Source organism: Bos indicus x Bos taurus, chromosome 4 (assembly GCF_003369695.1).
Source record: "Bos indicus x Bos taurus breed Angus x Brahman F1 hybrid chromosome 4, Bos_hybrid_MaternalHap_v2.0, whole genome shotgun sequence".
In the NCBI taxonomy this organism is placed as follows: domain Eukaryota; kingdom Metazoa; phylum Chordata; class Mammalia; order Artiodactyla; family Bovidae; genus Bos; species Bos indicus x Bos taurus.
In genome coordinates, this window is record NC_040079.1 from 90679491 (window position 1) to 90793757 (window position 114267).

A 114267-nucleotide genomic window follows, 5' to 3' on the forward strand; every position below is an offset into this window, starting at 1 on the left:
TCAGGAGACCCAGGTTCGATTCCTGGGTCAGGAAGAAACACTGGAGAAGGGAATGGCTACCCACTCCAGTATCCTTGCCTGGAGAATTCCATGGACAAAGGAGCCTGGCAGGCTACAGTCCCTAGGGTGGCAGAGTCAGACATAACTGAGCAACTAGCACTAAATAGGCCAACATGCAAATAGATTCTCCAAAGGAAGAATCCTTTATTCAGGGAACATCTCACAGACTAATTTTACGTAAAGAACACTGCTGAACTAAAACGATTGTAGAAATGTGGAAACTAAAAAACAACTTGGTGAAGAGACTGATTTCACTTCTTCAAGAGAATTACTGAGCCGGCATGAGTCAGAGCTCTGACTGTTCACCACCACCTCATATCAGTGATGACTTTTGGTTTCAAGTAAGAGAGTCAGACTGTCATAAGTTAAAAAAAGGAAATTATTGCAAGGAAATTCAGAGCTCACAGAATCAGCAGAAGGCTGAGAGCCTAGGATTAAATAAGGCCAGAAACCAGGGAAGGTGTAACTAGTAGCAGTTAAGTATCCAAAAAATAAGAATGCTTTGTTTTCATCCTTTCATCTTTGGACCACTTGCTAGAGGTTCAGAATCCTGGTTGAGAGTATCTAATTTTTGAGGTCTTTATTCACATGCCAGTCCTCTGGCTTTCTGAGAGTTGAGAGAAGGAAGGAATAACTCTTGCCTTTGGCTTCCTTAGTGGAAAATAAAATATTTCAACAAGCTGATAACAAAATTATCTTAGGTTGCTGAAGGAAGCCCTGTAAAGTGACAAATACTCATTACTCAGATAGCCTGAATTCCATGGACTACTCCTTTATACTACAGTTGGATTTTGTTCATGATATGGCTTTAATTTAGCTACCCTACCCATTAACCAGTGCTTTGCTTGGCAATGTTGTTTATTTTCATGGGTGCTTTTGAATGAAATATTTTATCTGTGCATAGTCAAATTCTAGCTTCCTATTATCTTTCTCTATGTAGCATGTAGCAAATTAAAGCATATTTAGCCTTTAATTCATTTTTAGGATGATTATAGAGATGTGATGTTTTAATTAATTTATTAGCTTTGTGAAATTTTTTATTGATAAAGTTTGTAGCAGACCCCATTGTTAATGACATTCATGTGCCACCACAGGCATATTACTTCATTCCACCCAACCAGAAGTGCTGGGAAATGGGCACTTCTGAACAGTCTCAAGGGCTGACCTGATGGGAAGTGAGATGTAAATACCCCGGCTCCCTTGTTTCTTGAAAGGAGTCACATTGGGCCTTGTGTTTCATATTAGTGCTTCTCAAATGATTTGGGGACCAGTTTTTCATTTTCAATCTATCATGGATTGGAAAAAAAGTAAAATGAATTATTAGAAAAATGGATGTTATAAAAATGTCAAGTTTTTATCAAAGTTTCTAAGTTATTGCTTGTAGTTTATATATATAATTTTTCCTGGATGTGTTCAAACACTGGTACTGTCACACACTGTATTTTGAGTAATACTGAGCACTGTTTCCCTAGATTCCCTGTAGGACTAAGCTGCAGTTGCCCATAGAGATAAGTGTATTCAAACATCCTTCATTCACTGCCTTTCCCTCCTTCCTTTCTCCACTGTTCCCTGATATTTCCTTATCTCAGGGTCCTCTTCTAGAGGAACCTAAACTAAAACAAGTAATAATCAGTCTGGAAACTACTCTGTGGTATTCTCCATATGTGAATTTGAATTTTATTCTTGTCTAGCTAACAGGCAACCTGCAGAATAAAAAGCACAAGGGCTTTGAAATCTGTTAAAAAACAATTTTTAATCTGCTACTTAGTAGCTGTAGAATCTTGGGCAAATTATTTAATTTTCCTGAGACTGAATTTATTCATTTATGCACTGATGAAATTAAAATAGCTATCAAAATTGCAAATTAAAACCAGGTATCATTATGCTTCTATTAAAATGTTCCAAATCTAAGACACTGGCAACACCAAATGCTTATAAGGCTGTAGAGCAACAGAAACCTTCATTCACTACTGGTGGGGATGCAAAATGGCAGAGCCATTTTGGAACAGTTTGGTGATTTCTTACAAAACTAAACCACACCCTGCTCACATTATCCATCACTCGTACTCTTTGCTATTTATCAAAAGGAGTTGAAAACTTATCTCCACACAAAAACCTGCACATGGGACATTTATAGCAGCTTTATTTAATTGTTAAAAGTCAGAAGCAACCAGAATATCCTTCAGATGAATGGATAAATACACAATGTATATCCAGATGATGAAATATTATACAGCACTAAAAAGAACTGAGTTATCCACCCATGAAAAGACATGAGGAAACCTTAAATGCATGTTCTTGAGTAAAAGAAGGCAATGTGAAAAGGCTACATACTCTATGATTCCAACCATACAATATGCTTTGGAAAAAGCAGAAGTATGGAGACAGGAGAAAGATGGTTGCCAGGTTAAAAAAGGGGAGGGAAGGGTAAATTGATGGAACATGGGAGATTTTTAGAGCAGTGAAACTTCTTTGTATAATGCTCCAGTGGTGGATGTATGTCATTGTACATTCCACGTAAAATACAGCAAGAGTGAAGTCTAATGTAAACCTTGGACTTCAGGTGATACTGGTATGTCAGTGTAGGTTCATCCGTTGTACTGCTGTGAAATGGAATGTCGATAGTCGGGGAAGCAAAATATGGGAGGGTATGGAGCAAAAAGGAACCCTCTGTACTTTGTCATTCAGTTTTGCTGGGAACCTAAAACTACTCTAAAAAGAGAATCAAAGGGGAATGAAACATGTTAGAATCCATCACATATTATCCCAAGAGTTTTTGTAATGGTAATTTAGGTTGTTTTAATTTTACAATGTAAACAACATTGAAAATACATAAATACTTATTTCAAGACTTGCATATTGTCATAAAAATAACATCAAATATCTTTGGCTTTACTGAATACATAACTTTCCTTTTCTGGAACTATACAATTCTTTACCCACATTAATAGATGTAGTGAGCATGTCTTTATATAGAAGTTTGTAATCCTAGCATTCTTTATGATGGTCTAGTTTAATGTCTTCTTAATCAAACAGATTGTTTCGCAGTCTTTTCAGCCTGAAGTCATCCTGTACAATTTGATATAATAACTGTGTGAAAGCTTCACATATTTGTACATGACAGGGACAACTTACTTAATACTGATTTTATTTAACATTTAGCACGTTTAAACTCAAATGCAGTCAAGAGGAGAAATGAATATATATTTTAAATCTTATTGCTTTATTGCTCAATACTCTAAATGTATAGCAGTGTTAAGGATTCACAGCTGGTTCTCCCAAATAAAGGTATCAGCAGACATTGTAAAGACAACATTTCACCATTGACATAGTTCATCTGTTGAGCCACAATGGTATGTGGACTGATTTGCACATCATTACACAGCTTAAAGCTTTTCTGAGCTTTGGTAATTCAGAGTAAGCCCACGACTAAAATTCTCTCTCTAAGTATTTTCTCATGATCACATTGCCTCTGGAGAATGAAGTCACTACAAAATTTAAATTATTCTAATCAAATTCACATGGCATTTTAAAACTTGGAATGCTTTCATTTTCATCCCCCTTCTCCAATTTCAAAATTACTTCATGTTTCACCTTGAAAAATGTAGCCTTTTACAGTGGTGAGGAAATTCTTTGCAAATTGCATGCAGGATATTCAATTTAAACATTTATGTAATAAATATGTTAATGTTTATTGAACATTTACTACATGTAAAGTGATAGGGCCTATGGAAAATACAAGCATTAGTAAAACCCAGTTCCTTTTCTTGAAGATATTAGAACCTGATTTGGAAGTGATATGCAAAAATAAAAAAAAGATGACTGAGTTGGTAAATAGAATAGCTTAGAAATAGGATCTAATATCCATGATAGTGTAATATAACACAAAATCTGCTTGGAATATCAATGCAGAGAGAATAAAAAATAAATAGTTTTGGGACAATTGTGAGTTATTTAGAAAAAAAACCAACATGGATTTGTAAACATTGCATTTTTTAATTTTAATTTTTCCATCTGAAACTAAACCTTTTCTTTCTTTTTTTATTGAAGTATAGTTGATTTACAGGATTATATTAGTTTCAGGTGTACACCATAGTGATTCAATATTTTATGTATTAAACTCTACCACCTATGATGCAGGAGACCTGGGTTCGATCCCTGGGTTGGGAAGATACTCTCAAGAAGAAAAAGGCTACTCACTCCAGTATTCTGGCCTGGAGAATTCTATGGACTGTATAGTCTATGGAGTTGCAAAGAGTCGGACCCGACTGAGTGATTTTCAAAAAAAAAAAGTTATTAGAAAATAATGGCTAAATTTCCATGTGCTGTAGAATATATCCTGTTGCTTACCTATTTTATATTAGAAACTTACTTTATACCAAAATGCATTCATGATGGATTAAAAAGCTTAGTGTAAAACTTTTAAGACAATATATACATACATATATATATATTTTTTTTTCTGGCATTGGTACCAAAAGTTCTCTCTAAATGTAGAAATAGTGTATCCAATTTCAAAAGAACAAATCAACAAATTTGATGATGATTCTTTAAAACTTAGGTGTTTATAAATATTTCAAAAAAGGGTAAAAATACTTAACACAGAATATGTTCATACAAATGGATAAGAAAATATGTAGTCTACAATAGACATATATGCAAAAAAGCATCAGCATATGTTTTAAGGATAGGGAATACAAATGCTTAAAAACATGGGGGAAGGTTCAGGGTTATCTGTTATCCACAAATTATTAATGAAAAAACAATGCCATTTTTGCCCACTGAATGCTCAAAGAATGTTTAAATGACAATACTTAGTCTAACAGTAGAAGGTTGAAATAGGAACTCATTAATGTTAGAATGGTAAATTGGCTCGAATTTTCTTGCAATTAGTTGACAACGTATAATAAAATCTGGCAAAGAGCTGGCTCATTTGAAAAGACCCTGATGCTGGGAAAGATTGAAGGCAGGAGGAGAAGGGGATGACAGGATGAGATGGTTGGATGAAATCACCGACTCAATGGACATGAGACTGGGTAAACTCTGGGAGTTGGTGATGGACAGGGAGGCCTGGCGTTCTATGGTCCATGGGATCGCAAAGAGTTGGACATGACTGAACAACTGAACTGAACTGAACTGAACTGAATAAAATCTGGCTCAGATGGTAAAGAATCTGCCTGCAATGCAGGAGACAAAGCAAGTTTCAATCCCTGGGTCGGGAAGATCCCCTGGAGATAAAATATCTGAAACGTTAATTTCTATCTGGAAAATTTGCCTCCTACTCCTTGGAAGAAAAGTTATGACCAACCTAGATAGCATTGAAAAGCAGAGACATTACTTTGCCAACTAAGGTCCGTCTAGTCAAGGCTATGGTTTTTCCTGTGGTCATGTATGGATGTGAGAGTTGGACTGTGAAGAAGGCTGAGCGCTGAAGAATTGATGCTTTTGAACTGTGGTGTTGAAGACTCTTGAGAGTCCCTTGGACTGCAAGGAGATCCAACCAGTCCATTCTGAAGGAGATCAGCCCTGGGATTTCTTTGGAAGGACTGATGCTAAAGCTGAAACTCCAGTACTTTGGCCACCTCATGCGAAGAGTTGACTCATTGGAAAAGACTGATGCTGAGAGGGATTGGGGGCAGGAGGAGAAGGGGACGACAGAGGATCAGATGGCTGGATGGCATCATTGACTCGATGGACGTGAGTCTGAGTGAACTCCGGGAGATGGTGATGGACAGGGAGGCCTGGCGTGCTGCGATTCATGGGGTTGCAAAGAGTCGGACACAACTGAGCGACTGAACTGAAAGATTCATAAATAAAGTTTTTTATAAAGATGGACATTTCAATATGATATAAATCACAACAACAACAACAAAATGCAAACTGTTTTTCACTCACTAAAAGAACCCTTTTCAAAGCTAAAGCAGCAAAGAAGAGTATCACGTGTTTTATGCATGCCCTAGGTATTACCTGTCTTCCATTAGTTAACAAATTTTATTAATCCCACTTTAGTGAAGTTCCTGCAGTCTTTTCCTTCTTGTGTAATTCCTTTATTGCTGTCTTAGTTCAGGCTTTTCTCATCTTTCTCTTGAACTCCCAGCCATCTCATCCCCACAGTGCTATGAGAGTTTTCCTTCAAAAATACAAATCTAAACTCAAGATTGCTTTGACTATTTGGGGTTCTTTGTGTTTCCATACAAATTTTAAGATTTTTTGTTCTAGTTCTGTGAAAATGCCATTGGTAATTTGATAGGGATTGTGTTGAATCTGTAGATTGTTTTGGATAGTATAGTTATTTTAACAATATTGTTTCTTCCAATCCAAGAACATAGCATATCTTTCCATCTGATTGTGTCATCTTCAATTTCATTCCTCAGTGTCTTTTAGTCTTCTATGTACAGGGTTCTTGCATCCTTAGGTAGGTTTATTCCTCAGTATTTTATTCTTTTTGATGCAGTGGTAAATGGGACTGTTTCCTTAATTTCTCTTTCTGATTTTTGTTATTAGTATATAGAAATGTAACCAGTTTCTGTATGTTAATTTTGTATCCTAAAACTTTATTGAATTAATTGATGAATTCTAGTAGTTTTCTGGAAGAATCTTTGGGATCTTCTGTGTTTAGTATCATGTCATCTGCCAGCAGTGATAGTTTTACTTCTTCTTTTCCAATTTGGATCCCATTTCTTTCTTTTTTTTTTTTTTTATTATCTGGTTACTGTGACTAGAACTTCCAAAACTATGTTGAATAAAAGTGGCTAGAGTGGGCATCCTTGTCTTGTTCCTGAAACTAGAGGAAATACTTTCAGCTTATAATCACTGAGTATGATGTTAGCTCTTGGCTTGTCATATATGGCCTTTATTATATTGAGGTGTGTTTCCTCTGGGCTCTGGAGAATTTTTCTGGAGAATTTTTATTGTAAATGGATGTTGAATTTTATCAAAAGCTTTTTTCTGCATATATTGAGATGATCATTTGGTTTTCATTCTTCAACTTGATAATGTGGTGTATCACACTGATTTGTGGATATTGAAAAATCTTTCTATCCTTGAATAAATCCCACTTGACCATGGTGTATGGTACTTAATGCATTGTTTAAGTTCAGTTTGCTAGTATTTAGTGGAGGATTTTTGCACCTATGTTCATCAATGATATCAGTCTATAATTTTCTTTTTTTTTATATCTGTGTCTAGTTTTGATATCAGGGTGATGGTGGTCTCATAGGATGAGTTCAGAAGTGTTTCTTCCTCTGCAATTTTTTGACATAGTTTCAGAAGGATAGGCATAATTCTTCCCTAAATGTTTGCTATGATTTGCCTGTGAAGCTGTCTGGTCCTGGACTTTTGTTTATTGGGAACTTTTTAATCACAGGTTCAAATTCAGTACTTGTAATTGGCTCTGTTTGTATTTTCTACTTCTTCCTGGTTCAATCTTGGGAGATTGTACCTTTCTAAGAATTTGTTCATTACTTCTAGGTTGTTCATTTTATTGGCATACAGTTGCTTAGTGCAGATGCTTATGGTTCTTTGTATTTCTGTGATATCAGTTGTAACTTCTCTTTTTCATTTCTGATTTTATTGATTTGAGCTCTTTTTCCCCTGATGAGTCTGGCTAAAGGTTTCAATTTTGTTTATCTTTTCAGAGAACTAGCTTTTAATTTCATTTATCTCTTTCATTTTTTGGTGTCAATTTTGTTTCTTTCTGCTTTGATATTTGTGATTTTTTTTCCTTATTCTAACTTTGAGTTTTGTTTGTTCTTCTTTCTCTAGTTGCTTTAGGTGTAAAATTAGATTGTTCATTTGGGGTTTTCCTTGTTTCCTGAGGAAAGGTTTTATTGCTATAAACTTCCATCTTAGACCGCTTTTCTTGCATCCCATAGGTTTGGGATTGTCTTTTCATTGTCATTTTATCACTAGGTATTTTTTTATTTCCTCTTTGATTTATATTCATTGATCCATTGGTCGTTCAGTAGCAGATTTCCTCTTTGATTTATGTTCATTGATCCATTGGTCATTCAGTAGCAAAAGGCTTAGCCACCCCATGTTTGTGGGGTTTTTTTTAAAGCTTTTTTTCTTGTAGTTGATTTCTAAACCCATAACATTGTGGTTAGAAAAGATGGTTGAAATGATGTCAGCTTTCTTAAGTTTCCTGAGACTTGCTTTATGGCCCAGCATATGATATATCCTGAAGAATGTTTCATGTGCACTTGAAAAGACTGTGTATTCTGCTGCTTTTGGATGGAATGTCCTATAAATATCAGTTACGTCTATCTGGTATAATGTGTTATTTAAGACTTGTGTTTCCTGATTAATTTTCTGTCCGGATGATCTGTCCATTGATGTAAGTGGGTGTTGAGGTCCTTTAATGGACCAGAAACTGGTGGTCCAGAGTCGACAATAAGTAAAGGAGAGAGAAAGAGAGGCTGATATTCCTTGGTTTACACAGAAAACCCATAAAGTCCTTTGACACAGGGCTTGTGTTGCTCATGAAGGCACCTGGCGCCCTCTCGATGGGGTGAAGGTGCATTGGTGCCTTCTCGAGAGGGTCTTAGAAGCCTCGGCAGGAGAATGAGCACTACAGGTCTCTGCGCTCCAAAGGATTAGCCTGAGAGAGAGAGAGAATGAAAACAAGACACGGGGACCAAAGCTCTGATGGAGCAAAGGTGTTTTAATCAACATGGTGTGGGCATATATACTGTCTTACAAGGTAGTTATTCTCAGCAAAGATAAAGATTAAAATTCCAGACTTACAAAACATAGGCAATCCATATTAAAGAGAAAAAGTTGTAAACAATCACTTTTACCGTATGGTTCATAAGAAGGAAGAGGGTACTTATTACCGTATTGAAAAACTAACGAAGGAAATGTCTGAATTCCTCAGCCCCAGGAGAGGCTTGCCTCTCCTCTTAATTCCTGAATATTCAGGAATTAATAAGGAACAGAGGATTCCTGACAGATCCAAAACAGCACACAGGAAGTCTCCTATTAAATGCTTCCTGACAAGTGGGGTATTAAGGTTTCCCACTATGATTGTGTTACTGTCGATTTCTCATTTTATGGTGTTAGTATTTGTCTTACATATTGAGGTGCTCCTATGTTGGGTGCATATATATTTATAATTATGTTATTGTTGTTAAATATATCTTCCCCTTGGACTGATCCCTTGATCATGATGTCATGTCCTTCTTTGTCTCTTATAACAGACTTTATTTTAAAGTCTATTTTGTCTGATATAAGTATTGCTACTCCAGCTATCTTGACTTCCATTTGCGTGGAAAATGGAACTGGAAGAATCAGGCTTCCTGACTTCATACTATTCTATAAAACTACAGTCATCAAAACAGTATGGTACTGACACAAAAATAGACATATTGATCAATGGAACAGAACAGAAAGCCGCCAGATAAACTCACATACCTTTGATCAATTAATCTGTGACAAAGGACGCAAGAATATACAATGGAGAAAAGACAGTATCTTCAATGACTTGTGCTGGGTAAACTAGACTGCTATGTGTAAAATAATGAAAATAGCATACTCCCTAACACCATATACAAAAATAAATGCAAAATGGATTAAAGACATGAGTGTAAGACTGGATACTATAAAACTCCTAGAGGAAAACATAGGCAGAACAATCTGATATAAAACACAGAGTATCTTTTTGGATCCATCTCCTAGTGTAATGGAAATAAAAACAAAAGTAAATAAATGAGACCTAATTAAACTTTTAAAAGCTTTTGCACAGCAGAGGAAACCATAAATAAAATGAGAAGACTGCCTGCAGAATAGGAGAAAATATCTTTAAACCACAAAAGATTACTCTCCAAATATACAAATAGCTCATGCAGCTCAACAGCAAAAAAAAAAAAAAAAAAAAAAGCCAATCAAAAAATGCACAGAAGATCTAAAAAGTCATTTCTCCAAAGACATACAGATGACCAAAGGTGCATGAAAAGATGCTCAATATCGGTAATTAGTAGAGAAGAGAAACAGAAACAAAACTACAATAAGGTATCACCCCGCATCCATCAGAATCATCAAAAAATCTACAAATAATAAATGCTGGAGAGGGTGTGGACAAAAGGAACCATTCTGCACTGTTGGTAGAATGTAAACTGGTGCAGCCACTATAGAGAATAGTATGAAAATTCCATAAAAAACTAAAAATAGAGCTAACATATGATCCTGTAGTCCCACTCCTGTGCATATACCTGGAGCAAGCTATAATTCAAAAAGATACAGGCACCCCAATGTTCATAGCAGCACTGTTTATGGTAGCAAAGACAAACCACCTAAATATCCATTGACAGATAAGTGGATAAAGAAGATATGGTGTATGTACACAGTGGTATATTACTCAGTCATAAAAAAAGAATGAAATAATGCGATTTATCATACTAAGTGAAGTAAGCCAGACAGAGAAAGAAAGATTATTATATGATATTGATTATATGTAGAATCTAAAAAAAATGATACAAATGAACTTATTTACAAAGCAGAAATAGACCTATAGACCTACAGAAAGCAGATTTATGGTTACCAAAGGGGAGAGTAAAGGGAGATATAAACTAGGAGTTTGGGATTAACATATACACACTACTATATAAAACAGATAGCCAAAAAGGACCTACTGTATAACACAGGAAACTATACTCAATACTGTGTAATAACCTCCAAGGGAAAAGAATCTGAAAAGCAATATGTATGTGTGTGTATATATATATATATATCTCTCTCTCTCTCTCTGAATCACTTTGCTATACATCCTGCCTGAAACTAACACAACATTATAAGTAAACTATATTTCACTTAAAAAGTAAATTAAATAAAACTCTGGACAAAGAGAAAAAGATAGTAAATAAATAAATAAACTTGTTATTATTTTCTTAAACCCATCTATGGCTCATCTTATGCCATTCCCAACCTCTCTCCAAGCCATGACAGACCTTTAGCCTCATGTTTGAAACTCTGAATATTCTGAAAGCACATTCTAGGTACTACTTTCAGTGGCATGCTCCTTGCCTCCTTCTATTTCCATCTACATGCTGTACAGAACAGAATCTTGATTTTTGTACAAGCACTTTTGCTTGTTTTTTTTTTTTTTTTGTAGCATTTTCCCTCAGCTGACCATTTCTTTCCCTAATTTTTCTCCTTTTTTGTCCTACTCTATTCTCAAGAATTATATCTATTGCTACGTCAACGTCTTTCTGGATTGCTGCTGCTGCTGCTGCTAAGTCAACCCAATGGGCTGCAGCCTACCAGGCTCCTCCATCCATGGGATTTTCCAGGCAAGAGTACTGGAGTGGGTTTCCATTGCCTTCTCCACTTTCTGGATTCCTCTAGGCATAATCTAAAATGTTTTTCACTTTGAAGTAATCTTTAAAGGAAAATTTTTATTTAAAATGTTATGTGTTTTTATAACAGAAAATATGAAGAACATATTACATTTGCACGGTGAATTTCATTTGCTTTATTTTTATGTAGTTTTGTTCATACTGGATTTACAGGTTTTGTTGTAAATCTCTTTCTATGTTGTATATTATTGTTAAGTGAGTTTGTAGTTCAGTCTACTTAAATACATTCCTTGATTCCACTAGATTTGACAGTGAAATAGACAGTATGCTTAAACTGGGTAATTTGAAGAATATTTGACAATACAAGGACTATTCGCAAACATGGGGATAGAGTCCAGTGATAGTGTTTTATCCTTGAGTTAGAAACCATGGGGAGATACATCATTATCCTTAGGCTTCAAGGGGCAAAAAAAAGGGTGTATTGCTGGACCTCAGAAGTACTTAGTGTGTGGATATCACTTGACAAGTTCTGTCATCTTTGTTGAAAAGTCAAAGCCAGCCTGAGGTCATCTTCAGGGAGGGACAGGAAGAATAACTACCCCCTACTTCATTCTTTCCCTCTTCTCTGATCAATACACATCACTGGCCAAGCCCATCCCTAAACCAGGCAGTAGTGGATTCTAGAAAGACTAGCAGCTCAAGGCAGAGAGCAAAGTATAGTGGGAAACTGGTGGGACACACAAAAGGGACTTGGCATACTCTTAAGATAGGAAGTGAATTGTTCATTGTTTTTCTACTACTTTAATAATAAACATATTTGCATAAATGTTTATTCAAATTCTTGAATAATAAGATTCTTCCTTAACTAATTTCCAAGGTGAAGTTACAGCTTTGCTTTTTTCAAAGGACCCAGAAAAATAAGAATTAAAGGACTTGATGAGATGCTTTGCCCAGTTAAAATCCCAGCCCTGGGAAATGATTGTGACTTTAAAAATGGCATCTTAAGGCAGGCTCCCAGCAGGAAATAGAAAGCAGAGTTAAGCTAGGTAATTGAAGTTTGCAGGATGGGTTTTATGGAAGGGAGCAAGTGATTGTATAGTCCCTTGGGCCTTATAACAGAGGGGAGCCTTTAGGACTCTTGTCTTGAAGTGTCAGGAGGAGGAACTGGTTCAAGAAATGCATCCACAAAGGGCATGGAACATCTGTGTATAGACGGCCTCCAGATCAAGAGAAAGGAGCTAATCAGTGAACCAGCAGGGAATAAGCAGGGCAAATAAGTGCCCAGATGTCAGTTTCTTCCTGTCCTCCAAACTCCTGCCAGTGGGCCATACAAACACAGTGGAAGCCAGAGATGAAGTAACTCTTTAATGCAGTCTACACTGACCAGCTTTCTGGGACACACAGAGAGTAGAGAAGGGAACTGGATGGGTGAATGGAAAATATCTAACACATTTAGCTTTAAAGAAGATCAAATGACCAAGGGAAAGGAGATTGGCTTTATTAAGATAGCCTTAATCTATCTTGGCAAGATTAGCAAAAGAAACATGAGACTTGCTCCTTAGTCTGAATTTCACATCTTTGCCTAATGGTTACACTTTTGTATTTCTGTTAGCTGAGGTCTTTTCCTCTAAAATACACCCCAATTTATGCTTGGATTTCCTGAATTGTCTAGTCTGTGAAACACAAGTTTCAGCATCAAATATGAACACATTTTGTTTGGCCCTCATACTATCCACTCGTAGAGTGGTTCAAAGAATTATTGCTTTTTGTGTGTGTGTGTGTGAAATGTTTTAAAATCAAGAGATTTCAAAATACCCTACTTCAGCTTCTCTTGGACAATCAGAATATTGGGCACAACTAGGCTTACATTTCTGCAAGGCAGTGAGCTAGAATTGCATATTTGCTGCCACCTAAGGAGCCTAGGCTCCCCAGTTTGCTTCTGTCTTCAACATTCCCTGTTGTTTCTTTGAGAGTCAGTTACCATTTTTCACTGTAATCATGTTACTGCTTTTCATTTACCTAGACTGGATTTGCTTACCTATGTTACATGCCTGAGTCTTGAGGACATTTAAGTTTGATACTTGCACCAAGTTAAGTTTGACCCAGGGCTTCCCTGGTAGCTCAGTTGGTAAAAATCCCCCCACAATGCAGAAGATGCTGGTTCAATTCCTGGGTTGGGAAGATGCACTGGAGATGGGATAGGCTACCCACTCCAGTATTCTTGGGCTTCCCTGGTGGCTCAGCTGGTGAAGAATCCACCTGCAATGTGGGAGACCTGGGTTTGATCCCTGGGTTGGGAAGATCCCCTGGAGAAGGGAATGGCTGGCTACCCACTCCAGTATTCTGGCCTGGAGAATTCCACAGACTGTATAGTCCATGGGGTCGCAAAGTGTCAGACATGACTGAGTGACTTTCACTTCACTCGCGCTAATGATCCTTGCACTAGAGGCTTATGGACAGAGGAGTAGTGCCTAACCTTCAACTATTTCCTTAGGATCAACTGAACATTTAATATCAGTGCAGCAGGAACTCAGTATAGCCAATGGAATTTGGCATAAGTAAAATTACAATCTTTTCACAATTCCTTTTACCAAATAATGATTACCTGTTAACCTGTTCTGTGTCCTGGTCCTCACCATTTTCCATTGTGCCTCTTCTCTCTGTGTTTTACTCAGCCTATATGAAGTGGTTTAGAATTATATCAGCTTCTCTCCTGTTAAAACAGCTTTGCTTTTGTGAAACCAGATCCTGCCTAGTTGGTTTTAGATCCTGAAACCAAATAATAATATGGCCTCCATCATGGACACTGAAGACAGCATTAAGCACGCACACAAGCAAAGAGCACATATGACAGGTCTGTAACAGGTTTCATTATTTACATAAAGTGGTCAGTAAGACATTGGGCCTGGCACCTTTAAGAAACTATTTATAAGTATTTTTTTTGAGTATTAGAAAGGTTAAAATATAATAGGAGTTTGAAGAACTTAAAGGTTCATTTTACCCAGATAGCTAACAATATGTTTCTAGAGAAGGGAGAGATGTAACAACTCAAAGCATAATTGCCATACAACCTTCTTTAGAAGGATAGCAGAGCTTGAAAAATCATTCCAAAAACCTTACTCTGTTTTGGCTTTCTCTTATCTATTTTAGGACCTAGGACAGAAGATTTCAAGATATATTAAAATACAAATACATTTATGTTTTAAAGAGGGTGAAAAAATAACTTTACTCAGTAAAAACACATTAAAGATTCTTTCTGGCTTTGGGTTTAATGGGAAAAATTAAAAACAGTAAAGTTAGAACTTGATAATTTTTGAGAAATTTAATTTATTAAATTAGTGTTTTCCTTCAACAAATACATTTTTTTTTTTTGAGTTTTTTTTTTTTTATTTTTTATTTTTTAAATTTTATTTTATTTTTAAACTTTACATAATTGTATTAGTTTTGACAAATATCAAAATGAATCCACCACAGGTATACATGTGTTCCCCATCCTGAACCCTCCTCCCTCCTCCCTCCCCATACCATCCCTCTGGGTCGTCCCAGTGCACTAGCTCCAAGCATCCAGTATCGTGGATCGAACCTGGACTGGCAACTCGTTTCTTACATGATATTTTACATGTTACAATGTCATTCTCCCAAATCTTCCCACCCTCTCCCTCTCCCACAGAGTCCATAAGACTGTTCTATACATCAGTGTCTCTTTTGCTGTCTCGTACACAGGGTTATTGTTACCATCTTTCTAAATTCCATATATATGCGTTAGAATACTGTATTTATGTTTTTCCTTCTGGCTTACTTCACTCTGTATAATAGGCTCCAGTTTCATCCACCTCATTAGAACTGATTCAAATGTATTCTTTTTAATGGCTGAGTAATACTCCATTGTGTATATGTACCACAGCTTTCTTATCCATTCATCTGCTGATGGACATCTAGGTTGCTTCCATGTCTTGGCTATTATAAACAGTGCTGCGATGAACATTGGGGTACATGTGTCTCTTTCCCTTCTGGTTTCCTCAGTGTGTATGCCCAGCAGTGGGGTTGCTGGATCATAAGGCAGTTCTATTTCCAGTTTTTTAAGGAATCTCCACACTGTTCTCCATAGTGGCTGTACTAGTTTGCATTCCCACCAACAGTGTAAGAGGGTTCCCTTTTCTCCACACCCTCTCCAGCATTTATTATTTGTAGACTTTTGGATCGCAGCCATTCTGACTGGTGTGAAATGGTACCTCATAGTGGTTTTGATTTGCATTTCTCTGATAATGAGTGATGTTGAGCATCTTTTCATGTGTTTGTTAGCCATCTGTATGTCTTCTTTGGAGAAATGTCTATTTAGTTCTTTGGCCCATTTTTTGATTGGGTCGTTTATTTTTCTGGAGTTGAGCTGTAGGAGTTGCTTGTATATTTTTGAGATTAGTTGTTTGTCGGTTGCTTCATTTGCTATTATTTTCTCCCATTCTGAAGGCTGTCTTTTCACCTTGCTAATAGTTTCCTTTGATGTGCAGAAGCTTTTAAGGTTAATTAGGTCCCATTTGTTTATTTTTGTTTTTATTTCCAATATTCTGGGAGGTGGGTCATAGAGGATCCTGCTGTGATGTATGTCGGAGAGTGTTTTGCCTATGTTCTCCTCTAGGAGTTTTATAGTTTCTGGTCTTACGTTTAGATCTTTAATCCATTTTGAGTTTATTTTTGTGTATGGTGTTAGAAAGTGGTCCAGTTTCATTCTTTTACAAGTGGTTGACCAGATTTCCCAGCACCACTTGTTAAAGAGATTGTCTTTAATCCATTGTATATTCTTGCCTCCTTTGTCGAAGATAAGGTGTCCATATGTGCGTGGATTTATCTCTGGGCTTTCTATTTTATTCCATTGATCAATATTTCTGTCTTTGTGCCAGTACCATACTGTCTTGATAACTGTGGCTTTGTAGTAGAGCCTGAAGTCAGGTAGGTTGATTCCTCCAGTTCCATTCTTCTTTCTCAAGATCGCTTTGGCTATTCGAGGTTTTTTGTATTTCCATACAAATTGTGAAATTATTTGTTCTAGCTCTGTGAAGAATACTGTTGGTAGCTTGATAGGGATTGCGTTGAATCTATAAATTGCTTTGGGTAGTATACTCATTTTCACTATATTGATTCTTCCAATCCATGAACATGGTATATTTCTCCATCTATTAGTGTCCTCTTTGATTTCTTTCACCAGTGTTTTATAGTTTTCTATATATAGGTCTTTAGTTTCTTTAGGTAGATATATTCCTAAGTATTTTATTCTTTTTGTTGCAATGGTGAATGGAATTGTTTCCTTAATTTCTCTTTCTGTTTTCTCATTATTAGTGTATAGGAATGCAAGGGATTTCTGTGTGTTGATTTTATATCCTGCAACTTTACTGTAGTCATTGATTATTTCTAGTAATTTTCTGGTGGACTCTTTAGGGTTTTCTATGTAGAGGATCATGTCATCTGCAAATAGTGAGAGTTTTACTTCTTCTTTTCCAATTTGGATTCCTTTGATTTCTTTTTCTGCTCTGATTGCTGTGGCCAAAACTTCCAAAACTATGTTGAATAGTAATGGTGAAAGTGGGCACCCTTGTCTTGTTCCTGACTTTAGAGGAAATGCTTTCAATTTTTCACCATTGAGGATAATGTTTGCAGTGGGTTTGTCATATATAGCTTTTATTATGTTGAGGTATGTTCCTTCTATTCCTGCTTTCTGGAGAGTTTTTATCATAAATGGATGTTGAATTTTGTCAAAGGCTTTCTCTGCATCTATTGAGATAATCATATGGTTTTTATTTTTCAATTTGTTAATGTGGTGTATTACATTGACTGATTTGCGGATATTGAAGAATCCTTGCATCCCTGGGATAAAGCCCACTTGATCATGGTGTATGATCTTTTTAATGTGTTGTTGGATTCTGATTGCTAGAATTTTGTTAAGGATTTTTGCATCTATGTTCATCAGTGATATTGGCCTGTAGTTTTCTTTTTTTGTGGGATCTTTGTCAGGTTTTGGTATTAGGGTGATGGTGGCCTCATAGAATGAGTTTGGAAGTTTACCTTCCTCTGCAATTTTCTGGAAGAGTTTGAGCAGGATAGGTGTTAGCTCTTCTCTAAATTTTTGGTAGAATTCAGCTGTGAAGCCGTCTGGACCGGGGCTTTTGTTTGCTGGAAGATTTTTGATTACAGTTTCAATTTCCATGCTTGTGATGGGTCTGTTAAGATTTTCTATTTCTTCCTGGTCCAGTTTTGGAAAGTTGTACTTTTCTAAGAATTTGTCCATTTCTTCCACGTTGTCCATTTTATTGGCATATAATTGTTGATAGTAGTCTCTTATGATCCTTTGTATTTCTGTGTTGTCTGTTGTGATCTCTCCATTTTCGTTTCTAATTTTGTTGATTTGATTTTTCTCCCTTTGTTTCTTGATGAGTCTGGCTAATGGTTTGTCAATTTTATTTATCCTTTCAAAGAACCAGCTTTTGGTTTTGTTGATTTTTGCTATGGTCTCTTTTGTTTCTTTTGCATTTATTTCTGCTCTAATTTTTAAGATTTCTTTCCTTCTACTAACCCTGGGGTTCTTCATTTCTTCCTTTTCTAGTTGCTTTAGGTGTAGAGTTAGGTTATTTATTTGACTTTTTTCTTGTTTCTTGAGGTGTGCCTGTATTGCTATGAACTTTCCCCTTAGGACTGCTTTTACCGTGTCCCACAGGTTTTGGGTTGTTGTGTTTTCATTTTCATTCGTTTCTATGCAAATTTTGATTTCTTTTTTGATTTCTTCTGTGATTTGTTGGTTATTCAGCAGCGTGTTGTTCAGCCTCCATATGTTGGAATTTTTAATAGTTTTTCTCCTGTAATTGAGATCTAATCTTACTGCATCAACAAATACATTTTTAAAAGAAAAACATAGTTTTGATTTTTTTTTCTTTTTACCACAAATGTAATGTAATAATAACATGTTCAGAAAAGCTTATTGTCATGACAAAATAACACAGTTATGCCAAAGTAATTATTATAATAATAGCCTATTTCACTTTTTTCCCTTCTCCACCCAACTCTTTTTTTTTTAATGAGCAGACTTGCATTGCTTAGCATCTAAGGCAGATGACAATGCATTCACCAACCTAGTGTTTGCTTTTTTGGGGTGGTGGGGGTGGGGCAAGACAAATCCCATGTAGAAGGAGATGAACCACAGCATGATAACATCCTATCAACAGCTTCTGTCTCATCTTGAACTATGTAAATTGTATAGATTATTTGATTGATCTTGATATTAAGGTGGTAAAATTCTAAAAATATTGACTGATATTTTGATATCTACCTTCTAATGAAAATCTAGTAAAGGTACATAGCAGAGTGATCCTATTACACTTGAACTGGCTGTTCAACATTTACTAAATGGTGCTTCTTACTGGCCTAACAAGCATTAACTGAGTGTTAGGATGTGCCTCGGTCCTAAAGAAGTGCAGAAGAGTAAACTGAGAGTCTGGCACAGGTCCTTCTCTTGCCGTAACATGGCAGGCTAAGTGCCTGAGAGCGCTTAGGCCAAAGTTTGTCAGTAGGCAACGAGAAAGGGGAGTGCTGACAGAATCACCTGTAAGGATTTTCCTATTTCACTCTTTAGACTCCACCAATATATATATGTATATATATATAGGAGTCACAATCTCCAGGTAAAGACGCTAATATTCTACATGTTAGAATCACGTACATAGATTTTAAAAACTACTGCCATCCAGCATTCTTTGAATCAGAATCTCTTGAGTTGGAGGTTGAGCTGATATTTAAATACAGTTGGTATTTCGAAAGAAAAAAGAAGCCTGACAAACTATTCTAATTTATAGCCAGTTTTAAGCACCACAGTCTCACTTGTGTAGGTTGAGAATATTTACAGATAATCCTGATGTTCCAACTCTAGTGCCTCTGTTCACCCTTTTTCTCCATTGCTTATTGAAAAATCCAGACCTGTATAATGAAGAAAATCACAGGGAAGAATGGAGTATCTCACTGCTGGGCCAGATCGGGGCCCAAGTTCTCGATCTCCTATTTCATCTCGATAATACTTTGTTGGGGGAATAGGGGCTGTGCTGTGCATTGTAGTGTTTACCAGCATCCCTAGCTTTTACCCACTAGATGCCAGTTGCATTTTCTCCCCAGTTGTGGCAATAATTAACTGTGTCCAAACATTGCCAAAGGTCCCTTGAGAGGCAAAATCACTTCTGGCTGAGAACTACAGGTCTAGGCAATAAACTAAAGCAAGACCTAGCAAGAAGGCCTGGGACTGGGGTAGACCTGGCCAGATATAATTTGAAATTCTTAAATGCAAACCAGAATGTGTGAAGATTTATCTGGGGCTTTATCTTTCATCTGAAGAAGTCGCACATTATTTTGAATTTTTCTGGTTGTTTATTGTGGTGTAAAAAGCTACTGTAAATCTTAGTGGCTTAGAACAGTGACAACATTAATTTTATTCACAAATCTGAAATTTGACCACGGCTGGGTGAGAGACCTTGATTTTGCTCCACTGGGGTGGCCAAAAAGTGGAGAACAAGAATCATCTAAAAGCTCACTAGCATGTCTGATGGTCGATGGCTGGCTGTCAGTTGGGGCTTTAGTGGGAGCTATGGCTGAAAAATCTGCATGTGGCCTTTCCATGTGGCAGACTGGCTTTCTCATAGCATGATGATTGGATTCTAAGGACAAGCATACCAGGAGAATTAGGCAGAAGCTGTACTGCATTGATGAGCTGTCTCAAGAGTCATATAACATCATTTCCACTGTAGCCAGTCTGCCCAGATTCAAGAAGGAACATAAAACCTATCTTTATGTTCAGATGAACAGATGCCAATGTCATCTTATAGGAAGAGCATTTAAGATGGTGTGCATGGGTACAGTCATCTTTGGAAAATACAAAGGCAGATCATTTAGTATTGCTTACCTGGTGTCTATCACAGAGCTAGCTAAAGATTGTTCTATGAAATACCTATATCAATAAGCTGGGGGATTTTTATTTCAGATGCCAATTTCTGGACCTTTCCCTTGAGGACTCTCATTTGGCAGGTCAACTTGAGGCATCTGGTTTTTCAATAAGTCCTCAAAGTAATTCTTATGTATATTAAGGATGTTCTTTGTTTATACAGATGCTTTCATCATTTACACATTTGCATTACTCATTTACACATTTTCTTCCATGAAACAAGGTGGAGATACAGAGAGAGGAATGTAGCTAACTAGAAGAACTGTTTCAAACATGTCTTTGGGGTTGTAATATGCATATATTGCTTGTCAAAAGACACTGTGAGAGTAGTGATGCTCACTGGGGTTTTGTGAACATTTGATTTGTTTTAGTTCCCATGCATCAAAATGAAAAGAGGAAAGAGATAACATTATAGTCCAAGTCAGGAGATTTGGGATTTTTTTTTAGTCTATAGTTTTGCAGTCAAATTTTATAAGATTTTATATTACATGTAAAACTATACTTTCAGCATCAAACAAAAAAAGCAGTGTTTATAATGATGTAGCTGGAGTTGTGTCATAAGGAAGGATCCTTTGTAGATACTTAAAAAATGATAATGTATATGGTAATGTGAATACCATTGTCAAGGAGCATCATGAGAAATGTGGGAAATGAAATGCTAATATAGGGACATCTCCCTGACTTAAATTTTGCTGATCAAGCAACTTTAGTTACTTAAAATATACTTGAGAAAACAGCTTGTCAAAAAAGCCTCTGTACAATCAGAATACAAAAGTTCCTACTTTACTTGAAGTGTACATACTATTAACTTGCGTGAAAATCTATCTAATAGCAGGACTCCCAGCTCCCAGCAACAGAGAACATATAGAATGGGTCAGAAAATGCTCCCAGCAACAGAAAACGTATAGAATGGGTCAGAAAATGCTCCCAGCAACAGAAAACGTATAGAATGGGTCAGAAAATGCTCCCAGCAACAGAAAATGTATAGAATGGGTCAGAAGTGGATGTCTTCAGATTGGCACAATGAGGACAAGGACAACCAAGACAATAATAACACAAAACTTCATGATTTCAAAGCAAAATAGTTTTCAGTTTTTTAGAGTAGAGGAAACCCACTTTTATATTTCATTATTTTTAGGGGTATCATTAGGTACAGTAACTACTTTTCATCATGGGGAGAATGAGTTTTTGAAAAGCTTCAACTATTTTAATTTTATACTAGGAAAATATTTTAAAACTTTAGAAAAAAATTCTTACAATCGGTTAAAATTAAATAAACTTTGGTACTTTTAGTAGATAAACCTCCATTATTCATAAAATTATTTTTTATAGATTGCTTCCTTTGCAGAAAATGCTAGATAAGAAGTGTTTATTGATGTACTCATTCTATTAAAATATTTTCTTTTAAAAAATTGTTTATGTATTATTTATTTTTTGCTGCACTGGTTCTTCATTGCTGCCTCTGGGCTTTCTCTGGTTGTGGCAAGTGGGGCAACTCTTCACTGCAGTGCATGGGCTTCTCATTGTAGTGACCTCTCTTGTTGCGGAGCACAGGCTCCAGAGCATGCAGGCTTCAGTAGCTGTGGCAAGGGGGCTCACTAGTTGCAGCTCACCGGCTCTAGAGTTTTGGTACATAGGTTTAATTGCTCCGTGGCACGTGGAATCCTCCCAGACCTGGGATCAAACCCACATCCCCCGCACTGCCAGGAGGACTCCCAATCACTGGGCCATGAGAGAAGTCCAAGATAAAAAAAAAAAAAAAAAAAACTTTTTTTTTTTTTTCTAAAAACCTTACATATGACATAAAATCTAACTTAGATGTCTAACATGGAGAACTATATCAGCATTTCAGTTATATTCATATCTGGGAAGGAACAGAACCAAGTAGAACCAAGCAGAACGAAGGATCATTTAGCCTGTCACCAAGTCCTATTGAGTCTAGCTCCAAAATTCAGCTTCAGTGTGTTCATTTCTCTTGCTTCCACTGTCACTACCCTTGTTAATGTCACATCAGCTCTCCCATCTGTGCTTCTGTAGTAGGCTATTATCTGTCTCCCTCTTCACTTGGCCCATTCCAACCCCTTTTTCATGAAGTCATCAGATCAAGTTACTTCCTTCTCTAATATGCTAATGTGGCTTTTCATTCTATTTCAAGTAAAACCCAGCATCCTTACTCTGACTCTCAAGGCCCTGTATGATCCAGTTCCTTCATACTTCTCCAATCCCATCTCACAAAACTCCCCTTTGCTCATTATGCTCTGTGTCCCTTGGCTGGAGATAGTTTTGCCTGATTCAATCAGATGTTTCTTAGGAGGCAAGTAAAGGAAGTGAGAATAGGATATGGAACAGGGAATTATTAACTCTGGTATCTCATTTACCCTTAAATATATTCAAGAGATTACACCCATTATTTCTGTATTCTATGGAATTCAAAAGATTTAGCATACACATTACATTCAGCAGTGGTTCAATAAACAGTTTAATTGCATTTACCTTGGATAGTTGGAAATGAGAAACATTTTCTTTATTCAGGCTTCTCCTATATTTACTCCATGTCATCCAATTAATGATAATTTTAATACAGATTATGACAAAAATAAGCCAGTTTCTTAAAGCATTAATAACTGCTACATTTTTCTTAAAGCCGGAAACCATGACTTAAATATTTTTATCTATAAGATGAGCTTAGGAGTGGAAGTGATACATAATAAGGACCCAAAATTTCTTTAATGAATGGAAAATTTCAAACCACTCAGAGGACCTAGTTTAAATTGCCTTTAAGTACCAAATAGATTAAGAAGTGGTTATAATTATATAGGCTGCTGATGCATGTATACAAAAGTGAAAATACATTGTGAAATGTCTTTTTACCCTATACTTATGTGAAAATATGTGATGTTGCAGGCAAAAGTTTTATTATATATTGATTATTACATAAGACCTACTAAGACAGTAGGTCTTATGTAAAATAAAACAAAAAAGAAACCTTTAGGTGGCGGCCAAGAGCTATGATTATGAATTCCATAGCCTGCTTTTGTGAGAATTTATGATCTTGTTTGAAAGTGGTCATGTTAAACCACAAAAATTCAGTGCAAAGCAAGTATAAGAAATAAAGATAGGCCTAAAAGGAATGGATTTGAATGAGAATATTGCAATCAATCAATCAAATCTCTAATTTTGATTTAAAAGTTAGTATTTTGATTATGAATATTAGGAAAGATAATTGTATTGGTATTGGGTCATGGAATTAATTATTCTTGGCAGTTAAATAATTGTTTTAATCTTGAAAGAAATCATCTTTAAACAAAATGGTAGCCTTTTAAGAACTCAGAAAGTGTAATAAAGATGTCAAAACTGTCCAGATGCTCATTGTGTAATTGGAAACTCCACTCAAAGTTGACACAAAGTCTCAAAAAAAAAAAAAAAAAAGAGGTCAATGAGCTAATTCATTCTTGCAACATCTGCCAAGCTATGGCTTCTTGGAGCATAATGTATTCTTTTTTTCTTCTTTTGCTGCTCTCTCAAATGAAGAGCCAACCAAATCCAGCATACACCTCTTTCAGTTTTAGAAAAAAAGAAGGAAAACTGAAATAATTTTTTTAAAGCATTATGATTTTCTGACAGTGTGCACTGGTTTTTCTTCTCTGCTAGTTCATTTCTTCAGTATGCACTAAGTTACTTAAAGAAGAAACAGTTTTAAACATCACTATTAGATACTGGTCTATAAAAGGTATAATTTTAAAGTTTTACATTAATGATTAGTTCTGTTAGCATTTAGACTCATTTTGTACATTTTTGACAATGTTTTTGGCAACATATACTTTAGATATTTGCTTTCATTTAATCAGAATTTTGGTGATGAAGTGTCTCTAATTCAGTTCTTATCCACCTCAGTAGCACACATTTAACATCAACTGTATGCACACCCAGGGGCATGGAGGAGAGAAAACAAAAGACAGATTCAGTATGCATGGAAATTTATAAGCTTTTCAGATGCAAGAGAACAGAAACAAGTAAAAATACTATAGCAAAAACCACACATTGTTTTTGAGCAATAAGAAAGGAGAGAAGGAAAAATATGAGTTGATATTAATTAAGAAAAGCTCTATAGAGAAGATAAAATTAAACTGATATTAATAGTTTCCCAGTACATTATTGGGAAAGTAAGCATTTTAATTCATAAGAAACTTTATTTCAATTACTTAATGTTAATATTCCAAAATTATACTGTAGTAATACAGATGTAACAAGAGCGTTGAACAGTTTCGTTTCTAAATATTCTTCACTGTGTTAGTCAATGGAGATGGTGACAGTTCAGTCACTCAGTCTTGTCCAACACTTTGTAACCCCACGGACTGCAGCACGCCAGGCTTCCCTGTTCATCACCAACTCCTGGAGTCCACCCAAACCCATGTCCATCAAGTTGGTAGTATCATCCAACCATCTCATCCTCTGTCGTTCCCTTCTCCTGTCTTCAATCTTTCCTAGCATCAGGGTCTTTTCCAATGAGTCAGTTCTTCACATAAGGTGGCCAAAGTATTGGGGTTTCAGCTTCAATATCAGTCCTTCCAATGAATATTCAGGACTGATTTCAGGATGGAGTGGTTGGATCTCCTTGCAGTCCAAGAGACTCTCAAGAGTCGTCTCCAAAACCACAGTTCAAAGCATCAATTCTTCAGTGCTCAGCTTTCTTTATGAGCTTTCTATATAAGAACCCCATGAAAAGAATGAAAAAGGAAATGGTGACAGTCCCACTCAAAAAAGCATTTAGTATGTGGCTGGATTACATAGCAAGCTGCACAAGGAGGATTTCTCAGAAATTATTTTAGTCCTTTAGCAGTTTGCAATGTAAAACTGTCTAGGAGTAAAAATTAGGCTAAAAATCTGAAATTTGAATGTATGGGATTTATGTTGTAGAAATATTTTCTATATCACCATGAACGTATTCAAAATTATATTCTTGAAGCTAGAAATCTGAGAGTTGGCTCTTACACTGTCTCTCATGGTGAATATGGTGATAAAGTTGTGGTCAGAGTACATCATTTCTCTGGAAGTATCTTCCTTCTATGTAACATGAAAGAGGAAAACTATGTCTCTAAATTTCCTCTTAACTCTAAAATGTTATGTTCAAGGATTTTTGGAGAATAAAACCCCCAAACCATTCAACATTATAAAAGTAGAAAGTTTTTTTCCATCTCATGAGTAAAAGCATGGCATATTTCAGTGAGAACTGCAAAATGAATCTAACTGTATATAGTACCCTATGCATAGGTCAAGATGACTCCCTAGCATTGTGCAATGTTCAGCCTGTATGACTTATATGTTGGCTTAATAATTATATCAATAATAAGGAAAATAAGGTGTACAAAATTCCTCTGCAGTAAAAATTTTATTATAGCAGAATACAGAATTTTATAAATTTGGTTTTGTTTCCAACCCATGGTCCATTTTAGAATCTGAAGTCTTTAAGCAAGATAAAAACTGTTAAATGCAAAAGCAGTACTGAAGAAAATGGAAAGAGCATATATTTTAACTATGGTGAGTGATAATGATTGACCAAGGTTTTGAGTGCTATAAAATCAGTAGATATCATGGGGCATGAATGTTTTCTGATGGATTTAAAAGGCTGAAAATTAGTCAGTGACTGAGTGTGACTTTTAGGTGCTTAATAAATGTAATTTACATTAAACATTAATTTCAAGTATGACAAAGCAAGCATACATGAATAATCTGCCACTGTGCTAATAGATATATTGTAAACTGCAATTGGATAGAAATTTGGCTACTTTGGTTGAATGGGAAGGAAAGTTGATAGCCTCAATTTGTTACGTCTTTATTCTGCTTTGTCAGTTGACCAACTATATATGAAAATTATTTTATCTTGAATAGAAATTTGGCTACTTTGGTTGAATGGGAAGGAAAGTTGATAGCCTCAATTTGTTACATCTTTATTCTGCTTTGTCAGTTGACCAACTATATATGAAAATTATTTTATCTTGAGTGACAGCAACTCAGCATGCTGGACTTACTAATTTCAAAGTTCTGTTCTTCTCTACATGATTAGGGTGAATAATGCCTGACCTAGGCAAATAAAAGTGACAAATCTCATTGATTCTACTCACTGTGAACTTACAGGGAGGACAAAGAGACTGGTTAACAAGAAGGAAGCCTACTATTTAAGATGTTATTTCCTAAAGCTGAGTTTTTCTTCCGCTTTTATCATAATAAATTGCTCCAGTTATAATCTTTGACACAAAGTCTGGGATTCAAAGAATCAGGAAAAAGTAATACATGGAAAGAGAGAGAAAAAGAATTAATCCAGAAACAATACATAATAATAAAAAAAAGAGAGCAAAATTTACAAATTTCTAGGAGAAAAGAAGGAACAAAGAGAAAAAGAAAGGCAGGTAAGGAGGCTGAGAATAAGGATAATACAGAATAGGTAAAGATCGAAGAGGAAAGACAATAAGAAACAAGAATGAAGCCAGTGAAAAAAGTGACAAAAATGTAGAGCAGAAACAGAACAAAATGGGGGAAAGGAGGTCAAAGCTTAAGAGCAAAAGCACAAAAAGGGCTAGAGGACGGCAGGCAAAGAAGTGAGAAACAAATGGAGCGGGTGCAGTTGTCTGGATTATAAAGCTGGGAGAAAAGAAGGCAGACAGGAGGACTGGCGGTTGCAGAACAGAAAGTCACCAGAACCAGTGGTTTTCCTTTGTCTTTTATTAATGGACTTCATGCCACTTGAATGGAACTTGCAGATGAGTGTGAATTATTTTACTGGTATCATTTATCATTCCAAGTCTGCTATAATGACGTTAGGGATTTGGCATAGGGGTGTGAGCCTTAACTGAGGCTATCAACTTTCCTTCACGTTCAACCAAAGCAGTCAAATTTCTATCTACTTGCTGTTTACAAGCTCTATTCAAATGGCATAAACTGGCAGTAGGGTTGACTAGTCAAATTCTGGACATTAAAAAAAAGAACAAAAGATAATCTGTTTGTATTTAAAAAAATAATTGTATGCCCATTTGCTCACAGTCTCATTGTTAGTGTATAGGTTGAGTTGGTTGGTTGTTTATCAAATCAAGTTGACTTAAATTTAGGCAGTTGCATGAAAATTCCCCAAATTGTTGAAACATGTAATTGCCACTATGAGAGCCAGCCAAATTGTTAAAATAAAACAAACCATCCAGTCACTATTTTAAAAGGCCTTTTGCCCAGGTAGTGAGTTTTAAAAACTGATTTGGGGGAAAAAGTCTATTTAAGGTTGCAATTAAGGATACCAAGAATAATTTGTTATTAGCAGGTCAAAAGAGATCAGAAGTAGTTTGTTAGCTTTTAATTGCAACTTGAAACCTAGATATATTTTCTGCTTTTCTGTCTTTTCATTTTGCTCTTTAATAGCCGCTGAGCAATCTATCCATCCTGTGAAGCTTTGTATCTTCAAGTTCATCTCTGTTTAGGTGTTCATTTTTATTTCTCCATGGGAACAACTGTGTTGCCAGGGAAACTGGATAGCACAGAATATAGATAGTACAGAAAGCTTTGTAGGAAGAATCAAGCTCCTAACACAAAGTAAACTACATAATGCAAGTGCTGCTGCTGCTGCTGCTGCTAAGTCGCTTCAGTCGTGTCCGACTCTGTGTGACCCCACAGATGGCAGCCCACCAGGCCTCCCGTCCCTGGGATTCTCCAGGCAAGAACACTGGAGTGGGTTGCCATTTCCTTCTCCAGTGCATGAAAGTGAAAAGTGAAAGTGAAGTCGCTCAGTCGTGTCCGACTCTAGCGACCCGATGGACTGCAGCCTACCAGGCTCCTCCGTCCATGGGATTTTCTAGGCAAAAGTACTGGAGTGGGGTGCTATTGCCTTCTCCGATAATGCAAGTACTTAACACCTAACAGATTATGGCATCTCAGAAATAATAATTTGATCCTATGGGTTATCAAAATTTGTAAAAATAAAAGGAAATTATACTCTTTTCTTATTAGAAAAAATATAAAGATTTATTTTTCATTAAAAAATAGAAACTGTCAAACATTAATTGTGGTGATTATTTTCATTGAATAAAAAAGATGCCTTCAAAGATTTTCTTTATGAGTGTTCTTTGTATACTGACATTGTCATCCCACACCACATCTATGATGAAGTATCCCAGACCTCAGATCAGGGAAAGAAAAGTAAGCAGGAAAAAGGGGACTGGGATCAAGACTCTAAAGTGGGTAGGTGACCAGCATTCCTAATTGTAATATCGGAGATTAGGAAAACTAGGATTGTAGTACAGAAATGATTTATAAGGGGTTGGAATCTGGTGGGAGAGAATATGGCAACAGTTCCTGGCGGTGCTAACTTTTAGCTCCAGGCAAGGGAAGGAAGGAGCTCATTCAGTTGGAAAGCAGAGCTCTGGTCAGTGTCCAGGGAGGGGATGTGAGATGCCAGGCCAGATTCTAGTCAAGGGCAGGTCCCTTGTTAAACCAGCGGTAATTTAGCTTAGAACACTGGTTGCAACCCTAGCTGTAGAGGATGTTAGCAGGGACAGGAGTCCCATAATGCAGACTGGTCAACAGAATTGTTGAGTGAGAGAGTGGCTGCAGCTTTCTGGGAGCATGAATGCATAGAACAGTCCACAGACACTCTGGATTCTGGACTCAGGACTTCATGTTTAATTCTAGCCTCTACTTAATGGTTTTGGAAAGAGCTCTTAATAATTTGCCTGGTTTCATTAGAATTGACTTGGAGACTGGGAGGGGCAGAGACCGAAACAGCAAAGTTTTAGGCAACTGGAGAGGCCGATACAGTGATTGATAACAAGACGAGACTTGATATGCTGCAAATCAACCCATAATAAGAATTCTACATTCACAATTTAATGTTAGTACAACTGTGTGTAGGAAGCATTTGTAATTCAGTGGCAAAAGGAGAATGCTCATACAGACCCCACATTTAGTTTCATGTTTTCAGTAGTATGCTATCCCAGCAATAATTTTATATTACCTTTAAGTAAGCAAAATATCTGATGTGACAATGACCCCTTTAATAAGTAACAAAATAAACTTTAGTGAAAGAGTTAACTTTCTAAACATATGCTTAGGTGCCATCTCCTTAACCTTGTATTTTCCAGTCCTCCAGTAGCTGTTTGGCAGAAGCTCAAAGCTACTGCAGGGAATCGATGTGAGCTGCACCTTGGTTCATGAAGTCTGAGATCAACAGACTGTCAACTCAACTCTAAAGCTTTCTGAAATAATGTAGTCATGCTGTGTGTGCCTCATTGCACTTTGAGGTTATGGTTCATTTAATTTTGTGGAATAAATCAGGTTTCTATGTAAAGTAGCATTTTCACCTATAAGCTGCTACAGCTGCTAAGTCACTTCAGTCGTGTCCGACTCTGTGCGACCCCATAGACGGCAGCCCACCAGGCTCCCCCGTCCCTGGGATTCTCCAGGCAAGAACACTGGAGTGGGTTGCCATTTCCTTCTCCAGTGCATGAAAGTGAAGAGTAAGAGTGAAGTCGCTCAGTCGTGTCCGACCCTCATCGACCCCATGGACTGCAGCCTTCCAGGCTCCTCCATCCATGGGATTTTCCAGGCAAGAGTACTGGAGTGGGGTGCCATTGCCTTCTCCGACCTATAAGCTAGTAGCAGTAAAAAAAAAAAACAAACCTAATTTTTAAGTAAAATCCAGTGTCTCACATAACTTGCATGTAAATTCCCCATGCCACAGTTAGAAAAATCCTCTTACTAATATAAAACAAAAAAATGTGGAAAGTAATAGACAATTGTTATTTTTAAAGGAAGTGAACATCCAAAAGAGGAAGATGTGAGGTTAAAGGAAACATTGGAATTAAAAATGATACTGGCAAAGCTAAGAAAGAATGAAAATAAGCTGATGAAGATTTTAAAATTATTTTTAAATTGTAAAGCTTAGTATATTTTGTGATGTCCCTCTTATGATGTGTAGGTTGAGACAAAAACTAATGCAATATGTTAGATCCTTTTTCCTCATGGCCCTTCCTGTTCACAGTAGTCAGATAACAATGTTCTCCCTTTCTCTATATGCAGTTATTTAAAGATTTCTCTTGAAGAATTATTGCCTCAGTGGTGGATAGGTGTCTGTGTGACAAAATATTATTTAGTGATTTCATACATAGTATATATATCTGTACATATATACATATGTGTATATATATTTGTACAGAAATCTGACAAAATGTTTTTTAATCATTTTACTTTATTAACCTGTGAGCAAAAAATAGTTTGCCATTTCTAACATGGGAAACACTGTACAGGTACTGATCTGGGCACTTGAGTATACAAATGAGCACAACATAGCAAGTAAGAGGGATAGTTCAATATTTACAAAGTGTCGAATTAGAAGCAGATATGAAGTGCTATCAGAAATGAACAAAAGCAGACACTAAGGGGGTAAATATAGATTTTAATCAGTAATAGCTATTGCAACAGGGAAAGCAGTCCAGCATGCACTGCATTCAAATTTAATTTGTACACAAGTGGTTCAGGGTTTTAAATGGAGAATGAGGGAGTAGGGAAGCGAGTGATAGAATTTTCCAGGGAAGTAAAGAAAAATTACAGAAGAAAGAAGGCAGCAACTGGTCCGTGTGAAATCCTTATGGGTTTGCTACTTGGCACTTTTCAAAATTAGGGTCCTACCCTCCCACAGAGACTGGAAGATGGGGCCCCTGTTTTCAGCTGTTGGTTGGAACAAGTAGTGATTTCTTTTGGCAGTATTGAGCTTTTGGGGGCAGGTACTTTGAGGGGACTAGGGTCATCCCAGGGATGCGGCCTTGAGCTGTTAGAAACTATACTAGTGTTTATTCAAGTCTTACAGGCCAAGGTTGAAACCCTCATTGAGCAGAGGACTCAGAGGTTGACTAGAATTGCATCAATGAGAAACGTCTGTGCTGGGAGGTCCCTCAAGACTCCATGTCTGAAACCGCTAGAGTGAGGCATTAATTTTGCCAGCAGTCGCAGTGGGGAAATTAATGGGGCCAAATTTAGTCAGGGCAGGTGGATTGTGTGGAGTAGCAGGAAATTAGGTTGAAAGGTAATCAGGCGTGAGAAAATATCAAGAGTTCGGATTTTATCCCATTGCTAAGTGCTTCCCAAAGGGTGGGGCTGGTAAAAAATGACCTTTTGATGGTACAAGGCTGGCATTAAATCATAATTAAGTCACACAATGAAAAAATAATTTCCTTTGCAATTATCATTTAATCTTTCTAATTTAAGGAGAAAAACTTAGGTCGATACTAATCTGTGTCAAATGGTATTTGCTAATCGTCATTTTGAAAAAGGAGTGGATTTCTACTAAAAATCTATTGGCATTGCTTTATTTTCATTGAATTTTTAAAGGTAATTTCTTTTATATTAACTAGTGGGGGTTTTCATGTTAATAACATTAAGATTGCTTTTTAAATACTTATCAGTTAAAAATGCTGAGTCCATTGAAAGGCAAATATTAAGTACACTAGCAGAAGGAATGGAGAAGGCAATGGCACCCCACTCCAGTACTTTTGCCTGGAAAATCCCATGGGCGGAGGAGTGTGGTAGGCTGCAGTCTATCGGGTCGCTAAGAGTCGGACACAACTGAGCCACTTCACTTTCACTTTTCACTTTCATGCCTTGGAGAAGGAGATGGCAACCCACTCCAGTGTTCTTGCCTGGAGAATCCCAGGGACGGGGGAGCCTGGTGGGCTGCCGTCTGTGGGGTCGCACAGAGTCGGACACGACTGAAATGATTTAGCAGCAGCAGAAGGAAGAGTCAAGATGTATTCCTTTTTTTGGAATTGCTCAAGGGAGAGAATGGTGATGTCATTCATTAACTAAGATAGAAATTACAGAAAAATGACCAGTGTGAAATAAAGGAAAATACAAACCAAGAATAAGGAATGTCTTGCCAGTTGTTACTCGGCATCCAAAAAAATTTATTTAGACCTGTTGTCTTCCAAGGTCCCATTGCTTTAAGATGAGAGCCAACACACCTTCACATTCTCTGCTATATAGCCAATAAAAGCAAGCCATAAAAACAGCCTTATTGCAAAACCTGCCGTCTTACTACTTTGCTTCACCTACATCATACTCAGGTAATTTTTCTTTCTGCCAGGCATTAAGTCTAGACTATGTCTTTGGTTTCTAGTGTAATTTGGCCTTACACTTTAGGATTTTCTTTGGTCCTTATTTTAGTACTTTCACTTTGGGGCATTTCTGAATACTGTCGCTAGCCAAGCATTGAACCGTTGTGTATCAGATCCTGGCACTCGTTCTCCTACAGTAAAATATTGTCTTGTATATGTATGCTCTGTGTCCCAGGATGATCCCTCCCTCTTGCATGCCAGCTTAGTAGTAGGACTTTTTGTGTGTTATTCATTAATGTATCTGAGGTAAAGAATGCCAAAGCTTTCTTCATCTTTGGATATCAGCCAGTCATTTTCTTTTCTTATTTTTTAGGGGGGCAGTAGTTTAAAGCAAAATCTCTCCTTGGGAGCAAGACCTCGAATGTTTTTTCTTTGTTTTGAAATAGATTTCTTTTTCTTTTGAGTTTCTCTTTGAGGCATGTATCTAAAGCTGTTCTCTGTGTTTTCTGAGATGCTGTGTTTTATCATATAAAAAATACATATTGTATACGACTGTCATCACCTTGAAGATGCCTTTTCTCTGCTGAATTGCTGTGGTGAGGTTAGCCTGCCTTTTAGTTTAAATGGGCCCCTTTAACTTGAGTCTTAGACTAGATAAGTCTTTAATGAAAAATTAGCACAGTTATATTTTAAATTCTTTTTGTAATCAAATTAAGTACTTCATGGTTTCTCATTTTCAGCATTTCAGAAATTTTGTTACATTTTGAGATAAAATAGTAGATTCACGTTTTAAAATAAGTTTTAAATTTTCATATGAAGTTTATAAGTATAATTAAATCCAATAACAGATGCTCCTTTCTGTTGCTTATTTTTCAATTATGGGCTTACTTTTACTGAAATATTGATATAGGTGCCTAAGAATGAAAGGCCTGCAAATAGATTAGACTTGTAAAAACACAAGTACATACTTCCTGAAACATACGTAAAGAAATATTTTGTCTTGACATATTTTATGTATAACTTTAACACTTCCACTTTTTAAAATAGATGAGTCATTTCCTCTGTCTGGAGGATGACTGAGTGGTAAAAGTCTGGATAACTATATTAAGGTCACAGACATTTGTTAGAGCACAGGATCCAAGTTCAGTGTCCAATTTCATCTTGACTTAAAATAAGGTGATGCTGTTATTAAGATAAGTCAATGAAGGAATAACTGACCAGTTCAGTTCAGTTCAGACGCTCAGTCGTGTCCGACTCTGCGACTCCGTGAACCGCAGCATGCCAGGCTTCCCGGCCCATCACCAACTCCCGGAGTTTACTCAAACTCATGTCCACTGAGTTGGTGATGCCATCCAACCATCTCATCCTCTGTCAACCCCCTCTCATCCTGCCTTCAATCATTGCCAGAATCAGGGTCTTTTCAAAAGAGTTCTTCGCATCAGGTGGCCAAAGTATTGGAGTTTCAGCTTCAACATCAGTCCTTCCAATGAACATTCAGGACTGATTTCCTTTAGGATAGACTGGTTGGATCTCCTTGAAGTCCGAGGGACTCTCAAGAGTCTTCTTCAACACCACAGTTCAAAAGCATCAATTCTTTGGTACTCAGCTTTCTTTATAGTCCAACTCTCACATCTGTACATCACTACTGGAAAAAATATAGCTTTGGCCACATGCACCTTTGTTAGCAAAGTAATGTCTCTGCTTTTTAATATACTGTCTACGTTGGTCACTGTGGAAAATTCTGAAAGAGATGGGAATACCAGACCACCTGACCTGCCTCTTGAGAAACCTGTATGCAGGTCAGGAAGCAACAGTTAGAACTGGACATTGAACAACAGACTGGTTCCAAATAGGAAAAGGATTACGCCAAGGCTATATATTGTCTCCCTGCTTATTTAACTTATATGCAGAGTACATAATGAGAAACGCTGGGCTGGAAGAAGCACAAGCTGGAATCAAGATTGCCAGGAGAAATATCAGTGATGTCAGATATGCTGATGACACCACCCTTATGGCAGAAAGTGAAGAAGAACTAAAGAGCCTCTTGATGAAAGTGGGAGAGGAGAGTGAAAAAGTTGGCTTGAAGCTCAAAGTTCAGAAAACTAAGATCATGGCATCTGACCCCATCACTTCATGGCAAAGATGGGGAAACAGTGGAAACAGTGGCTGACTTTATTTTTCTGGTGATTCCCTGCAGTGAATCACTGCAGATGGTGATTGCAGTCATGAAATTAAAAGACACTTACTCCTTGGAAGGAAAGTTATGACCAATCTAGATAGCATATTGAAAAGCAGAGACATTACTTTGTCAACAAAGGTCTGTCTAGTAAAGGCTATGGTTTTTCCAGGAGTCATGTATGAATGTGAGAGTTGGACTGTGAAGAAAGCTGAGTGCCAAAGAATTGATGCTTTTAAACTGTGGTGTTGGAGAAGACTCTTGAGAGTCCCTTGGACTGCAAGGAGATCCAACCAGGCCATCCTAAAGGAGATCAGCCCTGGGTGTTCATTGGATGGACTAATGGTGAAGCTGAAACTCCAATACTTTGGCCACCTCATGCAAAAAGTTGGCTCATTGGGAAAGACTCTGATGCTGGGGGGAGGGATTGGGGGCAGGAGGAGAAGGGGACAACAGAGGATGAGATGGCTGGATGGCATCACTGACTCAATGGACATGAGTTTGAATGAACTCCAGGAGTTGGTGATGGACAGGGAGGCCTGGCATGCTGTGATTCATAGGGTCACAAAGAGTTGGACACGACTGAGTGGCTGAACTGAACTGAACTAGGTTGGTCATAACTTTCCTTCCAAGGAGTAAGCGCCTTTTTATTTCATGGCTGCAGAAACCATCTGCAGTGATTTTGAAGCCCAGAAAAATAAAGTCTGACACTGTTTCCCTGTTTCTCTATCTGCCATGAAGTGATGAGACTGGATGCCATGATCTTCGTTTTCTGAATGTTGAGCTTTAAGCCAACTTTTCCACTCTCCTCTTTCACTTTCATCAAGAAGCTCTTTAGTTCTTCTTCACTTTCTGCCATAATGATGGTGTCATCTGCATATCTGAGATTATTGATATTTCTCCCAGTAATCTTGATTCCAGCTTTTGCTTCCTCCAGCCTAGCATTTCTCATGATGTACTCTGCATATAAGTTAAATAAGCAGGGTGACAGTATACAACCTTCATGTACTACTTTTCCTATTTGAATCCAGTCTGTTGTTCCATGTCCAGTTCTAACTGTTGCTTCCTGACCTGCATATAGGTTTCTCAAGAGGCAGGTCAAGTGCTCTGGTATTCTAATCTCTTTCAGATTTTCCACAGTTTATTATGATCCACACAGTCAAAGGCTTTGGCATAGTCAATAAAGCAGAAATAGATGTTTTTCTAGAACTCTCTTGCTTTTTCAATGATCCAGCGGATGTTGGCAATGTGATCTCTGGTTCCTCTGCCTTTTCTAAATCCAGCTTCCATCTGGAAGTTCACTGTTCATGTATTGTTGGAGCTTGGCTTGGTTAATTTTGAGCATTACTTTGCTAGCGTGTGAGATGAGTGAGGTTATGTGGTAGTTTGAGCATTCTTTGTCATTGCCTTTCTTAGGGATTGGAATGAAAACTGACCTTTTCCAGTCCGGGCCACTGCTGAGTTTTCCAAATTTGCTGGCATATTGCGTGCAACACTTCCGCAGCATCATCTTTCAGGATTTGAAATAGCTCGCTTGGAATTCCATCACCTCCTCTAGCTTCGTTCATAGTGATGCTTCCTAAGGCCCACTTGACTTCACATTCCAGGATGTCTGGCTCGAGGTCAGTGATCACACCATCGTGATTATCTGGGTCATGAAGATCTTTTTTGAACAGTTCTTCTGTGTATTCTTGCCACTTCTTCTTAATATCTTCTACTTCTGTGAGGGCCATACCATTTCTGTCATTATCGAGCCCGTCTTTGCATGAAATGTTCCCTTGGTATCTCTAATTTTCTTGGAAAGATCTCTAGTCCTTCCCATTCTATTGTTTTCCTCTATTTCTTTGCACTGATCACTGAAGAAGGCTTTCTTATCTCTCCTTGCTATTCTTTGGAACTCTACATTCAGATGCTTATATGTTTCCTTTTCTCCTTTGCTTTTTTGCTTCTCTTCTTTTCACAGCTATTTGTAAGGCCTCCTAAGCCAGCCATTTTGCTTTTTTGCATTTAGTTTTCTTGGGGATGGTCTTGCTCCCTGTCTCTTGTACAATGTTAGATCTAGTCCCTTAAATCGATTTCTTACTTCCACTGTACAGTCATTAGGGATTTGATTTAGGTCATATCTGAATGGTCTAGTGGTTTTCCCTACTTTCTTTAAGTCTGAATTTAACAATAAGGAGTTCATGATTGGGCCACAGTCAGCTCCTGGTCTTGCTTTTGCTGACTGTATAGTGCTTCTCCATCTTTGGCTGCAAAGAATAAAATCAATCTGATTTTGGTGTTGTTATGTCCCTGGGATTTCTTTGGAAGGAATGATGCTAAAGCTGAAACTCCAGTACTTTGGCCACCTCATGCGAAGAGTTGACTCATTGGAAAAGACTCTGATGCTGGGAGGGATTGGGGGCAGGAGGGGAAGGGGACGACAGAGGATGAGATGGCTGAATGGCATCACCGACTCGATGGACGTGAGTTTGAGGAACTCCGGGAGATGGTGATGGACAGGGAGGCCTGGCGTGCTATGATTCGTGGGGTTGCAAAGAGTCGGACACCTCTGAGAAACTGAACTAAACTGAACTAATGTACTAATAACTGACTTAGACATAACAATTGAACTCTCCCTTGTTACCATCTCCACTAGAAACCGATGATATCTCAAGCTTTGAGTTTCTGAAATTCCCTTCCATGAGACTGTAATGAGCTTACATTCTTAGAAAGGTATAGCCTCCTTGCTTAAATTTTGGTCAGTTTGCACATGATAGACCAATAATTTAGGTTGAAGAGTGGTGTCGTAGCTATAACAAAAGAGAAGTTAAAGAAAACTTATATGTTTATGCCAATCTGTAGTCCAGCATTTTAGCAGAATAAATGTAAACTTCACCTACCCAACTTAATAGCTGTCATGAACTTGAGAAAGTTACCCAGTATCTTTCAGGTTCAGAATTCTTACATTATTCACTTGTTGTGAAGGTTCAATTAAAAAGGTTGTTAAATATAGTAATATTTGTAAAATGCCTTAGATGTCACCTGGCATATAGTTTTTTTACCCAAATCCCCCATCTTGTTCCTCATTCCTTCCTTGAAAAAGATAGAAAATATTTTTCTTCTCAGTGTCACCCATTTCTTGATAGAAGATGATACCTTAAAATCTATAAAGATGAATGGTAGGTAATGACAGATAATGGCAAAAAGCAAACAGATTATGATCTGGGTGAAATATCAGACCCTCTCAAGCAAGACTGTTTCCTGCATTTACATGTATTACACATATGAGACAGAACAGGTTTTATTTGCTTAGTAGATGTAGAACACAGTTTGTTTGGAGAGTTCTTGAGAAGTTCTTATATGAGGTAAGGTTTTTCAGGCATAGTGTTGACCTCACCAGGGGTTTAGGAGTAATGTGTGTGATATAGAGATAAGGTTGTTTGAATACAAGGGAGCAGAGAAGGACAGAATTAAGAGATGAGAGGGATGAGAATGGGAACAAAGCAGAGGATACAGGAGGTAGAAGAAAGCCATCCTATGAATAAGATTACTTTCCTCAAAACCAGTGAAGTTACTAGACTCCCAGAATGCTTATTATGTGTGTTTTTTTGTAGATATCAGAAAAATGACATGCCTAAATCTATGGCAGGCTGACAGGCTGCATGGATTTAGGAATGGAAGCAACTGGGACTTAAAAAAGTAAACCCTAAGAGATTTATGGGCTTATAAAGTAGGTGCTAGTGGTGAAGAACCTGCCTGCCAATGCAAGAGACATGAGACACAGGTTTGATCCCTGGATCAGGACAACCCCCTGGAGGAGGGCAATGGCAGCCCACTCCAGTATTCTTGCCGGGAGAATCCTGTGGATGAGAGAGTCTGGTGGGCTACAGTCCATAGAATCCAGAGTCAGACACAACTGAAGTGATTTAGCATTCACAAGAGATTTATAGGTATAGTAATAATCTTCACAAGGAGGATTTGAAGCATCAAACTGAAACCAGTGGTTTGACTGAGATTCATTTGGGTCTCTGTGTGTGAGTCTCAGGTAACACAGGCTTTATACATGGTCATGTAACATTTCAGACATTAATCTGTAGAGTTATGATTTACATTACTGCATATTTGATAATATGTGGTGTATATGTCATCCTTAGACATTATTATAAATCAGAGTTATTATGAAATAGAAGTGTCAAGTTCTTACTTTTTTGTAGTAAATGTCTTCTTCATATATTAATATGAAGCAAAATCCTTTAATTGAATCCTAACTGGACATGGAACAACAGACTGGTTCCAAATAGGAAAAGGAGTACATCAAGGCTGTATATTGTCACCCTGCTTATTTAACTTATATGCAGAGTACATCATGAGAAATGCTGGGCTGGAGGAAGCACAAGCTGGAATCAAGATTTCTGGTAGAAATATCAATAACCTCAGATATGCAGATGTCATCACCCTTATGGCAGAAAGTGAAGAGGAACTAAAAAGCCTCTTGATGAAAGTGAAAGAAGAGAGTGAAAAAGTTGGCTTAAAGCTCAACATTCAGAAAACTAAGATTATGGCATCTGGTCCCATTTCTTCATGGGAAATAGATGGGGAAACAGTGGAAACAGTGTCAGACTTTATGTTTCTGGGCTCCAAAACCACTGCAGATGGTGATTTCAGCCATGAAATTAAAAGACGCTTACTCCTTGGAAGGAAAGTTATGACCAACCTAGATAGCATATTCAAAAGCAGAGACATTACTTTGCCAACAAAGGTTCGTCTAGTCAAGGCTATGGTTTTTCCAGTAGTCATGTATGGATGTGAGAGTTGGACTGTGAAGAAAGCTGACTGCCAAAAAATTGATGCTTTTGAACTGTGGTGTTGGAGAAGACTCTTGAGAGTCCCTTGGACTGCAAGCAGATCCAACCAGTCCATTCTGAAGGAGATCAGCCCTGGGTGTTCTTTGGAAGGAATGATGCTAAAGCTGAAACTCCAGTACTTTGGCCACCTCATGCAAAGAGTTGACTCATTGGAAAAGACTGATGCTGGGAGGGATTGGGGGCAGGAGGAGAAGGGGACCACAGAGGATGAGATGACTGGGTGGCATCACTGACTCGATGGATGTGAGTCTGAGTGAACTCTGGGAGTTGGTGATGGACAGGGAGGCCTAGCGTGCTGCCATTCATGGGGTCGCAAAGAGTCGGACACGACTGAGCGACTGAACTGAACTGAACTCAATTCTGATTTATTCTAGAGGTCCGATTATATTCTCCTTTCATGACAACAGAGCTAGTAATGGAGATCCCACCCTTGTTCCTATTTACCATCATTTTAACAATATTTAATATTTAATCTTTGCTGTATTCATGAAAGGTCTGTTATGTACACTGACAAAAGATTGTTCAAGACTTAACATATATACCTATAAAGGCAAAGGTAATCAAATGACTTGCAAGGCTATCAAATGAAACCTATCATAGTGAAATGAGAAAAAGCTGTTGCAGAAAGTGACTTTTGGAAGAAAACATAGAATTGGTTGATTTCAGTGCCATGGATGATGGGAAATAATTTGTTTACATATATGCTATTGAACATAATTGACTGATTTTTAAAAGAATGTGCATTTTCATATGATGTTTAAATCAAAAGAATCTGAGAAGTGTTGGATTCTTACTCTGAATCTTAACAGATCTGCATGGAAAAGGCATAATTGTTGTGCTTAAGGACACTAGAAGATGGCACATGCCTTCTTTTTCACTCTCACTGACCTGGCTCAGATGACAAACTTCTGGGTTTCTGTGACAGTCTCATAATCATCTTTCTGTCTCTAATATTTCTCTCCTCTGATTTATTCTCAATGACTCTGTGAGTGATGTTTTATAATACATTGCTATTAGGGTTAAAACAAAAATCTTTACAAGACTCATTGTTTATCAGTCTCCTTTGCTTGTGGGCAGATCCTTTACCATCTGAGCCACCAGGGAAGCCCAACATAGGTCTGTTTAAATGCAGTGCTCCTGTGTCTTCATTAGTCATTCCCTTCTCCAGGGGATCTTCCCAAGCCAGGAATTAAATCCAGGTCTTCCGCATTGCAGGCAGATTCTTTACCATCTGAGCTACCAGGAAAACTTTGTTTATCCATACAGATATAATTGCAGTTCATCATGCATGTGCTGTGGATGCTGTCTCATCTTTGGGCTTTTATGTAAGCATTCAGGACTTTCTTTCCCATCTCCCTGGCACCAGAAGTGGGGGTAAGGGATTAAAAAATAGTCTGAGTGGTAGTTGGGAGACAAGTTTTTGGTTAGGTGCAAATTAATGAATTGGAGACAGTCAGAGCAACAAAATAGTCTTAAAGGTAAAATAATCCTTGACAGTATAGAAGATAGCTATAAGAAAAATACAGGTAATTAATGCTTGTAAGATTTCAAGAAATTTTTTTTCTTTAAACTTTGAAGGGAATATTGGATGATGACTGTGTGTCATTTGGGGTCATGGCTGGAAACAAAATTCCTCTCAAATGATTCAAATGAAGATATATTGATGCAGTGGTTCTTAACCTTGGCTGTGTTTAAAACACTTGGGGAGCTTTAAGAAAATTGATGCCTACATGCTGACCCCAAAGGTTCTGGTTTAGTTGGTCTGGTTTGTGGACTGGCCATTTGGAGTTTTTAAATCTTTCCAGTTGATTCTAATATGCACCTCAAATTGAGAATCACTGCTTTAATGAAAGGACTGATTTCAGAGGTGTGGGTTGTATTAAGAAAGGATGGTAACACACCAGAGACTAGTAATGAGGAAGAGGAAGAATCATTAACTACCCTTATAGCCAAGGGACAAAGAACATAATAGAAATAGAATGACCCAGTGAGAGTTGGACTTGTGGAAAAAGGGCCGTTTTACCAGAGTGTAGTTTGAGGAAGACACAGCTACTTCCAGACACATTACTGAAGCAGGGCGTATTTGTCAAGGTTTACCAGAGAAACAATACTAATAGGATCTCTATGTCTCTGTCTCTACCCCAGTATATATACACACACAGAGATTTATTTTAAGAAAGTGACTTGTGATTATGGAGGCCAATAAATGGGTCTCCAGTACTCTAATACTTTGGCCACATGATGTGAACAAATGACTCATTGGAAAAAAAAGACCCTGATGATGGGACAGATTAAGGGCAGAAGGAGAAGAGGGTAACAGAGGATGAGATGGTTGGATGGCATCACAAATTTAATGGGTATGAACTTGAGCACACTCTGGGAGATGGTGAGGGACAGGAAAGCCTTGGCATGCTGCAGTCCATGGGGTCATGAAGAGTCAGGCATGACATGGCTACTGAACAACAACAAGTGGGTCTCTAGCCTGTAGACCTGGAAAAGCCTGTGTTGCTGTTCAAATCTGAAGTCTGTCAGCTGGCTGAATCCCCTTTTATTAGGGAGAGATCAGTCTCTTATTCTATTTAGGCTTTCAGTTGATTGGATGAAGTCCACCCATATTGTGGAGGGTGGTATGCTTTAATAAAAGCCCACCAATTTAAATGTTAAGTGAAAGTGAAAGTTGCTCAGTCATGTCCTACTTTTTGCAACCCCATGGACCATACAGTCCATGGAATTCTCTGGGCCAGAATACCGGAGTGGGTAGCCTTTCCTTTTTCCAGGGGATCTTCCCAACCCAGGGATCGAACCCAGGTGTCCCGCATTGCAGGTGAATTCTTTACCAGCTTAGCCACTAGGGAAGCCCAAGGATACTGGAGTGGGTAGCCTATCCCTCCTCCAGTGGATCTTCCCCACCCAAGAATCAAACCAGGGTCTCCTGCATTGCAGGCAGGTTCTTTACCAACTGAGCTATCAGGAAAGTTTAATTTAAATGTTAATCTCATCTAAAAACCATCTCACAGAAACATCCAGAAAATGTTTGTCAACATATCTGGGCACTGTTGCCAAATTGATACATGAAGTTGATGGTCACAAAGAGAGGGATTAGAAAAGTAGTCCAACTTCTTTCTCTTCCCTCTTCCCTTCCTTTGGTCAAACAGCCTCCAAAACAATATGGAAAAGAATGAAAAATGGATCTGAAGAGGCAAATGGAAGATGTTCTGCACATACCACTAACGCATTTATCATAGATTTGACCATTATTTTGGCAATGTCTTTCTATTGTTACAATTCCAGTTTAACTTGAGCAATACTGTAACATTTTATTTATGAAATGTTTTTATGTTTAAAATAAAAACATAAAAAACATGTTTAAAAACATTTATCTATAAAATGTTTTTATTTATATTTATAAAATTTATTAAAACATTTTATTTTTTAAAAAGCATAGTAATGATCTAATGGTTTCTAAAATGATTTTCTAATGATCTTTGCTGGAATAGTTTCTCTTTAGACTCGGGTAACATAAGAAGGCTAGTGTCATAAGCACTAGTGTGGTTTTTATTAACCAATAAGAGTAGTATTGAAATTTATTGTCAGTTTAAACGAATATACTATCCTATTAAATTTTATATTACATGGTGTGACAATTTTCAGGTTTTTAGAAAAAAAATGATTGTATATTATATACTTTATTGTGTTCAGAATAAAAAATATGTCTGTGTATAAAGTTGTAAAGAAATAGTATTTGCTATACTACCTAGATAGCAATAATTGGTTGCAATAATTCAGATGAGAAATAATTGGTGTCCAGTATGCAGCTATAGAAGTGAAAAACAGAGCTTTCATTTAGTCTAGCAGCCTTGCTTGTGTGTTATAATGGACTCAATAAATGGAGGAAGAACATGTTGATAATGATGTATCTATAATACATTGAAACGGCGATAGTTGAGGAGCAAAGGAAAATCTTCTTTGCGTCTTGGAATAGTGTTGTGGGATTGTTGTTTATAGATTGGACAGTCATTGTACACCAATGATGGATGTAATAATGGCCATGTTCAAAAGCAGAGACATTACTTTGCCAACAAAGGTTCATCTAGTCAGGGCTATGGTTTTTCCTGTGGTCATGTATGGATGTGAGAGTTGGACTGTGAAGAAGGCTGAGCGCCGAAGAATTGATGCTTTTGAACTGTGGTGTTGGACAAGACTCTTGAGAGTCCTTTGGACTGCAAGGAACTCTCCAGTCCAACGGACTCTCAACCAGTCCATTCTGAAGGAGATCAGCCCTGGGATTTCTTTGGAAGGAATGATGCTAAAGTTGAAACTCCAGTACTTTGGCCACCTCATGCGAAGAGTTGACTCATTGGAAAAGACTCTGATGCTGGGAGGGATTGGGGGCAGGAGGAGAAGGGGACAACAGAGGATGAGATGGCTGGATGGCATCACTGACTCGATGGACGTGAGTCTCAGTGATCTCCGGGAGTTGGTGATGGACAGGGAAGCCTGGCGTGCTGCAACTCATGGGGTCGCAAAGAGTCGGACATGACTGAGCGACTGATCTGATCTGATCTGATCTGAAAGGCTGTTTTCAGAGTGTGCTGAAAGAAAGCAAACACACACTAAACTTTGAGAGCCACTAATATTTAAAGAGTGTACAGAGAACTAAATGAGGAATGCTCAGAGAAGTGAGAGATAAACTAAAAAATAAGAGGATTCAAGAAAGCGAAACTAAGAAAGGATTTCAAAGATGAAGTAGTATCAAGTGATAAGAAGATGTTAACCTTGGTGAGAACAGTTTCCCGTGTTGAGGTGGAAACTGAACTGTAACAGGCTGAAGAAAGAGTGTGAAGTGAGGAACTGGAGACTGTTGGCAGATAATTCTGTTAAGAAGTGTGGCTGTGAAAAAAAGGAGAAGGAAATGGAACAGCAGCTGGAGAGGATGAATGGAATTTTCTCCCTCCCTCCTCGCTCCTTCCCCCTCTCCCTTCTTTTTCTTCTCTCTCTCTTTTTTAATGGAACAAAAGAGTTAAAATAGTGCTTTGTACTCAGAGTTTAATATTCTTGGGTGCTAAGTCGCTTCAGTCGTGTCTGACTCTGCAACCCTATGGATTGTAGTCCGCCAGGCTCCTCTGTCTATGAGATTCTCTAGGCAAGAATACTGGAGTGGGTTGCCATCCCCTCCTCCAGGGCATCTTTCCAAACCAGAGATCTAACCCCCGTCTCTTAGGTCTCCTGCATTGGCAGGCAGGCTCTTTACCACTAGCGCCACCTGGGAAACCCTTGAGATGAGTTAATTTTAGAGGTTGACTAGACCCATGCTATGACTTGTGGAAGTTGAACGATGGTAAAGATCTTTGGGATACAGGAGGTCAGTTGTGTAGCTCAGATGTGGAATAGGATGTTTTATAGGTAAGGATGAAGAATGTAGGTCACATAACAATATTATCATTAGGTGGCAGGGAACTGTCCAAGGGTTAGAAGATGAGAGCTGTAGGCTCAGGTAAATGGATGTAAAATCACACAGCATGAGCTTAAAACAAGAGGGGCTTCTTGAATGAAAATAAATGTGTGACAAATAGTAAGTGGCAGTAGGGAGCCAAGAGGATGCCAGCACTGCCACAAGGGCTGAGATGTTTATGTTGACATATGGGAGAATGCAGAGTTCCTGCTAGAGAAGTCAGCATGAGAAGAATTGACCTCCCTTTGAGGCTAGGTTACTATTTAAACAAAACAAAACAGCCATTCAGGACATGTCCTGGGAGAGGTTAAAGACATAAAGATATAGAGGATTTGGATTTCTTGCTTCTTTTTCAGAATGAAGAGTTCCAAAGACCCATGGAAGGATCTGGAATGAAGGCAGAACTGGAGGGAAAGGAGCAGAAGGAAGATGGGCCGCTAGGGCTAGTGGTCTTATCTGTGATATCTAAGATGGAGAGGGGGCTAAAGAGTTGTAGGTTAGCCAGAAATGACATAGGTGGGATTCCATTTATTAATGGAAATTTGATTTCTAGTAATTTTGGTAGTGCCTTGAACCCAAGTTTCCAGTTATCTGATTTTATAGATAGCCTGCTATGTATAGGCTATGTATAGATACTAAGATGATCTAGCCTGCCAGGAAGCCATGGGATATTAAGGCCTCTTGTTGCTTCTTAGCCTCTAGCATGTGTCAGATGGGTCCAAACTTTAGGAGGAATGAATAGTTGTTACAGTCAGTGGCAGTCATTATAGTAAGCATGACTAAATGTAGTGATTCCATTATTCTCACTTAGCCCTCAGCAGGACATTTTGGAATCTGAGAGATGCTTATGGGAAACCTGTGGTTCATCAGTGGGATTGTTGAGGAACACTTGTTTCCATCTCTTTCCTCATAGGAGTTAGCTGAAATTCCCCAGTAGCCTCATAACACAGAGTTAGTCCCTTTCAGTTCTAAGAGGGAAGAAGTAGGGATTTTCCAGGAGAAAGGAGAATCCCCAGTCTCAGTCCCACTATTCTTGATAATCACAAACAAAGGGACAAAATTCCTGAGGTCACCGTATGTATTTTCATGCCTTCCACTAGAACTTCCGGAGAAGGCAATGGCAACCCACTCCAGTACTCTTTCCTGGAAAATTCCGTGGACGGGGTGGGGAGCCTGGTGGGCTGCCGTCTGTGGGGTCGCACAGAGTCGGACACGACTGAAGTGAGTTAGCAGAAGCAGCAGCAGCAGCAGCATGAGTGTATTTTTATAATCCATATCCTATCATCTCAGAAACTACATCTGGGTATTTGTATCCTATTGCAGTTTTGTGCATTCATTTCATTCTTACCTAACAGATTATGTGTCTCTTAAAAACAGTTTTGTGGACATATTTTTTAAAAAATATGATTCAGAGTATATTTAATTCTTGATTTTTACTTCTTATTTTCCCCCAATATCTAAGTTGTGACTATGAGAGTAAGTATTTTGGATTCTAAAGGCATATTGCCAAGTTAGGATAATTATTCTTGTCAGTAGGCATTTTTGGAACCCACAGGGGAGGTATACTATTGTATTTGAGATAAAGAATGACTAAGTAAAGAATAATCCATAAGAAAGAATACTGGAAATGAAAATTATTGAAAATTCTGTAATATCAATTATTCAACATATCTATTAGAATATATTTTGGAACCATTGAAAAAATAATCAAAATTGTACAAATGTATTGAGAAAACAGTAGGACGATATGTTCCAGCATCATATTTCATCTTCAGTTTAGAAATTCTTTTAGGAAAATTATATTTGCATTTTAATGAGGCCTTTTATTCATTGCAAGTTCAGTGCTATTGATGACCACTAAGCAGGTTTACCCGGGCATAATAGCATCCTGGGGAGATGGTGAAGTAGGAGGCACCAAGGGTTCATCCCACCCAGGCAGTAGTTACACAGACAGAATTTGGCTGATGTAACTGTTTTGAAACTCTGGAATCTAATGAAGGCTTGCTACTTTTAGGGGAAGGGTTGGACATTAAATCATGCTCAGTTGCAATTTCAGCATTTGAGAACTACCCATCCCACTCTCCTTAGCCCAATGGCAGATAGCTGTGCACGTGTTTCTGAAGCAGCTTGTGCATGGCTTGCAGGAGCCACCGTGGCAATAAGAACTCTGTCCTTCAAATATCAGGGATTTATGTTCTGATTGCTGATTGCTGTTTCTGATCATGGATTTGCAGACACAGAGGTGGGCAGCTGTATTTCTTGCACCACATCTTACCGTTGGAAGCCCCTCCTGCTTCCAGATGTAGTGAATTCCAGGAGAATTAAAGGGCCAGCATTCCCCTGCTCTACACTTTATTTTTCTTTTTTTCACATTTTGGGAGCCAAAGATTAAAGATAAGAATATTCAAAAGCAACCATGTGTATAGGGAAAATTAGAAAGCCGCCATGCATGCCCAGAGTTCCAAAGAAGAGCAAGGAGAGATTAAGTCTTCTTAAGTGAACAATGCAAAGAAATAGAGGAAAACAGTAGAATGGGAAAGACTAGAGATCTCTTCAAGAAAAATGAAGATACCAAGGGAACATTTCATGCAAAGATGGGCACAATAAAAGACAGAAATGGCTAGGACCTAACAGAAGCGGAAGAGATTAAGAAGAAGTGGCAAGAATACACAGAAGAACTGTACAAAAAAGGTCTTAATGATTGGGATAACCACAATAGGGTGGTGACTCATCTAGAGCCAGACACCCCAGAGTGTGAAGGCAAGTAGGTGTCAGGAAGCATTACTACGAGCAAAGCTTGTGGAGGGATAAAATTTCAGCTGAACTATTTCAAATCCTAAAAGATGATGGTGTTAAAGTGCTGAGCTCAATAGCCAGCAAATTTGGAAAATTGAGCAGTGACCACAAGAATGGAAAAGGTCAGTTTTCACTCCAATCCCAAAGAAAGGCAATGCCAAAGAATGTTCAGAGTATTGTATGATTGCAGTCATTTCACATGGTAGCAAGTTAATGCTAAAAATACTTCAAGCTAGCCTTCAATAGTACATGAACTGAAAATTTCCAGCTGTACAAGCTGGGTTGAGAAAATGCCAGAGGAACAAAAGATTAAATTGTCAACATTCATTCTGCTTCATTGACTATATTAAAGCCTTTGGCTGTGTGGATTACAACAAATTGTGGAAGATTCTTAAAAAGCTGGGAATACAAAACCACCTTACCTCTCTCCTGAGAAACCTGTATGCAGGACAAGAAGCAACAGTTAGAAATAGACATGGAACAATGGACTGGTTCAAAATTAAGAAAGCAGTACGTCAAGGCTGTATATTGTCACCCTGCTTATTTAACTTACATGCAGAGTACATCACCTGAAATACTGGGCTGGATGACTCACAAGCTGGAATCAAGATTGTCTGGAGAAATGTCAACAACCTCAGATATGCAGATGATACCACTCTTATGGCAGAAAATGAAGAGGAACTAAAGAACCTTTTGATGAGGGTGAGAGAGTATAAAAGCTGGCTTAAAACTCAACATTCAAAACACTAAGATCATGGCATCTGGTCCCATCACTTCATGGCAAATAGAAGGGAAAATAGTGGAAACAGTGACAAATTTTATTTTCTTGGTCTCCAAAATTAGTGCAGATGGTGACTGCAACCATGAAATTACAAGACGCTTGCTCCTTGGAGGAAAAGCTATGCCAGACCTAGATAGCATATTAAAAAGTGGAGACATCACTTTGCCGACACAGGTCCATAGAGTCAAAGCTATAGTTTTTTCCAGTGGCCATATACAGATGTGAGAGTTGGACGGTAAAAAAGGCTGCGTGCCAAGTAATTGATGTTTTCAAACTGGAGAAGACTCTTGAGAGTCCTTTGGACTGCCAGGAGATCAAACCAGTCAGTCCTAAAGGAAATCAATCCTGAATATTCATTGGAAGAACTGATGCTGAAGCTGAAGTTCCAATACTTTGGCTATCTGATGTGAAGAGCCAAATCATTGGAAAAGACCCTGATGCTGGGAAAGATTGAAGGCAAAAGAAGAAGGGAGCAATAGTGGATGAGATGGTTCAATAGCATCACTGACATAGTGGACATGAATTTGAGCTAACTCTGGGAGATATTGAAGGACAGGCGAACCTGGCATGCTGCATTCCATGGGGTTGCAAAGAGTTGGACATAACTTCGCGACTGAACAACAAGAACAACAATGATTCAGTAATCCTATCCTGGGTATACATCCAAAGTAAATGAAAGAAAAGTCTTGAGGAGTTATCTGTACCCTCATGTTCATAGCAACATTATTCATACCAGCTAAAACAGGAAAGAAACCCGAGTCCATCAATGTATGAATGGATATGTACAATGTGTTATATCCATACAATGGGGTTTTATTCAACCTCAAAAATAAAGGCAGTTCCAGCACATGTTCCAACACGTTCCAGCATGTTCCAGCACAGTTCCAGCACGTGATCAACCCTGACAACACTATGCTTAGCGAAATAAACCAATCACAAAAAGACAAATAATGTATGATTCCACTTATGTGAGTTACTTAATCAAAAATCATAGTGAAAGAAAATAGAAAGATGGTAACCAGGGACTACAGTATAGGGAACTGTGATGGCAAGATGTTGTTTAATGGGTATAAAGTTTCTGTTTTGCGAGAGAAAATAGTCTGGAGATGGATGGTGGTGATCATTGCACACTAATATGAATGTGCTTAATAATACTGAACGTTTTTACTAAAAAAATGATTAGTTCTGAGTTAGACATATAATGTTATAGAGTCATTGAGTGGATGAACTGTTGAAGCCACAATTGAATTAGGTCACTTGGAGAGAGGAGGTAGAGTGAGAAAGCAGATCATGAACCAGGGTTTTCACAGTCCAATTGAGAAAGAGAAGCTTATGCAAATATCTGAAAAATAATTACCATAGTAAAAGGAAGAAAACTACTGGGCAATAAGTAGTGGCAGGCAAGACTGGGGAAAAGGGATGGCTTTAGTAAGCTCAGTAAAATCATATATATGAAATAATCATATATATGAAATATATGTAGCCTAATATGACTACATATTCTCTTTTTACATATGTGCTTAGTTTATTCCTGAAAGCTGTCAATAAAATTCATATTACAGTATGTACACATATATCTCTGCAGCCTTGGATATATCTATAGCTATATTAATATCAGCACTTATATTTATGTCTATATTTTAAAATATATTGTATATTTATATATACCAGTTTCTTAAAAATTCTGGGAAATATGTTTTTGTTTTTTGGGGGGAGCAACATATTTTATCAAAAGAAAGGATGACCCCTATAAACCAAAGTATAATAAACCAAGGAATAATACCTTCAAGAAAGAGCTGTTGTAAATATTATCAATGTTTTACAAGTTAAATAAGTTGGAAACGGAAAACTGATTGTATGTAAGATTGTCACAAGATCATTGGTGAGCTATAGAAGATGACTTTTCGAGGAGTGGTGACAGAAGTCAAACTCAATGGATTGAGGAATGAAGGAACCTAAGAAGTAATGAGGATAAATTATGTAACACTTTCAAGAAGGTCAATGGTAAAGACATGGAAGGAAATCAGCAATAGTTTTTATAGTGTATAGGAGGAAGGATTTTCTTTATCTAAATACAAGATAAAGATAAATACATCTCACTTGTGAGATGAGGGAAGCTAACTCTGGAAAAAGCCATACTTAAAATAGAGGTGATAGGATAAATGGCTAGACTAACATCTCACAGGAGATAAGAATATTAAGATTTAGAACACAGATTAGCTCACCACAGATAGAGACTCTTTCTTACAAGATATGTTGCAAGATTATGAAAATGGGTGTCATTACTGGAAAGTTAGATGTGTAGAGGAGGAAGCTTGAAGCTACTCATATTTGATGGCCTATAGATGTCTGTGAAATGGGAAGCAGAAGTTTTTGCTCAAAGATGAGAGTGAGAATCATGATCCTTAAACAGTGCTAGAGATTCGGGACAGTCCCTCAGAGAATGTGAAAGGGAGTTTACCAGGAACAAGACAAATGAAAATGAAAGGATTGATGATGAAAACCATCATGTTTCTAAGTTACAATCATCTATCAAAAACTAATTTGAAAATGCAGGCACTTCTGCTACACTGAAAAAACTCACTAGATTTGTAATGTGAAAAATTCTTTTTAGTAACATATACAAAATGCTTGATGAACTCCTTTTCCTATTTGGAACCAGTCTGTTGTTCCATGTCCAGTTCTAACTGTTGCTTCCTGACCTGCATACAAATTTCTCAAGAGGCAGATCAGGTGTTCTGGTATTCCCATCTCTTTCAGAATTTTCCACAGTTTATTGTGATCCACACAGTCAAAGGCTTTGGCATAGTCAATAAAGCAGAAATAGATGTTTTTCTGGAACTCTCTTGCTTTTTCCATGATCCAGCAGATGTTGGCAATTTGATCTCTGGTTCCTCTGCCTTTTCTAAAACCAGCTTGAACATCCGGAAGTTCACGGTTCACATATTGCTGAAGCCTGGCTTGGAGAATTTTGAGCATGACTTTACTAGCGTGTGAGATGAGTGCAATTGTGTGGTAGTTTGAGCATTCTTTGGCATTGCCTTTCTTTGGGATTGGAATGAAAACTGACCTTTTCCAGTCCTGTGGCCACTGCTGAGTTTTCCAAATTTGCTGGCATATTGAGTGCAACACTTCACAGCATCATCTTTCAGGATTTGAAATAGCTCAACTGGAATTCCATCACCTCCACTAGCTTTGTTTGTAGTGATGCTTTCTAAGGCCCACTTGACTTCACATTCCACGGTGTCTGGCTCTAGGTCAGTGATCACACCATTGTGATTATCTGGGTCGTGAAGATCTTTTTTGAACAGTTCTTCTGGGTATTCTTGCCACCTCTTCTTAATATCTTCTACTTCTGTTAGGTCCATACCATTTCTGTCCTTTATTAAGCCCATCTTTGCATGAAATGTTCCCTTGGTATCTAATTTTCTTGAAGAGATCTCTAGTCTTTCCCATTCTGTTGTTTTCCTCAATTTCTTTGCTTTGATTTCTGAGGAAGGCTTTCTTATCTCTTCTTGCTATTCTTTGGAACTCTGCATTCAGATGCTTATATCTTTCCTTTTTTCCATTGCTTTTTGCTTCTCTTCTTTTCACAGCTATTTGTAAGGCCTCCCCAGACAGCCATTTTGCTTTTTTGCATTTCTTTTCCATAGGGATGGTCTTGATCCCTGTCTCCTGTACAATGTCACAAACCTCAGTCCATAGTTCATCAGGCACTCTGTCTATCAGATCTAGGCCCTTAAATCTATTTCTCACTTCCACTGTATAATCATAAGGGATTTGATTTAGGTGATACCTGAATGGTCCAGTGGTTTTTCCTACTTTCTTCAAGTTAAGTATGAATTTGGTAACAAGGAGTTCATGATCTGAGCCACAGTCAGCTCCCGGTCTTGTTTTTGTTGACTGTATAGAGCTTCTCCATTTTTTGCTGCAAAGAATGTAATCAATCTGATTTTGGTGTTGACCATCTGGTGATGTCCATGTGTAGAATCTTCTCTTGTGTTGTTGGAAGAGGGTGTTTGCTATGACCAGTGTGTTCTCTTGGCAAAACCCTATTAGCCTTTGCCCTGCTTCATTCTGTATTCCAAGGCCAAATTTGCCTGTTACTCCGGGTGTTTCTTGACTTCCTACTTTTGCATTCCAGTCCCCTATAATGAAAAGGACATCTTTTTTTGGGTGTTAGTTCTAAAAGGTCTTGTAGGTCTTCATAGAACCATTTAACTTCAGCTTCTTCAGCGTTACTGGTTGGGGCATAGACTTGGATTACTGTGATAGTGAATGGTTTGCCTTGGAAACGAACAGGGATCATTCTGTCATTTTTGAGATTGCTTCCAAGTACTGCATTTCGGACTCTTTTGTTGACCATGATGGCTACTCCATTTCTTCTAAGGGATTCCTGCCCACAGTAGTAGATATAATGGTCATCTGAGTTAAATTCACCCATTCCAGTCCACTTTAGTTCGCTGGTTCCTAGAATGTCGACGTTCACTCTTGCCATCTCCTGTTTGACCACTTCCAATTTGCTTTGATTCATGGACCTAACATTCCAGGTTCCTATGCAATATCGCTCTTTACAGCATCGGACCTTGCTTCTATCACCAGTCACATCCACAACTGGGTATGACAATAGAAAGTGATATTTTCCTTTGGGCTAAATTCAGGGGCCAGTAAGGAAGAAGAAGGAAGGAAAAACTTCCTTGTCCAAATCCTTAAAGATAAATCACAGTACTTGCATGGATTTCACAGGGAAGAAAGATTCATGGTGAACCCATAATTCTAATTTGCTGGAAATAAGCGATGCTGGGAAAGATTAAAGGCAGGAGGATAAGGGGACGACAAAGGACAAGATGGTTGGATGGCATCACTGACTCAGTGGACATGAGTTTGAGCAACTTCTGGGTGATGGTGAAGGAAATGGAACCCTGGTGTACAGCAGTCCATGGGATTGCAAAGAGTTGGACAGACTGAGTGACTGAGCAACAGAAAAATCAGTAGATCAATAAATAGGGCTTTGGCTTTCTATAAGAGTAGGAGAACTGAGAATAAAAGTCAATTTTCTTAACTTCTCAAGTACTGAATGAAATGTAGAAGAAAACAAATAATGAACCAGAAGGCACAGAGGTGAAGTTTTGTACACTGAGAAGTACATGCAAGATACCATGACTTGAGCAACACTTGGAAATTCATTTATCTACACTTAACCTTTACTGTGCTTCTTATACCTAAAGTTTCTTACAAGTTTTTGTTCAAATAATGAGCATTGTTATCATTGTTATTTATTTTTCTTTTCTTTCTTTTTTTCTTTTCACCATGAGCTAGTGGTGCATTCATATTAATAGGACTCTACCCCTGGCATTTACTGACTCATATGTGGAGAGGTCTAATACAACATCTTCTTGGATCATAGTAAAACTTCCTCCCTGTTATGGAATAGAGCAATTGATACAATGTCAAACACTCTGCTTCCTCTAATTAAGAAAACAGTGTAGAAAACCAGCACATATATTAGAGATAGAGTTAGAAGACTTTCTTAGACTCAACTTTGTGGCTTCACTCAAAAGTTACTTTCTCTCACAGCTCAAAAAGCAAAACAATATTTACTCCTAGGATTGTGAAGTTCAAGCATGATAATGTGTTTATGAAAGCATATCATATCAGAAAGGCTATAAACCATTAAGTATTATTGTAATAATATTTATTTATATACAGCTTTCAAATAACTCTCCACTTTAAGAAATGATCCAAAAAAAAGAAAAGAAAAGTTTTCCTCTAGTAAAAATATCAGTGTCAAAATTAAACTTTCAAAAATACAGAGGAAATAGTTTTCACTGACTTTTGTAACAATAAAACAATATATTCACAGATTCTGGTTACTAGTAATTTTTTGTAGCCTAAATATTATGGATGTAAGTTTGCAAAATTAATCAGCAACTTTCAGATAAAAATGGCAATCTAAGAATATGTGCTTTGAAATGACAAAACAAAAAGCTATAAACAAGGGAGTAAATCTGTAACCACTCTAGGGCATAGTAGAGGGCCAACAGTCAAAAATTTCTGCAGATTAGAAAGGATTTGGATTTAGTTTCAAAAAGAAACCAGAGCAAATACATTCTCCAGTAGAGACAGGAAAGTTCTGCTAAAGAAAAGTAAAGGTTAATGGGTTTTTTCCCCCAGTGCATGCTAGAGAAATTTTAAGCTTGTAGTCACCAAGAACAAGATGGCATTTACTCTCTGGATCTCAAAATCCTGGGAGAACAGCATTATAGAAACATTGAGAATCTTCTGGGGGAAGAAAAAAGGAGGATCCTATAGAAGCAGGGATGGAAAAAGATAAAAGCATGTTCAGAATGCCATTAAAGACTCAAGTAAAAGACAAGTAGAAAGGGCACAGTTTTTCAGCTTCTTTGCTGTTGACGTTTTGGACTGGGCGTGTTTCTGTTGTGGTGGGCTGTCTTGTCCATTGTAGGATTTTGCTAACACCTTTGAGCCATATTCACTAGATGCCAGGAGCTCCCCCACACCCACCACCCAACTGTAACAACTAACAATGTCCATAGACCTTGCCTTCAGATTAGATGTTAGATGTTTTTCTATTTCTTTAACATTTGTTAGATGTTGCTAGTTATTTATTGCAATATTATGATTTATAAAAAATATACATTTGGTCCAGATGACCAGAATATATATTTCTTCTTTGGTCTTTGTCCATAATTCCTTGCTTATAGCTCCCCAAACCCTTGGAATTTCCTCAGTGTTAAGAGTGATTAGGGTGTCTTTTGTTAAGAGTGATTAGAGTGTATTTTGATAAGCATCTTTTGATAGGTTGCCAAAGAAACCAGCCTTGTGTTTAGAGGGTGGTCCTCCCACCTCCGATCTCAGGGGAGGGGAAACAGGCTAGAGGTTGAATCAATCACCAGTGGCCAATGAGTTAATCAATTATGCTTATGTAATGAAGTCTCCATAAAAACCCAAAAGTAGAGGATTCAGAGAGTTTCCGCATAAGAACACTTATATGTGCCTCAGTGCCAGGCCCCAAGCTCCACAAGGATAGAGGCACCTTTGTCTAAGGTTCTAATTTATCTGTGTTTCATTTGGCTGTTGATTACTATCCTTTAATATCCTTTGTAATAAATTGGTTATCTAGTGAGTAGGTGGGTTTTCCTGAGTTCTTGAGCTGTTCCAGTTGTTCTAGCAAATTAATCTAACCCAAGGAAGGGATCATGGGAATCTCTGAAGTACAGGTAACCTGGGCTTGCTATTGGTGTCTAAAGTAGAGGGTGGACTTGGAGTGTGCCTTTTACTTGTGTAATCTTGATTCAGTCTCTGAGTGGATAGTGTCAGAATTGAGTTGAACTCTCAGACATCTGGTTGATGTATGGGCTTCCTGTTGTGGCTTAGTGGTAAAGAATCCACCTGCAATGCAGAAGCCACAGGGAGACATGGGTTCAATCCCTGAGTCAGAAAGATCCCCTGGAGGAGGGCACGGCAACCCACTCTGGTATTCTTGCCTGGAGAATCCCACGGACAGGGGAGCCTGGAGGGCTACAGTTCATAGGGTCGCAGTGGAGACTACTGAAGTGACAGTAGGCACGCATGCATGGGGATAAACAAACACAAACATTGAAATTAAGTACAGGAGTCTAATGTATTACGCTTGATCATATTCTTGGTTTTTCTTAAATATTTTGTGATTTTTCATTATCTCTTCATACTTTTCACTGATTTACTAGGTTGGTTGGTAATCAGCTGACACAAATTTTGTCTACAATTCTATAAGTACATTTCCCCCGTTGGCCTCTCACCTGAGGGCTGTTATGGGCACTGTGTCAATGAGGGCAAAGTGTAGCCTTGCAGAGTTCCTCTATGGTAAACATAAAGTAGAGTGGAAGTCTTGAGGGTCTCACAATTAGTAAAAAAAAAAGGAGTTTAATCTGAATGTAGAGAGCTTCAGTATTTATCACTTGTAAGCAAGTTTCTTTCCTTTTTAAAGTTATTCTTCCTCATCCATTGTGGACTTTACTCTCCCCCTCCAACTTTTTTTTTCAGGATTTCCATATCTGGCATGATACCCCACCCCATGAGTCCTATTAGAAAAGACTCTGCATTTTAATTTTAGAGCAGATTACAAACACTATCCCTACAGGCAAACAACTACTACTGGTAGCTCAGTGTGATGGAGCTGGGAGGAGGTATTTCTACTCCGGCTACCTAGTAAAGATACCTTTAATTAAATTATATTTACTTAATTAGTTCATATATAAATATATAGTATAATTAGTTATAAATTAATTTGGTTAATTGGATAATAGCTACTCAGTTCACTCCTCTTTCCTGTACTCATTCAATCCAAGATTGGAGTTTTTATGAGTCTCCATTAGAAAGACAGTTCTCACCTCAGTAGTTTTTCCTTTGGACTGGGTTGCTCTATTTTGGTTTCTCTGTCAATTTTATTCCATCTCCTTTCTGTCTATAAAGCTCATTTTGCTTTTACAAACTGCTGAATGAATCCCATCTGCTCTCAGAGCTTGGACTCTACTACTTTCCTTCATTTCTAGTCTTCCAGTTATCTTCAAGTCCTCACCACCATGGATTTCTAGAAAATAGAAAGTACAAAATAAATTACCAGACAATCAGCATCAGAAGAAAAATAAAATAAAAATAAAGAACCCCAAAAAGTCAAAGAAAGTGCCCAAATTCCAAAGCCAAATAAACATACTTGCAATAATAGGAATGTTTAAACAAGATATAAAATCAATGTATATTCCCCAGACCATTTATATCAAGGTGAAAAAGTTATTTCTTCAATTTCTTTAGAATAAGCACTGTAACTTGAATGTCCGAGGAAGAGAGAAACTGGTTGAATTATATTAGACTCTTGATATTCTTTAAGTTACAATTGAAAATGAGTTCTATGAAGTTTCTATTATCTTGAGAGACTGTGATTTTTTTTGTAGTTTGTTCTCTCCTGGATAATTTGATTGGTAGTAGATATGGTTTGTTAATTATTGGCTGCATCCAACTAGAGACATTATTTGCCAGCAAAGGTCCATCTAGCCAAGGCTATGGTTTTTCCAGTGGTCATGTATGGATGTGAGAGTTGAACTGTGAAGAAAGCTGAGCACCAAAGAATTGATGCTTTTGAACTGTGGTGTTGGAGGAGACTCTTGAGAGTCCCTTGGACTGCAAGGAGATCAAACCAGTCCATTCTAAATCCTGGGTATTCTTTGGAAGGACTGATGCTAAAGCTGAAACTCCAGTACTTTGGCCAGCTCATGCAAAGAGCTGACTCATTGGAAAAGACTCTGATGCTGGGAGGGATTGGGGGCAGGAGGAGAAGTGGACGCCAGAGGATGAGATGGCTGGATGGCATCACTGATTTGATGGACGTGAGTCTGAGTGAACTCTGGGAGTTGGTGATGGACAGGGAGGCCTGGCGTGCTGCGATTCATGGGGTCGCAAAGAGTCGGACACGACTGAGCGACTGAACTGAACTGAACTGAACTGAAGTGCTTTTAGGTTGCCCATTGCTTTCTTTTTTATTAACTCATTTGTTACTATAGACAGAACTTAAGGGTAGGGTAGGCAAATAGTAAGTAAACTTTATTAGATTTTACACATGAGGAAATAAATTATTCTATATTACAAAGTATTCCAAGGTATATATTTAGCAAATTATAGTAGACATGCTAGTTATTTTCTACCTACTCACAGCTCCAGTTGATGATTCTATTTTACTACAGTCATAGTTGGCTGACCAGTTGTTTATGATAATCTGCAGTTACAGACAGACTCTGGGAAGAGTAAAAGAGAGGAATAATCAATTAGAAGTTTGGAATTAAAGTACTGAGGAACCTGGGTCAGTCAGAATTCAGCCCAGAATTTATTGGTGATTATACAGAGCTGGACTTTTAGCCATGTTAGGCTGTGGTAAAGATAGGTAAGCAGAGGAAGATGATAAAAATATTACAGATTGAACATATTCATATAATAAAATAAATACTTAGTGTACACAGTTGTGAAAGAGGGAGTAATTTTTGTTTCTAATCTTGTAAGCCCAGCTATATTTCATTTCTGTCTTAGTATTCTGAGATATTTCATATTGTCTAATTGACCTATTTTTGAATTTTGTTAGTTTGAATATGATTTGCTTCTTGCAAATAAAGGAACCTGGTTGGCAGCAATGATCCAATTATCCAATGCTAGTAACAGCATCACTTGTTAAGTATTGGTGATGAAGGTGATGAATACAACCAATATAACATATTAAAAGGGAGCAATGAGATGACCAATAGATTCAAGTAATTAAACCTGGCAGACAGAGTGCCTGAAGAACTATGGATAAAGGTTTGTAACATTGTCCAAGAGGCAGTGACCAAAACCATTTCAAAGAAAAAAGAAGTGCAAGAAGGCAGAGTGGTAGTCCGAGGAAGCTTTACAAATAGCTGAGGAAAGAAGAGAAGCAAAAAGCAATGGAGAAAGGAAAAGATATACTCAACTGAATGTAGAGTTCCAGAGAATAGCAAGAAGAGATAAGAAGACCTTCTCTAGTGAGCAATGCAAAGAAACAGAGGGAAAAATTGCATGGGAAAGACTAGATATCTCTTCAAGAAAATTGGAGATATCAAGGGAATATTTCATGCAAGAATGGGCATGATAAAGGACAGAAACTGTAAGGACCAAACAGAAGCAAAAGAGTTTAAGAAGAGGTGGCAAGAATACCCAGAAGAAATATACAAAAAAGGTATAATGACCAGGATGACCACAATGGTGTGGTCACTCACCTAGAGCCAGACATCCTGGAGTGTGAAGGCAAGGGGGCATTAGGAAGCATTACTGCAAACTAAGCTAGTGGAGGTAATGGAATTCCAGCTGAGCTATTTCAAATCCTAAAAGATGATGCCGATGAAGTGCTGCATTCAATATGTCAGCAAATTTGGAAAACTCAGCAGTGGCCACAGGACTGGAAAAGTCAGTTTTCACCCCAATCCCAAAGAAAGGCAATGCCAGAGAATGTTCAAACTATGGTACAATTGCACTAATTTAACATTCTAGCAAGGTAGAGTTCAAGCTAGACTTCAGCAGTACATGAACTGAGAACTTCCAGATGTACAAGGTGGGTTTAGAAAAGGCAGAGAAACCAGTGATTAAATTGTCAATATTCCTGTTGGATCATAGAGAAAGCAAGGGAATTCTAGAAAAACGTCTACTCCTGCTTTATTAATTATTCTAAAGCCTTTGACTGTGTGGATCACAATGAACTGTGGAAAGTTGTTAAAGAGATGGGAATACCAGATGGCTTTACCTGTCTCCTGAGAAACCTGCATGTGGGTGAAGAAGCAACAGTTAGAACCAGACATGGAACAATGGACTGGCTCAAAAATGAGAAAGGAGTATGTTAAGGCAATATATTGTCACCTTGCTTATTTAACTTCTATGCAGAGTACATCCTGTGAAATGTAGGACTGGCTGAATCACAAGCTGGAATCAAGGTTGCCTGGAGAAATATCAACAATCTCAGATATGGAGATGATACCACTCTAATGGCAGAAAGTGAAGAGGATCTAAAGAGCCTCTTGAGAGTGAAAGAGGAGTGAAAAAGCTGGCTTAAAAGTCAATATTCAAAAAGCTAAGATCATGATCATCCCATCACTTCATGGCAAATAGAAGGGGAAAAAGTGGAAACAGTGATGGATTTTATTTTCTTGGTCTTCAAAATCAGTGTGGATGGTGACTGCAACCATGAAATTAAAAACCACTTGCTCCTTGGAAGAAAAGCTATGACAAACCTAGACAGCATATTAAGAAGCAGAGACATTTCTTTGCTGACAAAGGTCCGTCTAGTCAATGCTATGGTTTTTCCAATAGTCATGTAAGGATGTGAGAGTTGGACCATAAAGAAGACTGAGCACCGAAGAATTGATGCTTTCAAATAAATAAATAAGTAAGGGACTTCCTTGGTGGTCTAGTGGTTAAGAATTTGCCTTACAAAGCAGGGGATTCAGATTTAATCCTTAGTTAGGGAACCAAGATTCCACATGCTACAGAGCCCCTTATCCAAGTGCTGCACTACTGAGCCTGCATACTCTGGAGCTTGAGTGCCGCAACTAGAGTCTGTGTGTTGCAACTAAGAACCACAACTAAGACTCAACATAGCCAACTAAATAATATTTTCTTAAAAAGAAAATAATATTTAACTGGATCCAACAATAAAAGCAAGGCTATGTATTAAAAAATCCACTCAGTCGTGTCCGACTCTTTGCGATCCCATGGACTGTAGCCTACCAGGCTCCTCTGTCCCTGGGATTCTCCAGGCAGTAATACTGGAGTGGGTTGCCATTTCCTTCTCCAGGAGATCTTCCCAACCCAGGGATCGAACCTGGGTCTCCTGTATTGCAGGCAGACGCTTTACTTACCATCTGAGCCACCAAGGAAGTCCAAAAAAAAAAAAAAAAAAAAAATCCACAAGTGATATCATATTTTTTATTTCTCTTTTATTGTTTCCTGTTTTACCCATGAAGAAATGGGTAAGTTATGGAGCTGTTATATATGCTTCAGTATATATTCTTTGAAATTATGTTTTAGAAAATTATACGTACAACCCTCATAATAAAATGAGGATTGTCTTGAATGTTGAAAAGCAAAAATGTCCTCTCTCAGAACATGTAGAAAATTTTAGCAACTATTATTGATGAAACATGCCTATATCACTGAAACCAAGTCCACCTGAAACTGAGTTCCCAGCTGAGTTTATGATTAATCTCTATCCAAAACTTAATTCACTGTCCTGTCTTGCCTGTTCCCCTCTGGATTGAGGATTAACAAGGAGAAGGGAGTGGTACTAAAACCAGTCAAGACATTGTGAGGTCTTCCCAGGTATAAAAGCTCCTCCTGTCCCACATTCCTTGTTTGGAGACAAAAAAAATAAGTCTTCCTAGTCCTTCTTTGAGTTCCAAAGAGCAGGCTCAAGCACTTAATCATTAGAACACTAGAGTCACAGAACTCCTAATTCCTCCTGAAGGGATAAAGATGGCAATCTGATGAATATTTTTGAGCTGTTCTGTAGAAACTAAGATTCCACCCATATGGAAGATGGTCATTACATACTGACCACAAGTGCTTAGACCCCTGAGTGCTTGGAACCAGAAGGCTGAGATTCCCAGAACATCACCCCATTACCTCACCACCAACCAGAAGAAAGTCCATGAGCTGGTTACATATCCTCCAACCCTCTACCCTAACACTGTCTTTAAAAACCATAGCCTGAAAGCCATTGGGGAGTTTGAGTCTTTCGAACATGAGCATTCTTCTTGCTTGGCGCCCTGCAAATAAAGACTTCACAACCACACGTGTGTGCTAGTCGTGTCCAGCTCTTTGTGACCCCATGGACTGTAGTCCACTTGAAACCCTTACTTTGTTGCCAACACCTACTTTCAATTTGGCTTTGTGTTTTGGGCACTGGAGCCCTTAATCCATAACATCACCAATAAGCAAATCATGCACAAAGCCAACAGCACTTCAAGTACACACATAGTAAGTTTATTTAGTGATTTGATTTCCTGTCCCTTTCTTGGAATACATTGGTTTCAACCTCTGGATTTTCCCTAAGATTCCTCCACCATGTGTTTAGACATCTTTTGGTAAAAAGTTGTTGGCTATTTTTAAAGGAATATGTTTACAAGAGTAAGATTGAGTAAATGCATATCAGTGAGGGCAGAAAAATTTGTAATCTTGGGGGAAAAAAAAGATTTTATCTGTACATTAGATTTAGATTTACCAATCTGAGTCCTTTTGAGAACTTTTACTCTGTGATATGAATGAAACTAGTTTGGGTTTTGAGACTCACAGTGTAAGTACCTCCCTTTCCTTCCTGATATTTGTGTTGAAGATGAAAAGCCTTGGGTGAGATGTGGTACCTTACCCAGCTCTGGCTTCTTGATCTGTAAGACAGTAACTTTATTGTCCATCATTCTTGAGTTCTCTTTTTAGGTATTAACATAAAACCACTTAAAATCAATGTATTTCTTAAATCCTGAAAACTATAATGAAAATAAGTGGGCAAAAATAACTAACAAAACATGAATATAGAATAAAATAAACAAGTAAAGGAATGATTATTATGTTTAAATGACCTTATCAATGAAGTTACCATTGCTTCTCTGTAGTCAAGGCAAATACTGAACTATAATTGTTTACATATTATTAGTGTATTAAACACCTAGTTTTTCAGGACATGTAATCCATACCCACTCCCTGCTGGAAGCACTTGAAAAATTATCAAGAAGATATTTATTTGGGGAACACAAATGGAATATGTATCTTTTTGTGTGTGATTTTAGTAATTTAATAATATAGTCTTTGATAAAAAACTTGGAACTTTAAGTTATATTTTCAACCTGTAAAGAAACTTATATAGGACACTTGTTTATTACAATTTGCAAATATTTAAAATTTCAGAAACAATCTAAGTTTAAAATAAGTTCAGTGGAAACACATTATATGTTCCTGGGAGATTGTTTCTCACCATGATCACAGCGGCCCTGCTCCTGTGTACTCTTTTGCAGTGCGACTTTGGCCCTTCACACATCAAAAGATAGAGTCTACACACTTTTTCCTTGACTTTGGCCTTTTGATTTATTTTGGCCAATAGGATGCAACTTTTAAGCCCAGTACTGAAGAGAACTTGTGGATTCTTTTTCATTCATTTAGAAGACAATCACCATCTAGAGAAGTTGAAGATACTCTATGTGAAAGGGATGTGGAAAGAGGCCCTTGAGGATAAAGGCCAAACAGAAGAGAAAAGGAGGTGTCTTAGCTGAAGCCAGCGGCAACTACGAAGATGTAAATGAAGACATCTTGGATGTGCTAGCCCTAACTGAATTGCCAGCTGAATGTAGCTACATGAATGATCCCAGTCAAAACTAAGTGGAGCAGAAAATCAACCCATAGAATTGAAAGAAATAAAATATCATAGTTGTGTAACTAACTTTTAGGATGGCTTATTTTTTGCAGATATAGATAACTTACATGGGTTTTTTGTAAACATTTTTCCCCAGCATTTGACTGGTTTTTTCATCCTGTTAACCTGTCTTTTGCATAGCAGAAAATTTGAATTTTTATGAAGTTCAGCTTATCAATTCTTTCTTCATGAATCATGCCTTTGTGTATGTCTAAAAAGTCATCATCAAACCCAAGATTATCTAGATTTTCTGTTATGATATCTCTAAGGAGTTTTGTAGCTTTGTGTTTTACATTTAGGTTTATAATCCATTTTGAGTTAATTTTTGTGAAGGGTGTAAGATCTGTATCTAGATTCATTTGTGTGTGTTTGTGTGTCTTTGTGTATGGATGTACAGTTAGCTGTTCCAACATCAGTTGTTGAAAAGACTACCTTTTCTCCATTGTATCCTGAAAGAGACTATGTTTGAATTAAAAAACAGTACGACAAACAAAAGTTAAACTTTCTGTGGTGATGGTATGAGGAAATATATGTATATATATTTTTCTAGCTTGTTACTATGTAAATACTTCCTTATTATAAATGTGTACAGTCAATAAAGTACCAACTTCTGAAGATATATCTAAAGAACAGTAGACAGACAAAGATAACCACTGGGCTATACTTACAGGATATCCAGTGAAATTTTCATGATGATAGTTCCTGAGTCTCTTCAGTGTAACACAAATTAAATCTTGTCATTTGTGTGAGTTAAGAGATAGAAGCTATAAATGGAAATATCCTAGAGATTTTTCAATCTTTAATTTCTCCTTTATTTTGTTAAGCAATGAAGAGCTTTCTAGATTTCCCCACCTTGGCAGTGTTCTCAATTTTGTTCCCAACCCTGAAGAAGGCAATTAAGAAACCCATGGGGCTCCCCATGGAGGGAATGTGAGCTGAGATCCCCAACAGAAATGGGGACATTCATTGGGAATTCACCCCCTTCCAAGGGAGTGTCCCTTTCCACCTGGGGAATACCTGGGGTGTTACTCGCCCAATTCTAAACCAGTTGGGTGTATGTGGATATACATAAGGTTTTCTTGAAATTGTGATGGTGGCTAACTGCTCCACATTACCAAAGTCTGCTTATGACTTCAGATGACAAAGTTCCTGGTGGTAGAGTTGACTAGTATTTATTTTCTCCTTCCGCCCTACGGTTGTGAGACATGAAGTGCCCAGCTTTGGTCTACATCTTAGTTTCCACGTCCTCAAAGACTCAAGAAAGAAAAAAAGAAGAAAAAAAGGATGGAAGGAAGGGAGGGATAAAGAAAGTTAATAATCAGTGAGTAGGGAGATGATGAGCAATCTGAGTTCATATGTATGTTTAGATTTTGTCTGCTAGGCTGCCTCTAACTTGTCAAGTTATTATGGTTTCTTTGCCAAATCCCCAAAATATGAATTAAAAATAGCATGTTGCTTTAATGTGCATTATTGCTGAGTTGTTTGTGGCTTCATCGTGAAAGTCTGGTTTCAAAAACAGTATGAAAGCAAGGGTTCTCAGCAGGATTGTGAGTTTTCATTTAAAAACCAGAAATGGAAACAAGGAAGAATAACACACCACAGAAGAAAAATGAAACCACTATATACAGTATGACCTAGCCAAAAACAAAAGTAGAAATGCATTTTCTAATTTGTCAGAGGCTTAAGAGACATACAGCAAGTGTATTTTTGACCCCAAATTAGCTGAATTTCTTCTTGTTTCAGGTTTAAAAATGAAATATTTTCTCACAGATCTGGTTTAGAGTTCTTGAAACTGATAAATGCTGTATGTTTTGTATTCATTTGGCAGATAAATAGGCACATTCCTAAGTATCTGTGTAAACAAAATTATTCAACTAAAAATTCCCTGTGCGCTAGAGTACCATTTCTTTAGATGTTTTTCCCTTTGAAGTAAAATGTTGGGAAGAGAATGCCATTGATAGAACTATCACTATAAATAACTCATTGTTGCGTATTTGTAAGTTTAAAGTTCTTAGCCTTATGACTGTATGTTTTATGCACATTCTTGTAGCTACCAAATAATGAATATAGCATAGTAAGTCCTTGGTATAAGAAAGTTTGATTTTTTGAGAGTAGACAATAGTTTGGATTTTCCCATATGACAATACTTTTATAAAACTTTTAATTTAGATATTGTTTCACACTTCCAAGTATTGTAATAGTAGTCCAAAATTTACAAATTGTTTATGTTTTGCCCTATTTATAACTTTCTCTTGCTTCTGTTTCTGTGTGTGTATAGATATATACATATACATACACATATAAATAAACACACATATGAATTTATATGCATACATACATGTATATATATACATGTATATACTCTTTATGTGTGTGTATATTTGTATAAGTATGTATGTATATGTATATATATAATATATGTAAGAAGATGTAAGAGTTGTTGTCAAGTGTATATAGGATTGCTATATGGAAAAATTCAAATTATGTTCTGTGGCTTGTAGTGATCAGATAAACATATTGTGTACAACTTTGAGGTAGGCTTTCATCTCCGACTCAATGAACATGAACTAGAGCAAATTCCAGGAGATAGTGGAGGACAGAGGAGCCTGGTGTGCTGCAACCCATGAAGTTGTAAGGAGTCGGACATGATTTTGCAACTTAGCAACTGAACAACAAAGGCTTTGCTTTAATATAAGGAAGAATTTTTCAGCATCTCAATTGACATAGATATGATACTATGTTGACAGATAAATGCCTCTCTTACTAGATGCTGAGGCATAATTCATTTTTATTGAGGATATGTAAGAGAAGAATTAGATATTTTCTAAATTCCTATAGTGATAGGAAAGAAAACCATTTAAATTTACAAAAAAGCCTCTTAGTTTTTGACTTAAGAGTTCAATTTGTGGAGAAGTGGGGTAGATATCTTATGTGACACTCTGTGTTTTAAATTTATATGAGAAAGTGGCAAATACAATGGAAACCAATGATTGTCAATAATAATATTACTTTCCAAAACACCTTCAGATCATGATATGGAGTTAGTATAAACTCTTACATCTGTCACACCTCTGAATGGAAAAAAAAATATTTATAAGTACTGTCTTAAAGAATTATAAGTTCCTAAAATGTAAACAAAAAATAAATCAGTACTTAGCAGAGAGCTAAGAAAAGAGTAAGTTATTTATAAATAATGGTTGAAATAAAAATGAATTAATCACATTAGTAAGTTTTAGTGTTAAATGGATTTTGTAGTATTTTAAATGTTTTTAAATGGATAATCCATGTTTGGTTTTTTACACTAACGCTCTATTAATTAGAACATTTGATTACCTTATTCTTGAAACATGCCAGATAAAGCTAACTTAGCTCCTCTTTTTTAAATCTGCCAAAAAAATTATCTACCAAACTAACATCTGTTTTGCATTATAGTGTGGCTCACTCTCTTTGTGAGCCTGTGCCCTCAATATGCACAGAGTCAAGAACTCATACTAGTACACGCCATTGTTATATTTTGCCTATGCCATATTTATACATATATGTATATACATGTATAGCTGCATATGCAAATACTTGTAAATATTTATGTGTATCTATATTTAATACAGAGAGAGAAGGGTTGTTATTAGCTGGATCTTCTAAGATAATAAGACTTGACAGTTGCTGAGTATTTACTGAGTGCTAGGCTGCAGTCCACGGGGTCGCTAAGAGTCGGACACAACTGAGCAACTTAACTTTGATTTTCACTTTGATGCATTGGAGAAGGAAATGGCAACCCACTGCAGTGTTCTTGCCTGGAGAATCCCAGGGATGGAGAGCCTGGTGGGCTGCCGTCTATGGGGTTGCACAGAGTCAGACACGACTGAAGAGACTTAGCAGCAGCAGCAGCAGCAAGCAATATGTCAAGTGCTTTAAATGCTTTTCTTTCTAAATGTTCATAAATGTTTGAAATCCTATTGTTACCATCATTTGAAAGATCTCAATATGTAGTAGAAGTTAGGTTCACAGTGTGAACTTCTGGCTATTCACAGTGTGATTCTGGCTATTCTTAACCATTGTACCTTATGACCCACACAAAGACAGTCTTCACCATTTCCATACCTAGACACAGATTCATGTCTCCATATCACAGTATGCTCCTATGTTTATCTATTTCTATGTCTGTCAAGAGTAGTAGTTGTCTAATGGGGGCAATTTTGCCCCTCTGATATAATCAGCAATATCTGGAGACTATTTTCATTATTATATCTGAGAGGGTATTACTGGCAGAGTCCAAGGATATTGTGATTGTCCTAAAATACACAGACTAGCTCCCCACCCTGATACACACACAGCAAAGAATTTCCTGACCCAATATGTTAATAGTGACAAGATTGAGAAACCTTCAACTGGAGAGATAAATATTTGAAGAGAAATGTAAATGTTTATATGTGTATTTTTACATAACTATGTTTATTTAGAGGACTCTTTGAGTTGTTAGAAGACAATGGCCTTTAAAATGTTTTAGAATTCTCTGAACAGGTTATTTTGACCCATAAAACACATAATTTTGTTTCTAATTCAGAGAACAATATTGCCTTGTTATCCCTGATACTGAACTGTGTTAAATGTCCCAAATATCTTGACTTAGTGTTGTCGACTATGCTCATTAAAAACATAAAGAAAGCCAAAAAACTTCAAGCATGGACAAGAAACCTGTCATGAATTGGTCTTTATCTTAGTCTATATGGTATCCTTTGACCTATATTGTGTTGAGAATGAGGCAAAATAGCCAGCAGTAAATAAGTCTTTTCTACACAGTCATTTACTGCTTTTAAATGGTTTGAGGCTATCTCCATTCCCTTAGTTGGCTACAGCAGACCACATTTCACAATTCAAAAGACCAAGTCATCATCAAACTGCAGTGCCCTCTGGCCTGTTAAATTTCTAGTAATGTAAATTTCCTTAAATCAGGTTTAGTTCTCAATTTGCAGTGTGAGTCATCAACAACCATAAACAACTCTGAAGGAAGAGTTATTGAGAATGAAAAAAAGAACTAAGAAGTACGGAAAAGGTATATATGAGTATAAATTGATGCATATGCAGTAGTCAAAATTTTATGTTTTCCTCTATAAATATGGCAATTTCACATAGTTAGACCTAAATTAGTTTTGGTACTTGTACATGTAAGGCACAGTGGCTCTGCAATTAACTTGTTAGTTGTTCAGATTGTGGTTCTACATCTTATTGCTTCTGAACTTGAGACTATTGTATAAGCTGTTTAAATCTCAGTGCCCAGAGCCTTCAGTTTGCACATTTATTGAATAAGAATATTTTATTTGTCTTTACAGCAGCAGGGAACTTACCTATTTTTTCATAGTTCCATTCCCATTCATTAGACAATGTTGACCAGAGTGGTTGTGGTCTATATATTTTGAACATTTGTTGAATGAATGAATGCATGAAAAATAATAGCATTTATCTCATGGAATTGTTATGAAGCTTCAATGAGATTATGTATGTTAAAGTCCTCAGTATATTTAGTAAATGTTAAATGTTAGCTGTGATTATTATTAATTCAAACAAACAAACAAAAAAGACTCCAGATAAATTTCAGAAGTTTATTTATTATTTTTCATGTATTTTCATCTTCACTTTGAAAATACATTTTTTGGTTCATTTTCATTAGTTTAAACTTCTCTTTGATCCTGGTGAATTTGTGTGTCAGAATCTCATACCACACTTTGAGAAATGTGGCCCTAATTCTTTTGTGCATATCAGTTCAGTTCAGTTCAGTCGCTCAGTCGTGTCCGACTCTTTGCGACTCCATGACTCGCAGCACGCCAGGCCTCCCTGTCCATCACCAACTCCCAAGAGTTCACTCAAACTCATGTCAATCGAGTCGGTGATGCCATCCAGCCATCTTATCCTCTGTTGTCCCCTTCTCCTCCTGCCCCCAATCCCTCCCAGCATCAGAGTCTTTTCTAATGAGTCAGCTCTTTGCATGAGGTGGCCAAAGCATATAGCACTGTGTAAATTGTTTAGTAAATGAATAAATAAATAAGTTCACTTCCCCTTTTCTCTTTAGTATTTCTACTCTAGACTGTGGGAGATTAAATTTTCTTCAAAAATATCTGTAACTAGGCAGGTTTCCATTGCAAATAGACACAGTTCCAAGAAACCATCTAGTATCTTAAGGTTTTAGCCACATTCTCTCTTACAAAGAGTCCCATGGTTCCTTGGCCACAATGGCCACATCAATCTTCTTGAACAATGTTTATCTTGGGCAGTATCACATCTCTTTGTGCATAATGTAAGGGTGATGATGGCATTGCAGTATTCACTGATTCATAACTTGTTTAAAACTGGTATTCCCTGTGGTAGACTAGGGAGTATTTTTCAAGCTTTTGAGAAAACAAAGCAGTTGGGGCTTCCCCAGTGGCTCAGATGGTAAAGAATTGGCCTGCAATGCAGGAGACCTGGGTTCAATCCCTGGGTTGGGAAGATCCTCTGGAAGAGGGTATGGCAACCCACTCAAGTATTCTTGCCTGAATAATCCCCATGGACAAAGAAGCCTGGTGGGCTACAGTCCATGGGGATGCAAAGAGTAGGACATGACTGAGCAACTAAGCACAGCACATTAATGAATCAACTCTCAAAATTTTAACTCACCTTTAGTATTGCTTTATCTTGTTTCACTGAAGTTGTTTTTAATACAAAATTCCATATCCTGCAGCCACCCCTGGACCATTTAAAAGAGTGGTTAGTATTCAGAGTTGTCTAGTTTCATAATCATTTGTAGAATTTAAAATAATTCACTTGCTAGGCTCAACCCAATGGAAACTGTAGGTATAGGAATCAGTAGGTATAGGAAGGGGGTCCAAGTATCTCTATATAGACGGCATGTTGCTGTTGTTCAGTTGCCAAGTCGTGTCTGACTCTTTGCGACCCCATGGACTTCGGCACGCATCAGGCTTCTCTGTCTTTCATTATCTCCTGGACTTTGCTCAAATTCATGTCCATTGAGTCAATTGTCTCATCCTCTATCGCCCACTTCTCCTGCCCTCAATCTGGATGGTATAACATCTTTGTTTTAATCTTTTCCTAGAACAGGGCTTCATTAAACTTAAGCTGAATACTAATTACCTGTGGAACTTATTAACGACATGGATACCCAGGCCCTATCCTCACTGAGCCTAATGAAGTATTTCCAAGATAAAGCAGCCAAATCTGCATGTTAAGTAAGTGTCCTGGTCAACTTGTGTTCCACATTCTCTTAGCACATTTTAAGAAATGTGGTCCTAAATTTTTGCACATGTAGCACTTTGCAGATTGTTGGATGAATGAGTGAATACATGCACTGTTAAAACTGTTGTGAGACTTAAAAGGGGTATTGTAGATAGTGTGCTAATTAAATACACTAAATGATCATTGTTAGCTCTCATTATGATTTATATGTAAAAGCATAGATCCAGATGCTTGGAACCTTTTTTCTTTCTCCATGTTTATCATTATTATTCTCATCAGTTTTACCCTTCAAGTCTAGTAAGTCAAAATCAACCAAATAATTACATAAATTATTATTTGACTCATTATGATAATGCAATAAATGATGAATAAAGGAGCAGGGCTAAATGAATCTCTAAGGATTTGGGGAGGTTTTCTAGAGAAAAAAAAGTATTTTTTGAACTAGAACTTGATATGATAAATAGGAATAAGTAAGGTGAAAAAGTAAAGGAAGAGTCTGAAGTGGCAGGGACACTAAGGCAAAATCCATTTCTTAGTAGAATTGCTTGGAGATGGACAAGAGAGGATGAAGGCCACAAGGAGACTGTTGCATTAATCCATGTAAGGGATGATGGGGACCTGGACTAGGAGGCAGCAGTATTGTGGGTATAATGTGGAGAGATTAATAAACCATATGGTTTTCAGTGATGTATTAGCTGAGGGCAGTGGACGAGGAAATAAAGGTGTTGGGTTGATTTCTACATTTCTGGCATAAACCGATGAGTACTGGTTCTAAACAACATATAATCACCTGGAAGCTTTAAAAAAAAAAAAAAAAGCCCATACCGGGACCCCACTTCTAGATATTCTACATTTGGGTGGGGCTCAGGCATAGATGGTCACTAATAGGAGCTACTTGTTTTCTGATAGTGCAGTATTTGCTAGATTAAAAACTGGAACACACTGAGGAAAGTACAAAAGTTGTCCTTTACTGAATCAGATAACATTTTCTTTACTTAGTTCTCAAGAAAATGATATTTTTCCATATGTTGAATATGGATAGCCATTCCCTTCTCCAGGGATATATATATGTATATACACACACCATAAATATATTAATATATTTGAAAAATATCCTTTAGAAAAGAAAAATTTTTATTTAGTTAATAGGCACATAGGCCAGTTATGTTTATTGCCCCTCAGCTCCAAATTCGCCCTTTTTTTCCTTCTACTCTGTGATAAAAGTGGGCCTGGTTGAACACTGAAATACAGAGTGTTGGGGGGACAGTAGAGGAGAGAGTGGCCTTCTTCCAGGTTCAGTTCAATTCAGTCGCTCAGTTGTGTCCGACTCTTTGCAACCCCATGAATCACAGCACACCAGGCCTCCCTGTCCATCACCAACTCCCAGAGTTCACTCAGACTCACGTCCATCGTGTCAGTGATGCCATCCGGCCATCTCATCCTCTGTCGTCCCCTTCTCCTCCTGTCCCCAATCCCTCCCAGCATCAGAGTCTTTTCCAATGAGTCAACTCTTCGCATGAGGTGGCCAAAGTACTGGAGTTTCAGCTTTAGCATCAGTCCTTCCAAAGAAATCCCAGGGCTGATCTCCTTCAGAATGGACTGGTTGGATCTGCTTGCAGTCCAAGGGACTCTCAAGAGTCTTCTCCAACACCACAGTTCAAAAGCATCAATTCTTCGGTGCTCAGCCTTCTTCACAGTCCAACTCTCACATCCATACATGACCACAGGAAAAACCATAGCCTTGACTAGACGGACCTTTGTTGGCAAAGTAATGTCTCTGCTTTTGAATATGCTATCTAGGTTGGTCATAACTTTCCTTCCAAGGAGTAAGCGTCTTTTAATTTCATGGCCGCAGTCACCATCTGCAGTGATTTTGGAGCCCCAAAAAATAAAGTCTGACACTGTTTCCACTGTTTCCCCATCTATTTCCCATGAAGTGATGGGACAAGATGCCATGATCTTCGTTTTCTGAATGTTGAGTTTTAAGCCAACTTTTTCACTCTCCTCTTTTACCTTCATCAAGAGGCTTTTTAGTTCCTCTTCACTTTCTGCCATAAGGGTGGTGACATCTGCATATCTGAGGTTATTGATATTTCTCCTGGCAATCCTGATTTCAGCTTGTGTTTCTTCCAGTCCAGCATTTCTTGTGATGTACTCTGCATATAAGTTAAATAAGCAGGATGACAATATACAGCCTTGACGTACTCCTTTTCCTATTTGGAACCAGGTGTACTCATTTAGTCAAACTCCTGAAGAGTGAATTGGCTTTTTTCAGTGGTGTTCTAGCATCAAACAGCAAGTGGCACCTCCCCAACCTCCCTCCACACCAACCCCATCTTGGGTGGTTTCCAGCAGTAAGTTCGATAGCACTCCTAGGGGCAGCTAGCAAGTGCTATGGATTTGCCAGCTTGTTTCCCAGTGAATCATCAGTAACCCTTTCTCACAGCCCTGCTACTTCCAGGTGACTTTCTATGAGTCCAGATAGAACCCAAACTGGCTTTCCAGTGAGTCAGTAATAACCTAAACTTGTAGCTTCTCAGCTACCCTCTTTGGGTTGGAATAACTCAGCCAACTTTTCCAACAGCCAGTGGGATTCAACGGTACCCTCTGTAGTGAGATTTGAGTCCTGGCTTTGGGGAAGGATTCTTTCCCTCCAAGTTTGTACTTTCCTTGAGTACTCTCCCTTGGTAGCACTTGAGTATCCCTTAGAGTCCACATACTCACCCCCTGACCTTTAATCAATTCCCTATTACTTCAGTCTTCTGTTGCTATTTCTTTACACTAAATTTTCCATCTTTCAAATACTGTGCAGTTTCTGTCTTCTGATTGGGAAGTAACTAATACTCTAGAGAACTAAGAAAAAACATTTTATCTGGTAGGCAAATTCAGTTTTTGCAAGTACAAAGAGTCCAGGAATTGAATAGACTTTTGGAAAAGACTTAAAATGAAATTACTGAATCATTTTCTACTTCTGAATATGATCCCTTTGGTACATGAGAGTACTTCTGGGAATTATTGTGAATAATAACAGTGGGGCAGAGAAAGCGTTCGTAATTCTCTCAGTACCTAGAGATAGCAAGGACACACGTGGAAGTTTCTAGCTTTGGTCTTTTGTATTGAAAATCTTGTTTGAGTTCTGCTTTATCTCTTAGTTCTTCGCATATTGGCCAGAGTTCTTTGTATCATTCCATGAGAATATTATGACATCTTTCCTTCTCTCCTGGTCCATCTCTGTGTAGGAAAGAGACTAATCTGTAGTTGGGAGAGACTGTTTTCCAAAACTCCATCTCCATGCACTCCCGCCCAAAAGCAAAGTCAGTGGTGAGGAGCCTTGTTAGATGAAGACTAAGGTTTGCTTTATTCCCCTTCTCTTCTTTTCTATTGTGAGCTGCCTTCTTTCAAGTCCTTCACTTTATTCCCTATAGTCTCTCTAGTTAGGTACTTCTTTCAAAACCTATTATTCAAAGGATATCTGTCAAACTTTTTCCTGTTTATTTGTCAAACCATCAGGTATTTCTTTTATCTGTAGTATCTACTCTAGATTATCAGCATTTAAATCTTCAGGTTAAGATTTCTTTGAATGTGATCAGTATACAATGTATTGGATTGGCAGAAAAGTTCCTTTGGGTTTTTCCGTAACGTTGTACAGAAAAAAACCTGAACAAACTTTTTGGCCAAGCCAATATAAAAATGTAGATTCCTGGATCCTATTCTAGAATTACTGAATCAGAATCCTGAGAGAGCCAGGACTCAGAATAATGGATTTCTAATAATGTTTCTTCCATCCTAAAATGCTAGCCTCATTAATAATAGTTTACAGTGGTGCCCCCAATAGATATTTGCATATCAGTGTGGTGCTTCTAGCTGTGAAAGCCATTTTCCATTGAGTCTAGTACAGATTAGAACAGAGTACAAACCTGGACATTATGTTATTAGGGACCTTGGAGCCTTTGCATGAAGGTTGACTACAGACTCCTTTAGTGCTGGAGGCTAAAGTCCCTAGGCTCAAAGGGTTGTGAAGGGTGGGGTTCACACTGAGCTGCTGAAAGAAATTTTGGGGTTGTTTATTTCCATTCCAGGCAGCACAAATGTCTATAGAGCAGTGGAATAATGATGGAAGTTGTTGATACTGAGGAGATCCAGAAGCTGTAAGGTCACAATGTTGATGGGCTTTCTATGGAAACAGAGAGTGTCCAGGATAGATAGGATGTGGAAATGAATAGAGAATTCAGACACAGGGGTAACTGTATTTAGTTATGTCTGCATGGGGAAGTGGATGTGGGACACAAGATGGACAGATACTTAGTGTTCCTCTAACTCCCACAACTCCCAGAAATGTCACAGTAATTGAATAATGCTTTATCAAAAATAAATTATTTGGAAATGTCCTGTAACTTCTGTACAAGTATTGTACTGTGGAGTCAAGTGGTTGCCAAATATAGCAGCACATCACAATCATCTCAAGTGCTAACTTAAAAATGTGGATTATTGGATCTCACTCCACTTTTTTCTTTATTTATTTTTAATTGAAGGATAGTTACAATATTGTGTTGGTTTCTGCCAAAAATCAACTTGGATCAGCCATAGATATACATATGTCCCCTTCTTCTTGTGCCTCCCTCCCACCTCCCACCCCATCCCAGCCCTCTAGGTTGTAACAGCATCTGGGGCTTCTCATTATGGTGGCTTCTTCTTTTGTTGCAAAGCATGGGCTCTGGGGCACACGTGCTTCAATAGTTGCAGCAAATGAACTCAGTAGTTGCGACTCCCAGGCTCTAGAGCACAGGCTCAATAGTGGTGACCCACAGGCTTAGTTGCTCCTTGGCATGTGGGATCTTCCCGATCAGGGGTCAAACCCCTGTCTCCTACATTGACAGGTGGATTCTTTACCACTGAGCCACCAGGGAAGCCTGGAATGTTTATTTTTATAAGCTCTCCGGATGATAATTATTCAGTTAGCTAGAAATGTAATGAATAAATGAATGAGTTCAAGGAAATGGGTTAACTTGGCTATTTGCAGTCCTGGACTATTTAGCAACCTAAAATTATCCTTTATCTACCCATACATTGGACAATTCATTTGCTACTCTGATTAGAGGAATGATTCCCAATAAATCATTGAAATTCTTTAATTATTAGTCATTTCCTCTTTCTTTTGAGGTTTTTAATCCCTCATTCATTGAACCAATCCATATTGAAGACTTTTTGTTCAAGTTTCTCTGTCACCTCATACCAGTACTTTGCAGAGGAATGAGAGTGAGAGATGTTGGAAAAGTGCTTTTGTTTTGACTAGTACTGTACAAGTAGCTGCTGAAATCTTTTTATCTTTCTTTTGAAATGGATTCTGTCTCTAGAAAGTTTGTCTCATTCTGCCTTGCTTTTTATTCCCCCTGTGCTACAATTATTTCATAAAAGTGGCACTAAATTAAAAGGATTCCCTCTTGTGGCAAGTCATTCAACCATTACTCAGTTCTTATCATCTCAGTGTAATTTTAACTGTTAGGAAGTATTGGTGCGAGTCTAATCTGCCATTTACTGGTTATTTGATCTTGGCCAACAAACTTAACCTGTCTGATTTAACATTATCATCATAAGAACAAAATGTTTGCCAACTTCCCTGTTAATGTACAGGCTTATTTTGTGCGATCCAAAATACACTGTGTAAACTGTGAAATAAAGTAAATATTAGTTGATGAGATTGAGAATAATGGTTAGCAATTTTCAGCAGGAATCTCTGCTTTGGGGGGAAGCGAGTTCTATTGTTGTTTTTCCTTCTTTCTGTCCCATGTATCTTTTTTTTTTTTCCAAACTCAAACTAGAAGTTCTTTGATGACTTGTGATCTGAGCCCTGGTGACTCAGACAGTAAAGAATCTGACTGTAAGGCAGGAGACGTGGGTTCTATCCCTGGGTTGGGAAGATCCCCTAGAAAAGGGCATGGCGACACACTCCAGTATTCTTGCCTGGAGAATCTCCGGGGATGAAGGAGCCTGGTGGGCTGCAGTCTATGGGGTTGAAAAGAGTTGGACATGACTGAGCAACTAAGCACAGCACATTAATGAATCAACTCTCAAAACTTTACACTCACCTTTACTATTGACTTACCTTGTTTCACTGAAGTTGTTTTTAATAGAAAATTTCATATCCTGCAGCCACCCCTGGATCATCTAAAAGAGTGGTTAGTATTCAGAGGTGTCGAGTTTCACAGGATTCAACTGAGTGACTAAGCATAGCACAGCACAGAAATTCTTCAAAGTTTTATGCCATACAAGGTCATGGTAGAGTTAGGCATGTTATTTAAATTATGTAAATTCTCACTCTCTTTTTTAAGTTATATATAAAAGTCATAGGTACTCTTCCCAGTTGGTAATAACAAGAATGATGGAACTTGAGTAATTAAACTTCACAAAACACCTAAACGTTATCCTCCTGAAGATGTTCCTGGAAAGCTATTGGGCCACAGCTAACAAAAATCTCTTCAGTCAGCATGAGAGAAAATTCTGAGTTAGCATCACTCTTGTGACCGTTTTGACCATCCTTACAGCAATGAGAGTGATTTTCCTGAAGAAACTGGATAGTGACCTGCTGCTTGTGACTGGACCTCTGATCTTCAATCTAGTTTCTCTGCAAAGAACACACCAGAAATTTGTCATCACCACCTTCATCAGTGGTGTGAAAAGCCCAAAGCATCTCACTCATGCTTACTTCAAAGAAGAAGAAACTTCTTAAGCTCAGGCACCAGGAAGACAAGATCCCCACAGAGAAGGAGAAATAAGAGTTTACCGAGCAGCTCCAGGCTAATGAGAAGGCCGTGGACTCAAAAATTCTGCCAAAAACCAAAGGTGTTTCTCAGCTCCAGGGCTATCTCTGCTCTGCATTTTGTCTCCCAAATGGAGTTTATTCTCACAAATTGGTGTTCTAAATTTCTTACATAAACCTAATAAAATAACTGATACATAAAAAAAACACACTGGAATATAATATCCAGCAGATTCATTCATTTTTTTTCTTTAATGGAATAAGAAAGAAGTCTCAGAAAAGGAAGTTAGGTGGAATGCCTTTGTGACTCAAGAGCTTAATAGTTTAAGGGAACATGTGAGAAATCTTTCAATCAACAGGACTTTCCATGATTACCACTCATGGAAAAGATGCTTCATCCTATTTCTCTAAACAGATGCCCTGCTGTCCCCTCTGTATCATCGGTCCCAGGCACTTTGAGTTCAAAGAAGCTTTCCTGATAGATATTGTCATCATTCCATGGAAATAGGCATGACTGTGTGGGAGAAGATCATAAGTGATGTAAAATGTGAATAAGCAGCAGCATCTTTATTGTTGGGTGTATCTTCTGTGTTTAGCAATTCTTCATTTTGCATAAAAACTCAGAAAATATTTATGTAGAAGTTCACTGTGCTGACACACTTCTTCAGTCGAAATAAACAAGAGAAGAAAAGCAAGGGGACCTGGATAATATAAAATCAGTTTTTGGTTTTATTTTAATCCAAAATAAACCTGAAGGAATGTTAATGAATACCCATCCTTAGATTCCTCATTCAATAAATATTAAATGAATTGTTTCCTGTATATTCTTCCATTTATCCATCTACCTGTCTTCTGAAGTGATTCATACTTATTTTATAGTCTGTTACTTTAGGTATTATTCTAGTTATATGGGACTGTACAATAAATTTCATCCAAATATAGCAGCTTATAAAAATAGAAATTTATTATCTTCGTTTCAGGGGTCTAGATGCAGCTTAGTGTGGGATCTCTGGTTCAGAGTCTCTCACAAGATTATAATCCAATGTCCCCTGGGGCTGCAGTCGTCTCAGGGTTCTCTAGGAGTAGGATTGGCAGCTCCCAAGCTCACTCATGGTTCATGTGGCTGTTGGGTGGAGATAACACTTTCTTGTCACATGGGCCTCTCCGTAAGTCAGTCCACAACATGGCAGGTGACTTTCCTCAAAATGAGCAAGTATGTTAGTCGCTCAGTCATGTCTGACTCTTTGCTACTCCATGAACTGTAGCCCCCCAGTCTCCTCTGTTCATGGAATTCTCCAGGGAAGAATACTGGAGTGGGTTGCCATTTCCTACTCCAGGAAAAGCGAGCAAGGGAGAGAGCAAGAGAAAAAGAGAAAGACAGAAGCCAGAGTCTTCTGTAACTTGTTTGGGAGGAAAAAAAAAAAGTGTCATTTTTACTTTATTCTATTTGTAAGAAGTGATACTAGGTCCAGCCCAGGTTCAAGAGAAGAGGATTATACACAGGAATGAATAGCAGAGGTAGGGATCACTGGGAACCACCACAGTGCTGTCCCAAGGATACACAATGTGGTTCCTTGCTTTTGAGGCATTTGCCAGCTGTAGAAAGTAAACATATTTACAAAAGAGTAACTTACAAGGCAATAAGTAGATCACAGAGTTAGTGGATAGTAGAGATGTTCATAGGAGGAAGTCTGTTTGGGGCAGTCAGGGAAGTTATGGTATAACAGGCTTCATATTTTTGGCCTGGTTGTATGGATAGACATTGGCTGTGTCCACAGAGAAAAGATCCTTGAAGTTTCCGAATAAGCAGTTGCAAAAGTTGGAAGAATCGTTTGGATTTAAAGTGACTTAAAATGGCTAAAAGTGATATGTAATCAATAACTGTATTCTCTTTAGGATAAAGTTTAAACACCTTACTGGTTTGTGTGTGTGTATGTATGTGTGTGTATATATATATATATACACACATATATATACATATATATATATATATATACATATATATTAGTGTGTGTGTGTGTGTGTGTGTGTTTGCACGAATAGATAGATAATCTCCATGGCTCTTCCGCTGCTGCTAAGTAACTTCAGTTGTGTCGGACTCTGTACGACCCCATAGACGGCAGCCCACCAGGCTCCCCAGTCCCTGGGATTCTCCAAGCAAGAACACTGGAGTGGGTTGCCATTTTCTTCTCCAATGCATTAAAGTGAAAAGTGAAAGTGAAGTCGCTCAGTCATGCCTGACTCTTAGCTACCCCATGGACTGGAGCCCACCAGGCTCCTCCATCCATGGGATTTTCCAGGCAAAAGTACTGCAGTGGGGTGCCAGGCTCTTCCGCTAGTACCCCTGAATATGTGTCTTAGGATCTGATCACACACTGTGTCAAGTGAACCCTGGTTTCTTCACTTATATGCAGTACTACAGAGTATTCTCTTTAGGCTGTCTTATTCTCTATAATTTGCTTTGCTAACATCTACTTATCACCCATATCAATAAGCACTATTTTCTAAAATCTTTCCAGCTGAAGAATAAGAGGAAGCCATGTCCTAACTCTCTCAGCAAGACTTGCCTTTCTTCCCTCTGGGGGATATTCCACCTCCATCTCACCTTATCAAGACATGTTGTTTTGTACTTGCTCATCTCCCCTTTTACAAGGTAGCTCTTCCAGGATAAGAACTATGCTTTAATTTCTATTTGTGACTGATGTAGTGCCTACTGTTTAATAGGAACTCTTTTTGTCACTAAAAGAAGTAACATAATCCAATAATGATATAAACCAATTGGAATAGAGGGGCTGGCTAGGGTGACATGATATTGTTGAAAATAACCATTGACAGAAATAGTAAAGTCAGGTAAGAGACTCTCCCTCTCTCTCTCCCTGTATCCTTCTTTTTTCCCTCTCTTTCTTCCCCTCCCTCCCTCACTTTCTCTCTCTCTTCTTGGTGGTAACTTAGATGTGCCCTTGACTGAGACAAGTGGTTTTTTGCTCATATACTATAAGGTAAAAGATGGTATGGTTTAATGGAGCATTTGCCAAAATGTATTTTATCAATATAAACTAATACTTACTAAACAAACAGAAGATGCTACAGGAAATGATGTTGAGTTAAATAAACAAAATTTTTGTTACTGTTTTTAATTACAGGATTTTGCAAAACCTGTAATGTATTCATTGTTTATCTCTGGAGGCACATTTAGTATGGGAGATTGCTCAAATTTATACACTAAGAAACTGTTTTTACAAAAGTATCGCTTGGAGCCCACTAAGGAACCATTTTTTAGAAAGTAAATCTTCGAAAAATTCTGGTTTAGTGTATTTTACCCTGAGCAGAGACCTAAATCCTACAGTCCTATGTGTTTTACTTGCTTCTGGTATGACATGCAGCAGCTAACCAAGCTTTACTCTACCTCCAGCCTGTAAATGAAAATAAAACCTGACCTTCACCAGCCTCTGAGGGAATATTGTAAAACTGAATAAAATATATACAGCAAAATTTGAAAAGCAGATGTTATCCTTGCTCTCTATTGGATCTTCAATAGTAACATGCCACAGAGCAACGTTTCCTAGTGCTAGTTTTTAAATCACTTGAAAAAATTAAAAAAATCAGATTCTAAATTTTACTAAAACTCCTGAAGTGCATTTAAAAGGAACTTTAGAGAAGTAAGAGACAGAGGTGTATACTTGCACATAGCTATGAGAGGAAAGGACCAGGGGAGAGAAGTACCACCTTTTTTTGTTGTTGTTGTTAGTTCTTGCTGTTTCTTTCAAAGACTGTGTGAGGACTGAAGAGAGGGGTCACCTTGAGTAAATGTATTCTACTGAAAGGAGAGTGCTTCTCTTCAGAACCTATTCAAGTCCTGCTGAGATACTTTCTCTAAAGAGACTACCATTTCATGCCAGTCAGAATGGCTGCAATCCAAAAGTCTACAAGCAATAAATGCTGGAGAGAGTGTGGAGAAAAAGGAACCCTCTTACACTGTTGGTGGGAATGCAAACTAGTACAGCCACTATGGAGAACAGTGTGGAGATTCCTTAAAAAACTGGAAATAGAACTGCCTTATGATCCAGCAATCCCACTGCTGGGCATGCACACTGAGGAAACCAGAAGGGAAAGAGACACGTGTACCCCAATGTTCATCGCAGCACTGTTTATAATAGCCAGGACATGGAAGCAACCTAGATGCCCATCAGCAGATGAATGGATAAGAAAGCAGTGGTACATATACACCATGGAGTATTACTCAGCCATTAAAAAGAATACATTTGAATCAGTTCTAATGAGGTGGATGAAACTGGAACCTATTATACAGAGTGAAGTAAGCCAGAAAGAAAAACATCAATACAGTATACTAACGCATATATATGGAATTTGGAAAGATGGTAACAATAACCCTGTGTACGAGACAGCAAAAGAGACACTGATGTATAGATCAGTCTTGTGGACTCTGTGGGAGAGGGAGGGGGTGGGGAGATTTGGGAGAATGGCATTGAAACATGTGTAATATCATGTATGAGACGAGTCTCCAGTCCAGGTTCGATGCACGATGCTGGATGCTTGGGGCTGGTGCACTGGGACAGCCCAGAGGGAGGGTATGGGGAGGGAGGAGGAAGGAGGGTTCAGGATGGGGAGCACGGGTATACCTGTGGCAGATTCATTTCGATGTTGGGCAAAACTAATACAATATTGTAAAGTTTAAAAATAAAATTAAAAAAAAATAAAGAGACTACTTTTTAAATATAAGTTGTCTATTCACTGATGAACTGACTGAAGTATCCATTGGCTTGAATAGGAGTCAACCAGTGCTGAATCTCAGATAACAAGAACCAAAAACTGAATTTAAAGTATAAGTTTAGAGGTGAAAGTGTAATTTGTATTGGTACTATGTTTGGCAGTGTTGGAACTTGTTTCTGATTCCTCAGTCCCCACAGGAAGACTGTGGAGCAATTTCATGAACTTGCTTTAGTCCTACTTTGAGGAATTGATTTGTCGACTGCCAGAATTGAGTCCAGTTACCTCTGCTGCTGATTGTGGCCCCCATCTCTTAATCTCTAACTATGAAATTTTGCTCCCTTTGCAGAGTTGTTGTGAGAACTAAATGAGAAAATATAGGTTCAACCAAAGGCACTTAGCATCCATTCAATACATGATAGCCTTGCGTTTTCCTTTATTCACGGTGTTCATCAGATAACACGTTTCAGGCCTGATCTTGGGGCAGCTCTGAAATCTATTATAACTGCCCTTTGACAATAGAAAGATGGAATTCTTACAGGTTTTCCCAGTGATTTATGTAGCAACTCTTTCTTGATTAGTTCTTTTATATAAAGACTTAAGATTATTACTTCATATACTTATTATTCAAGGATGAGTTTTATATTCATTTTATTCTACTATGTGTAACAGAAAAACTCTCTGTGTTTAATACATATGTGCTATATGTTAATTAGTTGTTATGATTATTGTCCAGTTAAGGTATTGGTAAACTGTGCCCTTGTAATAGACAAGGTCATATACTTTAGATGAGATAGTGTCTCTGATAGGAGTTTCTATAACTTCAGCAAATTATTCACTGAGAAGGAGCATCTGTGGATGTTGGAGTTTGATTTTTATCCTTGCTTTGAAGGCCAAGTGTGTCCAGCAATTATGTTTATATGGTGGTAAATATATAGCATAGAGAGGTAAATGGGGAGATGGAAGTATTATAGAGATACTAATTTTGAGGTGTCAAATCAGTGTGCTTTAATTTTCAGTCATTTCCAGTTCTAGGAATCCAGCTCTCCAAATCACTGAGTCAATAGCATGTCTGGCTTTATTGGGGAAAGCATAGCCCTGTTAAAACCAGGGATATATTGGCATAGAATTTTTAAATGGGAATTTTTTTATAGTCTGAAAGTAAGGACTTTTGATTGTTGAGAATGCCTGATTCGCTTGAGAAGGAAATGATTTTTTCAGAACCTTCCAAAGCAGACATTCAGCTTGGAGAGGATCAGGCAATTTATATGATGGAACTACAGACTAGGAGAAAAAAGTTGCAATGCAATGAAATGTTTTTGACACATAGGAAGAGGAAAACTCATGTGGACATTGAGAGATGGAGCCTGGGAATGAGATGAAGAGAAGAATCAAAGATCGGGCCCTAGTATTCTGATTCTCCCCTTAAGGGTGAATCCTTAAGGAGAAGGTGTTAGCAACAACCAAGTGAGTTTGAGGATGCCAGAGACCAGAGGACCTGATGTCCTGCTTTTCTGGACATAGCCTAGGACAATGGAAAATTTTGCAAAGAGGTCCCATGCGTGTGAAATGGCAGGAGTGTTTACATAGCAGTAATTGAGGAAGTATCAAATAGGGTGGGCCTGAGTGAGGGTTCGCTTTGAAGTGGTGTAGAGAAAACAAATAAAAAGCCCTAGGTCCCCAAGACCATCTATAAGTGCTATATTTTCTAGCAATCAGTAGGAAGATGACTGTAGCCATAATAAACCAGAGACTATAGGATTTCTTTGTAACTGGAGGCTATGGCCAAGTCCATGTACATTTGCAGTGGTAACAGAATGCACTCTAAAGACCAAGCTGGACAGCACAACTCAGAAGTATACTCGGTGGCCACATGGTTACAATACTATAGAAGCAGTGACAACCAGAGGGCAACTCAGAGACCAAGCAGGATGTGATATATCACCTGGAGGTTTGGATGTTCCACCTCCATTTGTACAGACATGTCAGCTTCATTCTGCAACCAGATAATATATTTGGAAGGAGAATGGAAAGAATTTAAACCATGAGAGAATCTTAAATACAAGATAAAAATATATATTCTGACTTCTGTGGTGAGGGATGTGGTGAGGGAATAGATAGAACGCATAATACTTATAAAACTAATATGCATTTTTGATATTTGAATATACATTTATTAAATTCATATCTGTCCAGTATACAAGAGAGCTGTGAAGCTGGATAAGATCTTTTAGGATAAAATTCATTTATCTGGGAATAAAAATCTTAAAATATGGAAAGTTAACTAAAAATGATTAGGATAGTTTGTAACTGATTTATTTTGTTTCCTCCTTGAAAGTTTAAAATTATCCCCTGTGTGTCAGAGTAGCTGAGGCCTGAGTTTTTCAAAGGAGATTAGTGTCTTTGTAGAGGCTGCATATGAACTTGTGGGAATCTTAGTGAGAAAATTCTGATGCCAACATGATAGTCTGTGGAAACACTTTAAGAACTCCATTTGTAGAATCTCCTATAGCTCATGTCTGCTCAGTCTTGAAGGAATTTTCATACTGCTTATTCATGGAGGCCTTTTCCTGATCATCTTCATGGCAATGGTGAACTCTTCTCTAATCCTTCTCTAGCCGTAGTCTCCTGAGTGGTTATAGAGGAAAAGCCAAGGGTGATTGTAAGTGTTATGCATGGATGGTCACAGGACTGAATTTAGGAGGAGTCAATAATTGAGTTCTAGTTAGACACGGAGGGTCTGGAACATAACATGCTTAGGTAGGTAGGAAAGGTGAAGTCCAGAAAGCTGTTATTAGACTTGAAGAAGTAGCCAAGCGTGAGGGAAGCCTATTCTTTAGTATGTCCAACTCCAGGTATGAGGTTTTGATTTTGACTTAATTTAAGCAAAAGCCTGGGGGAGGCAGTAAACCCCAATTTGCTTCTTTCTCAGCTCTAGAAATAGAGTGAGTAAGGATGGTCCTGCAAGAAAAAAAAAAAAATACCAGAAATACGGCATAAAGAAGGGTGTACCAAGATCATGACATCCAGTCCCATCACTTCATGGCAAATAGATGGGGAAACAATGGAAACAGTGACAGACTTTATTTTCTTGGGCTCCAAAATCACTGCAGATGGTGACTGCAGCCATGAAATTTAAAGACACTTGCTCCTTGTAAGAAAAGCTCTGACAAAACTAGACAGCATATTAAAAAGCAGCGACTTTACTTTGCCCACAAAGGTCTGTGTAGTCAAAGCTATGGTTTTTCCAGTAGTCATGTATGGATTTGAAAGTTGGACCACAAAGAAGGCTGAGTCCTGAAAAATTGATGCTTTTGAACTGTGGTGTTGGAGAAGACTCTTGAGAGTCCCTTAGACTTCAAGAGGATCAAATCAGTCAGTCCTAAAGGAAATCAGCCCTGAATATTCGTTGGCACAACTGATGGTGAAGCTCCAGTAGTTTGGCCACCTGATGGGAAGAGCTGACTCATTAGGAAAAACCCTGATGCTGGGAAAGATTGAAGGCAGAAGAAGGGGATGACAGAGGACGAGATAGTTGGATGGCATCACCAACTCAATGGATATGAGTTTGAGCAAGCTCCGGCAGATGGTGAAGGACAGGGAAGCTTGGCATGCTGCATGCAGTCCATGGGGTCACAAAGAGTTGTAAACGAATGAGTGCAACTGAACAAATGGACCCTGTGGCATGGTGAATGGTTTCTGGTTTTTTTCTCAAACAGCGCATGTCATGAATGGTAAGATAGACCTCTTTACCTTTCAGGACCAATGTAATCCACTGGGGAGATAAATCTGTATGATACCCTTAGATACCCTGGTTGTTGACTGGTTCTTGCCTTATATTTATTCCCAATACTGATTAATAGGGTTCCACATGTTTGCTGTGCCTGAAGACTCTCATTGATAACTATCCATGCCAGCTGTCTTGTGCCAGGCTTCTATTTCATTCTTACTGTAACTCTCCCCAGTACCTTTAGCCTGGCCCTCAAAGTGGTTTGTTCTGGGTATTGATAGTGGTGATGGTGTGCTTTCAAACTCATAGTGGTTACAACATTCACACACGATTTTTACATTAGAGAAATGGAAAACAAAACCACTATATAAATTTGTTAGTTGCATATGTAATGTTTACAGACATCAATAATAGTAAGCTTTTTAAATAGTATTCTGTAATAGTTCATAAAAAGCTAAGTATTCAAGAGGTATATATATATTAGGGTCACAAGTAAGTCAATAATTGAATAGTGATTAGTTCAAACTCAACTTTTCAGAGTTTTAAGGCATCTCTTTATATTTCTCCGAATGACACTTTTCTTAAAAAATAAGTCTCTCTTGGCTACTTCTAATCCTCTTCCCTAATTGTGAAAGAAAACCAAACAGGAAGTTACTACTTCTCTTTGTGCCAACTCTCTCAGACCACACAGAAGCAAAAGCTAGATGATTTGGCAGTGCTATCAGACCTGAGGAAAGTTTGGCAATAGTAAGAGTTAAAGGGAAGTTGATTGTGGTGTCACTAGGCCACAGTGGAGTGGTTGCAGGCAGGGCTAGCAAACTGCCTACACCCTGGGTGGGAGCAGCTGGGCCTGGAATTTGACCCATCGAGGGAAGAGAGAACATGTTGGTCCACTCGATGTCAGGATAAAATGGAAGTTGGCACTGTAGGGAGCTATTGAAACCACAAAGATTGCTTGTGGATGAGGAAGAAGCAGTGTAGGCAGAATGCTTGTGATCTAGTCTAGGTTGCTTTAAATACTTGACACTACTTCTTTCTAGGATTAAGGCCATGTAAGGTAATGCTATCTGAATATTTTGTTGGGATCAAGTCCTAACTTAGAAAAAACACTAAAACAGTAAAAAAAATAGAATTAGATGCAAAGATACTTTCTTGAGTAAGTTTGTTTATATTATGGTTAACTTTGGAGAAATTAGGTTTATCTATTAAAAATTACTTTAAAGCACTTTCATATGCTGGGTGAGATAGATTCTATAATGGCATAGCATTATTGTTATGGTCATTAGAAGTAAGCTCAATATAAAGTAAAAAATGTATAACACTACATATTCTGTGAAATAGGAATAATAATAATAGTTAACTTTCATTGAACACTCACTCTGATCCAGGCTTTAAGTTTATATTCTTTTTAAAGTTCAAAACAAAGTCTGAGCAAGGTGCTGTTTGTTTTGTGGCTTGCAAAGGAGAAACTTGAGGCATAGAGAAGCTATGGGTGTTCTTTGGAAGAAATGATGCTAAAGCTGAAACTCCAGTACTATGGCCACCTCATGCGAAGAGTTGACTCATTGGAAAAGACCCTGATGCTGGGAGGGATTGGGGGCAGGAGGAGAAGGGGATGACAGAGGATGAGATGGCTGGATGGCATCACCAACTCGATGGATGTGAGTCTGAGTGAACTCTGGGGGTTGGTGGTAGACAGGGAGGCCTGGCGTGCTTGATTCATGGGGTCACAAAGAGGTGGACACGACAGAGCGACTGAACTGAACTGAACTGAATATTTCATTGTATATATGTACAACAACTTCTTTATCCATTCATCTGTCAATGGGCATCTAAGTTTCTTCCATGTCTGAGCAACTGTAAATAGTGCTGCAGTGAACATTATGGTACATGTGTCTTTTTCAATTCTAGTTTCTTTGGGGTATATGATCATTAGTGGGATTGTTGGATCATATGGTAGTTTTATTCCTAATTTTTTTAAGAAATCTCTATACTGTTCTCCATAGTTGGCTGTATCAATTTACATTCCCACCAATAATGCAAGAGGGTTCCCTTTTCTTCACACCCTCTCCAACATTTATTGTTCATAGATTTTTTGATAATGGCCATTCATTGTGGTTTTGATTTGCGTTTCCCTAATAATAAGCACTGTTGAGTATCTTTTCATGTTTCTTAGCCATCTGTATATCTTTGGAGAAATGTCTGTTTAGGTCTTCTGCCTACTTTTTGACTGGGTTGTTTGCTTTTCTGATATTGAGCTGCATGAGCTACTTGTATTTTTGGAGATTCTATTGTCAATCATTTTAAGATTCTATTGTCAATCATTTTAACTAGGATTCTCAGTTGCTAGTCTAGTCCTCTTCAAAACTGTTGCCCGAATGCAAATTAGAACAACAATGTAAATCACTGCATACTTGCTGAAATGACTAAAATTTAAAAAGACTGACATATGATACAACTGAAACTCTTATATGCCGCTGGTATAGTATAGAAGGGTACAAACTATTTGGAGAACAGTTTGAGTGTTGCATACACTTACGTAACCCTATAATTCCTTTCTTAGGTATTTACCAAGAGAAATGAAAATGTACCTATATACAATGTTAATATCAACTTTATTTATAGTATTCAAAAACTGAAAATAATCCAAATGTCTATTAACTTGTGAATGGATAGACCATTTGTGATAATACATACAATGGAATATTAATCAGCAATAAAAAGGAATAGACTATTGATATTTGCAACTATATGGGTAAGTCTTAAAAATGTTATAATGAGAAAAGACAGACAAAAAATTGCACATAGTGTATGATTTCACGTATGTGAAGTTCTAGAATAGGCAGAACTAATCCAAAGTGATATATCAAAGTGGTTAACTAGGACTAAGAAAGTAGGATTAACTTAATAGGGATACCAGCAAAATTTTGAATAATATAAATGTTATTTATCTTCATTGTGGTGGTGGTTACACAGATTTATGGATTTGCCAAAACTTATTGGACAGTACACTTAAATTGAGTGTATCATATTTTATATAAGTTATCTCAGAATAAAATTGATTTTAAAATATCTTAAGTCTCTATTGCCTAGGGATTGCGAGACTTTATTTCTTTGAACTTCCTGCCCATTCCATCATGTTTATGTGAGTATGTATATACGTATAGTATTAATTTATTTATGAGATTGTGTACCAACTTGCTTATAGACTAGATCACTTCACAAAATTGAATTTTATGTATTTTTCTGTTTTTTTCTTATATTTGTCTATTTAGTCTTCTTTTGCTGACTGAATCAATTGTAACACTTTTTATTAATTTGATTATGTAAAAATCTATATACACCCGGCCATAATTTTCAAAATACAGTGCATAGTGCCAAATATTCAGGCCTAAGTAAAATGAAAATTTCAATTAACTAATAATATTTATTAATTTTCTATTAACTGAAAAAGCCTCTTAAATTAGCACCTCACATATGTGAAACAATGGAAAAGAAGTCTTTAATGGTGACTTTAAAGTGATAACTCCTAAATTATCATCTAATCATCTCACATAGATTGACTTGTAGTTTTCGCAAGTTTTCCTTACAATTGAAAGTCAGCATGCTATCTTACGGAGAATTTAAATGTTGAAGTCAGGTGCATGGCTTGAATTTGAATCAGAGTTTCACTCCTTACCTGCTGGGTGACAATGGGCAACTAACTGCATAGGTTTTTTGATCATCAATTTACATATCTGGAAAAATAGAAAAAATATTATGGGATCATGACAGATAGGAAAACTGTATGGCATATAATGGATGCTAATATCTAATATGCCTGATTGCTATTACTTATAGTATTAAATGTAGTATAATAAAAAGAATGCTAGTTTAAAAGTTGGAATTTGAGATTTAATTCCCTGTACTTAATTCACCAGCTTGGTGACTGAGACAATCTTCTAGACAATGATCTAGAAGATTGACCATTTTGTAAAATGGTTATAATAGCAACTACATTGGTTTATTATGATGTTCAAATGAAACTTTATAAATTGAAGTATACCTGGTACAGAATAAGACCCGATAAATGTTATTTGTTTTGGAATCCAACTTTTATTGAAATTCTCCCATAAAATGAGTAATGGCTCTACTAAATAAATATTAATGGTAGTATTCCATTCACGAGGTGTACCTAAAGATAGGTATTGCATAACCTTAGCTTAAGAGAAAAGAAAGACTGAGATCATTGACAAAACCTTTTTCATTTTATCCAGATCTTTGACATTTTAAAGATACAGCTAAACAAGTGGCCAGATAATGCAGAAGGTACTTTATGATCCTGTTTTTCAATTGCTTGTTTCTGGTTTTTATTAGATTTCTATGAAAGTCTAGAAGGTGGGAAACAGAAGGCAATGCAACCAAGAATAATACAATACTGATCTTATTTTTGATAGTGCAACAGTTTCATCATGCCTTGTTATTAAGCAGAGGAATTAAGCAGATGTCCAAATAGACTTGAAGCTCCAGGGACTCCAGCTCTGTAAAATTATTCATGATACAAATTAAAATGAGATTTTTTATGATGAAAATAATGTTATGAATTATTCTTCTACTGAGAGTGTCTATTTCCAATTGGATATTCAAAATAAGAGATAATAACATATAAACACATATCATACTTAAATCTTTTTTGAAAACAAGAAAGTAAACCTGTTAAGAAAATAAAGCATAATAATTAAGCCATATATTCTTTAAAAAATGAGCACAGAAATATTCACACATTGTCTTGTGAAAGTGTTGATAGCAGCATATCTTCCAAATTTTGAATTAGAAAATCATGTATAGGTGTGTCATGGCACCAAAAAGATCCAACAAGTGATCTCCTTTTCTACATAAACTCTACCTGTCTACCTGCAGGTATAAATACTCCGATATTAGAATCAGTATATTGTTGGATGTCAAGATGTGTTGCCACTGTCATTATTTTTAGTTAAATAGATATGTTCACGTGAGACCTTTTAATTCCCAAGACCTTGTTTTTCATGTTTAATTATGGAATTATTTTGCATAATTTTAAAATCTTGCCTGAAAAATTGAATTTATTTCATATAAAATGATAGAAATATAACTACTGGTATTTAAAATAATATAGTTTGACTCATTCAAATGTAGCTTAAATAAGAAATTAAACCTCACATATAGTTATTTTCTAAATAAGTTACAAAAATAATAGCTTCTCTCTTCATGCTTGTTACTATCATCTCTCCTTTTTGCATCGTCAAAAAGGACAAACCAGAGCATTATATAGAGGGCATTTTCTACTTTGTTTTTGTACAAGCTCCATAATAAAACAGTTGTAATGAGCTTGTAAGACATAAACAGAAATAAATTCATCAGAATAAAGTAACTGAATAATGACAAAAGAACACTAGCTAAATAAGAATTATCTGTGAGGAGCAGATTTATAAATGTCTTATGGAGAAAACCCTTTGTTTTATAAATCTTTTTTTTTTAATTAATTTTATTTTATTTTTAAACTTTACATAATTGTATTAGTTTTGCCAAATATCAAAATGAATCCGCCACAGGTATGTTGATTTCTGTAAGTTTTAGAACTACTTCTCACATAAATATCCTTTGGGCTATAGTGCAACTTTTGAAAGAAGTTACTTGCCTGGGATTGCATGGTTTTAATATGCTAAAGATTTTTATTGAAACAAAAACATTCTGACTTTGTATTTACTGATCTTTTTTCTGTGTTATATAAAATCAAAAACACACAGAACTGAGATTACTTAACCAAAGGATTATTCAGCTTTTGAAATAATTTTGAAAATTCATGTTTTTCAAGTAATTTGGGTGGGGGATTGGGTTCAGATTTACTGTCTAGCCAGCAGTTTATTGCTTATACTCATAAATATTCATATTTAACAAACCTACACTTTCATATATTTATGCCTTAAATGAGAATGCATCATCTTTGAGTCACTGTTAATAACTGAAAAATGGAGCTATATTAGTAATACCATTTCATTTTAATGGTAAATTTTTATGAACTAAAATCACCCAATTATTTTCTAGGTTAAAAAAAGGAACTTTTAATAGTATTTGAAAAAAAAAAAAACCCTCAATGAATTGTCTGTGAATAATTCAAATATAATTTAATTTTCCTGATTTCTGATTAATTCCACAAAAATTTAGAATATAGGCATAGCAGACAGTCATTACATTTCTGCCTACCTGGTATACATATCCCTTTCTTTTGGCATAACAACATTTTGACTTTATTTTGGGGAGTCACATGTCCCTACTTTTAGTCTAAGCTCTAGGTGTTATTAGGAATGAAGAGCTGTTTCTCATTTGGGGCTTGCTAAGGATGAATGAAGCACAAGCTGGAATCAAGATTGCCAGGAGAAATATCAATAACCTCAAATATTCAGATGACACCACCCTTATGGCAAAAACCAAAGAGGAAGCTTCTTGGTGCAGGTGAAAGAGGAGAATGAAAAAGCTGGCTTAAAACTCAGATTCAAAAAACTAAGATCATGGCATCTGGTCCTATCACTTCATGGCAAATAGATGGGGAAACAATGGAAACAGTGACAGATTATTTTCTTGGGCTCCAAAATCACTGAAGATGGTGACTGCAGCCATGAAATTAAAAGGCGCTTGCTGCTTGGAAGAAAAACTCTGACAAACCTAGACAGCATATTAAAAAGCAAAGACAGTACTTTTCCCACAGATGTCCATATAGTCAAAGATATGGTTTTTCCAGTAGTCACCTATGGATATGAGAGTTGGACCATAAAGAAAGCTGAGTGCCAAAGAATTGATGCTTTTGAACTGTAGTGTTAGAGAAGACTCTTGAGAGTCCCTTAGACTGCAAGAAGATCAAACCAGTCAATCCTAAAGGAAATCAGCCCCAAATATTCATTGGAACAACTGATGCTGAAGCTCCAGTAGTTTGACCGCCTGAAACGAAGAGCCAACTCATTAAGAAAGACCCTGATGCTGGGAAAGATTGAAGGCAGGAGGGGAAGGGGATGACAAAGAACAAGATGGTTGGATGGCATCACCAACTCAATGGACATGAATTTGAGCAAGCTCTGGGAAATGATGAAGGACAAGGAAGCCTGGTATGCTGCTTCATGAGGTCACAAAGAGTCAAACACAACCAAGTGACTGAGAAACAACAAAGTGGAAGAAACCTAGCTTGTAGCAAGTGGGTCCATCTTGCTACCAGATGGAGAGAGCTTGATGAAGTCAACACAGAGAAAAGGGAAGCTAAGAAATGGAGTGATGTAGGTTCTTAACAGCATTTCTTCACACCGATTGTAGCTAGCTTTACTTCTGCACTTTAGTGAAGTGAGCCAATTTTTTGATTGACTGATTGCATAAGCCTCTCTGACTTAAGTTTCTGTTACTTGTAACTGAAAATGCACTAATCAATACACTATATAGATAGATGATCATAACTTCAGTCCTTCAGCATGAGAGTACAAAGTTAACAACCCTGAAAAATTCATGAAAGTATATGTTGAACCTTGAGCATAAAAGGCCTTAAATATTTATCTTTTCTATGTAAATAGAATCATGCATGGGATTCTTCATGCAAGAATACTGGAGTGTGTTGCCATGCCCTCCTGTGTGATGCAAGTGACTCATTCATTCAACTATGCTCTGTGCTGTGCCTAGTCACCTGGTCATGTCCGACTCTTTGCAACCCCATGGACTGTAGCCCACCAGGCTCCTCTGTCCATGGGGATTCTTCAGGCAAGAAAACTGGAGTTGGTTGTCATGCCCTCCTCCAGGGGATCTTCCCAACCCAGGGATCAAACCGAGGTCTCCTACACTGCAGGCGGATTCTTTACCATCTGAGCCACCATGGAGGCCCATTCAACTATACCTTCTGGTAAACCAGAAATATGGATAACTATCCTAGTATGCCAGTTCAGTGTTACACAAAGAAAACTAGGATTTCCTTTGAGAATAGCAGGTAAACATTGTTCAGTCACTAAGTCGTGTCTGAGACTGCAACCTCATGGACTGTGGCACACCAGGCATGCAGGTAAAGTGTAGAATGTTCAATTTATATGAATTAAGGATCAATCAAGCCAAATGAATGTTGTTTACATTTAAAAGTATATGCCATTTTTTTTTTTCTGAAAGTAGGTGGCTTACTATTTGTATCAAATAGCACAAAAGCATTATGTTCCCCTAAAGAGGACAAAACATTTTTTAGAACATTTTAAAATATCTGCTTTAAGATATGCTGTATTCTCGCCTGGAGAATCCATGAACAGAGGAGCCTGGCGGGCTGCAGTCCATTGGGTTGCAAAGAGTCGGACACGACTGAAACGATTTAGCACAGCACAGCACATACCTATAGAAAATTGCTGCTCCTTTAAAAGTATTAGCCTTCATGTTCTATTTCTAAGCATCTCCTCCCTTGCCTTCCACTCTCTCAATCACAAATATTTGATAGTTCACTCTATGCCAGACACTGTGCCAAGTATAAGGGATGCAGGAGTAAAGACTGACGAGTCCTCTTCTTATAGATACTTCTAAATTTTATTATAAAGTTAATATAAAAAAGTAGAAAGGTGTTTTAAAGTCTACCAAAATTATAGATGCTTCTATTTTCTAGGCAAGATCACATTGTATTTATACTCCAGACAATCAGGTAGAAACTGCATAACACCATTTATGTGCTTAGTCACTTGGTCGTGTCCAACTGTTTGCGACTCCATAGACTGAAGTCCACCAGGTTCCTCTGTCCATGGGGATTCTCCATGCAAGAATACTGAAGTGGGTTTCCATGACCTCCCCAAGAAATTATCCTTAGGAAGCCTCTTTTTAAAAAATAAGATAGAGGTTTCATTTATGTTTTATCCCCTATCAGAGTCAGTACCAAGTAGCACCTCTGTCACAGGCACTGCTCCTGCCCTTGGCCTAAGAAGTTCCTCTCCAAATGTCTGAAAAGCCCTGGACCCTGAGAGCTGGAATGGCTCACCTGGACATGAGGATTGATGGCAGGGTTCCCTATGGTGCCCTGAAAGCATAAGTAGGCAAGCTTACTAAGAAAGGAAAGGCAACCTGACCTCTTTTATTACTTTTCTTGGGGAAGACATTTTTGGTCTGGTGACCAAAAAATGTCACAGCCTACTTCATGAATTTTGGACACTGATAAATAAGTCTTTCCCTATCTATTAAAGTAACATAAAGGACAAACAAGCCAGAATGACTGCAGGCAGAACAAAACTAACTTTCATAAAGAATTTGTGGTATGCTATGTTCTTCCTCATTGGCAATGTAGGCTATTTCTAGGAAAGTTCATGGTTTTGACATTAGGAACAATATATAGCAGTCATGGTGGTAAATCTCATTAGTTTTCTTTGATAGAAAAAGTACTTTTTATGTGGTGTTGTCAGGTGATTAGGTCCTTTTAAATGATTTTCTCAAGGATTTCCTTAACAACTTCATGCTTGCTGACCCATGACCTGTAAATTGTGACTCTAATCCCTTGACTGAATCTATGCTAATTAACCCTCATCTAATCCTCATCTAGGGTTTGCTTATTGATTGGTCTGTTTACTTTGGGACTTCTCAGAGTATTAAATATGATAATAAAAATAATGAGTATTCAACAGGAATAGTATGTAGCATCTCCAAAATTATTTGATCACTGACTGATTTTTCCTTCTCATAGAATTTCTTAATATTAGTGTTCTAGAGAATAATTTGGAGAAGGCAATGGCACCCCACTCCAGTACTCTTGCCTGGAAAATCCCATGGACGGCGGAGCCTGGTAGGCTGCAGTCCATGGGGTCGCTAAGAGTTGGACACGACTGAGCGACTTCCCTTTAACTTTTCACTTTCATGCGTTGGAGAAGAAAATAGCAACCCACTCCAGTACTCCTGCCTGGAGAATCCCAGGGACAGGGGAGCCTGGTGGGCTTCCATCTATGGGGTTGCATAGAGTCGGACACGACTGAAACGACTTAGCAGTAGCAGCTTAGCAGAGAATAATTATCAAAAAGTTAGTTGCTCGTTTAGAAATAAGCATTTTCTTTGTTAATATCAACTAATTGTTTCTATTTCAAATAATGTCAGGAGTATTGCCATCAGATCAGATCAGTCGCTCAGTCGTGTCCGACTCTTTGCGACCCCATGAATCGCAGGACACCAGGCCTCCCTGTCCATAGTTAATGTGAAAATTAACAGACTTTATATGAAGGCAATGACTGTATGTCATTCTTCTTTTTGTTCCCAGCTTTGCTGAAATATACTATATATCATGTTGACATATAACATTGCGTAAATGTGATGATTTGGTGTGTGTGTATATTACAAAATAATCACTGCAGTGAGTTTTGTTAACATCTTCATCGTCTCACATAAGTACCATTTTGTGTGTGTGTTGTGAAAATATTTAAGATGTACTCTCTTAGCATCTTTCAAGTATATAATACATTATTAACTATAGTTAACTTCTAAAGGAAATCAGTCCTGGATGTTCTTTGGAAGGAGCAATGCTAAAGCTGAAACTCCAATACTTTGGCCTCCTCATGTGAAGAGTTGACTCATTGGAAAAGACTCTGATGCTGGGAGGGATTGGGGGCAGATGGAGAAGGGGATGACAGAGGATGAGATGGCTGGATGGCATCACTGACTCGATGTACATGAGTTTAGGTGAACTCCAGGAGTTGGTGATGGACAGGGAGGCCTGGCATGCTGCAATTCATGGGGTCACAAAAAGTTGGACATGACTGAGTGACTGAACTGAACTGAACTGAACTGAAGGTCCTTAAAACTTACATCTTGTAACTGGAAGTTTGTACACTTTGGTCAACAACTCCCTTCCTCCAACTTCTAGCCCCAGCAACCACCATACTTTCTGTTCCTGTGAGTCTAACTTTATTTTAGACTCCACATGTAAGTGAGATCCTTCAGTATTTGTATTTGTATCTTAATTCTTTCATGTAGCATAATGCCCTCATGGGCATCCATGTTGTCCCAAAAGGCAGAACTTTCTTCTGAATACTATTTCTTCCTCATTGAATATTATTCCATGTGTGTATAATAATACATACATTATTCTATATATTTATCACATTTTTCTTTGCATGTATATACCAAATAATATTCCATTGTCTCTATATACCACATGAACATGAACAATGCTGCCAAGAACATGAGGCTGCAAATACTTTCTCAGGAAAGTGATTTTATTTTTTACATATATATATGTGTATATATATATATATATCTTCAGAAGAGGGATAGCTGGATAATATGATAGTTCTAATTTTTAATTTTTTGAGGAATCTCCATACTGTTTTTTATAGGAGCTGTATTATTTTACCTTTCTACCAGTAGTGCACAAGGCTTCCCTTCTCTTCACATCCTCATCAACACTTGTATGCTTGTCATTTTCTTAATAGCCATTCTAATAGATGTGAAACGATATCTCATTATGGTATTGACTTGCATTCCATTGATGATTAGTGATGTTGAAAACTTTTCATGTACTTGTTAGTCATTTATTGTCAAGATTATTTAGGCCCTTTGATCATTTTTTTAAGTCATATTATTTGGAGTTTGTTGCTATTGAATTGTATGAATTTATTATCTATTTTGTATATTAACCGCCTATCAGATATAGGATTTACAAATATTTTCTCCCATTCCATAGACAGTCTTTTCATTATATTTCATTTTGTTGATTGGTTCTCTATGCAGAAGCATTTTAAGATGATGTCCTCTCACTCATTTTCACTTTTGTTGGTTGCAGTTTTGATGTCATATCCAAAAAAATTCATTAGAAGGTCCAAAGTCAAGGCTTTCTTCCCCCGTGTTTTTTTCCCCTGGGAATTTTAAGGTTTTAGGTCTTATATTTGGAGAAGGCAATGGCACCCCACTCCAGTACTCTTGCCTGTTAAATCCCATGGATGGAGGAGCCTGGTGGGCTGCAGTCCGTGGGGTCGCTCAGAGTCGGACATGACTGAGCGACTCTACTTTCACTTTTCACTTTCCTGCATTGGAGAAGGAAATGGCAACCCACTCCAGTGTTCTTGCCTGGAGAATCCCAGGGACGGGGGAGCCTGGTGGGCTGCCGTCTATGGGGTCGCACAGAGTCGGACACGACTGAAGCGACTTAGCAGCAGCAGCAGCAGCAGCAGCAGCCTTTAAATATTTGACAAAATTCATCATGGAAACCATTTGTTTTTATTAATGGTATCCTATAATTCTCTCATTCTTTCTTTTTTTTTTCTTTTTACTCTTCTGACTAGATGATTTTAAATGACTCATCTTCCTGCTCACTAATTCTTTTTCTATTTGGTTGACTCTCTTGTTGAAACTCGCTATTGAATTCTTCAGGGCAGTCATTGTATTCCTCAATTCTAGTGTGTGTGTGTGTGTGTGTGTGTGTGTGTGTTTAATGATTTCTGTTTTGTTGTTGGCTCATTTGGTTAATGCAGTATTTTCCTAATTTCATTTAGTTGTCTGTGCTTCCTTATAGTTCTTTGAAATTTTGAATTCTTTGTCAGATTGTTCATAGATCTCCATTTGTCTAAGATCAGTCATTAGAATTTTATTTATATCCTATGATATTTATGTTTCCTTGATTATTAAATCCTATGACCTTGTGTTGGTATCTGGGCATTGAGGAAGTAGGCACCTCTTCTAGTTTTTATGTATTGGCTTAGAGAGAGAAGTCCTTTAATGAGTCAACCCATCTGGAGGTTCTAGTGCTTTCTGTGAGCAGACTTGCTTCTGGAGTCTTTGGGCAGGTAGATGTGAACCTGGTTTAGCAGCTGGGCAGATCTGGTGTTCAGGTCTGTGGCTCCTGTCCTAGGTCCTGGGTCCATAGGGGCAGGCCTGGATCCTATGTCTTCAGAGGCTGACTAGGTTTAGGGGCTGACTAGAGGTGGTCCTAGGCCGGTGTCTGCAGGGCCTGCCCCAGTCTGGAGCCTGGGGCCATGGGAGTTGACCTATAGCTTGAGGTCTCAGGGGCTATCATGAAGGCTTGGGCTGTGGAAACCTCTCTGGTGCTTGGGTGGCCTGAGATCCTAGGACTGTAGGAGTTGCCCTGGCACTGGAGTGGGTTGAGGACTTGAGTCTTTGGAGCCAATCTGGTGCTATGAGAGCATGCTTGGCACTGAGTGGGTTAGGAATCAAGGACTATTGTATCATAGCTGGCCTAGCATTGGGGTTGGCAAGGAATCTGGACTTGAGGGAACCTTCCTGGGGTTGGAGAAGTCATCCTGGCACTGGTGCAGCTGAGTGTTGTGGTCTGTGCTCATTTCATTCTTTCTCCCCTACAGAAGAATATCTCTCTCTGCACTGGGCCTAGGAGAGGGGTAATAGGGAAAATGTGAAACTGTCTTTCCTACTTGCTTCAATTCATCTTACATCTGTGCTTTGTCCAAGTACTGTAAATCCTTTACTGAAATCCTTATCTCTTCTGGAGATATTTTCATCCTTGGATAGTTTGTTCACATTGATGTTTCTGTGAGGTGACCAGCACTGGAAAGTCCTGTATCACCATCTTACTGACATCATTCCATTCATGAACCTTCTAAAATATTCTAAGATGGCTTCCAACTTTGACCAATAGAACCTGAGCAGAAAGAGTCTGGAAGTGTATATTATCAAAATCAGAAGTGGTGGAAGAGGGCAGGAGTTCCTTAGAGGGCATCCAGGGAGTCTTTAAGTTTGTTTGTTAAGGAACACTTTTCCTTGGGCTGTTTCTGAATATCAAATTCACTTTTAAAGATAAAGATTTAGTTATCACTTCTAGCCAAGATTGAATAAGAGAATCCAGATTATCATCTCACCTACCTGAAGTTTATTCCTTCAGATACTATTGCACCTGCATTCTCCCTCTTCACCCCCTTTTCCTAGGTGGTTTCTTTTTCTGTGGTTAAATACTACTTTTTCTTGAAGTACAAGAACAGCCTTAGCAACCTCCACCCTGAGGAATTTCACATAATTGCTCTTTGTCGTTCTGCCTGACTACCTCACTGGAATGGTGGTAGGTAAGAAGAGGTCAAGAGGCTTCTCAGGTGGCTCTAGTAGTACAGAACCTGCCTGCAAATACAGAAGATTTATCCGGGTTCGATCCCTGTGTTGGGAAGCTCCCCTGGAGGAGGACATGGCAACCCACTCTAGTATTTTTGCCTGGAGAGTCCCATGGACAGTGGAGCCTGGCAAGCTACAACCAATGGGGTCAAAAAGAGCTGGACACAACTGAAGCAACTTAGCACACACATGCAAGAAGAGGTCAAAGCTGGGGTGACCTAGAGTTTCTTAAATATAATAGATTTAAATAACCATTTACAAAGAGGAGAAATAAATGGACGAGTAGTACTAAGGTAATATTTTTACTCTTCCTTCAAACTCTTTTTGGCTGTAGAGGATTGTCCAGTTGATATTCCATGTGTTCACTTGTTCAACTGTGAGCAGGTCCTCAGAAGTTCTAGGCTGTCTTTCAATTTCTGGCTTTGCATACGTTATTTCTTCCTTATCAAATATTCCTTACCTCACTTTTCACTGACCTATCTCCTGTCTTCCCTCCAGATATAAGCTCAGATATCATTTCATCCAGGAAATCTTAACAGTTTAAGTTTGGGGAAGATGCTACTTGTATGTGCTTCCCCTAATACATTCTGCTTACATTTAGTGTAGCCCTTAAGATTCTCTGTTGCAGATGCCTCCTTTTCCTGATTCTCCTATTAAACTTTAAGCTGTTTTAGGTGTGTTATATCTTGTTTTCTCTTTTATAACCAGAGCATAGCATAGTGCCTGGAAGCTGCTCAGTGGAGCTCGGGTGATTAGTCCAAAGTTACGTAGCTAATGAGTAGCAGATTTAGGATTCAGATCCAGCTCTCTATCTGCCTATGGGGCATTTGTTTTGTGCTGTTCTGAAAACCAGTACTTCTCCCTCCCACCTAAACACACATCTATTAAAAGACTAGAGTCTTTAAAGTATTGCGTGATACAGACTGACAATCTTTGTTAGGGAAAAATCCACAGCTAAAGTAAATTATTCTAAAACTCTCCATTGAAGTGTGACAAAAATTGGCACCACATGTGGTGTTTCTACTGCAGGGTGCATTAGCCAAAGAATGGGCCCTGATGTGTTTCCATGTGGTGGAACAATAATAATACCTATGATCCAGCCATGTGGAATGAATATGTCATGGCTAAATTGCACAAAAATGTCCTCCCCCAATCAAACAATGTTATTCCATAAAATATATTTAAAATATAGTGACTTGTTCATTTATGTTAATAGGAGTGAACTGTACTTCTGGTGTTTTTAATAATGAAAAGAATTACGTTTTTAATCTTTTCACTTAAGTGTATTTCACTAAATTGTCATTACGTGTTATAGTTTGTAATATATTTGTGCTACAAGACAATTTGTCTTTCAGTATCAACTGCTATGAATTATGTAAAAGTCTCTAAGTATTTTTGTCTTAATCATTTTGATGTTAGCCTTTCAGATTGTGATAGCATTAAAGACTGCTGAAGCTGAAAGAAGAAAAACAATTTTGGCAATAATTTCTACAGCTGTACAGAGTGTATTTTATACCCTCATTAGAGAGATAGTTTTTTTGTAATTCAGACGGCACAGGCTAAACACATAATCTGTTCACTGTAATTGTTCAGCCCTTTTAATGGATTTGATATCTAAAGACCTTAATTGCCAAGTATCTACCTAGAGTAGAGAGAGTCAGTCACATGATATTATAAAAAGCAATTGAGTTAAAAATTTTTAATTAGGAGACAGCCTCAAAAATACATATTTTTGAGATCTCCTGAAAGATCAGGTGATGTGGGACCAGATGTTTATGCAGCACCACACCCTGGAGTGATGTCACTGCTGCCTGTCCCCTCTTAGGCACTTGTGTCTCTACTCCCTTACACACACATTTCCCCTCTTTTATATTATCTCCTTGGCCCTCTTGGCATTGATTTCTTGATATCTGGATGAAGAATTCCTATCTATATAAATAATGATAGTTTTGTCAACCAATCAAGTAGATCCAAACAAATTTTACTTTCAAGATTAATAGTTATTGAGTTATTTAATGTTTTTTTTTAAGTGTTGGAGAGTTAAAAAAAAATAGGATGACATCATGATAGGATTAAGTGAATTTTTGGCCAATATTATTTTGTATATGACAGTTTAGTTCAGTAAGAATTTATTGAGCATCTATGTAGTCCTGAGGATATAGCCATCTTCCTTTAAGAAACTTATAGACCTTCTCTGCCCATATCAATCACCTGTTAACAAACCAGTAATAGGACTGTGACTTTGGAGTAGGATATACTGTCACCTTTTACATAAAACAGAAGTAGAAGAATTCAATAATTTAAAAGCTTTATATTTAGAACTGTGTTTAGTTTGTGAATAGTGTTGACTTCATCAAAATTAAAAGAAATCTAAATAATTAAATGATATTCTTCATTAAAAAACTCTTTTAAAAGTAAGCATATTTTTTTTCTTGGAAAAAAAGATCCCTTGAAAAGTAGGATTCACTTGTTCTCTTACTGAGCATGGTTATAGAAAGTAGGCCATTGCTTTTCTCACCAAATTAACTAAATATGTTAGCCCTTGAACTTTACAAAAGGTTTGTTAATGCTAGAATGGACATGGTGTTCTTCATCTACTTTGTAGTTGAGAAAGAGCTGTTTACGTGTTCTTTGGCCTGCTTTATTGCCTTCAGAATGCTTCAGTGTTTCTTTTGCTTTCAAGACAGAGGAGCACAGAGATTTCCCTATTCTTGGCACTGACTCTTGCTTATGGTCATTATGTGGCATTTGACTTTGGAACATCTCATTACTTTTATCTAACTTTTTACAATAATGACAATAATGGTAACATAATAAAATAAATCCAGAATAAATAGGCAAAATTATAAATCATTTATCAAAGATGAAGTCTTATCAAATTCTTTTTTACTCCAGAATTTCTTCTTAATCTGCTTTGAATATCAGTTCTTACAACCAATACCTATTCTCTATAAGATAGTGCTGGTCTCATAAGTAGCAATTTTATACTTACTATTATTTCTCTACAGCCATTTTGACTTTCTTGATGCCTCTAACAAACTCTGCACACAGAAATTAGATTTTTATTCATGAAGTAATTAACCCTAGCATGGAACCCCGTACTTTCTTTCTATTCAGTGAATTCTTAGCTTTCTTAACAGTAGCACAACTTCTGCTCTCACCATACCACCAGTAGATCTGCTTTAGTTTTTAAGGAGATGCACATTGACAAACGCAGTAGATTCTCCTCAGACCTTTGGTTGTTTTTTTTTTTTTTTTCTGCTTGATCTTGATCTTGCTTGTTGACCCTCTCTTTGAAACTTCTGTTACCTTCTTTGACACTATAATCTCCTAGTTTCTCCTTCCCTTCTTAGTTTGTTTCACAGAATTTTTTCCTGTATCTATCCTTTATATAAAATAAATCACACTTTATTTTTGGACCTTTCATGTATTCACCTCTTCCCTGAGTGATTTACTGCGTGCTTATAGCAAAAGACATATTTCTATGCCACTATTTCTCAAAGCTGTGTCTTCAGTGTGGATTTTTGTTTCTTGCCCCACAATTTTCTGCTCAACCCTTGAATATACATATTTATTTATGTAGACTACAGTGCTTCAAATTTAACTTATAGTTTTGCACTTGTGCCTGATCATCCTCTTTTATTTCTTATCCTGGTAGAAAATACCATTATATATATACAAAATCCCAAACTAAAACTTGAGACTAATCCTGATCTGCTTCTTCTCAATCTTGAGTTCAGTCTTTACTCTAGGGAGATGAAAAATAGTTTTAGAGACCACTAACTTTCTGTTCTAGTGTCCTGCTTTCTGTCACACCTGCTGCCATCTTGGAATAGGCTTTCCAGATCTTTTACTTTGGCAATGTAATTATTCTTAGGATCTGACCCCATACTTCTTTCATTTCCACTGTCATTGACCCTGTCATTGACCTTCTTAAAAAGCAACACTGTCTCATTGCTTTCAAAACAAAAACAGGAAATACCTTTCACAGACTCATTGCCTGTAACAGAGGTTTTGAGACTTTTTTTTTTTTACATAAATGAAACTTAACTGGAAGACTGAACAAACAAATAAGCTGGGAAGCTTTTATTTCCCTGTAAAAATTCTATAATTTGAAAACCACTGGCCTACAATATAAAATCAAAATTCTTCCATATGGCAAACAAGGCCTTCCTTATTTTACTTCCTTATTTTCTTACCTCCTGATTTTACTTTACTTTTACTCCTTATTTTACTTCCCTACCCCACCATCTATCTCATCCCATTTCAACCTGCTCTCCACCACATTAATCTCCCTGCCATTCCCTAAACTAGCCACTTTTGTTTAGGGCCTTTCTACTGTTCCACATCATCTACTGACTGCCTGAATGTTCTTCCTTACACTGTATGACTTAAAACATCTGGCTCATCTTTGAGACCCAATTAAACTGTCCTCTCAGAGGACTATCTCAGTGCTCCCCTTTCCTGACTACACAGTGTTCCCCAAACAACATTTCTTATTCCTGCCTTTTGAACACCATAGTATGTTTATATGCATATATTTGTGTATGTTATAAATATACTTTTACTTTATACATACATTTATTCAGTTTGTTTATGAGTTAATTTCTTCTATTATGCTGTGAACTTCTTAAAAGTCATTGCCGTACTCATCTTTGTATTCCCAGTCTCTAGGAGAATGCTTTGATAAAGTTTAACATCTGGTACCTTTGACAATAATTTTAGGTAGTATTCCTTTATCTAGATATATTATTTATAATATCTACTTTTCTTCCTCAAAAACACAAATGCAGCCATCTACTTTTGCATAGTTCTTCAGTATTCTCTGGAGAAGGAAATGGCAACCCACTCCAGTATTCTTGCCTGGAGAATCCCATGGATGGAGGAGCCTGGTGGGCTACAGTCCATGGGGTTGCAAAGAGTCGGACATGACTGAGCGACTTCACTTCACTTCACTTAAGTATTCTACTATAGTTTCTTTAGTTATTATATCAATAAGTACAAATCCTCCTTCATAGATTCTTATTTTAAAATTTGGAAGTGTTCTTTTTTTTTTTATCATCTATTCATTTGTTAATTCATCCAACAAACATTTACTGAGAACCTATACTGCACTGGGGATGAAGAAGTAGAAGCGAGGAGAGAGAGAGAAGCAGGGATGTTCATCAGTGTTATGGTTTTGCTGTCCATGGTTATAACTTTCAAACTTATCACATATGGGTCCTTTAGAAAAAAATTAAATTTGGTGTTTAATGCATTAATCCTTAGGCTGGACTGGATCATGAGATTCAAGAAAGGGGGAATAAAGTTCTGACAATTCTTTTATTTAATTTAAATTGAAGTATAGTTTATTTATAATAGTATATTATTTTCAGGAGTACAGCATAGTGATTTAGTATTTTTACAGATTATACATTATTATAAGATAATGGCTATAATTCCCTGTAGTGTACAATATATCTTTGTTGCTTATCTATTTTATGCATAGTAATTTGTATCTCTTAATACTAAGCCAATGGCACCCCACTCCAGTACTCTTGCCTGGAAAATCCCATGGATGCAGGAGCCTGGTAGGCTGCAGTCCATGGGGTCGCTAAGAGTCAGACATGACTGAGCGACTTCCCTTTCACTTTTCACTTTCATGCATTGGAGAAGGAAATGGCAACCCACTCCAGTGTTCTTGCCTGGAGAATCCCAGGGACGGGGGAGTCTGGTGGGCTTCTGTCTATGGGGTTGCACAGAGTTGGACATGACTGAAGCGACTTAGCAGCAGCAGCAGCAATACTAAGCCCAGAATTTGTCCCTCCCTCCCTTCCCTCTCCCCATTGGTAACATCTAGTTTATTTTCTATGTCTATAAATCTGTTTCTGTTTTGCATATTACATTCATTTGTATTTGTTTTTAGATTCATCATATAACTGATATCATAGTATTTGTCTTTCTCTATTTGACTTACCTCTCTAAGCGTAATATTCTCTAGGTCCATCCACAAGTTTTATTTCTTTTTCCTGTCTGATTGCTGTGGCTAAAATTTCTAATACTATGTTAAATAGAAGTGGTGAGAGTGGGCATCCTTTTCTTTGTTCTAGAATTTAGAAAGGTGTCAGCTTTTCACTCTCAAGAATGATGCTAGCTGTAGGTTTGTCATTTGTTCCTTCTACACCTAACTGGATCATAATTTTTATCATGAATGGAAATTGAATTTTGTCAGTTGCTTTTTCTATAGCTATTGAGGTGATCATGTAATTTTTATCCTTCTTTTTGTTAATATGGTGTATCATATTAATTGATTTGTGAATATTGAACCAATCTTTTGTTTTTGGAATAAGTCCAACTTGATCATGGTCTATAATTCTTTTTATATATTGTTGAGTTTGATTTGCTAATATTTTTGTTGAAGATTTTTGCATCTATTATTCATCATAGATATTGACGTATAATTTTCTTTCTTCGTAGTGTCTTTGCTTGGTTTTGTTTATTAGGGTAATGATGGCCTTATAGAATGAATCTGGGAGTGTTCCATCCTCTTCGTTTTTTTTGGAATAGTTTGAGAAGGATACGTTTTAGTTCTTCCTTAATTGTTTGGTAGAATTCCCCTGCAAAGTCTTAAAGTCCTGGATTTGTTTGATGGAAGTTGTTTTTTTTTAAATTACAAATTCAATTTCACTACTAGTGATTGTTCTGTTCAAATTTTTTTTGTTTCTTCTTGATTCAGTTTTAGTAAGTTATATTTTTCCAGAAACCTCTATTTCTTCTAGGTTGTCCAATTCATTTTCATATAACTATTCATAGTATTCTCTTAGAATTTTTTGTATTTCTTTGGTATTGATTGTTTTTTTCCTCTTTCATTTCTTATTTTGTTTATTTGAGTCCTCTCTCTTTTTTCTTCATGAGGCTGGCTAAGGTTTATTAATATTTTTGTCTTTTCAAAAAAACAGCTCTTGGTATCATTGATTTTTTTTGGTTGATTTTTATTTGTGTCTGTATTTTATTTATTTCCCCTCTGATTTTTACTATTTCCTTTCTTCTTCCAACTTTGTGCTTTTTTTGTTCTTTAAATCCTTTAGGTGGTAGGTTAGGTTGCTTATTAGGTTGCTTGAAATGTTTCTTGTTTCTTGAGGAAGGCCCATATCTCTATAACCTTCCCTCTTAAAACTGCTTTTGGTACATTCTGTAGATTTTGGAGTATTCCCATTTTTACTTGTCTCAAGATATTTGCTGATTTCCTCTTAGATTTCATTGACCATTGGTTTTTCAGTAGCATGTTTAGTACCTATGTATTTTTCTTTCTATAGTTGATTTCCTATACATATCAATTAAGCTTAAGTGGCCTGTTGTGTCATTTAAGCCCACATTGCCTTATTGCTTTTCTGTCTTTCTTAACTGAATTTCTGGGTTCAAACTTGTGGCAAGGTAGTTGCAGGGGACCCATCAGCTTCTAGGACAGACCGCTCTCCATCCCACTGCATGCATTCTGCAGGACCAGAATCCAGGCTTTTCCAGCCTTTCTACCTTACTCAGCAGTCCTCCAGTCAGACAAAGGGAATTCCCTCTATCAATTCCAGGACTGGGACATCCAGTTTGTGGCTTAACCCCCTCCCTCCTCAAGGTGGGTGTTCAATCATATAATCTCGATTTCCTCTGAGTCCCCTCCCAGGGCGCAAGTCCTGACCCTACTGCTTTCCTTCCCTTCCTACTCAACTATGTGTGTATCTTTCTAACCACCTCACTTTAGTTGTATAGGAGTCCTTCTGCCAGCTTCCAGTTAATTTTCAGTGAGAATTGTTCCACATGTAGGTGTATTTTTGATGTGTTAGTGGAGAGAGATGAGCTCTGCATCCTCTTACTCTGCCATACTGATTTTTGTCCTGCTTTTACTTTTTAATGTGTCTACTCTGTTGAAGTCCATAACACTTCAGCAGACTATACTCACATGATGCAAAACTAAAGCCAGAATTCATCTTATGTTTAAAAATTCTATTATGTCTTTCTTATATTAAGGTAACTGTGAGGGTTCCTTGAGATTTAAGTATTTTGTATATGTTAGTTATGTATATAAACAAAATCATTATTTTTTTGTGGGGTCATTGATGTGGCTGAATGTCATTAAACTAGGAATTAAAAAGTGATCATTGTTGTTATCTCCATAAAAATTGCTGAGTTGATTATTTTTTAAACCCTCTGATTAAAATCATTCATGGGTGCCAAACTCAAGCTATTTATTGCTTGTAAAGTTCAACTTTTTATTCAATAATCATGGAAAACACTTGACTTCCCTTGGACAGCTCTTTATTTTTAGAAAAGGAAAAAGGGAAACTAATATTTATTGAATGTCAATTATGTACTAGAATGGTGCCAGATATTTTGCCTTTAATCCTCCCAGCAAACCTTGGACCAAGAGGTATTACTTCTACTTTTGCTAATGTGTAAAATGAATCTCAAGGGAAGTGAGATACTCTGTCCCAGATTCCTCACTAGAAATTGGCAGAGTCTAATTTAGGATTCAACACTCCAGTGTTCATCCATATTCTTGCTTTTTGGAATGCTGCCTCAGACTCAACTACTCAAGGCCAGCAATGAATATATATTAACCAAGAAAATGGGCTGAACTATATCATTTCAAGATGATATCACTTCAGGCCTGACCTTCGTGTTGTGATCTGTCTCATTGGCACACTCTATCTGTATATAACTGTGATTCCCTTTCCACTATCTCTAGTTCTTTTTGAATTCTTTCCTAAGGCTGTAAAGCTTGTTAGAATTGTTTTCATAAGGTAAAGTATAAGAACTATAGGTCTAAAAATTAGAAGTCACAATTTAAAAATTACTTAGCCATAAAAAGGAACATTTGAGTCAGTTCTAATGAGGTGGAGCCAGTCTGTTGTTCCATGTCCATATCTAACTGTTGCTTCCTGACCTGCAAACAGATGTCTCAGGAGGCAGGTCAGATGGTCTGGTATTCCCTTCTCTTTCAGAATTTTCCACAGTTTGTTGTGATCCACACAGTCAAAGGCTTTGGCATAGTCAATAAAGCAGAAGTAGATGTTTTTCTGGAACTCTCTTGCTTTTTCGATCATCCAACGGATGTTGGCAATTTGATCTCTGGCTCTTCAGCCATTTCTAAATCCAGCTTGGACATCTGGAAGTTCATAGTTCACATATTGCTGAAGCCTGGCTTGGAGAATTTTGAGCATTACTTTGCTAGTGTGTGAGATGAGTACAATTGTGTGGTAGTTTGAGCATTCTTTGTCATTGCCTTTCTTAGGGATTGGAATGAAAACTGACCTTTTCCTGTCCTGTGGCCACTGCTGAGTTTTCCAGATTTGCTGGCATATTTTGTGTGGCACTTTCACAGCATCATCTTTTAGGATTTGAAATAGCTCAACTGGAATTCTATCGCCTCCACTAGCTATGTTCATAGTGATGCTTCCTAAGGCCTACTTGACTTCACATTCCAGGATGTCTGCCTCTAGGTGAGTGATCATACCATCTTGGTTATCTGGGTCATAAAGATTTTTTTGTATAGTTCTGAGTATTCTTGCCACCTCTTCTTAATATCTTCTGCTTCTGTTAGGTCCATACCATTTCTGTCCTTTATTGTGTCGATCTTTGCATGAAATATTCCCTTGGTATCTCTAATTTTCTTGAGGAGATCTCTAGTCCTTCCCATTCTATTATTTTCCTTTATTTCTTTGCACTGATCACTGAGGAAGGCTTTCTTATCTCTCCTTGCTCTTCTTTGGAAATCTGCATTCAAATGGATATATATTCCCTTTTCTCCTTTGCCTTTTGCTTCTCTTCTTTTCACAGCTATTTGTAAGGCCCCCTCAGACAACAATTTTGTCTTTTTGCATTTCTTTTTCTTGCAGATGGTCTTGATCCTTGCCTCTTGTACAATGTCATGAATCTCTGTCCATAGTTATTCAGGCACTCTGTCTATCACATCTAATCCCTGAATCTATTTCTCACTTCTACTGTATAATCATAAGGTATTTTATTTAGATCATACCTGAATGGTCTAGTGGTTTTCCTTTCTTCAATTTAAGTCTGAATTTGGCAATAAGGAGTTCATGATAGAGCTTCTCCATCTTTGGCTGCAAAGAATATAATCAATCTGACTTTGGTATTGACTGTCTGCTCTTGTCCATGTGTAGAGTCTTTGCTTGTGTTGTGGAAGAGGGTGTTTGCTATGACCAGCTGCTATCAAAATTGCTGAGAGAAATATCAATAACTTCAGATATGCATATGACACCACCCTCATGGCAGAAAGTGAAGAAGAACTAAAGAGCCTCTTGATGAAAGTGAAAGAAGAGAGTGAAAAAGTTGGCTTAACACTCAACATTCAGAAAACAAAGATCATGGCATCCAGTCCCATCACTTCATGGCAAACAGATGGGGAAGCAATGGAAACAGTGACAGACTTTATTTTGGGGGGCTCCCAAATCACTGCAGATGGTGACTGCAGCCAAGAATTTTAAAGATGCTAGCTCCTTGGAAGAAAAGTTATGACCAACCTAGACAGGATATTAAAAAGCAGAGACATTACTTTACTGACAAAGGTGCATCTAGTCAAAGCTATGGTTTTTCCAGTAGTCATGTATGGATATGATAGTTGGACTATAAAGAAAGCTGAGCGCCAAAGAATTTATGCTTTTGACCTGTGGTGTTGGAGAAGACCCTTGAGTCCCTTGAACTGCAAGGAGATCCAACCTGTCCATCCTAAAGGAAAGTCAGTCCTGAATATTCATTGGAAAGACTGATGCTGAAGCTGAAACTCCAATACTTTGGCCACCTGATGCAAAGAACTGACTCATTGGAAAAGACCCTGATCTTGGGAAAGATTGAAGACAGGAGGAGGAGGGGACGACAGAGGATGAGATAGTTTTATGGCATCACTGACTCAATGGACATGAGTTTGAGTAAACTCTGGGAGTTGGCGATGGACGGGGATGCCCAGCATGCTGCAGTCCTTGGGGTCGCAAAGAGTCAGACATGACTGAGCAACTGAATTGAATTGAACTCAATGAGATGGATGAACCTAGAGCCTATTATGCAGAGTGAAGTAAGTTAAAAGAGGAAGATAAATATTGTATACTAACATATATATGGTATCTAGAAAGATGGTACTGATGAATTTATTTGCAAGGCAGCAATGGAGAAACAGACATAGAGAACAGATGTATGGACCTGGGGAGAGGGGAGGAGAGGGTAAGATATATGGAGAGAGTAACATGGGACCTTATATTACCATATTTAAAATAGATAGCCAATGGGAATTTGCTGTATGTCTCAGGGAACTCATACAGGGGCTCTGTATCAACTTATAGGGGTGGGATGGGGAGAAAGATGGGAGGTAGGTTCAAGAGGGAGGGGACATACTGTACATCTATGTCTGATTCATGTTGATGTTTGACAGAAAACAACAAAATTCTGTAAAGCAATTATCCTTCAATTAAAAAAAAATAAATTTAAAAAATTAGTTTGGACATAATTATAACAAACTTGTGCTCTTGTTATTGTATAGAAGGGAGTATAGAATGAATAATCACTTTTTCTGCCTTAATTGACCCTGATGCAAATTTATTCTCCTGATTTTTTGTTCTTTTAAATTATTGTATGTTATGTGGTTACTACAGCTTTCAGAAGTCTCATATTCTTTGGTGCTGATAAAGTACACTGTAATTCAGTTTATATATATTGGAAAGAGATTTACCGTCTAAATGAGAGATTGCTATAAGGGAAGTCAGTTCTAGAGCAGAATATAGAATATGTTAAGATTTGGAAATAATGTCAATTCTAGTATTTTTTAATTGAATTGGGAACTTTATATTATAATTTTATTTTAAAGACTGAAATACATTGTATTTGGCATTTCAACAGTGGAATACTGAATAAAAATTGTAAAAACTGTGTTTCTTACTCTGACTTCCTTTATATCTCCCTGGATCATATAAAATTACCTCAGTACTCCTCCTGTTCTCTCTCCTAGTCACCAGTAACTTCCTTAATGTAAAGACTTGTCTAAAACACTGACTGTCTCCCCTACTATCCATTGTCTTCCCATGCTGCCGTAATCCAACTCCTCAATATAAACTATTTGAGTCTGTTAATAGGCATTAACAAGATATACTTGTTGGTGAATTGAACCAAGCACAGCAGAGAAGAGGTTTCCCTTATCATCTATGTCATTTGGCAAATATGAAAGCCTGAATTCTCACATTTGGTGGCAGAAACAAGTCTAAAAATCTAGATTTCCAGGCTAATATTTATACCACACACCACTGTTGCTTATACTGAGTTCAACCAGTGATTTGTCTAGAGTCTGTGGTATATATATAAACATACTGCTTCAATATTTTACAGATTTTAAGAGATATTAATTCTGTCCACAAATATTAATTGAGCAATTACTATGTGCTGGAGATATAGCTATGAATGAAATAGACAAATCCCATGCCTTCTCAGGACTGAAATTCTAGTGAGGGAGATAGGCAATAAATAAACTGATAGATCTATTGTACAATAATAGATATTCAAATCAGGGTACAAAGATGGAGAATTTTGGATATAACTTCATGAATGCGTTGTGAGGCTGTATTATTTTTTCAAGTGAAGATGGAACTGAGAATTTGCAGGGGGGATATTAACAGAAAGTATGCTTTTATCCATCTTGGCTTTGGACTTTATTATATCACACATTCATGAAAATATACACATACGCCCAAACTGTGCATTAGAAAGATTCCTACAACAATGACTTTTCTGACAAATTGTTTAAATGCTACTTTATATTCAGATTCATTTCTTTTTATTGTGTTGTCATTGTCTATTACTCCACTTTATTTCAATGAAATTGTCATCTAACAGTGTTAACACATTTATAAATGAGATGTAAAATTTGCACGAACAAAAGAGAGAGTAAAAATACAATAGAATGACTCACAAAACAGAAAACACACTGGGTTGTCCTCAGTACTTCTATGAAAAAGTTTTTCCCATTCCTGGAAAATTCCAATGTATTGTTGCAAAGAAAGGCCTTAGACTCTATGTTATCCTATTTTATAAGGCAAGAGTAATGATGGTATTTATAGCTCTTGAATGGTCATGAGGCAAGTGGCAAATTTGTTTCCCCTCTCTACTTTTTGCAAGTTTATCTGAGAGGTTTCCTCTATAGTTGAAAAACAGGTATCAGGTTGATAAAGATAATAGCTAATATCCAGCTCAAATCTTACCCTTACTATATTCCAGGCACTAGAAAGTATTAGTCACTAATAACTTCCTGGTACAGTATATATACAAAGCTCCTCCATCCATGGAATTTTCTAGGCAAGAGTACTGTAGTGGGTTGCCATTTCCTTCTCCAGGGGATCTTCCTGACCTGGGGATCAAGTCCGGGTCTCCCGCATAGCGGACAGACGCTTTACCATCTGAGCCACCAGGGAATCCCTACATATACAAAGCACTTTACATGAATTATTTCATTATTGAAAAGAAACACCCAATTAATTAAACATTATTAAGTTCATGTTATGGGTAGGAGTCCACAGAGGTTGAACATCTTCCTCAAGGTCACACATGTTGTTAGAGTTAGACAGGGACCCCAGCAATTGGACTTACATCCTGAACTCTTAAATACAAAGCTTCTCTGTGAGTCTTTTTTTCTGATAAATAAACACATGGATCAGGTTCTAAGTGAAAAGTGGAAAAAAGATGAATTACATGGCCTGAGGCACAATATGTCTGAGGTAGCCATTGGTCACAATCAGAAGGAAAGTAATCCATGTGGCGAAAGATCATGGTTTTTCTAAGTATCTGTCTACTCTTCCTGAGGGTGATCCCCATAAGCACAACAGGGAAGTTGTTGAACATAATAGTGCATGTTGATACAAACAGAAACCTTGGAGAAAATTAGATAATTTTTTCACTGTAGGAGTTTTTTAGCCAAGTACTCTTGGTGAGGCATTTGTAAGGTGTGTTTGGAAAGACCAGGGAAAAGCCTTGCAAATATCAACCAAAATCAAAAGGGTACTTGTGGTTGGTGGCTACACAGGCTGAATAGCATGACTTTCTGGTCCCTGCTTCTTCTTCTGTCTCCTATGGTTGCTAAGAGTGAAATTATTCACATTTGCAGACACTTCTCTGAGCACCAGTGTTCACTTAACTAGTATTTGTGGAGCACGTATTCTATGTCAAGCGTGGAGCTATGAGGTTGAGATTTGTGGAAACTAAAGAGAGACTCCCTGCTTTAAAAGAACATATGGATTGTTCCTTCTTTTTTCCTATAATCATTTAATTATGAGAATAAACTGTATGCAGTATAATGCTTGGTTCTGACTTATAAC

The 114267-nt window shown here is 37.5% G+C and overlaps 1 pseudogene; it reads left to right on the forward strand.

Annotated features, from left to right (window-relative positions):
• Window positions 1-341: 341 nt before the first annotated feature.
• Window positions 342-77563, forward strand: LOC113890920 (annotated as a pseudogene).
• Window positions 77564-114267: the final 36704 nt, after the last annotated feature.